The sequence below is a fragment of the Kogia breviceps genome, chromosome 5, assembly GCF_026419965.1.
Source record: "Kogia breviceps isolate mKogBre1 chromosome 5, mKogBre1 haplotype 1, whole genome shotgun sequence".
Lineage (NCBI taxonomy): Eukaryota > Metazoa > Chordata > Mammalia > Artiodactyla > Physeteridae > Kogia > Kogia breviceps.
In genome coordinates, this window is record NC_081314.1 from 71,750,028 (window position 1) to 71,894,206 (window position 144,179).

At 39.6% G+C, this 144,179-nt stretch overlaps 1 protein-coding gene and 1 pseudogene across 1 annotated transcript; one reads left to right on the plus strand and one right to left on the minus strand.

Annotated features, from left to right (window-relative positions):
- The first annotated feature begins 1,956 nt into the window (after positions 1–1,956).
- Positions 1,957–120,892, plus strand: TPRG1 (tumor protein p63 regulated 1). Its single transcript, XM_067033502.1, has 5 exons — positions 1,957–2,097; positions 9,970–10,061; positions 38,791–38,967; positions 107,908–108,061; positions 120,698–120,892. Exons 1-5 carry the CDS (start codon positions 1,957–1,959, stop codon positions 120,890–120,892), a joined length of 759 nt encoding a protein of 252 aa, XP_066889603.1.
- A 15,617-nt stretch (positions 120,893–136,509) lies between these two features.
- Positions 136,510–139,814, minus strand: LOC131756831 (abasic site processing protein HMCES pseudogene; annotated as a pseudogene).
- Positions 139,815–144,179: the final 4,365 nt, after the last annotated feature.

Genomic DNA, 144,179 nt, shown 5'->3' on the forward strand with positions numbered 1-144,179 from the left:
GACCCTTTGTTTCCTTTAGAAATTATACTGCCTTTACTTTCTTGGGCATCACATGCTAAGAAAAATTTACTGGGCAATCTTAGGGAATGATGATCCTTTTCAAATCTAAATGGCTCTAGATGGGTCTGAGGCAAGGCGTAATTTATCCAGGTACAAGCTTTTAGTATTTCAATGTATATAGTCTAGTTAAGCAGAGATAGGAGGATGTGTTTTATTGAACTGGGAATAAACATTGTCTGGGCAGGTGGCGCTGAGGACCGTTGGGGGCTGCTTCGACGCATGGCACTCCTCTCATATCTGGGAAGTTGTTGAAGAAGTTATGTTCATTGTCCTTGCAAAGATGTCCCCATGACTGCAACAGAGGTGGACTCATTCTGCACTGAGGTGGCTGGGCTGTTTTTCTATGCTTCACCACTGTCAGAATTTAACTGGAGCTGAGAGTTTCCTTCTTCCTGGATCTCAAAATCTCAGTCACCAAGTGCTTCACTTCCCTTCTCCAAGTATTTCCAGAGAAGACAGCCTGAGGGAGAGGAAGTGGTGCTAATTAAATCCTCCCTCTGTTTTCCAGGCACTGGAGCCTTTCACAGATGTCTGTTGTTAGGCTCCAGTTCACAGAATTCTGCAAATACAGAAGCAGGCTTTCCTTCCCCAAAGGCACAAACCTTCCTTCACAGGTTACAGGGAACTCTAGAAACACACTTCCTTCCAACAGCTACTGTAATAGAGGCGGCAGACCTGCAAAAATAGAGCATGCAGTTGCCAGGGAGGCCACAGTGCCTCAATGCTCTCTCTCTCTCTCACACAAACACGGTAAATTTCTCCTGCTTTTCCATGTGTGCCCTTGTATTTCTCACAGGCTAATAACTTTAAAAAATTATCTGAAAACTCAGTGAAGCCCTTTCTGTTGTAAGACAGTGTGCATCATGGTGGGCTTGTTGGACTCAAATCGTGGTTGGGAGTCCTGAGTGGGAGGCTGTGTGCTGTCACTACTATCCAAGTATGCCCTGGGTGGGGGGGGGGTGTCCCACCAACTCTGGGATCCCCAGAGAGAAGGAGATAAAACCATTGTTCTAGGGTTGCTGGGAGAATCAGAGGAAATAACCTGTAGTATGATCTACAGAGGGTTTTTCACTTGTGAGTCCCTAACCAGCTGTGTTTTCCCTCCACTGAAGCCCCTCGGGGTGACTGTGTATGTTTACATTTTCCTGAGACAATGCTGGTCTACTCCTATCATCCTGGCTTTTTTTTTTTTCTGCCATGATTTTTAATAACATTTTTTTCATGTTCAAAAGTGTCCAGGGTTAGGCAATAAATTATATGCTCATACTATTTTTATCTCTCTTGAATACTTGAATTATTCCCAGTTTCAGTAATGAAAACTTGCCATGGGTAGGGGCCATTTCTCACTTTCTGGTGTTTCACAAGAACAAAGGAATGGAATTTGTCTGATTAAGAACGCTGAGGCAGGGCTTCCCTGGTGGCGCAGTGGTTGAGAGTCCACCTGCCGATGCAGGGGACGCGGGTTCGTACCCCGGTCCGAGAAGATTCCACATGCCGCGGAGCGGCTGGGCCCGTGAGCCATGGCCGCTGAGCCTGCGCGTCCGGAACCTGTGCTCCGCAACGGGAGACGCCACAACAGTGAGAGGCCCGCGTACCACAAAACAAACAAACAAAAGTGTCATTTTCTTTGATAGTGATGATGAGAGAAGAACAGGATTTGAGGAGAGAAGAACAGTGATGAATGATATAGAATGAGGGCTTTATCATTGGAAGCTGGTTCAATTAAGAGAGCTGCCTGAGATGTCTATGCAAAGCTGTTGTCTTTGCATCTGATGATGCGTCTGAAGTTGCTATAGATCGACCAATTTGGCTGTTGTGAAGTAGGAATAGGAAATAGGGAAAAATCTGAACCTGAATGGACAAACTGGAATTCCTTTTGACCGAGCGGCTTCCACCATGGAAAAATGGAACCTGTGTTTGTCTCCTGCCAAGTTTGAACTTGAAGATGTGAGTCACTTTCAGGAGAAGCCAGTGCTCTTCTCCACTGAGCGAGCTGCACACTTACCCAGTTCAGGGAAGGAGGATCTGAGAGAGGAGGTCTGACTGTAACAAAAGGAGCTGTATGTCCAGGGGCTTCCCCACCCCCTCCCATGCCATCAAGTAAACAGGAGGTTGGCAGCTGTGAACATGAGCCACACTTGGGCTTGACTGTCCTGCCCTGATCTTCAATAAGGCCTTAATCATCACTGATGTTTCACTTCTGCCTTTCAAATCTGACACAAACATCTCTTGTGGCCAACACTAATTTAGAAGCAGACAGGAAAGGAAATTCTGGAAAATGTAGTTCTAGCTTAGCTAAATTGACACAGTCTAAAGCTACAACAGAGCTTTGGTTTATTTATTTATTTACATGATGCTTTTATTTGTGTGGCTCTATGTAGCTTATAAAATACAGTCCCCTGGAGAAGCGCTGTGAGGTACGCAGGAAAGGGCTTATCACTCTTGTTTTAGTGGTAAACGTATTGAAGTTTCAGTGGAGTGAAGTGACCTAAGTCACGTTATATTAGTGTAAGAGCTGTAGCTAGACTCTGTACCTTCTGTCTCTAAGTCCGGTACTCTTTCTACCATAATGTACAATTGAACGTATGGCCCCCTAGTAAAGGTTTTCAGTGATTGACTACGATTCATGTGAAGAACACCTTCTCCAACAGGTGTATAGAAAATAACTTTAAGTTAGAAGAAGGAAAACCTTCTTCTAATCTTATTAGTGAGTCTGAAGTAGGCCTGAGGACTCTTTAGGAGGTATCTGTAAGGGCTACATTCCCAAGCAGTCAGCATTAACTTTCCTTCAGACCAAGAGACAAAATATGAAGAGTATTTTTTCTTTTTTAGCATGTGAATATAATGAACGTGCTTTAATGCATATGAGGATAATGAAAATACAATTGTTGGTTTGACTGAAACAATGATAAATATTATTTTGAATAAATAATGATCCAGTTTTACTACCTTGTAAACCACAAATCTGCTGATGTAGTGGTAGCTGAGGAAATGGAAGGAGAAATATGTATGTATGTATGTATATGTGTGTGTGTGTGTGTGTGTATATATATACATATATAAAATTTTCTTATCTTCAAAGTATGGATAAAATATGTTTTATATGGGAGTTTAAATAAGCCAATTTTTAAAGAGTTCTTAGTATAGTGTAAGACACGTCTATTAACATTTCATAAACAGCATCTCTTGTTATTCTAAATGCTTTCTTTCTCTTTTTTGCTGACTTGACATTCACATTTCTGTTATTGGTAATAGGAATGATATTAAGATGCCCATGACCTCACCATGACCCCTAAGGTGAGATATAAATGTAGATGTATAGGGTCTGTAGCAGGAAAGAGGTTCAAATGAAGGAAGCTAACTGATTTTCTCAAGAGATAATTAAATCAGACCAGGGCTCTGAATGACTCAGATCTATGAAACATACATCATAGTGTTTTGCTTCTTAGAGCTGAAATGAGATCTAAGGATGATATGGTCCAGTGCTTCTCAGTCTTTATCGTGCAAACGGATCACCTGGAGAGCTAGTTAAAATACTGGTCTGGTTGATTGGGTCTGGGATGAGGCCTTAGATTCTGCATTTATATAAACTCTCTGGCAATGCTCATGCTTTCTGTCCACAGACCACACTTTAAACACCAAGTTGCTAGTCAATTCTCTCATTTTTAGAGGCAACTAAGGTCCAGAGAGGGGCAGTGGCTCACTCAAGGTCCTAACAGTTAGTGAGCACTGACTTGCCCAAGAGGTTAGTAAGTAGCAACGCTAGGGTTAGAACAAATGTTCCCCAATTCCCATTCATAGTTCTGTGATCCCACGCAGTGATTTAAAATAAATCAATTTATTACAGTGTAAGAATTTTAAGGATATATCTTGCAAATTCAGAAAAACAGTAAGTGACTGAGTGGAGAAATTCCTTGGCCATGCATTTTATTTTATTACAGGGTTTTAAAATAATTTCACAGGAGGTGGTTTATTGAAAAAAATTGGAAAATGTGGACAAGCAGGATAAAAGTCACCATAATTCCACAGTTCAAAGTTAACCAAAATATATGAATGTGCTTTTATACATTTTGGTGAATAACCTTACTTTTTTCTTACATGTACATTTTATTGTGCAAAAAAAATAGAATTACCTGCCAAATGTTTATTATGTCAATAACTGTAGTTTCATAACATCATTTTTAACACTCTATAATATCCCACTATGGAGATGTAGTACGATCTATTTAAGTTTTGCTGGATATTTAAGTTGGTTCTTGTTCATATCTGTAAAGGAGAGTTATTCCTTGGCTTGCGGAGGAAGGATGGCACTAAGTTACTCAGCTGCCAGGAGTGGACACCCAATGCTATAAGAAGAAGGAGGATCAGTATATGATCAGCCACATGCAAAGATGTGACTGATATGAAAGTATAGATCAGTTTAGGACAAACAAGGCATTTTTAGCATAGTATCGTGCATTAGATCACATCTCTGAATACCTGGTCATAAAACAAGCCAATCTGGTCCCTTAACCCTCTTGTGTTCTTTTATGGGTCACTCTGGGTTGTTGCTTTCTTCCCTCAGGCTTCCAGCCAATTATTTATTTACTGCAAATTTGCCCTTCGGATACAGCTTAGCAACATTCTTTCTCAGAGCCAGGAGGGGCCTCATAAAATATCCAGCCCCACCCCTGAGACACATAAAGAAGATGTGACTTGTCCAAAGGCAACCAGCAACTTAGGGGTCATAGCAGGCCAGGAACCCAAGACTCCTGGAACTTTATACCACCAATGCACTGCCTCTGGCCTTGGACAATGAATGAGGAGTCACAGTAATGAAGGTCTGAACCACTTTCTATCAGTCTGCTTGGATAACCTTTTCCTCATATTTTTGTTCATCTGCTATTATTGCTTAGACATATCTAAAAATGGCCTACTGTCTTCTCTCAACAAAAGTACCCCTCAAGGCTAATAACTTGAGGTATATTATGATAATCACTTTAGTTGTGGAGAGTGATATTCAAAAGCAACTTCTTATGAAAGGAACAATACTTGATCCGCATGGAGAAAGATATATTTAAACTCCCTGTAGGACTCTGTATTTGCAGATACCTTATCAGAAAGTTGAAAACGATTAGAGATGGGGAATTATCTCTAAATTTATACTTGAGAATGTAAATTACATACAAACTAATGGGACTAAAACTCTTTGATTTTTTAATATTTAATTAATTGTTCCCCATGGCCTTTTTATAGCCTGTGTTCTATTGTGAGCAACAAGATTTTAATAAGCAGGTTTGGGACTTCCCATTGTATGGCAAGATGTTGTTACCTTCATGACACTAATTTGACTTTCATACTCTCTCCTTTTCCCTCTTCTCTTACTACACGCTTCTCCATGTCTTGCTCTTGTACTGGGAACAACTAAATATATTAGTTGTATTGTTATTGTCAGTGTGAGCTTCTTTGTGATTTAGAAATTATATATCTCACTGGGCAAAATGTTTCTTGAATCCCCTCCTTACACTGAAATCCTTTGAAGATGGTAATAAAGTTGATGTTTCTATCTGAGGGCAGACACTTAACAATCATGAAATAAGAAGCATTTCCTTCATTTTCAGGGAGAGACAAATTTGCCTGGGCTTTACAAATCACATCCAATTCACGGCTGGTTTTCTTACCTTATGAATATACCACAAAGTAAACTCTCTCTTGGTATGACAACACTCTCAAGGGAGAGCTGATTGTGTCTAAGTCCCTAGGAGCATTCCTTTCTATCTTGTCCCCTCCTTTCACTGTCTAGCTAAGGGGTCCGGTACATGGGAAAATATTAGCAGCAGACATGAATATTGTTTGTGTGACTACTGGCCCTGGGCTATTCTAGCTCGAGGAAACACAAGGAGACAAATACATATGTCTTTGAACTTTCCTCAGTATGTTTGTTCTGATTGAAAATATTTAGTGCTAGACTGTTAGAGAAAATATTGATCATTAAGCTATGTAGTGACTTATAAGTAAGGATCCCCCTAATGATTTTTTCTTAAAATTTAGAATTAGAAATGTATGTGTACTCTCTTGCCAGGCTTTCTCTGGTCAAGTGATGAGTACATATCATTCCATTATACTTTCTTATTAGTCTTAGCCTGCAAGGAGTCTCAGAGCTAATTGTTCCATTGCAGTAACCATTTGATCCCCCAATCCCGGTACAATGATTTCCCTTCTATTTAATGTTAACAAGAAGAAGGATAATAAAGTCTTTTATTCTTCAGTGTTACCAAATGTTTTCACCATTTCCTAACAGCTCTGTTACAGTTAATGATATCTTATCCATCTAACAAACGCTTACACCGATGCACGGAAGGACAAGATGACTTAACATGGGTCTCACAGCCAGCAGAAAGGCTGAGATTTAAAACCTTGTCCTGGACATAAGTCAAAGTGTTCACACACTTTATTTCATTTTTGACACTAAAAGACTGAAGTTAATTTATCATAGTAACCAATAATAACAAATGGAGGAGAGTAAAATACTCTATCAAGATATGATACATAACTGTTCCATAGAGGCATAACTGATATTTCTACTGAAGGTAAGAATTCAGGCAGTGAGGACACGGACAGAACTCCAGAGACTTCCAAACTGTTCTATAAGGAATACACTTTATTTTTAATGTTTAACTTTTGAAAATGTGTATAGCCAAACAACACCCATCCATTGGCTCCATCCACCAAGTTCCTTTCCTACCCTTAGGGAACTGCTGTTAACATTTTCTATGTATACTTCTAGAGTGACTTTAGGCCTGTACAAACACAAATACTTATTCTTACCCATTCTCCTCCTTTTCACACAAAAAGGTGGCATATTTACCCTTTCTTCTGAACATTTTTTTTCCTTTCACTTAATAACGTATTTTGAAATCAAAGATTAGTACATGTTTCTTCATTTTTTACATATTTATCATATTTCATTGCATGGATATGTCCCATAATATATCTAACAAGTCTACTATTGATAGATATTTGCATGGTTTCCAAGTTTTTGCTATCCACAAACTAGGCTGCAAAGGACACTTTATACATATGTCATTTTGTACATATGCAAGAGTATCTATAGTATAACTTCACAGAAATGGAATGTGTGGATCAAAGATTAGATCATTTTGATAGCTTTTGCCAATTGCCTTCCATAGGGAAGACAAGTAAGGTTTTGAAAAATTCTACATTCTTTTATTTATCTTTACATGTTTTTGGCAAAGTGTCTGACATAAAAGCATCCAACAAAATGCTTATTTTGGGATTATTTCATTATTCTCCCATTCCACTTATAATTTTTTTCCTCTGAAAAGTATTAGTTTGGGGCTTCCCTGGTGGCGCAGTGGTTGAGAATCCACCTGCCAATGCAGGGGACATGGGTTCGAGCCCTGGTCTGGGAAAATCCCACATGCCACAGAGCAACTGGGCCTGTGAGCCACAATTACAGAGCCTGCACTTCTGGAGCCTGTGCTCTACAACAAGAGAGGCCGCGATAGTGAGAGGCCTGCGCACAGCGATGAAGAGTGGCCCCTGCTTGCCACAACTAGAGAAAGCCCTCGCACAGAAACGAAGACCGAACACAGCCATAAATAAATAGAATTTATAAAAAACAACTCTCCCAGAGCAACCCTGTATTAAAAAAAAAAAAACTATTAGTTTCACTACCAAGTTATATTAGCTTGAGGCAGAAATCATGTGAATACAGGAAAAGAGACAAGAAAAATAGCCATGATGAGTCATCAAAGAAAGCATCATTTTTTAGAGAACTTTGACCAGTGGGCCTAGTAGAGTCAGGCTGTATCATGGGGAGCCAAGGATGATGGGTGATGGGAGAATTGTCACAGAATCAGGAAATTTCCCTGCAGGGTAGTCCAGTCCTACCAGCTGGATTACTGGAAACCAGTGATGTTGACATAATCTTGTGCGTCAGTGGCAGCTCAAGGCATATTTGACTAGTGTCCCAGAACTTACTGATGCTATGACACACAGGTTTCAGCAAGCACGGGGTACCGTACTAGCTTTCTGACAATCCTTCAACCAGCAGCAGAGGATGACAAAAGAGTTGGAAATCATTCAGTCCCATGGCTGACTGTCCATTCCAACAGGAAACTTGTTAAAATTGAAAATTAGAATCTCTCGGTTTAAAAGGCTATGGTCATATTTTCTTAAAGATTTCCAGGAGGTTTTGATCATCAGCTTGGCTCAGAAAGCTTTGGTTCAGTCTACTCAGTTGTCTTATAGATAAAGAAATGGAAACTAAGGAAAGTTAAATAATTATCTGTAGGTCACAGAATTTATTCATGACATATCTGGAATATGAACACAGGTCACTCAATTCTCTGTAGTTGTCCTATCCATTTCCTGGATGACTTGTGCTGTGTGGAATGAGTGGAAGGGAGGGGGACAGCTAAGTACGTAAAGTTCTGTACCATTTACTACAACTTCATCTGAAGCAGCTCCATTCTTTTCCTGTATTTTACATGTGGACTCATATAAGATTTTTCTTAACTGAAGGACTCTGTGGCCAACGTCTTTCAAAGCCTTTTATCATAGTCTGAGAAAACAAGCAAACCAAAATCCTACAATCACCTCACCTCTGGGAGAAGATATTTGAATGGGTCCTAGCCAGGCTAGTATCCCCATTTCCTTTTGGGAGAGAAAGGTCTCAAGCTAGGAGGATTAGGAATGTTAATGTTTATGGAAGATTAAGTGTCTAGCATAAAGGCCTATGATATAGAGACTATATGAGAACTGCTAACATAGTTGTCCCAGGGTTGGGCATGAGACCAGCACTGTGTTGTAGGCCTGGAAGTGGAATGTCTGGGTTTCCTGTCTTGTCTCTGTCACTTCTTGGCTGAGTGAACTTGACAAGTTATATACTTCCCTACACAGACCCCTGTTTTCACACTTATAAAATGGAATGGCTTATAATAGATAAGCCCTTGGCTGTAGTGGTTCTCAACTTTGGCTATACATTGGAGTTATCTGGGATGCTTTTAAAAATCCTGATGTACTGTTAGGTGAATCCCGTCCACTGAGTATCTGATATAATTGACCTGGTGCACAGCCCTGGCATTAGGATTTTCAAAAGCTCCGCCGGTGATTCTGATGGGTAACCAAGGCTGAGAGTAACTGCCTAGAGAACAATGGTTCTTATAGTAGTCCCACACCAATAGCATCACCCAGGAACTTGTTAGAAATGCAAATTCTCAGGCCCACCCCAGAACTACTGAATCAGAAACTCTGGGGACAGTGCCCAGAAATCTGTTTTAAGACACATTTCAGGTGATTCTGATGGGTGCTGAAGTTTAAGAATCACTGAGCTAGAGGGTCTATGAATTTATTATTACTACAGGGCTAATCCAGTTTTAAGCTGGAGACAGGCTCATAGTAGGAATTCCTTTTTGAATAAAGGTAAAAAAAGAGAGGTAAGGAGACAAAAAATTCATTTCCCAGAGCCAGATAAAATTATAGTCAGAATATTGGAAGTTGCTTTCCTCCTTTGTGTTTTATGTCCACGTACTCTTTGAAGAGAGAAAGGTTAGATTTTTAAAATGTATGTATTGCTAAATGCATTGAACTTCCTGATACATATTTTTTTATTAGAAAAACTCATGCTCTGAAAATGGCTATCTTCATTTCTATGAGAAAATGTGAGTAAGATTATAAAAATCTCACAGGACTTGGATCAATTTTGTCCCACCCAAGGAAAGCAACTTAGTAAATACCAGAGTTTAAGACTAAGTTCTCCAGCAGGCAGTGCCTACAACAAACAGGCAAGTCCAAGAATTATCTTTCCTGGTCAACTTTTTGGAGGAATTGCTGGGATATAGTAATTAATAAGCATGAAGAGGACTCAGTCTTCTCTAAACTAGGTATTCTATTTTTCCTACTCAGCCAGGGGCCATTGAAACTGCCACGGAAGACTTGAAAGGCCACATTGCCAAGACTCCTGGAGAGAAAATTCAAGGCTTCTGGCTCTTGACAGAGTGAGTAGTTATGACTAAGTGAAAGACAGTGGAAATCTAGCCTTTTCCTTGACAACACCATAATAAAATAGGAGATGGCCCAGTGGAAGAATTTCTCCTGGTTACAGTGAGATAATTGATTGACATATCCAGCTGGAGAGTTATGTTTCATGGTGCCCCATGGCTGATGGTATGACCAGGTTTGACTTCTACCACTGTTTTCCAGGCTAGTTGCTTCACTCAACCATCACTGTGACTGCCTTAGGTCAGGCCCTCATCAGGGCTCTCAGGGACCATTGTATTAGCCTCCTAACTGATCTCTCTGGTTCCAATCTCTGTTTCTTGTAAGCGCTGTCCCTCCCACCACATCAGGCTACTAACCATCCCACTCTGGGTACAGTGGAAAGGAAGGTTGGGAAAGAGGATGAATGAGGTCAACATATACAGTGTGAATTTTATCACTAGGTAAATTGGGTACAATAACATGAGCAACAAAACTAGGGAAATCATGCAGGATAAAGACAGGCCACCTTGGAGCGGGGGAGGGATAGATTGGGAGTTTGGGATTGACACGTACACACTGCTATATTTAAAATTGATAACCAACAAGGACCTACTGTATAGCACAGGGAACTCTGCTCAATATTCTGTAATAACCTAAATGGCAAAAGAATTTGAAAAAGAATAGATACATGTACATGTATAACTGAATTCCTTTGCTCTACACCTGAAACTAACACAACATTGTTAATCAACTGTACTCCAATATAAAATAAAAATTTAAAAAAAAACAAAACAAGCAAGTAAAAAGCCCTCAGAAGAAAGGCCACCTGTCCAGAGTTAAGATAAAAACCAAATCTAACACTTAAGTGCTTGTCATTTTAATGGCTGCTCCATTCACCCTCAAGGCTTATCTCAGCTACAGGGGTTTTCATTGCCAAAGACACAATGAAGATGGTTAACTTTCTGTCCTACCCTGAACTCTAGTGTCTGTGTGACCTTTTTTTCACCCACCAGCTGAATATTAGGACTTCCATGGTCCTTATAATAATAAGTAAAATATGCACATAATAAGGGTAAGAGGCATCTCTTTTCTTCTGCAGAATCCATGATATTAAATGGAGAATGCAATTAGATCTCCATTTGAGATACTTAATTGGTTCAGTAAGTTTTCTTGGTAATACAATCACCAAAGGTTCCAGCCGAAAAGCTGTCATTTCTACACCTGAGTGAAGAATCATTTTATCTTTCCCTTCTGGGAGGGACATCTTCTTCGAATAAATTTTAGGAGGACAACACTGGAATGTTTAACCTTCCAGTCGAGCAGAACAAGTCCCTCAATCAAAGGAATGCAGAACCAAATAACCTGTGAATCCATCTTTCTGACCACCATATCATATTTTTGTTTCAAATGGGTTCCAAAAATTGAATTAAAATGAATTTTTGAAAACCAAGCTGACAAGTTCTGAGCATTTGTGTCTTCATCTATGAATTGTAGATAATGATATATACCTGACAAGTTGTTATGAAGACTAAACAAGGTAACATTGTAAAATTCTTAGCAAAGTCCCTAGCACATAGTGGATTTTCAATGGACATCAGTGTCCTTCCTCTGTTCTCAAGTACTAACTATGGGTAAAAGGCAATAGTTTTTGACGTTGTTATTGGTAGCCTCTACCTTTATTTCTATCTTGACCATCTCTATCTCTATCATCTCTGGGTTACCTTTAATGAAAAGTTTTTTAATTTATTCACTTTCACCAACTTACATTTTATTCTCTACTCTCCACCTCCCATCTGTAGAGTAAAATATGATTTGTGCACATGAAAAGGCTGCCTTGATTAAGTGAGATGTCTACATAAATTCTGAAGGTCACATCAGAAGTAAACACTTACCTATTTTGTTTCTACAATGTATCTCACTTTTTTCTACAATATATCTCATTTCATTTCTACAATGTATCTCATTTATAAGAAAGAACGCACAAACTTGGTCTTTCAAATCCAGTGGTGGCTATTTTTGAATTCTCATATAATAGAATCAGTAATTTCTTTAATGGTACATATTTTGTTTGGTTTTATTTGCATAGAAGTTTGACTTGTTTTTTTGTTTGTTTGAATGTTTCTGCTCAGTGATTACCATGGCCTGTAGATATCAATTTTTGAAAGATAAATCTGATTGTGTGATCTGCATTGAGGTTTAGCACTACAATTGTGTGCTTGATTTAACATCAATTAAGATGATTGCTGACACCAGCAGTTTTCAGGTAAATATGAACAGCTTTGCCCCAAAGACACAAGTCTTGTACCTACATCTGAACGTAATAGGAAGCTCAGAAACTTGGTAAGAAGTCTCTGGCAACTAGTTTTCTATTTCTCTTTTGTCTTGTGGTACCCATATATATATATATATATATATTTTTTTTTTTTTTTTTTTTTTTTTTTTTTTTGCGGTATGCGGGCCTCTCACTGTTGTGGCCTCTCCCGTTGCGGAGCACAGGCTCCGGATGCGCAGGCTCAGCGGCCATGGCTCACGGGCCCAGCTGCTCCGCAGCCTGCGGGATCTTCCCGGACTGGGGCACGAACCTGTGTCCCCTGCATCAGCAGGCGGACTCTCAACCACTGCACCGCCAGGGAAGCCCCCCATTTATATTAAAGACAGTAATGAGGCATGTATCCTGTGCATGTAGAATTTCAAGCAATCATATTTGCTTATTTGCTATCAGACTTTTCTTCCTTTGCACATTGGAACCCATTTCTCCTTTTTAAATGGTAGTGATTTTGTGTTCTTTTTTGGTCATTCTTCTCTCTCAAAATTCTTTTACTTTTCCCACAACCCTCCATCAAAATCTACTTTCAAGAAAAGATCTGATTCCAGTCGTTTTTACCAGAGTAAGACATTGCCAGTTTCTTTTCTTTTCCTGTTACTCTTTGTAGCTGGTTCAGACTGCTTTCATGTAATGGAAGGAGGTGCCAGTTGTAAAGAAAATGTTCAGGCATCTGGACTAAATGAATGGGCTCCCATTCACTGTGACTGTTCAAGCAGAAGATAGGAAGCTGTTTGTCAAAGGAGGGGCATGTATAGGTTTTGAATGACCTTTCAGACTTAAGTCCTCTGTTTATTTGTAGTGCAGCAACAGTAAAACCAATCAAACAAAAAACAAAACCTCCAAAATAACAACAGCAAGACTAAACAAAACAAATGTTTTGTTTAGGCCCAGAAAGGTGAGAGCCTGGGCTGCTCTTGTCCCCTTTCCTCCTTTTTCTAATGGAATAAGCCCCATCCATTCCTGAGAGTTACAGGGGCTGTAACATAGACCAATTTCACCAGCCTCACCAACCACACAAGACTCTTTTCAAGCATAACACTTTTTCTGTATGTGACAGAAAAGACTGGGCTTCATGTACATCAACTTTCAGCTCCTTCTGGGGAGATGAGAAATCCCTGGCTACTCATCAGTGGTTTAAAGAATATCTGCTTTCAAACCAGTATTCCAGAATGATGAATAGTAAAAACCCTTTTAATGTAGTATATAGCACATGCAAAAGCATCTTCATGTCCATGAACTTGCTTTACCTTCCCTACATCCTTGTTAGTTGTATGATTCCCATTTTATAGATGAGAGGTGGAGTCTAGGGAAAATGAAGTGGCCAGATGAAGATCCAATAAGTGATAGAGCAAGAAAGATGGACCACCACACCCCTGCATTACTTGGGTTCTGATTCTTTCCCCAAGGATATACGGTGTAGATGTGGGGTGACTAATAAGCCCAGCTCCATCTTTAGTCATGGTTGGTCAGACTCCTAGAAGTAGTTTGATATAGGAGGGCAAGGTGGGAGCTGTTGAGAGGAAACTTGAAAAGGGCTTATGGGCCTTGTGTATCATGTTTAAGAACTTCGATTCTATCCCTGAGGTATTAGGGAGGCTCTGATGGGTGAGGCTCTGTATTTATATTTTATGAAGATCATGAAAGTCCACAATCCCTTATCCAAAACCCTTGAATCAGCTGAGAATTTTTCATATTTTGGAAATGTAAAACAATGCATATGTTGTTTATTTTATGCCCCAAGTGGAGGTCTGGGACAACCCCCCTAATCAAACATATTAATATCTTTGCAGGGAAACATGTGATATTAAAAATAGAATAAATAGTCTTGCTGGTTCAGATCTGGTTTTACCGCAAAGTGAGTTTGCACCACGGCTGGAATTTTCAGAGCTTTGTTGAATTTGAAATTGTGGATCAGGGTTTGTGGCCTGTACATGTTTGAAATGTGGAGGATCAATGAATGGGTGGGAGGCTAGGTGACATATTAGACACTTATGCAATATCCATGAGGGTCTGATCCAGTGGCATGCCGCAGCTGGTTCACACGTGCTCATAAGAGGTGAATGGTAGGATTTCAGGAATTTTGAGAGTCAGTTGTTAATTCTTAAATTTAAATTATATAGTTTTACAAGTTATTATTATATGTAAAATTAAATTAAATTAGTTTCACCACCAAATACATTTTTTATATTTTATTTTATTTATTATTATTATTATTAACATCTTTATTGGAGTATAAGTGCTTTACAATGGTGTGTTAGTTTCTGCTGTATAACAAAGTGAATCAGCTAAATATATACATATATCCCCATATCCCCTCCCTCTTGTGTCTCCCTCCACCCTTCCTATCCCACCCCTCTAGGTGGTCACAAAGCACTGAGCTGATCTCCCTGTACCATACAGCTGCTTCCCACTGGCTATCTATTTTACATTTGTTAGTGTATATATGTCCATGCCACTCTCTCACTTCGTCCCAGCTTACCCTTCCCCCTCCCTGTGTCTTCAAGTCCATTCTCTACATCTGTATCTTTATTCCTGTCCTGCCCCTAGGTTCTTCAGAACCTTTGTTTTTTCTTTTAGATCCCATATATATGTGTTAGCATATGATATATTTTTTTCACTTTATGACTTACTTCACTCTGTATGAAAGACTCTAGGTCCATCCACCTCACTACAAAATAACTCAATTTCATTTCTTTTAATGGCTGAGTAATATTCCATTGTACATATGTGTCACATCTTCTTTATCCATTCATCTGTCGATGGACACTTAGGTTGCTTCCACATCCTGGATATTGTAAATAGAGCTTCAATGAACATTGTGGTACATGACTCTTTTTGAATTATGGTTTTCTCAGGGTATATGCCCAGTAGTGAGATTGCTGGGTCTTATGGTAGTTCTATTTGTAGTTTTTTAAGGAACCTCCATACTGTTCTCCATAGTGGCTGTATCAATTTACATTCACACCAACAGTGCGAGAGGGTACCCTTTTCTCCACACCCTCTCCAGCATTTACTGTTTTAGATTTTTTGATGATGGCCATTCTGACTGGTGTGAGGTGATACCTCAATGTAGTTTTCATTTGCATTTCTCTAATGATTAGTGATGTTGAGCATCCTTTCATGTGTTTGTTGGCAATATGTATATCTTCTTTGAAGAAACATCTCTTTAGGTCTTCTACCCATTTTTGAATTGGGTTTTTTGTGTTTTTGATATTGAGCTGCACGAGCTGTTTGTAAATTTTGGAGATTAATCCTTTGTCAGTGGCTTCATTTGCAAAAATTTTCTCCCATTCTGAGGGCTGTCTTTTTGTCTTGTTTGTGGTTTCCTTTGCTGTGCAAAAGCTTTTAAGTTTCATTAGGCCCCATTTATTTTTGGTTTTACTTCCATTTCTCTAGGAGGTAGGTCAAAAAGGAGCTTGCTGTGATTTATGTCATTGAGCGTTCTGCCTATGTTTTCCTCTAAGAGTTTTATATTGTCTGGCCTTACATTTAGGTCTTTAATCCATTTTGAGTTTATTTTTGTGTATGGTTTTAGGGACTGTTCTAATTTCATTCTTTTACAGGTAGCTGTCCAGTTTTCCCAGCACCACTCATTGAAGAGGCTGTCTTTTCTCCATTGTATAGTCTTGCCTCCTTTATCAAAGATAATATGACCATATGTGTGTGGGTTTATCTTTGGGCTTTCTATCCTGTTCCATGGATCTATATTTCTGTTTTTGTGCTGGTACCATACTGTCTTGATTACTATAGCTTTGTAGTATAGTCTGAAGTCCAGGAGCCTGATTCCTCCAGCTCTGTTTTTCTTCCTCAAGATTGCTTTGGCTATTTGGGGTCTTTTGTGTTTCCATACAAATTGTGAAATGTTTTCTTCTAGTTCTGTGAAAAATGCCATTGGTAGTTTGATAGGGATTGCATTGAATCTGTAGATTGTTTTGGGTAGTACAGTCATTTTCACAATGTTGATTTTTCCAATCCATGAACATGGTATATCTCTCCATCTGTTTGTACCATCTTTAATTTCTTTCATCAGTGTCTTATAGTTTTCTGCATACAGGTCTTTTGTCTCCTTAGGTAAGTTTATTCCTAGGTATTTTATTCTTTTTGTTGCAATGGTAAATGGAAGTGTTTCCTTACTTTCTCTATCAGATTTTTCATCATTACTGTATAGGAATGCAAGAGATTCCTGTGCATTAATTTTGTATCCTTCTACTTTACCTAATTCATTGATCAGCTCTGCTAGTTTTCTAGTAGCAACTTTAGGATTCTTGATGTATAGTATCATGTCATCTGCAAACAGTGACAGTTTTACTTCCTCTTTTCCAGTTTGGATTCCTTTTATTTCTTTTTCTTTCCTGATTGCTGTGGCTAAAACTTCCAAAACTATGTTGAATAATAGTGGTGAGAGTGGGCAAACTTGTCTTGTTCCTGATCTTAGTGGAAATGCTTTCAGTTTTTCACCATTGAGAATGATGTTGGCTGTGGGTTTGTCATAGATAGCCTTTATTATGTTGAGGTAAGTTCCCACTATGCCTACTTTCTGGAGGGTTTTTATTATAAATGGGTGTTGAATTTTGTTGAAAGCTTTTTCTGCATCTATTGAGATGATCATATGGTTTTTCTCCTTCAATTTGTTAATATGGTTTATCACATTGATTGATTTGCGTATATTGAAGAATCCTTGAATTCCTGAGATAAACCCTACTTGATCATGGTGTATGATCCTTTTAATGTACTGTTGGATTCTGTTTGCTAGTATTTTGTTGATGATTTTTGCATCTATGTTAATCAGTGATATTGGCCTGTAGTTTCCTTTTTTGGTGACATCTTTGTCTGGTTTTGGTATCAGGGTGATGGTGGCCTCGTAGAATGAGTTTGAGAGTGTTCCTCCTTCTGCTATCTTTTGGAAGAGTTTGAGAAGGATAGGTGTTAGCTCTTCTCTGAATTTTTTTTTTTTTTTTTTTTTTTTTTGCAGTATGCGGGCCTCTCACTCTTGTGGCCTCTCCCACTGCAGAGCACAAGCTCCAGACGTGGAGGCTCAGTGGTCATGGCTCACGGTCCTAGCTGCTCTGTGGCATGTGGGATCTTCCCGGACAGGGGCATGAACCCGTGTCCCCTGCATCGGCAGGCAGACTCTCAACCAGTGCTCCACCAGGGAAGCCCTCTTCTCTGAATATTTGATAGAATTTGCCTGTGAAGCCATCTGGTCCTTGGCTTTTGTTTCTTGGAAGATTTTTAATCACAGTTTCAATTTCAGTGTTTGTGACTAGTCTGTTTATATTTTCTATTTCGTCCTGGTTCAGTCGCAGAAGGTTGTGCTTTTCTAAGAATTTGTTCATTTCTTCCAGGTTGTCCATTTTATTGGCATATAGTTGCTTGTAGTAATCTCTCATGATACTTTGTGTATCTGCAGTGTCAGTTGTTACTTCTTCTTTGTCATTTCTAATTTTATTGATTTGAGTCTTCTCCCTTTATTTCTTGATGAGTCTGGCTAATGGTTTACAATTTTGTTTATCTTCTCAATGAACTAGCTTTTAGATTTATTGATCTTTGCTATTGTTTCCTTCATTTCTTTTTCATTTATTTCTGATCTTTATGAATTCTTTCCTTCTGGTAACTTTCGGGTATTTTTGTTCTTCCTTCTCTAATCACTTTAGGTGTAAGTTTAGGTTGTTTATTTGAGATTTTTCTTGTTTCTTGGGGTAGGATTGTATTGCTATAAACTTCCCTCTTAGAACTGCCTTTGCTGCATCCCATAGGTTTTGGGTCATCGTGTTTTCATTGTTATTTGTTTCTAGGTATTTTTTGATTTCCTCTTTGATTTCTTCAGTGATCTCTTGGTTATTTAGTAGTGTATTGTTTAGCGTCCATGTGCTTGTATTTTTTACAGATTTTTTCCTGTAATTGATATCTAGTCTCATAGCATTGTGGTTGGAAAAGATACTTGATACAATTTCAATTTTTCTTAAATCTACCAAGGCTTGATGTGTGACCCAAGATATGATCTATCCTGGAGAATGTTCCATGAGCACTTGAGAAGAAAATGTATTCTGTTGTTTTTGGATGGAATGTCCTCTAAATATCAATTAAGTCCATCTTGTTTAATGTGTCATTTAAAGTTTGTATTTCCTTATTTATTTTCATTTTGGATGATCTGTCCATTGGTGAAAGTGGGGTGTTAAAGTCCCCTACTATGATTGTGTTACTGTCGATTCCCCCTTTTATGGCTGTTAGCATTTGCCTTATGTGTTGATGTGCTCCTATGTTGGGTGCATAAATATTTACAATTGTTGTATGTTCTTTTTGGATTGATCCCTAGATCATTATGTATTGTCCTTCTTTGTCTCTTGTAATAGTCTTCATTTTAAAGTCTATTTTGTCTGATATGAGAATTGCTACTCCACCTTTCTTTTGATTTCCATTTATATGGAATATCTTTTTCCATCCCCTCACTTTCAGTCTGTATGTGTCCCTAGGTCTGAAGTGGGTTTCTTGTAGACAGCATATTTACATGTCTTGTTTTTGTATCCATTCAGCCAGTCTATGTCTTCTGGTTGGAGCATTTAATCCATTTTCATTTAAGGTAGTTATCGATATGTATATTCATATTTCCATTTTCTTAATTGTTTTGGGTTTGTTATTATAGGTCTTTTCCTCCTCTTGTGTTTCCTGCTTAGAGAAGTTCCTTTAGCATTTGTTGTAAAGGTGGTTTGGTGGTGATGAATTCTCTTAGCTTTTTCTTGTCTGTAAAGGTTTTAACTTCTCTGTCGAATCTGAATGAGATCCTTGCTGGGTAGAGAAATCTTGGTTGTAGGTTTTTCCCTTTCATCACTTTAAATATGTCCTACCACTCTCTTCTGGCTTGCAGAGTTTCTGCTGACAGATCAGCTCTTAACCTTATGGGGATTCCCTTGTGTGTTATTTGTTGTCTTTCCCTTGCTGCTTTTAATATGTTTTCTTTGTACTTAATTTTTGATAGTTTGATTAATATGTGTCTTGGCATGTTTCTCCTTGGATTTATCCTGGATGGGAGTCTCCGCACTTCCTTGACTTGATTGACTCTTTCCTTTCCCATATTAGGGAAGTTTTCAACTATAATCTCTTCAAATACATTCTCAGTCCCCCCTTTTTTTTCTCTTCTTCTTCTGGGACCCCTATAATTTGAATGTTGGTGCGTTTAATGTTGTCCCAGAGGTCTCTGAGAGTGTCCTCAATTTTTTTCTTTCTTTTTCTTTATTCTGCTCTGCGGTAGTTATTTTCACTATCTTTTCTTCCAGGTCATTTATCCTTTCTTCTGCCTCAGTTATTCTGCTATTGATTCCTTCTAGAGAATTTTAAATTTCATTTATTGTGTTGTTCATCATTGTGTGTTTGCTCTTCATTTCTTCTAGGTCCGTGTTAAATGTTTCTTGAATTTTCTCCATTCTATTTCCAAGATTTTGGATCATTTTTACTATCCTTACTCTGAATTCTTTTTCAGGTAGACTGCCTATTTCCTCTTCATTTGTTTGGTCTGGTGGGTTTTTACCTGTCACCCCAAATAAATTGAAAACAAAGGTAATATACTCAAAATGCCTCATCCTCTGATGATTTTACTTCACTTTGCTGTTGTGTATGCTCTGGGGGTTGTTTTTGCCTATTCTATTTGTGTGGTGGAAATAATATGACAGTGTGTTCCTGCCCATCTCTACCAACTGGATGTTCAGTGATATCAGGTTGGCAGCTTGGAATTGGCCCCAGTGACAGCAATTATCCCATGGAAATAAGCAAACTACAGATCAGAGTTTGATTTATTGTTTTGTTTATTGTCTAAACTTAAGAAAGTAATAGATGATATGTTAGCAATGCAGATTAAGTTTAAAGTGAGACTTGTGTGTGGCTATAATATTGTCATAGCACAAAAAAGTTAAGGAAATATTCTTCCAGAATTCAAAAAATATTATCCAATTCAGCAAAAAGTCACCTTTTTCATTGGTGAATGGATGAAGTCTAGACAGGCGCCTGAGGAAAGATGAATGCCAAGCAGAGGTTGCAAGGTTGCAGAGGGTCTGTGTTCTTGCTGGGCCGGAGGCCATTGGCTGTTCTCACATCAAACTGCTGACTCCCAGCCTAAGCTGGAAATTCCAAAAGACCTCTTCTTCCTCTGTATCCCTCTAGTGCTCTCTACTGCAAAATCATAACATGGGGCACACTTGAAAGCAGAAGTGCTTAAGAGAATCTGATGTTTATCATACAGCATATACTGAAGTGTGCATTAGGAACTAAGAAGCAATAAGCTGATAACTGACATAGCCTGACTTTGTGGGTCTTTGTGTTTAATCATCTAGGAGGAAGGAGTTCTGGGTAATGCTTGGGCTTTGGCCTGGCAAACTGATGATATGTCTGTGCCACAATTCTAAGTTAAAAAGGACATGGTAACTCTACCTTATTGAGAAACCACCATATGCCAAACATAGGAGGAGAAACTGCACACAGTCTCACTTAATCCTCCCAACAATCTTGTCATTCACTTTTTACAGAAGTTGTTGTATAAAGTTGTGGGGGAAAAAATGTGTCTGAGGTGTCCATAGTGCCTCCTCATGGTGGTATTGAATAGATGGTTCTACATATGTGTACAGATGCCATCTCCATGAGTTTTCAAAAGGGACAGTAATCCTGACATATTTATATAGGCCTGCCTTCTATAGGTGCTAAGGGCATGAAATAACATTAAGTCAGTCAAAGCATTTTCCTAGGGATATCACCCAAACTAGTGCAGATTAACTTCTTTGAGATGTTCTAAATTTAGACAGATATATCATTCAGCAGATTAGAAAAATGAGTTTGAAGGCATTTGGGTAGCAAATACAAGGAGGATGGACAGAGAGACCAAAAGGAGAACTAGAGAGATGCTATCAGCTCCAGTGAGATCCCAGTTAGCTGAAACCATTAAGAATACCCTCAGGTGTTCTTAAAGGGTACCATATACCCTAATATGTATAAAATAACTAACTAATAAGAACCTGCTATATAAAAAATAAATAAGTAAAATTAAATTTAAAAATTCAAAAGAAAAAAAAAAAAAGAATACCGTAAGGAGACTTCAAGTGAGACTCAGGCTTCCAGCCCAGCCCATTTAGGAATTTTATAACTTTACAGCTGTAAAGACAAGATGATGTTTATCTCCTCCTTGTACTGTCTTTCTTGGCCCTCTGGGAAAGGACTTTTACATTAAAGAGTGCATATGCTTTTAGAAGTGATCCATTAAGGCAGTACCAAGGAGAACATCTTGACACTCTATGGAGTCTTAGAAAAGTGCGATACGATGGCAATGATATGGCTCTTCAGTCAAATGTACTCAAGATGTCTTTGTCTGTGGTGGTTAAGGAGGCGGGAGGAGATGGGGTCTTCTCTCCACACACATTAGTGTGAAGTGGTGGTGAGGGTTGTTGTTCTCATCCCTCTTATTCCTGAACGAGAGGACTTGCTTCTAGTGCCTGGGATCAAGTAACTCTTGCTCTTCATCTTCATGGCAAATACTTTCAGCATGTTTCATTGCCTACCTCTCCTGATACCCACCTAGGTTTTTATCCTTGGACTTTGGTGAAATCCGACTAATTCTCTTTGTCAGACATAAAGACAGTAGAATGCAAGTGAAGTCAAGGAAGCAGCCTGGTGTCATAGAAAGAGTCCTGAATTTGGAATCAGAAGACTTGGGTTTGATTCCTGGCTCTTCTACTTATTATCAGTGTACCTTAAGTGAACTTGAGTGGGCTTTCCATTTTGTTTTTTTAAATTAGTGAATTTATTTTAATACAGTCTTTAATCCATTAGTCACAGCTACTGTTAATTTTTGGTATATATCGTTCCAGCTTTACTCCATGCAATCTTCGGTCAAAGATTGTTATAATATTAATAGATAACATTTATTGAGTACTTAAACTGTACCTTGCAATAAGTGCTTTCCATGCATTTACCATTATATTTGTATAATTTATATAATTTTGATGATCTCTAAATGGCATTTTTCCTAGGTATTTTTCCTCATATTTTTCTTGGTTATCTTGTAGTTTTTGTAAAGTATTAGACTTTTAAACTGTCAGTGGCTACACAAATGTAAAGGTTTATATTATCCTTTTAAAATTGAAGCACCAAGTAGGGGAGAGTTACCAGTGGGCCAGAGTAACATTCCACAATTGGAAAGAGAAATGAAAATATATAAGGCATTCTCCACTTATTTTTTGATAAAAAATAGTAAGTAATATTCCTATAGCACTTTATAGTTTAAAAATTACTCTTCTTCATTTAATTCAATCTTCATAGCCATTGTCTGAGGCAGGAAACATGAACTCCAATTTGCAGATGAGGAATCAAAGCTCAGAAGAGTAACACATACAAAATAGATAAACAAAAAAGACCTACTGTATAGCACAGGGAACTATACTCAATATCTTGTAATAACCTATAATGGTAGAGAATATAAAAACAGAATATATATGTATATATATATATATATATATATATATATACATATGTATGTATTGTATAACTAAATCACTTTACTGTACACCTGAAATGAACACCTGAAATAAATCAACTATATTTCAATAAAAATTTTTGAAAAAGAAGAGTAACACAGCTCTAAAGTAGCAGACACAGGGCTTCAATGCATTATGCTGCCCTGACTTTTGTTAAAATGGTCTTTTGCTACTGTGCCCAGATTCCATGTGTGCCCCTTATCAGATTGTAACCCAGTGGTTAAACTCAGAATTCTGTTTCTTGGGCTTGGTCGGGTAAGTAGAATTGTTCAGGGCATCTATGCTTAATTTAGAATGATTTCCCAGAAGAAAGAACTATCCTAGATGTTTAAATAAAAGAAAGGCATCCGGGAAGCGAAGCAATGTTGAGGCACAGGAGACCGAAAGATTTCCCAGGCACAGGGTGCCACTGGAGTTCACTGATCCCTAAAGGAATGCCTGTGTTTGCTTTCACACCTGCACTCACATTTGATCCTCAAACAGACCCAGGGAAGAAGGCAAGGAGGAACTATTTGGCTTTATTTTCTGGTTGAAGAAAGCCAGAGATTAAAAGACCTATCTAAGGGCAAACACTTATTAAGGGTCACAGGACGGCTTGGTTTCTCGGGACCTGTATCTCAGCCCAGTTGTCTTCTCGCTGTACTGCTCTTGCTGCCTTTTGTGGTTTTTTTCATCTCCCTACACAGCCATCACCACGGTTTAAATTGGTTAAATGATCTTTGTGCCTGTGTCTGGTTTCTTCATTGATTGTCTATTGTTTTCAGAGAGGAGGACAGTGATTCGTTGGGCAGGTTCAGAGACCTTTTCCTCTTTTCCTCTCCAGATCTTTCTTGCCTTGTGTTGTCCATTAGACTTGATTTAGTCTTTTCCCAGAATCAACTGAAAAGTCAGATACTTGTAGGGAATGGTGGCTGCCGTTGATGGGCTAAGGTCAAGCATACTTTATATTGTCACAACATAATTAGGAATGCTGAACTACTTTTGTAATGAAAAATACTGCTACTAATAATTTAAAAAATAGAGACACACATAAAACAAAAACCCCAAGTAAACTGAGGAATCAGGGATTGCTAAACATTTTAGTCATGAATAATAAATGTAATATGCAAGTTAACAACCTGAAATGTATCTCCTACCCAACCCCACTCATTTTTGCATACTTTCATTTATTCTAGACTTTGCTACTCAAAGTGTAGTCTTGGAATCAGCAGCAGCAGCATCACCTAGGAACTTGTTAGCAATGCTGACCCTCAGGACCCACCCCAGTCATACTAAACCTGAGTCTGCATTTTCATAGGATCTCCACTTGATTCCTATCATTAAAGTTTGAGAAGCACTGGTCTAGATAACTCTCATGCTTATGCTCTGAGGATATCAGTGCATTCTCACTGCCTATATACCCTTCTGTTGCATCTTTAAGACCCTTCATGTCACGGACCGAATTTCCCTTTCCAACCTTATTTACCATTATGTCCTTTAACAAATTCTACCAGTTGAATTGAATTGCCTGCTGTTCCCCAAAAGTTCCTGACACAATACCTTGGCTTCATGATTGTACTCATCCAATTTGCTCTATTTGGTATGTTTCCTCTCCTTCCAGTTCATCCAGACCTTTCCTGTTCTTCAGGGACACTATACCCATAAAGCCTTTGCATATTAATTCAACCAGAATAATCTTCTCTCCCTTCTCTGAGCTCACCTTATACAACAGAATATAGTTCATTGTGCACATTGTGAGGAAAGCATTCCTTAAGTCAGGGCCTGATTCGGAGTCACCTTTGTCCAAGCCCATCTCTGCCCACCTCCCAGTACTTAGTATAGTGTCTGGCATTTGGTAGGGGCTCAGAATTGATCATGGACTTGACTTACATCTAATTCTGAGAGAGCCGTCTATTGCTTGAAGCCCTTCACTGACACTAGCAGGGTGTCACTCCATCGAGTCCTGCCTCTGTTACCCTGGGCCTCTGAGCAGCTCAAAGCCCAACAAGACTTCTTCCATCCTTGGGTGAAAGCATTCAGGCTGAAAATGCCTCAAATCTATCAAGATGTTAATGACCTGTGGCAGGACTCTGGCAGCAACAAAAGCACCTCTGTTGCCAGAATCCATTTATACTGGGTGGGTGTTTTCGACAACCACTTAATTAAACACATTGCTTTTCTCTATAAATTCCTCCATGGCAACAGCCTCATCCAGATAGCTAATGGTCCCTGAGTAACCTGAATTACAGGACAGTGAGGGCATTTAGATACTGCAGTCACAAACATACTTGGAAGTGTTTGTTTTCCCAAGACTGCTATGAGTTAAGAAGGTGTCAGGAAGAGCCAAGAGGTGAAAAAACGTCTGATGAAGCTAAAAGCCCAGCTCCATCATTTATTAGCTATGTGACCTTGGTATGTAAGTCTCTTACACCCTCTGGGCCTCAGTTTTTATCATTTACAAAATGGCTATGTAAAGAGGGGTATTAATTTAAGAATTAAATTATTTAAAATATATACAATTCTTATACCAATTTTTGCCACATGGTGTGTGTCACCTAAGAGTTTGCTTTTATAATGATAATAACTATTATTATTAATAATATTCACCCATTTATACAACCATTTATGTATTTACTGAGCTCCTTACATAAGCCAGACTCTGCCCTAAATGATGAAAATACAGAAACAAGTAAGATAAAATTTCTGTCTTCAAGGAACTCTCAGTCTTGTGGGGAAGGAGGACATGTAAAGGAAGTCACAGTACAGTATGATACTTGCTGATACACAGTCCTAAAAATTATTCTGTGGGAGCTCAGAACTCACTGTGTCTGTATTGTTGACATAGGTCAAGGGAATATCTGGGATTAAGGGAGGAAGAGAAATTTCCAAAAAAGATATGATGGGAAAGAACATCTCAGGAAGAGGGAAGAATCTGTGCAGAGTAACTGAGACAGGCTCAGGGAACCACAGTCAGTTCTCTGTGGCTGGATTAGTGATCAAGAGTCAGAGAACTAGAAAGGAGTTGGAAAGGCAGAAAGGAACCAGAAAGGAAAGAATTGTGAACACCAGGCTAAGGAGCATGGATCAAATTTTTTTCTTGAGTCACAAATTGGAGATCCATAAGCCATTTCCACCCTGCTAAGTATTTTTCAAAATTTGAATTTGAATGTTTTTAGTTAAGGTATGTGCTTCCAGTTTGCCAAAACCTTGTCACTTCCCATTGTCTTACACTGGCACCTCTTCATTCCCTGATGCAGTGGTGTGTGCTCGGCTCTCCCACTCATGACGGCCAGCTGTGTGCATCTCTTCCAACTCCAGGTCCAGTGACCTCACCTTGGGATATTGAAATCAGTCATGGCAGGAGAATTTATACCAAGGAAATAAAATCAGGGCATCATCATTATCATTATTGTTACTTTAGAATGTGTTTACCATTTACAGCACACCACTGCCTTTATGCTTCCTTCATGACCACTATATAGGCATTGTTGTCTTGAGTTAAATAGGGTGTTAACAATATTAGAAAGGTAAAAGATTCTGGAAATAATTGCCCAATAATTTAAACTTAGTCTTGATTATTTAGGGGACTGCCAATGTGTGGTTTATTAAGGAAAATAAATAAGACCTCAACCTTAATATTGAGGCTATCAACACATTTAGGTCACTACAGCTGTTATACAGACAACTATTATAGTCTCTTATGAATAAACATGCTGCCTGATACACAAAGAGGAAATTGTCTCCACTCTATTGGGTCCCTACGTTATCCCAAAATGCCCTGTTGTAGGGAAAGTTGGTTGGATTTAGGAAGAGTAATCAATGTGAAGAGGAAAGAGCCTCTGCTTCCACTAGTATGTTCAATAGAAAGAACTACCAAGTTTAAGAATTGCTGTGTCTTTTGAAACGCTGTGCTATGTGAATTAGTAAAAATGTAATATTCTGAGCAAGGAAAATTACCAGGGAAATTGAGAGGAAATTGTATAATGATGTAAGGGTCAATCCTTTCATCCAAGAAGAGAGAGAAATCTTAAGTGTGTATGCACCAAATAATAGAGCTGCAAAATTTTTGAAATGTAACTGATAGAACTGAAAGGAGAAATAGACAAATCCATGATTACAGTTGGAGACTTCAAGACCATTCTTTCAATAAATGATATTAAAAAATGGGCAAAAATTCAGCAAGGATTTAGAAGAACTTAACAACACTACGACCCAATCATCATTTATAAAACTCTCCACCAAGTAACAGCAGAATACATGTTCTTTTCAAACACCCACAGAGCATATACCAAGATCCACCATATCTTGCACTACAAAGCAAACCTCACCAAATTTAAAAGAATTGAAATCATACAGGGTATGTTCTCTGATTACAGTGGAATCAAACAAGAAATCAATAATAGAAAACAGAAAAATATCTAAATGCTTGGAAACAGAACAACATACTTCTAAATATGGGTAGATAATCCTGAGGTCAAAGAGAGAATTTCCAAGAAATTAAAAAGTTCATTGAATTGAATGAAAATAAAGATAAAACATATCCATAGCTGTGTGGGATACAGCTAAAGCAGTCCCAGGAAAGAAATTTATAGCATTAAAAGAAAAGTGCTGGGCTTCCCTGGTGGCGCAGTGGTTGAGAATCCACCTGCCGATGCAGGGGACACAGGTTCGTGCCCCGGTCTGGGAAGATCCCACATGTGGTGGAGCAGCTGGGCTTGTGAGCCATGGCCGCTGAGCCTGAGCGTCTGGAGCCTGTGCTCCACAACGGGAGAGGCCACAACAGTGAGAGGCCCGCGTACTGGAAAAAAAAAAAAAAAAGAAAAGTGCTCAAATCAGTTGAAGAAACATACTAAGTCAATAGTATAAGCTTCAGCTTCAAGAAATTAGAAAAAGAAGAACAAACCCAAAGCTGAGAAGTAATAAAGATAAAAGTAGAAGTTAATAAAAAACAAAAACAATAGGAAAAAATAAAGAAGCAAAAACCTGGTTCTCTGAAAATTTCAATAAAGTTGACAAACTGCTAGCAAGGATGACCCCCTCAAAAAAGTCATAAATTACGAATATTAGGAATAAAACAGGGGGTATCACACAGACCCAACAAACACCAGAGAGATAATGAGGAATTAGAGCCAACAACTCTACACACATAAATTTGACAACTTAGATGAAACGAACCCTTTCCTCAATACACACACCCAAGATAAAATAGATAATTTAAGTAGCCTTATAACAATTAGGAAATTAAATTTGTAATTAAAACCTTCCCCAAAAGAAATATCTAGGCCTGGATGGTTCCACTGGAGGATTCTATTAAGCATTTAGAGAAGAATGAACACCAATTTACATAATCTTTTCCAGAAAATAGAAGAGAAAGGAATACTTCCCAGCTCATTCTATGAAGCCAGTATTAACTTGATACTAAATCCAGACAAAGACAGTACAAAAATAAAACTACAGACCAATACCCCTCATGAATATAGATTTTAAAATTCTTAACAAAACATTGGCAAATAGAATTCAACCATATAAAAAAATAATTATGTACCATGACCAAGTAGGGTTTATTCCAGGGATGCAAATGCAAGGCTAGTTCAATATTAGAAAATTAACCAATGTAATCCACCATATTAAAAGGCTAAAGAAGAAAAATCATATGATCAGATCAATAGATGCAGAAAAAGCATTTGACAAAATTCAGCATACCCATTCATGACAAAAACCCTCAGAAAATAACAGAGAGGAACCTTTTCAATTTGATAAAGAACATCTACATCAAACCTATAATTAACATCATGCTATTGGGAAAAGACAATGTTTTCCCCCTAAAACTGGGAACAAGGCAGGTGTCCACTCTCACTACCAATATTCAGCATAGTCCTGGAAGTTCTAGCCAGTGTAACAAGGCAAGAAAAGTAAATAAAATGCATACAGGTCAAACAGGAAGGAATAAAACCTGTTCCTAATTGTAGATGGCATGATAGTCTATGTAGAAAATTCCAAGGAATCTACCAAAAAGTTTCCAGAACTATTAGATGAGTTTAGCAAGTTTGCAGGGTACACAATAAACTTACAAAAAATATTTTAGTAATAATTTTTTAAAAAATCAAAAAATCAATTATATTTCTATACACTAGCATTGAGGAGGTAAAAACAAAAATATAATAACATTTATAATCACTCAAAACAAGAAAAATATTTAAGTGTAAATCAACAAAATATGTATAGGACTTACTGAAAGCTACAAACTGCTGATGAAAGAAACAAAGGTTTAAATCCCATGTTCATAGATTGGAAGAATCAATATAGTAAAGATGTCAATTTTCCACAAATCTGACATACAGGTTAAAGATAATTCCTTTCAATCTCAGCAGGATTTTTGTAGGTATGGACAAAGCTATTCTAAAATTTGTTTTTCAGTTTGCCTCTTTTATTTTATTTTAAAAATATTTATTTATTTCTTTATGGTTGCGTTGGGTCTTCGTTGCTGCACGTGGGCTTTCTCTAGTTGCGGTGCACAGGCTACTCATTGCAGTAGCTTCTCTTGTTGTGGATCATGGGCTCTAGGTGCACGGGCTTCAGTAGTTGTGGCACGCAGGCTCAGTAGTTGTGGTTCGTGGGCTCTAGAGTGCAGGCTCGGTAGTTGTGGCACAAGGGCTTAGTTGCTCCATAGCATATGGGATCTTCCTGGACCAGGGCTCAAACCTGTGTCCCCTGCATTGGCAGACAGACTCTTAACCACTGTGCCACCAGGGAAGTCACTATTCTAAAATTTTTATGGAAAGACAAAGGAATTAGAATAGTTAAAACAATTCTAAAAAAGAAGAATAAAGTATTTCTCACTAGCAAATCTTATTTTCTACTATATAACTTCAGCCCCTGGCCAGAGGTGATTGGACAAATGTGGGCTAATCGGTTAGCTGATGTGAGACTCAAAAAGACACCTCAGAGGAATGATTTGGGCTAACAGAATCCCTTATCTTGAGAGTCTGAACTGGGAGATTTAGGACAACAGAGGCCAGTTCGCTATGAGAGCAGATTCTGCAAATTCATGTATAGTCAGGACTAAGGAAACAATAAGGTCATGGGCAAGGTGGAATTAAAGAGGAGCAAACACTGGCAGTAAGCAGAAGGAGGCCATCAGTCATTAGGAAACAGATGAGATGCATAGAGGGACACACAGACATCACGAGAGAGACAGCCCCTAGAGAGTCAATTTCATTCCTGTGACTTTCCGGGTTTCCTAAATCCCAACTGTGCTATGGTTCTTGTTCGTAGATTTCTGTGGGATTCCTCAGAGTATTTTTACAACACGTCTCCTCTTCTTGGACTTGCCTGTTGTGGGCTGTGTCTCCTGTACCCCAGGAGATGTAACTAACACAGTACAGTAAGCAAATATCTCTCCCACTTAGAATAAAACAAGGGAGGTGGCAAGATGTGAGCATTTGTTGTATCCCATCCCTCTGTGTTTCCCTTTCTGTCGCCTCCTCAAAATTGGTCCTTGTTCTCCTGCCGCTTCTTTGGCCTCTGATCAAGTGAATCCCCTAAAGTGAATCTGGGGGAGGCGGGGAGGAGAGAGCCCCTCGGGGGTGGGCCTCTTGTTAGTGCCTGGTGTGCCCAGTAGCTATGCAACAGCTATTTAGTTGTTTTGGGGGAAAGAGAGAAGGATGGGGTGTGCCCAAAGTCTTCTCTTTTGTGTAGCTTTTAAAATATCCTCTTACTGCGGAGCGGCTGGGCCCGTGAGCCGTGGCCGCTGAGCCTGCGCGTCCGGAGCCTGTGCTCCGGAACGGGAGAGGCCGCAACAGTGAGAGGCCCGCGTACCGCAAAAAAAAAAAAAAAAAAAAATCCTCTTACTGATGGTACTGTGGTAGGGAGAGCACAAATGCCTGCTGCACAGGGAAGATAAGTGGGAGAAGCAGCTAGATAGAATGTATATGGCCTGGGCTGGGGGGGTCAGAAGTGCTGGATTCTCACCATGGCTCTGTCATTGGTACTAGATGCATGTTACTTTATTAAGACTTGGTTCCTCCACCTGTGAAGTGGGAATAATAACTACTGAATGTGAAAACATTCTCAAATTGCAAAGAAATTGTGGTTATTTCAGCATGAGATGTGGCTTCTGATTAAATCTTCTTCCACTCTCCTCCTTGTTCCTTTTGCTTTGCTCACGCTGGCTTCCTTGCTGTTTCATAAAACGTGATGGATCCCATGTGGCAGACTTTGTTTTCCAGGGGGAAAATTGACCATTGTTTTTTTCTGCACTCAACTGGAGCAATATGAAATTTCATGGTAGGACTTCTCTTACTCAGGCAAAAAGTAGTTCTGTGGATACAAAAGTGGATGTTTCCAGCTTCATCCTTGTCCATATTTTATGGGGACACTTTGCCCTATAGTGAGTGGTACATGTTAAAGACGTGTTGGAGAAATGAATAAATATTCCTGAGGCCTTTTTAGTGTACCTCCAGAGAATCATCCGTACTTTGCAACTTGTGCTTTTCCAACACTGAGATCTTCACCAAACAGCAGGAAATGAAAAGCTGATAAGAGAGTCTTCTTTAAGGACATCAAATAGATACCTAGGGTTCCTTTTCCTCAGCCCTGTGGGCAATGGGCTGGGAATCCAGACACCTGAGTCTGTGGACTTGTGTTCTCATTATCCAGTCTCATCATATCCATCAACTCTTCCTTAGATGATTTCACCTCACATCTTAGAGAACTGTGTATTCCTTAAGAGTTGAATGCTTCTCTCAGTATTCCCAGTAGCTAAGTACAGGGCCAGGTACATGGCTGGCTGCATGGGGTAGTGGGAAAAAAAATGAACCACAGGAAGTCAAGTCAGGGGACAGGAACAGGGAAGGTTTGTGGACATCGGGTTTTTATTAGAATACTGTGTTTACTTGGAGGGTCCCCTATTTTAAACACATTGGAGAGGCCCAGGGAGAGATTAAACAAATGAAAGAATTGCATGTGGGTTATTTAGCTAAAGGTTTTATAAGACTTCACTTAACTCAGGGGGAGGCAAATTGCTTTGCTTCAATGCCATGCATTTTTCATCTGTTTGTGTTTGAATTGCAAACCCAAACTGGATTCTCTTCAGGGCCTGGAACCCAGTGGGTGCTCAGGGAATATGTGTGGAATGAATGATTCAGTGTTTTCCTCCTGAGTTGCTGATTCCTGGCTAGCCAAGAAGCTGTCTTCCTCTTTCAAGGGCTGGTTATTCTAAGAGGCTAGAGGGGCACAGGAAAGAAGATTGATTTGTAAATCAGGTATAATCACTGTATTCAATATCAGGGATGATGTCTTAGTGGTGTGTGTGTGTGTGTGTGTGTGTGTATGCATGTGCAAGTGCATATGCATGTTTGTACATATTGGGGGAATAATATTAGAAGAAAATATTTGGGGGAGAAAAATCATTTCAAACCATAAACTGATTTGACATGGCCTTAAAAGAGCAACTGAGAGTATTGTTAGGAGTAGGGCTTGGGTGACTGGCAAAGAATCTGGGGTGGTTTGAGTAATGAGGTGGGGGTCCTGGAAACTTGCTCGGATAGGTCCCACCTGTCATTGCTGGTTCGCTGTTGCCCTCTGCTGGCCAAACTGTTGTAGTACCAGGAAACTGCAAATCTTCTGGAGCAACTAGGTTCCCTGTTTCCACCAGGAGGTCTAGGCCCCTTCACTATCAAAGAGGGGAAATGCAGCTAGTGCTGCGGAACAGGAGTGGTAGGAGAATGTAGCAAATTCTTTGCCAGGAGAGACAGGCTCTCATCACTGTGGGGATAAATCTTATGATTCTAATTTTTTATTCCATGCTCTGTTCAGTTACTGAGACCTTGCTCTCTCTTTGGCTCTGTGCTGGGCACAGTGAGGGGACCCAGATAGGGCTCAGTCACTATCTCTACATCATAGGGTCTTCCATCATGTGTGTGGGGAACGGAAGGACAAGTACAGAAAACTGTGACTAAGGCCGCAACTGAAACCTTGATAAAGGCTGTGTGTGTTTAAAGGAAAGAGAGATGGTATCTACTTGGGGACGAGGGAGGTGAGGGGAAGGTACCATTAAACAGATAGCATTTAAGCTGGGAACCTGAAGGATAGGTGATTTTTTTATTTAAAAAGTATCTCTTTTAATATTACTCAGCCATAAAAGAGAATGAATTCACACCATTTGCAGCAACATGGGTGGACCTAGACATTATCATACTAAGCAAGCAAAGACAAATATCATATGATATAACTTATATGTGGAATCTAAAAACAATAAAAGATTCAAATGAACTTATTTACAAAACAGAAATAGACTTGCAGACATAGAAAACAAACTTATGGTTACCAAAGGAGATAGTGGGAAGGGGATGAATTAGGAGCCTGGGGTTAAAATACACACACTGCCATATATAAAATGAATAGCCCACAGGGACCTGCTGTATAGCGCAGGGAACTATACTCAATATCCTGTGGTAACCTATGAAGGAGGAGACTGTAAAAAAAGAATATATATATTTATATATACATGTATGGCTGAATCACTTTGCTGTATACCTGAAACTAGCACAACATTGTAAATCAACTGTATTTCAATAAAAATTTTAAAAGGTATATCTCTTTTATTATAAAAGTAGAAAGTTTATCATAAAAAATTAAACTTTGGCTAATAAATGCATGAGAACAAGTGAAAGTCACTGGAAATCCCACCACTCAGATATAATCAGTGTTAACATTTTGATCTATATATTTTGCTGTTGTTACAAAATTGGAAGTACACTGAAGGTACCATTTTGTATCCTGCTCTTTCTTACTCTTTTGGTATGAACATTTTCCCAATGTTACTTTTTTTTTTTAATGTGCTATTTTATGGGGCAGTATTTCAATGTGTACAACTGTGGATAGGATTCTTCAAGCAGCATGAGGCAAAGCATATAGGTTGCACTGCACAAGAACTGTTAATTCTTCACCAATTCATTTCAGAAATATTTTTTGGACACCTACTACCATGGTGACACAATGCTAAGAACTGACTCTCTCTTTGTGCTGTTTACAGTATAGGAGAGAAGACTGACATGAATTAGGTAATCACAGAAATAGCTATAAAATTGCATCTGGGAGAAGTGTTGTGAAGGAGAGATGTGAAGTTCTATGAAAGTATATATTAGAAAGAAGAGAAGTAGTCATGGAGGTCTGGGAAAGCTTTCCAGAGTAAGGAGTAATTGAGCTCAGTGCTATAGGAATTAATTAAGTAAAGAAGATCAAGAACATGACCGGCGGAGGCAAGAGCACGTGCAAAGTCCCTTCAGCAGGAGTAGGCATTGTGAGTCCAAGAAACTGAAAGAAGATCAAAGAGAAGGGAGTACAGAGGCCTGAAATGTCATTGAAGAAATAGGTAAGGCCTGACCCTACAGAGCCTCTTAGACCAGGTGAAAATTGGCATTTCTTGTAAGAGCTATGGGGAACTGTTGAAGTGTTTGAAGGCAGGGTTGGAAGGTAAAGGACAGACAGATTTGTTTTTATTTATTTATTTATTTACTTTTGGCTGCGTTGGATCTTGGCTGCTGCGCGCCTGCTTTCTCTAGTTGCAGCGAGCGGGGGCTGCCCTTCGTTGCAGTGTGCGGGCTTCTCATTGCGGTGGCTTCTCTTGTTGTGGAGCATGGACTCTAGGTGTGCAGGGACCAGTAGTTGTGGCATGTGGGCTCAGTAGTTGTGGCTTTCGGGCTCTAGAACGCAGGCTCAGTAGTTGTGGTGCATGGGCTTAGTTGCTCTGCGGCATGTGGGATCTTCCTGGACCAGGGCTCAAACCCGTGTCCCTGCATTGGCAGGTGGATTCCTAACCACTGCGCCACCAGGGAAGTCCCAGATTTGTTTTTAAAAAGGTCTACCTCATTGAAGTATGGTATGAGGCTGGGAGGGAACTAAAGTATATGTAGATAAACCAGGTCCAGGTGGCTAGTGGCCCAAGCCCAGTGAGAAGGGGACTGTAAGAGTCCAGGCAGGAGATGTGGGAAGACTGGATTAAAATAGTGAAAGTGGAGTTCGAGAGAAGTGGATGGTTTTGAGAGATATCTGGGGAATAGAATGTTTAGGACTTGGCATGTGAGGTGAAGAAATAAGATGCGTCCCGAAAGACTCCTAAGTCTCTAGCATACATAACCGGATGGAAGAAGGGTTTTCCCCCAAGATAGGAATATTGGAAGAGGTCAAAGTTTGGAGGGGACAGTCATAGATGTTTGCTTTGTTTCCCAGAGTGAACAATTTCAGGAGTAGTATAGATCATTACATCAGCTCCTTCCAGAGATAGCTCTTACCACACTTGCACACCACACTGAAGGGTCCTCTATTTGGGGTTGAGTGGTCCCATGGAGAAAGCCAACAAGCCTGGCTTTGCCTGGATTTGCTGTCTCCATACTTACTTCAGGGCCTTGAACTACTACTTGCTAGCTGTAAAGCATTGGGCAAGTCATTTTAAGGGTCTCTGGACCTTAGTTTCTTATCTTTAAAATGAGGGTAATAGCTTTTAGTCCAAAAGATTGTTGGGAGGATTAAACAAAAGCATTGATATTCAAGAGCTGTGTGAATGTCCGTGGACTGCACAAACACAATATGTTATTGTTATTCCTACTCCTATATTTGTTCTGAATATTACCGCCAAACTTATATTAAGAATATAAAATTCAATGTTTTCTCCAAGAGTTCTCTGGGAAAAAAGGTGTGATTGAAGTCTAAATAAATAAATACACCACCCAGAAGCTAGAGATGGTGGCCCCCAACTATGTATAAGCCTGTGTGTTTACTTGGATTCAGACTTTTCCGACATGTAAATTATGCAGAGTCTGTGTCACAGCAGAGCACTCTGTTCCTAAAAAGAATTCTCTCTTTTTTTTTTTTTTTTTCCTGAATCCATCCTCTACCTTTTAAAATAAATCTCATTATGGAGTGCTGACATTTTCAGTAAAACCATTAAACTAAAATCTGAGGATTTTTTAGACTAAAAACAAGTCTGGTTTATTAGGCAGCAGCTTATAACTTGCGCTAAGTAGATACAATCTATTTAGAGAAATTTATGTAGATATCTGATAAAATATTTCAGAATCCTCGTCTCTTTCTGACTAAGGCGGAGAATGTTAAACAGATTATCAAGAATTCTTTCCTTCTCTTGGTGGAGTAGAAGTTGAGTATTGCAGCATTGTTAGAGTGGATGGAAACCATAGGACCAAGATTTAAACCAGATCTCTTGACCCCACATCACTAACACTACTACCATATTCTAGCTGAGTGGCTTTCAATGTGACTTTCTTCAAAGGGTGGTGGGGAGATGTAGAGCTAATACTTGTACATGCATAATGGCCGACATATAATAAGGCATGATCTCATCTTTCTTTCCTTCCTTCTATTTCTCCCTATTTCTTCCTCCTTCATCTCCCTTTTTCTCTCCTTCACGTCTCCTCCTGTTCCTCTTCCTATTGATTAAACTTTTCATTTTTTTTCTTGCCTGTCTTTAGACTACATTGAGGAATGGCACATATTGGGGTTACCCAAGGTCACTTAGTCACTTAGGCCCCTGACAATGATAACAACAGCTCATTTACAAACCACTGATTGAGAATCATGTCCCTTAATCCTCTCCCCAAACTTAGGAGATGAGTACTGTCTCCATTTCACAGATAAGGAACGTAAGCTACAGACAGGCTCAATAGCCAATCTTACAGAGTTAGTTAGCTGGAAGTTTTCATCCCCATACTCAGCCAACCCAAAGGCCTCCAAAATGATTATGATTGGCATTCCTTTACCACTCAACAGATATTTATTTAGAGCAGGCTATTTGACAGGAACAGAGTAAATAGCCCCGCAGGCACAGTCACAGCCCTCATGGAACACACACACACACACACACACACACACACACACGCGGACACACACACACACAGGAATGATCCTCAGACGACACTCACTGGCATTGCCCTACCCTCTGTACTTTGGTGTCCATTCTGATTTGTCAGTGTTCATGTGGTACCAGTTACTAAACTTTCAACATATCGTTCCTTCTTACAAACTATGAGAGGGCTTCCCTGGTGGCGCAGTGGTTGGGAGTCCGCCTGCTGATGCAGGGGACACGGGTTCGTGCCCCGGTCCAGGAAGGTCCCACATGCCGCGGAGCGGCTGGGCCCGTGAGGCATGGCCGCTGAGCCTGCGCGTCCGGAGCCTGTGCTTTGCAGCGGGAAAGGCCACAACGGTGAGAGGCCCGCGTACCACAAAAAACAAAACAAAAACCAAAAAAAAACAAACTATGAGAAGTGCTGAAAATGGAAAAGGATCAGAAAGCTTTGAGAAAATGTAATAGGGGGACAAGTTTATATAGGAGTTTAAGAAATCTTCTTTGAATGAGGCATTTGAACCATGACTTGAACAATGACTTTTCTCAGCCTGCTATGAGATGGATGGTGCTGGGCAGAGGCCAGACCATACAGGGACCTGTAGTCCATGTTATGTAACTTGGATTTGATTCTGAAATAAAAAAGATATCATTTAATAGAGTGAACAGGGGAGTAACCTCATTCCTTTTGTATTTGAAGAATAGCACTCTGGTTACTGTGTGAGAATGGATGGGAACAGGGTGCCCAGTCCTAATCTTTACATTAGATGGATTCTGTGTAGTGGGGATTCAGATATGAATCAGTCACAAATCATCCTTTTCTGTCTCTTAGGGAAGACAAAACATGTACTGAAACAGTTATCATACAAGTCATGCAGTGCTATATACAAAGGCTGTAGCAGACAGACAGTAAAAGCATTGAGAGTGAGAAGAATTTCAGACCATGTTCACTTTCTTTTAACCAGAAGCCACTGCTTCTTGTTCTCTCTGTTCTCTCTGTTGGAGAGATTCTTAACTCTCAGAATTTTCCATGCATACCCTGAAAGGCTCTCAAATCTGAAGCAAATCAATTCAGTAAACACTTTACCAGTGTCTGCTTTGTCTTTGGCTTGTAAGAATCTCACTTCACTTTTTTCACTGTATTTCTACCATAAGAAAATGATAGAATGAGCTTGAAATAGTGATGGCTTGGGTGGAGGTCACTGGACCTATATTCAAGTCTCCATTTTATCTTCAGTCAGCAATGCGACCTTAGGAGATTAGCATAAACTAATGCCTAGTGAGTCATCCAGATTGAGTTAGAACAAAGATTATTTTTGGTGTGCTTTGAGGAAGATGTGCTCCATGAAGGTTTTCTAGAGAACTGGGAAGACATGGAGGAGCATGAATCAGTTGACTGCCAACGTGATACAACCTTGCTATTCCCCTAATGGATCCTGTCAAGGCTAATCATCTCTGAGCTCTGTGGCTGTAAAACCTCTCCCTGTGGACTTCCCTCGTGGCACAGTGGTTAAGAATCTACCTGCCAATGCAGGGAACACAGGTTCGAGCCCTGGTCCGGGAAGATCCCATATGCTATGGAGCAACTAAGCCCATGCGCCACAACTACTAAGCCTGCGTTCTAGAGCCCGCGAGACACAACTACTGAGCCCATGTGCCGCAACTCCTGAAGCCTGCGTGTCTAGAGCCCGTGCTCTGCAACAAGGGAAGCCACCACAATGAGAAGCCCGCACACCGCAACAAAGAGTAGCCCCGCTCGCCGCAACTAGAGAAAGCCCGTGCACAGCAACTAAGACCAAACACAGCCAAAAAAACCAAAAAACAAAACAAAAAACCCCAAACAAAACAAAATCTTTCCCTGTGATCCTCCACCTCCCTCTTCCCTTAGTCATGGGGCTGGAAGGAGAGAGAGAAGGGATGGCATTCTTCAGCTTCTCTTTCTTCCGAGGTGATCAAACCTCATTATTTTCTGTGTCAGTAGATATGTTTCAGACAATTCCATTATTTTCAACTTGGAAAGATTATGCAAATGACTTTTCTTCTCTGTGGTGTTTTTTTTTTTTTTACAGCATAGACCGCTGGAACAATGAAAAGGAGAGGATTTTGCTGGTCACAGACAGGACTCTCTTGATCGGCAAATATGACTTCATCATGCTCAGCTGTGTGCAGTTGCAATGGATTCCCCTGAGTGCTGTCTATCGCATCTGCCTGGGTAAGTTTTCCTTCCCTACAATGTCACTGGACAAGTGAGTATGATGCCTTAGACTTGGGAAAATGGTGCAGTGGGTGTGGGGCAGGCAGGGGAATCAATCACCAAGTTCAGTTCAGTGCAGTAAGCTGGGAGAATCCAGGGGAGAACGGTGACGCTGTAGCCGAATTCATCAAACAATCCTTGAGTTTCCACTCTACATCAGACACCAGGGATACAATTTTAAGTACGTTTGTACTTTAATATGAGTACCTGACAAGTCAGTGATTGAATGTAAAGAGCTGTGGGGACATGGAGGAAACGGTTTTAACCTAATTCCTGTGGCAGAGATCAGAGAAGCTTTCCTGGAGAAGCATTTGAGCCAATATTTGACATGGGGTAGGAGTCAGCTGAAGAAGAACAAAAACTTAAGAATATTCTAAGCAGAAGGAAGAGAGAGCAGCCAAAGGAATGAAGGTGGGGAAAAGTTCTGTAGAGTAAACACCATATAGTACCACTCCCATCTGTGAGGTAAGCCTGAATACCCCCCTGTCTCCTCAGAGCGCTGTCACCTGCAAAACACCCAGCACTTTTAATTAAGGCAGTCTGGATCTAGACACCTTGGTGCCTTTATTCGTGACATTTTAACCCGTGGCTTCTAGCCCCAAGCAATTGACCATTTCTACCCTTCCTTGCTGTACAATGTTCCTGCAACTTTTTCTACAAAGGTAATGCCTTCCACCCAGGGTCAATCAGGTTGGAAATGTTCCAGTGAGAGGTGCAGCCAAATACACCAGTGTGGCTTTATAACAGCAACCACTGGAGGGCCTTGTTCTTGGGGTCCTTCTGCCATCCTCACCCCCAGCAGCTGTCAATTGCCTTTGGGAATTGAAATTATTCTACAAAGCTTGATGAACAGAACCCAAGATGGCTAATAAGTCTTCTTGAAAGGAGTCTCTTTGGAATCTTTCCTGGAAGCTTAGTGGAGGAGGGGACATCACCTCTTTTGGAGAGGTTGACAGTTACCAAGAGACCTGATGAGGTCTATAGAGGAGGGTTGCTGAACTGAGCAAATTCTTGTTATGGTCTCAGGAGGAACTGACTTTCTTCAACATTTAAAATCTAAGCCGGAGGACAGCTGCCTTCCTCTGAACCTCTGAATGTGAACTCTTCCCGTGGAACTGTGAGCTCTTTGAGGGCAGGTACCTTCTGTGGTTGTCATTCTTTAAGCACCTGGCTGAAAAAATCTTTCTAAAATACTGAAAAAAGTATAGGTCGATCAAGTGATTGGGTTTCCTTACATAAAGCATATCACATCAGAAACCTATTTCTTATTTGATCTTTTCATGGATGCTAGAAATGATTGATTTAGTTCACTGACTTTTTGAACTGGTGGATTCTTCAATAATATAGGCACGTGGTAAACATCTATTTAAACATCACAAAAAATTATTTACTGTCAGGGTATCTCTCCTAACCCAGACTTTCAGTTTTCCAGAATTATTTTCATAGGTGATAGTTAGCCGTTTCATGTGTTTTATTCTTTTTTTTTTGAGAAATAATCTGCAAATATATAAGAATAAAAATGTCTTTGTATGTATATGTGTGGGTTTACACATATTTGTAATATTGATATACACATACATTTATCACAATTTATTTTACCCAGAGGGTACACATACATAAAATGTCCTGCCTCAAGCTATTTTACCCAAAAATATACCTTGGAGACTTCATTCTGTAATCATGGAAAGATTAACTTCAGTCTTTTTAATAGTGCAGAATATTGCATTTCAAGTCTAATCTATTTATGCAGCCCCTCATTCATGGATATTTATTTTTATCTTTTCTACTACAAACAAAGCTGCTATAAATATCCTTGTCTACAAGACTTTGGCATATGTGCAAATGTATCTGTAATGTAAATTTCTGTAAGTGGAATTATTAGGTCAAACGTCATGTGAATTTCAACTGACAGCTACTGCCAAATTGCCGTCTAAACAGGTGATGCCAGTTCATGCTCCCTCAATGTGTGAGTATTCTTTTTCACACACTCTCACCAATATCGTGTATTATGAAACTCTTTTTCTTTGCCAGGGAAATAAAGAAAAATGTTTATTTTTGTTCTAATTTCCATTACTAGAATTTGAAGGAAGTTGAGGGTGTTTTTCTTAGGTTAGAAAGTAATTTTATTTCTTTTTCTGTGAACTGCCTATTTTTGATCATAGCCCATATTTTTTCTATTGAGATATTGATTTTTCTCTTACTGATTTGTAAGAGCTCCTTATATATCAAAGAACTTGGTCCTGTTTCTGTCATATATATTGCAAACATTTTTTTCCCATTTGTCATATCTCTTTTAACTTTATCATGCTATGTTTTTCTGTCTTTGAGTTTTAGGTTGTCAAATGAATCAATCTTTCAAGACTTCTGAGTTTATTTCTTTTTGAAAAAGGTTTTCTCCACACTGAAATTATAAAATATATTTCCACGTTTTCTTCCAAAGTTTTTACAATTTATTTAAAAAAATAGTTAAATTTATGTTTCATCTGGAATTTACCTTAAATAAGAAAAAAGATAAGTAATCAGCTCTATTTTTTTAACAAGATGACAGGCTAGATTTCTCAACATCATTTATTCAATGCTCCCCTTTATCAATATATATTTTACCATGTGTATTTGTGTTTATTTCTGGATTATCCATTCATCTGTTTACTAGAGTACAAAATGGTTTTAATTATTATAACATTTTATTACATTTTAATATCTGGTAGAGTTACTCCCCTCATTAATATTTTAAAAGAATTTATTTATGTATATTTATTTTTCCATCAGCTTGCCTAATTAAAAAAAATCCTATTGTTAATAGGATTTTCAAATGTTAAATCAACCTTTCAGTCTTAAAATAAACACATTTAGACATGGTGTATTATCTTTTCTATACATTGTTGAATTCAGCTTGCTAATGTTTTATTAAAGAGTTTTGTGTCGTTCATGAGGATATTAGTCTATTATTTTCATTCTTTTGTAATGTCTTTGCCAGGTGTTTGTGTTATTCTGGCCTCATAAAACAAGTTGGATAGTGTTCTCTTCTCTTTTATTTTCTAAAAGATTTTGTGTATAACTGGTGTTTTCTCTTCCTTGAATGATAGAACTTACAAAGGAAATTTTCTGGGCCTGAGATTTCTTTGTGGGATAGTTTTAGATAATGAAGTTAATTTGTTTTATAAATATTGAGTTACTCGTATTTTTTTCTTCTGTGTTAATTTTGGTAAATTATATTTTTCAAGGAATTTGTTGTTTAAGTTGTTTTATCTGAAAGCATATAGTTGTTAATATTCCATTATTATCCATTTAATGTCTTCTTTCTTGATTTTCATGATCTGCATTCTCTCTCTTTCTTTATTTTTACTGTTGATGAACCTACTGATTTTTTTTTTTTTTGGTTTTAACAAGAACATGTTTTTCACTTTGCCAATTTTCTCAATTGTCTATCTAGTTGATTTCTACTATTTTCTTTATTTTTTTCTTTCTTCTACTTACTTTTTGGTTTACTTCTCTTTTTCTTTTTTTAACTTCTTAATGTGGAACCCGAGGGCATTGATTTTAGGCCTTTCTTTGTTTCTAACATGACCATTTAAATCTATAAATTTCCTTCTACACACTACTTTCACTACATCTCACAGATTTTGGTATGTTGTGTTTATACTATCATTCAGTTAGAAAGATTTTCTAATTTTCCTTGTGATTTCTTCTTCGACCCATGGATACTTTAGAAAGCGTACTGGAAAATTTCCAAATATTTTGAGTTTTCCTAGGTATTTTAACGTTACTGAGTTTTAACTTAGAGAATATACTGTCTTTGACTTTAATCCTTGTAAATGTATTGAGACTATTTTATTGACTCAACTATATAGTACATCTTTCTGAATGTATCATGTGCATTTGAAAAGAATTTTGTGTTTAGTTTTCTATAGATATCAATTAGTTCATTGAGTTTGATAATGTTGTTTAGATTATTTATGGATTTACTGATTTTTGTCTAGTTTTTTTTTTTTATTGGTTACTGAGAGGAGAATGTTAAAATCTGCTAATATTGTGGGATTTTCTCCTGTCTCTTTAATTTTATTATTTTTTGCTTCATGTATTTTGAGAGTCTATGTTAGAGGCACACACATTCATGATTGGTATGTCGTTTTGATTAATTGAGCCTTTTATCATTATGAAATGTTACTTTTTATCTCTGGCAATACTCTATCTAGAAGTCTGTTTTGTATCTCATATTATTATAGCCACTGTATCATTTTTATACTTATTTTTGCATAGTACATATTTTTTCATCCATTTACTATCTCTCTTTGTATTCAAAGTGCATTTCTTGTAGAGATCACATAATTGGGTCATACTTTTAATCTGTTCTGATCATCTCTGCCTTTTAATTAGAATATTTAGTTCCTTTTGTAATTTAGTAATTTTGATATGATTGAAGTTAAGGATACCTATTACTTGTTTTCTCTTTCCCCCTTCTATTTTTTATTTCTTTGTACTTTTTTAAACCTTCTTTGTAAGTATATAAATATTCTTCATAATTATATATATAATTACATATATATAATTCTTCATAATTATATATTGGGTTGGCCAGAAAGTTCATTCGGGTTTTTCCATAAGATGTTACAGAAAAACCTGAACGAACTTTTTAGCCAACCCAATACAATATACATAAGCATTTTAGCTATAACAGTTTACATAATTTTGTAGTTGCTTTAGGCAGATTTTCTCAACCTCAGCACTATTTACACTTTGATCAGGATCATTCTTTGGCGTGGGAATCTGTTCTGAGCACTGTTGGATGTTTAGCAGCAACACTGGCCTCTACCCACTGGGTGCTAGTAGCACTGCGCCTCTGTGTTATGACAATCAAAAATATCCCCAGACATTGCCAAACGTGCCTGGGAGTAAAATCACTCTGAATTGAGAACCACTGTTCTAGAAATTATAATATAAATACTTTTCACCATGCACTTAGAGTTAATATTATAACACTATACTGAATATTATAACACTACACTTAAAACATAGAAACCTTGTAAATACATTGTTCTAAGAATGTAAATGTTGGAAATGGCATGATAAAGTCAGTGTAGTCACAGGAGGAAACAAGAATGAGGCTTTGAAGGAAGAAGTTTATTATACTCACAAGTCCCAGAAAGGGAGTCACCATATGCCATGTAGGGCCATAAGGGAAGACACAGTGTCCATCAGGAGGCAGAGGGGCAGGAGCTGGGGGACAACTTAGGCCGTGATCTTTATTAGAGTTTCCACAGGAAAGGCAAGGCAGGGCAGGGTAAACAGTTTATGATTGGCCAGTATGAATAATTTTGATAGACTTTAAACTGCAGGTGGTTCCTGGTTACCTGGTACCTGGTCCTTGGCTAGGGCAAAAGAATATTGCCTAATGGGAAGTATGGGTGAGATAGAGGAGGTATGCCTCTGGATTGTTTAATTTGCATATCAAAGTCCATGTGTTGGGACTTTTGCTATCTCTAAGAGTTGGCTACCCCTAAGAGAGACAGTCTCTTCCCTCCCAGAAAGATGTCAGAACATTATAATACACAGAAAATTAAAATATATGTATATAATATACATATAGCTCCATTTACATCCCCTCCTCACTGCCTTTTACATTGCAGTTGTCAGCTCCATTGTGAAACATAAGAAATCTCCATATTCATACAATTCTCACATTCTCTCATCCTTCACCTCCCTTCTTTCATTAGTTTTACCAGACAAATTTCATTTTTTATGGCTTGTTTTATTTGATTTCCCATGAGGCACCCAGTTATTACCATAGAGAGTTGGTGTTATTCTGGGCCTCCTAATTAACTTGTGTGGCTTTATTCAGATTTTCATCCTGGGGTTAGAGTAAGAAAGCCTGTCCCAGCAGCTAGCATGCTGTTAAAAATTAAAATGCGTATTCTGGGCCCCCCGGGTGTAGGAATGTTGTGTGATGAAAGGGTGGTTTTTAAAGTTCTGCTCAGTTTTTTTTAGCAATCCTCCGTAGTAGAGTTCTGGACTGGGGATAGAGTCTTGGATTTCAGTCCTAATTTTACAACTGTTAACTTTGTTTCCTCATCTTTCAAAAGGTCATTCATACTGTCATTCTATTTCATTAATAGTCTTATTGTACAGCTCTAATGAGATAATTTGAAAGCACCTTGTAATATGCCTTATAGATATCAGGTGTTAACAAGTTCTGATTTTTCTCCCAGATGAAAGCTTTTGTTCACATGGAACTAAGTAGATTAATTTGATTTTTATCTTTATTTCCAAGTCAGTTAGCCCTTCTTGGTTGGGCATTAAGTCACCATTATAAGTCAGAACTCAGGCAGCAGCAGGCAGGGAAAGGAGGAAGAGGCAAGGGAAAATCACCTGCTAAATAATCATAAACTGAATCCAGAGGAAAGCCTGAATAAAGTGAGCAAATTTCCTTGTTAAAAGAAAATGCAGTGACTTAACATTAGCACCTGCTGGCTGCAGAAGGTAATGCTGACACTGTTTACCAAGAGCTCTTACCTCCCTCGTGCCATTTGAATTTCAACAGCAGGAATAAATAGTATGGACTGACTACATTTTAGAGATGAGAGAAGTGAGACGGAGAGGGGTCCAGGGATTCATGCACCGTCAGCTATTTAGTATTAGAGTTGGGCTTCAAAATCAATTCTTCTAACCTCCCGTCCAGTGTTTTTATTTTAACAAATAATATTTTATCTCCTTTTCTTCTCCCTCCCCTCCCCTCTCTTCCCCTCCCCTCCTTGTCCCTTCCTTTCCCTTCCCCTCCTTGTCCCTTCCTTTCCCTTCCCTCTCCTCTTTCTCTATGATCTTGCTTCTGTTTTTTTCATCCTCTGTCCTCTCCTTTCCTCCTCTCTGTCCCTCTGGGTGAAGATAACCTCTCCTGTTAATGTACCTTCTGCTTCTCTTAAGAAGCTGTGAAGAGGACTATTGGAATTTAGCAGAACCTGTGCCAGTGTATCCCACATATTGGTACTTACAAAACAGAGTTGTTCTGTTTTATTCACTGTTTTGCCTTTGGCTTAATATGAAGTGAGAGTGTGATGGGAAGAGACAACTATAGGCTATGGATCATTAATCTGTGAGATGAAGGAAGATTCTCTTTGGATTAGAACATTCACCAGACACAAAACCAGGAAATGGTAAAAGGTCTGATTTATCTTACAGAGTAACTAGCTTAACTAGTTGCTAGTACATAGCCTTTGTTATTGTTCCTTATCTGAGATGAGAACCCTATATCTTATTTCTATCATAATTGGATTCATTCCCAGATTTTAATTAAAATTTAATTTTTGTAATCCTGTTGTGTCTATAACCTCCCAGAAAAGTGGAGGAGGGAGAGGAAGACTCCGTTTCTATGAGATTAACCATTAGGTTAAAGCTATGGCCAATTTTAACCACAGCAATTTTCTTACTGCTTGAATTTAGACAATTCATTTTAATTCCTGGGCTCTCAATTTCTGATCTATAAAATGTCAATAATAAAAATCCCTGTCAGGCCTAACTCATGTGTCATTATAGATTTAAATAATGTATATAAAAGTGTTTTGTAAGTTGTTAAAATAATTGTTACTTAAAGAGTTCTAAAAATCCATGTTTACTTGCTAACTCTCCCATTTTTAAAAATATGCCCACAGAGATAATGATGAGGAAACTGAGTGGTCAAGTGACTTGTATGTAGTCGAACAGATACATGATGGTGGGGTCTGGAACATGAGATCCTCTGATTTCAAATCCTCCTTTTGTTATGCACCTAGTTCCTACTGGTCCTCAAATGCATTGTAATTTTTGAGGATAAATGGGCCCCATTTCATGACCTCTGTTCCTATCTGAAGTCTGTAATCAGGAGGTAGAGTATAGATAGTTTAGAGCTTAGAGAGCAGGTTCTGAAGTCAGGCTGCCTGGGAGCCAATCCTAGATCTGTTTCTGGGTGACCTAGAACAAGTTACACAACAATCTGTGCCTCAGTCTCTTCATTTGGAAACTGGAGAGGGTAATAGTATCTATCTCAGTCCATGTTGAGGATTAAATGAGATAATACATATAAAATATTTAGAAAAATATCTGGTATGTAATAAGCACTTGAAGGATCTAAGCTTCTATAATAGGTTTGTGAGAAAGACACTGATTGAAGATTCAGGGATCTGGGTCCTGATCTACTTTCTTAATCAGGAAAGTCTCCTCCCCTGGCTGAATTTCAGTTTCCTCACTTATAAAATCTATGGATTTTTTTAATGAAGTATAATGTCTGGGATGCCCTCCTTTTTCATGCCTTCCTCCTGCTGATACTAAGTCAACAGGGGGCAACTCCTAGCATTTACAATGTTGTGTTAGTTTCAGGTGTATAGCAGAGTGCTTCAGTCATTCATGTATATATATATATATATATATATATATATATATATATATATATATATATACACACACACACACGTACACACACACCTATATATTCTTTTTCAGATTCTTTTCCCTTATAGGTTATTACAAAATACTGAATATAGTTCCCTGTGCTATACAGTAGGTCCTTGTTGCTTACCTATTTATACATAGTAGTGTGTATATGTTAATCCCAAATTCCTAATTTATCCCTAAATCTCTAAAAATTTTTTCCTTTTTTAATTTTTTTTTTTTTTTGGTCTTGAACTCCTATGCTTTTGTGGTACTCTATTTATGTAGCAATTTCCCCAAGTCATTCATCTTAGAGGGCTGAATGATTTTACCTAATCAATTACTCCTGTGAAAAAGGTCTAAGATTTTCTGCTGGAAAATACTGTTGCTGTCACATTGATATGCCAACTAAAGCTGAGTGGGAAGGTCAGGCCTAGAAATGCCTTACTGCAAGAGTAGGCATTACACATTTATCTCTCCATGCCGTTTAAAATTTGCATTCTGCAAAATATAAGGGATAGCAATGCTGCAGGAGGGAGGCTCGTAAATTGCTTGAGGTGGTCACCCCTCATCCTGTCCATAGAGACGCTGGTGAAAGCAGGGGCTAGGAGCTGTCCCTGTTGACTTAGTATCAGCAGGAGGAAGGCATGAGAGAGGAGGGCATCCCAGACATTAACCCATCACCTCAACCTTGCTCCCTGAGATCCAAAGGCCAACGAGCTGCTCCATGTCCCCAGACTTCTAATTTGGCATATGTTTGTCAGATGAGAGCTTCAAAAGGGCTTCTCCTCTGCTCTGGGTGAAACCAGCTTATGGCCCAGGCTGATTCTGCTGGCTTCGCGTCTGTCAGTGCATCCTAATCACTGTTATAAAGCGCGGTTTTGCGGAAAGCCTTGTAAAATATTTTCCTATTGCTCCAGCAACATCTCCTGTCTAGACAATCTAATTATGAGCGTGGAGCAAACAGCTGAAGTGTTTGCCGCCCCCAAGGGTTGCCTAACTCCAGGAGTGGCGGTGGAAGGACAGGGGAGGGGGTGTGGATAGCATTGGTTACTTCTTGTTGACCAGAAAATTGAGTGCCCCAAAGGAATCCAACTATCTTTTAATTAAAAAGAAATGATCTGGTGGAAGCAGGCATTTTGTTGTTTTTCCAAACTCCCTGGAGGATTAAAGGTAGCAATTCATTTACCTCCAATCACATCTTTTTCTTGGCTTCAAAGGTGGTTTGTGGTCTCTTTGCTTAAAAAAAAAAAGTCACTGACTTAGTCATCTGCCCTCCCAGCAGCATTCTGAAAATAAAAAGCGGCTCCCTAAATGTATGTTCTTTCAAAGTAGTAACTCGATTACATTCACTGAGTCCTTCCTGAGCTCTGGCCACAGTGGCAGGCATGATGATGACAAGGTGATGAGACCTGGATTCTGTCCCCAGGATGTTTACGGTCTCATGGGAAGACAGACACATATGAGCTAATGCTTTAACCAGGCTTTGATTACTGCTCCAGTGGAAAGCCAACAGTGCCATGGGCACAGGAGAGGGTGAGAGAATTTCTCCTGGGAGATACGGGACGGTCTTAGAGAGGAGGCAGAATCTGAGCAGGTCTTTATAAGATGAGCAGAATTGGGGCAGAGAGTTAGTGAGGGGTAGTTCAGGCATAAGCAGACAAATGGCCAACTAGTGTGATCATGACATTTCTCCTGTGGGGCTGGGTCTCAGCTGTTGAGAAGGCATGGTAGAAGCTTTTGAATGGTTTTGGATAATTATATGAGGTGCTTATTTTTATTCTTTTAAAATTTTTTTGAGTATAGTTGATTTACAATGTTGTGTTAGTTTCAGGTGTACAGCAAAATGAATCAGTTATACATATACATATATCCACTCTTTCTTTTTTTAGATTCTTTTCCCATATAGGCCATTACAGAGTATTGAGTGGAGTTCCCTCTGCTATACAGCATGTTCTTATTGGTTATCTATTTTATGTATAGTAGTGTGTATATGTCAGTCCCAATCTGCCAATTTATCCCTACCCCCCACCCCCTGGTAACCATAAGTTTGTTTTCTACATCTGTGACTCTACTTCTATTTTGTAAATAAGTTCATTTGTACCTTTTGAGATTCCACATATAAGTGACATCATATATTTGTAATATGAGGTGTTTAGGTTTTAATCATCTTAGGATCTGAGATGTTGAAGCTTTTAGGGGAGGAGCTAAAACAACTGGCATTTTTCTTTGGGAACATAAGGGGGGCAACAATATAAGAGACGGTTTGGAGGAAACAGATATTGGAGAAAGGGGCAGGCTAAGGGAGAGGTTCTCAGATTCTCTGAGGGTAGAGTTGGGAAATTATAATAATCGGAACTGGGTCAGTGGGTGAGAAAAGGAGACCATGGATGTGAGAAGACTTGGCTGCAGTAGAAGCTCTGGCACGTCATGACCGAATCGGGTGTTCTTTGTATGGGAGGGTGAGTGGGGGAAGGAGCTGTGAGCCTACAAGTGGAAGACACTCATCATGCTTATTATTTGGGGGCCTGCTTGGCTAGGGGAAAAGTCGGTGGTTGGAATAAACTATTCACGCCACTGACATTTACCGAGCATTTGCCATTACCGGGTGCTGGGCTGGGCACTGTGATGCCATTGTACTAAAGAGAGAGTTTCTGCCCTCACGGAGTTCACAGTCAAGGGGACAGTCAAATTATCATACCAATAAGTATAAAATTACAACAGGGAAAGTGCTTTGAAGAAGAGCTGTATGTGGTATGTGAATTATAGATTGCTAAGTAACTACTTCAAAACTTGGTAGCACAAAATAAAAATCATTTATTATGTCTCTGTTTCTGGGTCAGGACTGTGGCTGTGTCTTAGCTGAGTCCTGTGGTTCAGGTCACTGGGGCCATGGCATCTCAAGCTCACTCATGTGGTTGTCAGCAGGCTCAAGTCCTTGATGGCCAGAGAGATCGGTTCCTGCCATGTGAGCCTTTCTCTAAGATGACTGACAACATGGCTGCTGGCCTCCCTCACAGGGAACAAGGGAGAAGTGAGAAGAAAAGAGAGAGATTAAGCAAGACAGAAGCCACAGTCTTCAGGTAACTTAATCTTGGAAGGGACAGCTTATCACCTCCGCCATGTTCTATTCACTGGAGGCAAGTCGCTAAATCCAGCTTATGCTCAAGGGGTGGTGCCACACGAGGCCATGCATGTCAGGAGGGAGACACTGGAGGCTGTGGGACAGGTAGCCTACTGCATGAGGGCGATCGAGCATTTATTACAGACCTAAATCGGAGGGTGAAGATGAAGGAAGATTGCTCTGAGGAAGGGCTTCTGGAACTCAGACTGAAAGAATGAGTAGGTGTTGACAAGGTGAAGGAAGTTATGGAGAGTGGTCCAGGGAGAGAGAAGAGTTTGTATAAAGAAGGGAGAGAGCCTGGCACCTCTGAGGAACTAAAAACAGGCCAACATGAGGGCCCAAGGGACACGGATGTGAAGATGAGTTTTATATTTAGATGTTGATGAGCTATGGCTTTTGGAAGAATTAGAGTAATTCAGCTTGTATCTGTCACTTGCATTGGCATTTCCTAGAGGGAAGGGGTTCACAGGTAAAACTAGACTAGTTTGAAAGCCCTTGTTCTAAACTGTAGGACCGTTTCTGGAACTGCTGGAAAATGGGTCTGATTCAGTGTATAAAAATGAATCAAATTGCCCACTTATTGCTTAGGATAATTACTTATTGTGTGATGCAATAATGTTCATAAATCACCCTGGACTTCTTGGGGAAAGGTATATAAACACAAGGCTTTATCAGTGATGATGGAAACAGCTTTGGGGGATTAAAATCAGATGTGCACCTTGATGCTATGGCATTTTACTCCCAACTAAGAGACCTGGGAAGTTCATGTGAGTTCTTGAGGAGGGTTTCACGTAAAGAAATCGAGGTAGCAAGGTGTTGGGAGGTGGATGGAATGGGTATAGGAATGGAGAGTCAGGGTGGGGGCTGGGGAGGTCTCTTTTTAGCTATTCGCTCTGCTATTGAAGGGCACTAGCCTTCGTCAATCTGAGTCAAATGAATGTGACTACTTAGAAATGCACCATGGAGATTCTGCTGGGCTGGGAATAAGAAAATCTGAATTTTTATCCCTATCGTGTCTTCAGTGTTCTGCGTGTCCTTGAAAGAAAGTTGTTTCCCCTCTCAGAGCCTTGCTCTACCCCCATGTACCATGAAAGGGATGAAATTAGACAATCTTTAAGGTCTCTGCCATCTTGTGGACAAATGATTTTATAACCTTCTTTCCACCATTGCTCTTGTGAAATGAGAACAATAAGAATTCCTTGTCAGCAGTCAAGGAATATTGTGACCAATGACAGCTTTTGTTTTGGGAAAGTGTTTAACATTGGTGGCAGAACTTGAACTTTTGTGTATTCATTTTGCAGACCCCAGGGAAAGATGGAACCAGTGGAGAGAATATAGGCCAGAGTTAGTGTTTGATACATTTTTTTTTTTTTTTCCAGCTTCAACTGACACATTCTTCTTTTTTCTCCTCTATTTTACCCCCCTGCTCTTCTCTTAGTCCAGACTCCCTGGACCCAGCCATATAGTTCATATTTTGGGGTTAATAAATATCCACCATATAGAGTTGTGAGGATTAAAGGAGAACACTTGAGAAGTGCCAAGCTGATGACTGTTATAGGTGCTCCAAACATTAGTTTTTTTTTTTTTTGCTTTCCAACATGCTCTGTTTTTTTTTTAAATTAGGAAGGTGGCACTCTACAATTATCCTTTAAAGTATTGCAAAACGCTAACAAAGAGCCACTCGCTGAAAAGTTACTGAGTCACTGATGGGACAAGTTAGGACTACAGGTCTATGCTGTAAGTTTCACAGGAAAGAAACGTTAATTATTCACTCAACTCAAGGCCTGTTACTCTGCAGCAAAATAATGGAGAGCTGGAGCCTGTTTTCTGATGGAAGTAGGAAATTGATGAGTTGGTTTGAGAAAGCCTAAGCCCTGTTAATGGGAGATGGGGTTTATTTCTGGGCGCAGGGAAAGTATGTGTTAAAATGCTCCTAGGAACAAGATGGTAGCCCCCAGTTTAGACCAAGCAGGAGGTGCCGCCAGCCGCGGCGGGTCCTCAAAGTGCAGCAACAATCGACGAGAGGGGGTAGGGAGCAGAAAGCACCAAGGTATAGGATCAGAAGGGCACAGACAACTGATGGTTGCAAGGCAAGTTTAATAACAAAGCATAGCCATATATATACCCCTAAAGCAGGGAATTTGCTTAGTCATGCCTTATCGGCATCATCTGGTTGATTGGCTTCTCGGCTTAGTCACGCCTTATCGGCATCAGCTGGTTGATTGGCTTCTCGGCTTAGTCACGCCTTATCGGCATCAGCTGGTTGATTGGCTTCTCGGCTTCTCCCTCAAAGGCACCAGTTTCCCCTCCAGGGTTGCTTTTCCTAGCTTTAGGGAACAACCAGGGACTCCCAGTAACTGAGCAGGTCCCTGGAGTGATTTGGCCAAAAGGCCATCTCCTTTTTTACGTTCATACCATAAAGTCCAGGATGCATTACCAAGGAGAGTACAATCGGGCCCTGAGGCTTATGAGGGTCTTAATGGCGCCTTCCTCAGAGGGCAATGCTCGCCACATTTCCCCCTCTTTTATTTTTTTAAAGCTTGATAATGCAATTTCAACCCATACACCTCCTGACGAAGAGCAGCGAGACGGCCAGCAACGAAGCGTAATAAACAAGGTAAGGCAATTAACATCAACAATACACATGACCCCACGGTAATCAATCCTGTGAGTCCATTTTGAAACCCATGCATTGGGTTTAACCATTGAAGCTGATCCAAGAGTCCTTGAATTAATTGTTGGGGCCCGTCTTCTTGTAGATGAGCTTCTTGAATTGCTTGTATTTCCGCATTAAGTTTTTGTATGTCCAAACTAATGTGTCCATCAGTCCATACACTTAAAAAGTGCATTTTTACTTTGTTCCAATCCCAGTCAGTTTCGTTATAAGCGTGTTGAGTCACACAAATCCAAGTATATTTAGCATGGCAAATCAAACTCATTTTCAATTTTAAAGCCATAATTTGTTCTCCTAAACCTATGAGAGCATTTTTAAAACTCATCAACCTCAGTTTTTAGTTGAGTATCAATATGACTTTGTAATGCTAATGCAATACTGGTATTTTTAGACAATTAACATAATGTGCTTGTTGTACAGTTTTACTTAATGCTAAACCGGCGGTAGTGGCTGTGGCTGTTAAAGCGGCTAAGGTTAATATGATTCCAATGAATTGTTTAGGTCTTTTTAAAGCTTCAGATAATTTTAGCCAAGCTTGTATGCTAGTACTATGATACCATGGTTCAGAAATATTTACAGGCAGCATTACATAGGAAGGTTGTTTTAACATAACAGAAAAAGTTCCTTTCATAGGCAGAATGCAAGTACTAAAAATACAATTCTGACAAGTTATATTATATCCTGAGGAACCAGAAGTAAACTCAATCTGTAAATCTCCTATTAGCAAGGCATATGAGGGTGTAACACAAGTAATAACCGGTTGATAAGAATAAGACAATGCAAACTTCCCAAAATCCTAATGCTTATAAAAAACCAAACTATTATTAGTAACAGAAACTGAAGAAATTAAAATGGTACCATTATTATAATTTAAGGTGCACCACATTTGAGAATTCAAAATCAGATTGGGGAAAATCAGAAGGAAAAAAGGAGGGAAACTTCAAACTTATAACAGCTTTAACTACCTTTAAACTATGGCCGGCCAGTAAAGTCCCTTGTCCTCCTACATATACTTCAACACAAAAATAGTATCTTTGACTTTGCAGCTTCTATTAGAGCTCCACTTTCAACTTTATGATTAGACCCATCTTTGTTGCTGTAATTACCAGTCTCATTCTTTCCATTTTTGTTATTGTTGCCCTGTGAAATCATTTTTTCTAGAACAGCAAGAAGATGTAAAGCTTTCTCAGCTTGGTAGGTTAATATATACAGGTCTACGAGCAAAAAACACACTGCTTGGGCAAATTTTTCTTCAAAAGGTTCTATGAACTGATAAAGTTTTTCACCAACGGATATGGCTTCTGTATACTGTCGGACATGATACAGGATGACTGCTTGATTGTAATACAACATACTGTTTTCAGTATCATCTAATCCATCCATTTCTTCAACAGCCGAGTGCACCTGATTCTTCAACTGGTTAAGTGTCTGTCTTAAACTATCTGTTGTTGTCTGGTTACTTTTGAAAAACTCAGCTAATGCCGTATTCAAAATTATTTTATAATCGTCTTTGTTTATATCTTGTAGGCAGGCAAGATGTTGCAGACAGACATCATAATTTCTAGCTATGAAAGCCTGGAAAGCACTGGTGGACAACTCCTTCTCTTGATCAGTGACCTCAGGTCGCTTCTTGGATACTTTTTGTCCCATATTTTTTTACTTCTGACTATTGCCCCGAGTTACTATCAACTTTACTATGTGGCCTCACTTTCACTCTTCACTCCGGGGATTCACCTACCGAGATTCAGATGTCCCTCTCGTCAGGTCCCTGTTCGGGTGCCACTTGCCGCCAGCCGCGGCGAGTCCTCAAAGTGTAGCAACAATCGACGAGAGGGGGTAGGGAACTGAACGTACCAAGGTATGGGATCAGAAGGGCACAGACAACTGATGGTTACAAGGCAAGTTTAATAACAAAGCATAGCCATATATATACCCCTAAAGCAGGGAATTTGCTTAGTCATGCCTTATCGGCATCAGCTGGTTGATTGGCTTCTCGGCTTCTCCCTCAAAGGCACCAATTTCCCCTCCAGGGTTGCTTTTCCTAGCTTTAGGGAACAACCAGGGACTCCCAGTAACTGAGCAGGTCCCTGGAGTGATTTGGCCAAAGGCCATCTCCTTTTTTACATTCATACCATAAAGTCCAGGATGCATACCAAGGAGAGTACAATCGGGCCCTGAGGCTTATGAGGGTCTTAATGGTGCCTTCCTCAGAGGGCAATGCTTGCCTCAAGGAGGCATGTATAAGAAGGGACGACTCTATAGGTATGCATGGAGAAGTGGCCTTAAACCCAATACACGGCCAACTGAAACAACTAGAGTTATATTTTTTTATACCATTTGGTGATGTGGCAGCAGGCAGAGGAAGCTGGTTCTAGCATAAAACCTGACTTATAATTAAGAACATTAAGTAATTAATAATCTTTGATTTTTTAGTTCAAAAGTTGTTTCAGCTACTTCATATAGTTACAGTCTTTGTGTGTTGCAGTTGCATTATTTTCTCCTTCACAGTAAATTGGATATTGCTGCATCTAGATTCTGGAAACAAGCTTTAACTGTAATAGTGTTAATGTGATGATTTGACAAATGGAAGACAGTGCCTAGTAGTCTCTGTAGGGAAAGAAAGATGAATTATATATTGGTCTTGCCCTCAAATAGTCTGAGCTGTAACTGGGAAAGGGAGAGTAAATATATAGAAAACTAATTTTCACAGAACAACACATAACATGACAAACCCTAAGTGAAAGACAGAAGCAATGTATTACGGGAATAATGATGAGGCAATTATTTCTTTTTAAGGTTGGGAATTTTTGCTAAAGAGACAGACTGATGAATTTTGGTAGAGAACAGTAAGGTGCCTCATAGACTAGGGGAAGAGTATTATCAAAAGATGTGATGATACAAAAGTATAAAACATTGCTTCAGAAACCATGAATAGCCTCCTGGGTGGCTGGAGTGTAGGGAAAGTGATGGGAGAGAGGAGGGGGAGAGGAAAGCCTGTTCACGGAGCATAGCAAATGGCAGAATAAGGAGGTTGTATATATTTTGATTGGCTAGTGGGAGTCATAAAGGTTTCATTGCAGAGAGGTTTTCTGCCTCTCTTGTGTCCCTATAGCCTATAGTACATTAGTATGTGGCAGGCACATAACTATGTACTCAGTGACTGGTGAGTACCTGACCACACATGATAGTGGTGTGGGGGATGGATTGGAGCACCGAGAAAAATATGAGTGTATCTTTGAGTCAGTCCTGGTGAGAGGTGTTGGATGCTTGACCTAAGTGTGGACAGGAGAAGTCATAAATGAGACTCTGAGTATCATTCTCTTGCAGGCAACACTGATTAATGGCCTCAGGCTCCAATGGAGCAAAGTCATTGAGATTTGCTTGGATGACGATGAAATCTGGAAACAGAATTGCCTTGGGGTTTATGGACCTACCATCTTTAGCAAGTATCAAGTTACATCACATACTGTGATGAACTGGGCAACAGGCAAGGATTTTGTCACACATGCTCTTGACTTTGCCTTTGGAAATCTGTGCCAAGAATGCCCTGGATTTGATCTTGGGTGCGGTGCTGTCCACTCACTCATAATGCCCTGGGAGGCGTGTTGACAAGGATGGGTGGATGGTGGGGTTTTGCTGAGCTATTTCTTGGCAAACCTCTGAGAGGAGGCGTTCCCCAAATGCCACAATACTGTTATTTTTGAGTAATGGACTGAACCCAGGTGCCTGATTGGACAGGGCCATTCTTCTGGATAAATATTTGGTTGCCAGGAGGTTATATTTAAATGAGAAATACCTCCTTAGGAAGTTATTGCCTAGGAATTCCTGCAGAGGGCAGGATTCCACCCCTGCTAGGAAATGTTTGAGAACCACCCTAAAATGTTTTCTGTACTTATTATACACCTAGTGTGAGGGCATCCACTTTGAGATTCTCTGAGCTCTGTTGCTCTGAATTACAAGAAAACCTAGCAGTGTTAGAGACACTACATTTCTCTGGGGGAAATGCTTCTGGACTTCAGTGTCATAACGGCAGGACTCTGAAGAACAAATGGAATCCAAGTTAGGGATTTGGCTTTAAAGAGAGAAATCAGTTATTGAAAAAGAGCCTGGTTCTTTCTGGAATCCAATCACAGAGTCTGGGAAGCTAGGGAATTTGGATCTTTCAGACGTAAAGTCACTCTTGCCTTTGCTCTTTGCTCTTTGTAATCAGTTTGAATGTTGGCTTTTCAGGCCCCACCAATTTAGCTTCTCTGGTCTCTATATGGAGAGAATCCTTTTAGTTTATGTATTTTCTTTCCATTTTCACTGAACGAGACTATTAGGACTCAGCAATTAAATCGTATAACTTTTTTGGGTATCATCTATCCTTAGAAATTCCCCAGTTAACATCCTCATTTTTTTCTTTTAAGAACTCAAAACAAAACACAAATAAAAGCACACAGCAAAAAAACAAGGCATAAACAAAAGCACAAGTAAAAAGATGATCACGCCAATGTTCTGAATCAAAGTTCATCTTTTGGGTCCTCCTATCAAGATCCATCTTAAACACATATTCTCCATGACAACATGTGGCATCAAGGTCACAAGCTATGACTCTCCCCATGATTTTCTGAATAATCACTTAATCACTAGTGATGTATTATTTATTATTTTATTTTAAAAATATATTATTTTTGTTTTTAACACTTTGGATGCCTTTCATTAGGGGATCCACTGACATAGATCATGTCAGAAAGAAGAAACCTTACCCATGTATACCAGCTAAAATACAAGTGAGAAGAAGCTAGTTTAACAGATGGGTCTGAGCCCCTGCGCTATGTAGGGTCTGTTTTGGTGAGAATCCATCTGGAGGAATGACACGGGGACTGGGGGGCACTTGGCAGAGTCAAAGTTCAAGATTTGTTTCTTCTGATTTATTGCAGAAAAAAAACTGCTATTTATGATGTGTTTTAAATTCTTTCAATGTGCTATTATTACAATTCAATAAATGAGAATGAGTGATAAGAAATATAGTTTTTTGGAGTTGGAAAGGAATTTAGAGTATCTTCCTCATTCTATAGATGTAAACTGTGGTCTTAGGGGACTGTGGTCCAGACCCCCAATGGCAAAGCTGAGAGTAGAGCTTAAAGATGGAGAAACAACCAAGGAGGTTGTTCATTGACTTAAGTCTGTAAATTCCAGCATTTTAGGTTTTCTCCTCCTTATGTCATCAGAAAACAGGAAATCTGCTTTTTAGAAACATCTAGAGAATGACGCATTGGCCAGGTAGATAGAAGATGTAAAATAAGAGTTTCGACTTTCCATAAATGAGCTCCCTGACATTACACTTGAATATCTTTCTCTCTTCTCTGGTCTGTTTTTTAAACATCTGTAGAGCAATGAGAGCAGTCTGTGATCTTCCAGGTGTCTTTCAAAACCAAAATTCTATAATATGAAACTGTTATTGCTCTTAAAAATAATAATAAGAGTGATATACTAAGGTAAAAAAAGGTCCAGGTGGTTTTATAGAAATTATACTATATGGAAGTAGTTTAAAATTTGACCTGATCTCAGCGTTTAATCCCTTGTGGCTTTGTCACTTGTCATTGCTGGGAAGAGTCTTTCAAAAAAAGGTTTCCCCTCATTGCTTCTTAGAATTTTCAAATAACCATCTCTTTAAATCCTAACTTTCTTAAAATCTATGCAGTTTCCCTGGGCAGTTGCTGGGTGGCAGCAGAAGTGCTGAAGTGGTGGCCTATGTAGAAAGCAGAATGGCAAAATCATTCCGAGGCTCACTGAGCACCAAGTGTATGCCCTAGTCTGCATAGCAAGTGAGTGATACAGCTGGAAGGGCTAGTAGGGCTGGGATTGGCAGGTAAAGGAAGAAGCTTTCCTTTCCCATTGTTTGTCACTGGTCCTTCGAAAAGGGTGGTAAATAATTATGGTAGCCACCACAATTTACTGAACAGCTGCCATGGACCAGGCACTGCCTTAGGCTCTTTAGATATGTCATTGTGAGTTCATATATCACCATTAGCAAGGTGTTATTATCCCCATTTTACAGATGAGAAAACTGAAGAAAAGAAAAATTATCTGAACCATGCTGAAGGTCACAAAGCCAGCCAATACTTTACCTGGGATGAAACACAGATCCCTATGACACTAAAACCTAGACTTTTCCTACCATGGGAGTGCTGAAAAAATAAAGCCAGCAACAGAAATCTCACCTCTGTTTTTGAGGTGAGTGAATCAATGGGTCAGGTAAAATTTTGGCTAGAGAGAGAATAGTAATGTCTGTTCCCATCCCAGTATGTTAGTGTCCTGGAATCTGCAAGACACCTTGCATACTCATTATTTGATTTGATTCTCCTCTATCTCTCACACACACACATGCATGTGTGATCTCATAATAAATGCAGGAGGGTTGGTTAATTTTGAATTTTATAAGTGAATAAACTGAGACTCACTTGAAGGTGAAGTTATCTTGGCAAAGTCCTCAGTAAATAGTGCAGTGCGGGGGCTTCCCTGGTGGCGCAGTGGTTGAGAATCCGCCTGCCGATGCAGGGGACACGGGTTCGTGCCCTGGTCCGGGAAGATCCCACATGCCGCGGAGCGACTGGGCCCGTGAGCCATGGCCGCTAGGCCTGCGCGTCCGGAGCCTGTGCTCCGCAACGGGAGAGGCCACAGCAGTGAGAGGCCCGCATACCAAAAAAAAAAAAAAAAAAAAAAAAAAAAAAAAAAATAGTGCAGTGCGGGGTCTCCGTATCCCTAGGCTGGGGCTTTTTCACTAAACCACAGTGCCTTGAAGAGATGGGTTATTTTCTCTACACGGGCTGTCCTCTAAGATCAATTGGACCAAAGTTAGAGGGACCGTTCACCTTTGCCTTAATGCATAGAACTGAGATGGTCTCCATCAATTTGGTGGCCCTCATCTTTCAACACAAGCTGACTCCAGCCTGCATTTATGATGATGCCTGTGTAAGCTGCAGCTGGTTGCAGAGCTCTGCACAGAGTATATGTCTCACTTAAGTTTGCCCATCGTGCACATAAAGAAACTGAATATGTTGCTTCTTTACTGAAGGCCCTAAGTTTGTGCCAACATTCAGACAAACTTATCTAAATGAGTCCTAGCAGAAAATAACAAAGAAAGTAATCTAGATATCTTGGCTATTGTGCATGCTTATGTTTTACATTATTTATTTTTGGGTAGAATATATATATAAGGACTTCTTTCAAATCTTGAATATTGGAAGTTGCATCAGGGAACTTCTGGAACTAGAATGGGCCCATTCTAGTCCAAAAGAGGGAAAGTTATTTATTTAAATCAAACTCATTTATAGAGTCATGGGTGACTGGGGTGTCCTGATCCCTTGGGACAGGAGCTTGGGCTTGAGAACCAAATAAATATGGATTTGAATCCTGACTCTCTTATTTACTGGCAGTGTGACAAGAGGTTAAACAGTTGATGTCTCTGAGCCCCAGTCTCATCTTTAAAAATAGAGATAATTCTAACTACGGGTAGTTGGTTAGTCTCAGTAAACTAGTATATTCAAAAGCCTAGTGCTTGTATACTTTGTCTTTTTTATCTAGCCTGATGCCCCAATGTCTCTTATTTGGTTTGGATTCTAATGAGATCATGTGTTTTAGAGTTTACAGCACAGATGGACTACATGATACAGGAGTACAACTCTGTCCTTGATAGGAAAAATACAGTGCAATCAATCCCTTTATAATTTATTTACATCATAGATTAACCATGCTATAGCATGCTTTTCCCATATGTAGTTTTAGCATCTCTTATCACATTGGAATCTGCTTTGACTTGTATTTCTGAACCTGTATAATTAAATGTTATATTATAGTGGGCTTCACAGCATTGGATAATGAAAAGAATTCTGGCCTTGTAGTCAGCGGAATTTTGTGCCAACTCTACCAGGCACTAGCTATGTGATTATAAATGCCTCCTCTTGAGGACTATACATGAGCATTTTAGTTCAGGTGATCTATAAGGTTCTGATAAGTTTTCAGATTTGGTTGGTCTATATTTCTCCTACTGGTATATATTGAGACCCCTGTTTATTATGACTGTATTGTGCTCTAGTGGGATATGAGCAAGTGTCATTCTTCTAACTCAAATCAACCTAATAGTGCAAGTTTTAGCGGCTTCCGAGCCATAGACTTCTCCTGCTAAATTGGGTGGTTTTTTGGTTATTTTTGTTCTTGGTTTTTGTTTTGATATTAACTACAGAGCCTCAATAGTAAATAAGATCAGCAAGTTCACTCACTAGTCAGCTCAGGCAAGGATAGACCTTTACAAAGTTCCCCAGGTTACAGGAAGATGGCACTAGAGACTCTTGTCTCAGAAAAATGAGGAGGCCTAGGATCTAGAATGGAATGGAATCATAGAATCACTAAATCGGAGACCACCCAAAGCAGACATCTTCTCTCCAGTAAACCTGACAGGTGGTTATCCAGCCTCTGTTTTCAGGCTGGTAAAAGAGAATTCACTATTTCTCGCCTTGTCTGTCCCACTCTGGGAGGCTCTGGTTAGAATGGTCTTTCTTCTATTGAGTTGAAATAAGCTCCTCTTGAAGCTGTCACCTGTTGGTCCTAGTATTGTCCTCTGTAGCTATACAGAATCAAATGTCAGTTCATTAACTCAACAACTACTTACTTCCTATTATATGTCAAACACTGTGCTGAGCTCTGGAAAGGCAAAATATGACATCTTTTTTTCAGGGGCTTATTGTGTAGCTGAAGAGCTAGACAACTACAATGTCAATTGCAGTATGATGTAGCAATTGCTGCTTTAAAACATGGAGACACAGAGGAGTGCATCTTACTCAGAGAAGGAGGGCAGGAAAGATACCCCAAAGAGTTTGAAAACCAAACATTTTTATGTCCTCCTTCATCTCTATCCTCTGCAGGTTAACTGTACTTCTAGGATGTGACAAGCAGTGTAATTTTGGAAGTTACAGAAAGACTCAGGAGACTTAAGTTCTAATCCCAGTTTTGCTACCATTGTCCCTGTGAGACATGGAACACATCAGCCCATGTCCTGTAGTAGAGGACGCAGATAGCACCATTTCATGTTACTAGTCCTGGACGTTTTCAAATAAACAGTCGATGCACTCATCTGATGAATCTCCCAGTATTTCCCTCCTCTTTATTTCTGCTCCTCACTGGTCAGCCTAGAGTATAAAATTAGCACTTAATTCTCCCTGTATCTGAGCCTTATCAAGTCTCACTGAGCCCCCCTCTTCCATACTATGTACCTGCATGGAGGTGACCCTTAGCTTGTGCCTGAACTGTTCTCAGCATTAAATTAAAAAGCATTAAATTTAAAAGCACACTTAGAGAAACCCACAGAAATTTTAAACATGTCCAGGCAAATTGGAAGTTGCCCCTGGGATCTTCCCCTTGACCAGCACAAAAAAGATGACTAAGGTAATGTCTGCCCACTCCTTTGTGGAAATAATGTTGCATTTGTCTGAAGGACAATGAAAACATGTATGTTGGAGATGGCCTGATGACAAGTTATTTTGTACCCCAAATGCCTTGATATCTCAAATCCTTTATTTTTAAAATTCTTTCATTCCAATTTTTTTCACTGATCCTTGGAGGGATTTTCAGAGAAAGAGCTAGTGGACCAGACTCAGGGGTGTGAGAAATCTTTTAGAGCTGAGATAGGCATTACTCCCACATGCTTCAGCCAAGCTCTGATAAGCTCTTGGAACTAAAATAAAATGAAAGTATTGGGTGAATGGAACATCTCACAATCACTGGAGGGAAATCTCTTAATGATGGGATATGGAATCCAGTCTCCAAGTCCCATTACATAAAATATTATTTTCCTTGGAATAGGAAAAAATATAATTGCTGTTTTTTTGACTGGTCTGGGTAAATTTCAAGGTCAATGCCAATCTTTCTTGGGAGTTGAGTTTTTTTTAATATTATGCAGGACTTAAATTAGAACATGGACTCAAAGAGACAGTGGAGTCACTGAATTTTGGATTTTGAATGACTCTCACATGTGTGATAGGGAGAGTAGTAATTAAGGCATGGGACTTAGGTAGTAGCACTGAGAATTCTCTAAGACCATGTTGTCAGGGTATAGATTTTCTAATGAAATTTCAGTAAACTTCCACCACTGATTCAAATTTTTGCAAAAGAATCCCCAGGATTTTCTACCTCCTCTTTTTGGATTATTTTTCTAAAGGAAATAAGGCTTGTCCCTCAACTTGGCAATAGGTATTTCTCATTGATTTAAAAACATTTGGAGAGAGTTGACTAATTTTGATCATATTTGAGAACATATGAGTACCTATCAATTCCTACCTTACATTTAATTTTCATCTATGCTTCTTCTAAAACAAATACAAGACACTAAGTCTTCCCAAGAGCATATCTTGGGAATTTAGTGAATTTTGATATATGTATAAAAGTGAAGTTTATTATTTACTGTAATAATTGTAAGCCACAAAACCATTCATTTATCAAAAATTTACTAAGGTTAAGGCACTGCACATATTTATGCATTTTGATTGCTCTAGGAAGAAGAGAATGGAAAATGCATCACCTATAGGGAGGCCTGAGGCCTTTTCCTTTTTGACTGATCTCCCCCAGATCAAGCTTCTACTCGATAACTTGGCTCAGACACCAAGTAGCATGTGTAAAAGTAATATTTCAAGCCAGATTCAAACAATCTGTTCAACTAGAATAAGCATGCATTGGGTATGAATATGTGCATATCACTATATCAGGTGTTGTAGTGATATAGAGCTAAGTAACATAGTCTCTGCTATGAAGGATGCATTTTGCAATAGCTAATTTGAGTATATGGACAGCTATGCTTTAATGTGCAGTAAGCTTTGCCACTGGAATGAAGTTGGCACCAAAGAGAATTCATACAGCTGAGGCTGTATCTGGGGAACAAAAAGAAATACTTTATGACATGGCTTGGAAGGAGGGAGCTCGAATATTGGTGGTGAGCTGGGATGTAAAGGAGGGTTAGGGGAAGAGGGTGGTTCAGGTGGAAGGTACAGCAAGAATAAAGCCATATGGTCAGGAAAGAGCAGGGAAATTCAGAGAAGAGTGAGTGGATGCAGGTTTGCTGGAGTATAATGAAGGCATAGAGAATGATGAGCCTAGAGATGGGGCCAGATAAAGGAGGGAGGATTTGAATGCCAGTGTAAAGTGTTTGTTCTTTCTTGGTGGAAATGGAGCTACTACTGAATTTTAAATGAGGAAGTGCGTCCACTTAACAAAAATTTTTTGAAGTGCCCTGTATAGGTCAGGCAGTATGTAAACTATTGACAATTCAAAGAAAGAAAATAGACAATCTCAATCTCAAACCTCAAAGTCTGCAGGGAGGAGAGGCAAATACAATTATTTTAATACAGGTATGAGTACCAAGAGGGATATCTTGTTCACATAACTAGGGGATTATGGGAAGTTTCTTAAAGGCAATAAACCTTAAGGATTGGATGGGAGTCATCTAGGTGGAGAAAATGAGAAATTCTGCTCCAATAAGACCCTGGGAACAATTTATACGATTGTTAACACAAGGAACACCAGGAAGAGAGATTTGAGTGGGAGGGATGGGGAAAGAAGGATGGGGGAGAGAGGGAGGCCAGTTAGGAGGCTGCTGCAACAGAATAGGTAAGAGAGGATGAGTCTGGACCATTGAGATGGCGGTGAGGATGAGGAGATGGTGACTCCTATGAAAGAAGCAGCAGCAGTAGATCATGATTTGATGCTGGAAGTGGGTATGGGGGTAGGAATGGCAGAAGTAGAAGAAAATGAGAAAAGGAGTTAAAAACAATGATTGGCAGTCTGAGAGGTGAGGAAGATGATGCTATTATTGTTAGGGAAAGTAGCAGTCATGAGAAGCTTGTTTCAGGGGAAATATGTGGAATTCAGTGTTGAGTGACTACTGAAAAGAAGAAAAAGCAAATTCCGTAAAACTGGGCCATGAGCAAAATTCTTGGTTTATGATATCATAGTTTCTCTTTCTTCCTTCCTGGAAAATTTCAGGACATAGCATAAGCGGCCAAATATTGCCTCAAGTACATTTTAAAATGCTGTTGTCTAGGGCAAAAAGATTGTGTGTATTAACTGTAAAGTGTAAAAACCAGATATTATTAACATTTCCTTGGCTTGGCTTATGGATGTTCTAAATAATACCTTGGGATTATTTATCATGACAGGTTTGGTGTTCTTCTTGGAACATATACCTGCCCCCTTAAGCAAACTGCTTCCTGGGGAAGAAACCAACAGAGGCAGGGTTTTCTCCAAAAACCTAATTTTCATTTCTTTCTCCCCTTTTCTTTTAACGTAGTGGGGAAAATTAGTGATTACTGGGCCGCATATATATATTTAATGACCCTTCATGCTTTAGGGGTGAATCATGGTGGCCTCCTCTCCTTGCCTCCTTATTACTTCGTTTGCAACTCCATCTCTGTCTCCACTGTAATTACAGGGCTGGGGGAGATGCTGCTGGAGGAGGAATTAGCTACACTGTGGTGGTTTGGCAACAGAAAGGTAGAGAGGAAATAACATGGGACAGGAGGTCTGTGTGAAACATGTAGCCTTGTGGCTTTCTGCCCACAAGGCAGCTTCCCCTACAGTTCCCAGCCCTCCAAGGGCTTTCAAGACATTGAGTGTAAGGTGGGAGTGTAAGATGCTGCTTTTGTCCCCAGTATCGTTATCTTGCTCTGAAGGGGCAGCTTAAACACAGATATATGCAAACACAACACCTCCTACTCTTCAATCTTAGGGGAATTTCAAAATCCCTATACATGTTGCAGAAAAAGAGTTAATTCAAAGTAAGGAGAGGAATTGATTTGGGTTGTCTGACAGTCTGGTGGAAGAAGGAATGCAGATAGTAGGATGAAGTTAAGAATAGGAATGCAACACAGTTCTATTCTATTAGAAACAAGCTTTTTAAAATTTTATATTGGAGTATAGCCGATTAACAATGTTGTGATAGTTTCAGGTACACAGCAACGGGACTCAGCCATATATTACATGTATCCATTCTCCCCCGGTCTCCCCTCCCATCCAGGCTGCCATGTAACATTGAACAGAGTTTCCTGTGCTATACGGTAGGTCCTCATTGGTTATGCATTTTAAATATCGCAGTGTGTACATGTTGATCCCAAACTCCCTAACTATCCCTTCCGCCCCTGTTAACCATAAGTTCATTCTCTAAGTCTGTGAGTCTGTTTCTGTTTTGTAAATAAGTTAATTTGGGTCATTTCTTTTTAGATTCTGCATATAAGGGATATCATATGATATTTCTCTTTCTTTGTCTGACTTACTTCACTCAGTATGACAATCTCTAGGTCCATCCATGTTGCTGCAAATGGCATTATTTCATTCTTTTGTTTCTTTTCTTTTCTTTTTTTTTTTTTTTTGTGGTACGCGAGCCTCTCACCGTTGTGGCCTCTCCCGTTGCGGAGCACAGGCTCCGGACGCGCAAGCTCAGCGGCCATGGCTCACGGGTCCAGCCGCTCCACGGCATGTGGGATCTTCCCGAACCGGGGCACAAACCCGTGTCCCCTGCATCAGCAGGCGGACTCTCAACCACTGCGCCACCAGGGAAGCCCTATTTCATTCTTATTAGTGGCTGAGTAATATTCCATTGTATATATGTACCACATCGTTTTTTAACTTGTAACTCAAGCCTCCCCAAATCAAAATGTGCCACTTACTAGGGCTCTGCACATGTCTGTGCTCTGCACTTGGCACATGTTTGCCCAGTGAGCAGAATATAGAAGACTACGTGAAAGTTCATGGATTGAAGTGCTGAAAGCCAGTGAATCATTCAGGGAGACCAACTGTTGGAAAACTATGTATAGGCAACCTCAAAACAAATACACTGAGGAGCGTGGGTAGCATCAATCCATGAATTAGAGTGTAGTTTCCAGCTTTCCTAGTCCAATTTCACAGTCTATGTGGGGATCGCCATTGGCTGGCAAAGGGAAACAGATGTCTGCTCTGACATGCTCAGAAATTGGGAACTCACAACCTCTTCAGGCAGCATGTTCCAGTTTTTAATGAGCTATAATTTGGAGAAACTTCTCGTATTTTGCCAAATCTGCCCCGTCAGTGCTTCTTTTGCCTCTGTAGCCAAATGGAAGCCTAGTTCTTCATATCCATAAACATGTTTCTGATTTGAGAACATGTGATATCTCAGGCTTTGTGTCTCCAGGCTGATTTACCCTCTTCACAGAGGACATTCCCTTCTGTCAAAGTCCTCCATGATTATGCCCTTCCTCTCACCCCTGCTTGCTGATTTAGGCTTGGTGCCTTTTCTTTGCATGATGTTCTGTCTTTGTGGAGTTAAAATGGTGCTGTGACACGAAGGCTCAGGAGCTGCGAAGGTCATGGGAAATCTATTGTCTGGATCATCAGAACGAGTGTTCTCAAGGCAAGCGTTTGGGTAGTGGTCACCATTCCCCTGAGTGGGGAGAGCAGCAGGGGTCCAGAGGCCAGGAGGAGTCTTGGGTCTTCTAGCCCAGCATGGGGTGTCAGAAGCTGATGCTGGGAAGTGGATTGATTTACAGACTGAGCAAATAGTTCATCCCGATCCATAATGTCCCATCTCAGTAACGTGGTAAATGATGCTGTGAGGAATGCCTGTTTCCCTCTATCTCAATTATAGTTCATGTGCTTATTCCATCAAGTTGGATACGGCATCATGGAAGGAGAAAAGTGCCAAGCACTGCTCAGTGTTCTTAGGAAGTGTGTACATATCATAAAATAATAGAATTCCACAGGTCAAACCTTTCAGGATATATCTGAGGTCAGGTATGTTCTAGGCTGGAAGTCAGCAAACTTTCTCTTACTAAAGGAATAGATAGCAAATATATAAGACTTTATGGACCATACAGTGTCTATCACACTACTCAGCTTTGCTGTTACAGAACAAAAGCAACCGTAGACAATATATAAATGAATGGATGTGGCCGTGTTCCAATAAAGCTTTTAAAAGTAATTACAGGCAGTGGGTCAGATTTAGCCGCAGGCCCTAGTTTGTCAATCCCTACCCCAGAGGGTGGACAGTTAGTGTTGTGGAGGATAGGATAGGATAGTCCCTGGCGGCTTATAGCAAGGCCTTGTTCTGTCCTGTTCAACATTCCTGTGCGTGATTCAGTTGAAGGCAGAGGGCACACCTGGTAAATCTGCCGATTTCAGGAAATCGAGAATGTTCTCTAATATATTATGCAACATGATTAGGGTGTAGAAAGAGGAAGGTATAGTCTAGTGGCTAAGAGCACTGCCTTTGGAGTTAGGTGGACCAACATTTAAATCGTAGCTTTGCCACTTTCTATTTGGAAGAATTCTTACTAACTTGTGTAAGTTATTCAACCTCTCTGAGTTTTATTTTCCTCATCTGTGAAGTAGCCATATTTTTACCTGTCTAAAGGGCTGTTGTAAGGATTAAATTAGATGATGTATATAAAGTATTTAATGTGGTATCTGGCACACAGTAAGTCCTCAATGAAAGGTAGCATGAGTATCCTCACTGAATCAATTACAAGAACAAAAGAAGCTCTCCAGTCTGGAGGAGAAATGATTTAAGCTGATTCATCACACTGAAGCAGAATCCCCCAATTGCTACTTCACACTGTGTCTAGAGACATTATCAACCTGTGTATCGTGACTTTGAATGGAACAGTACAGAAAGGTGATTCCCTCTTTAGTGAAGTGTTTACGGAAAGTTACAGAGGAGGAACTTATGAATAAAAGGGTAAACTGGGTCCAGTCCTTCAAATAGGCAGAGCAATTAGAAGAGGTCTCTAAACAAGGAGTTAGAATATTCTGAATGTTCTATTAAACCACAGGTTTTTATCTGGAAAATCTCTGAACTGGATCTGCAGCCACTTCCTGTGATCTCTGTGGCTGGATGGGATTCCTATTGCAGAGGACGAAGGGAGTAGTGATATATCTGAGATATATCACTTCTCTTTTGCTATTTAGGGATTTTGCTGTTAATATAAATCCTATATCAGCAGCATCAGCTGTTTACAGGACTATCACCATGGTAGACTTGAAGATATTTCAGGTGGTGAACTGGGTTCTACTTAGCTTTGGGTCCCTCTAGCCTAGCAGAGTATAGGAGAAAATGTTTTGTTTTTGTTTTTTTTTATAAGTATGAGAATCATACTTGAAATGATAAATTGGTTAGGAAAAAATATATCATAGCCTATGAGATATAGTAAATTCTAAAAGGAAACATGGTCTAGTCAGCAAAGTTTTTCATATGTTCATTACAGAAGAGAAACTATCTAAAAATTACTTAGTTCTCATATTTATAAAACAGAGAAAGAACATTAAAGTAAAATGAAAAGAAATGAGAAAATAGAAATTAAAAAAGTAACAGTAGAAGTTAGCACAATAAATATACAGATCATCTAAAACCTGATTCATTTTAAGGCAAAACAAGGAAGATAAAGCTGTTGCTAATATGAAAACAGAGAATTAGGTACTAAAATCACTAATTTTAGACAGAAATAGATAAAATTAGGAAAGAGAAAAGAGTATAACCACTTCTGGAGAAAAGGTTAAAATAATCATAAGAGAATACTACAAACAATTCCATGGGAAAAGAATTTGACATCTAAAAGGAAACAGATGGTTTCTTGGTAAAATGTAAAATACAAAAACTAATTCATGAAGAAGAAAACTCCATAAAACCTATTTTCATGGAAAATATTAGAAAAATGAGTCAAGGTCTATCAAAAGTACATCAGAATTCATATCATTTCTTTCTTATTTGTAAGCACTTAAGATACTTCTAATGTCTTTCAAACTTTTAGAAAAAAAAAGAGTATGAGTGTCTTGAGTGAGCTGAGACTCAAACACAGTTCATTTAATAGATATATTAATAATAAGAACTGAAGAACTTGTGGCTCCTTTTTATGTCCTCCTTACCCACTTCCTCCATTTCTCCACTCTCCTCAGTTGTAGAATAGAAACAAGGGCATAAATCCTTTCCACATGCAGCTCCTTAGGGCTAAGGGGAAGTTATACAAATGGAGACTTGGAGAAGCCTTGGATATTCCATTAAAGTGGATCTGATGATCATGATGGAGAGAACACAGGACTTGCAAACAGCCTGGTTTAAAGTACCAAGTCTATCATTGCTAGTTCCATTACCTTAGACCAGTTAACCCCTCTGAGTCTTAGCTTCTCTGTAATATGGGGATGATGCAATTGCATTATAGGGTTGTAATAAGGATGAATGGATACAACACATGTAGCAGCCACTGTTGATTGCCTACCCAGCAATCACTTACCCCCTTCTTCCATTCTAGCCAGAACTAGTTTTATTTGTGTATTGATTTTCTTCTGAAAAGTATGTGATTCAGAGAAGGGGCTCTCCAGGACTTGAGATGAATGATTGGTGAGCTCCTTCTCTTGTCAGTGAAGGCTTTAGGGATAAGTGTATGACCCAATTCAGACACAACAGCTAACATGTAATAGGACTTTCTATGAACCAGATGATATTATAAGGTCTTTACATACATTTACATATATCCTATGAGGTAAATACTGTTAATTAACCTCATTTTACGAATAAGGAAACTAATGAACAGAGAGGTTAAGTAACGGGTCCAATGACACACAGTTAATAAGTGGTAGATCTGGGTTCAAACCTAGGAGTCTGGCCCCAAATTCTCTACTCCTAAACACTAAACAATACTGCTTCTTATGTAAGTAAAAGTCTGGGAGGACCATATATAACTTTATAAAGTCAAAATGTATAATAATTGGTATTTTTCATCATCCTTAATTTCTAAATACAGACAATGTTCATTGTAAGCCTGGGTTTCTCAAGGATTGAGCGCTAGTTGAGCAGGCTAATTTTTGTCCTCCATGACTTTAGCTTTCTGGTTTGACTCTTTTTCCTGCTCAGGTATCTACTAGTGTCATATATTTTCTTCTTACCCGCCGGGTCCAAACCAGCACCCAGGAAAGATTTTGAAAGTCACCTACAAGAAAATTAGAAATGGTTGCAAGCAGGCTGAAAGAGTTCCCTAACCCAGGGCAATGTCAGTAGGCATCATAGAGCTTTCCAAAATAAATGAAGCATGAGCAGTGGAATTTTAGGCATCAGCCAGTGGATGAATGGTGTATTTTGGGCAGTGGGTCATCTAGGCGCTCCTGAAATTATATCTTGTAGATGTTTGTGTATTCTTTCAGGATGCCAGGCCAATTCTGTATGCTGCTTCTGCACACCTTTATCTGCCTCGACATGCAGTTCAAAAGTCAGAGAGAATCGGGGAGAGGGCATTAAACACGTGGTTTCGAGCCTCATTTTGTTTTTGCCTCTTTTCTCCTTTGATTTCTTTCCTCTCTCTTATTCTTTCTCTTTATTTCTCTCTTGTCAGTTCACTCTCCCCATCTAACTCTCAGTCATCTCCTCCCTCCCTCCCTCTCCCTCCCTCCCTCCCTCTCTCTGTCTCTCTCTGTTTCAGTCTCTGTCTTCCTCTCTCCCTTTCCCCTCTTCTTCTCTGCCTTTCTTTTGTAGCTGTTCTAAAGAAATCATATTTTCTGAATTTTCTACAAAATTGCCTTGAGGCACTTCAAGGAATATCTTTCCCATCTCCTTGTTTTGATTACTTCGAATAGATATACACAGCTGGCCCCTTTTATTTTTGAGTGAAACCACAATTCACTCAGCAAATCACTGCTTTTCATTTTGCTGGCTGGAGGGAAAAAGGATCAGATAGGTGAGATGAGGATGTGGAGGGGGGAATGGGAAGATAATGACAGATTTGATGATAATTAATATTTTCTGTGTCTAAATAGTGAAAGTCTCGTCCAAGTCCTCCAGCTAAGCTCAAGTTAAACTCTTGGTGTGTGGGTTTAAGAGCTCTGCAACCTGGCATGCTGGGGCTGGTTCAGAGGGAGTGATGCTGTATATGTGGAATTTTGTGGTTGTCTTTCATTATTATTACTGAGTAAACCATGCATATCTAAAAAGGAAACTTTAAGTCGACCACTCTCAAGGTGAATTAGTATATTGGGTCTGAGTTACCTTGCCCATGATTTAAATTACCAGAGGTTTATGTATTAATTATTAAAGACTTTGGCGTTCCTCAACCATTCATTTTCATTTTTATATCAAACCTCAGTTATTTGTGCCTCATGTTTGTGCCTATTTTTTAAAGTAATGGGACATCTTAGATCTTATGGACTGCTAATCATTTTCAGATCCATTAAATAGGTATTCGGCTTCCTTCAGAATTTAAGACTGGGAATGTCTCGTATGTGACTCTTAGCTTTTATTCTGGGTATTCTTTCAAAAAGACAATGAATCATTTATTTTATATCAATAATGAAAATTAATAAACAAAATATGATTTTCTTATAATATGACTTGGCAATTTTAATGCTATGAAATTAGAGTGCTTTATTTTTTAAAAATATATTTTACTAGAGAGTAGCTGGATACAGTTACAGTTTACTGACTATGAAATTGATGTTTTCAACAATATCCTTAAAAATAATATTCGATGGAGTCAGGAAAGCCAAGAGGGAATGTATTTTCATGATGGAGAATGGTTAGCAGTGACCAGTCAGTCACTGCTTCCATAAACACCTGTTAAAATTGAGCATGGCAAGGAATTGTCACTGCCTCCAGCCCAAATGTTTCATTTAAAAACAGGGAAAGTAAGGCATGGGGAGATTAAGTGACTTGTCTAGATTACAGAGCTAGAAACTAGCAGACCCAGGATCTAAACCTGACTTTTGTGTTAAATAAATCAAACATCTGGATAGAGGGATTGACACTTTAAACTTTGCCATTTTTATGTTTTGCAATAGACAAGACGACTGGAGACTTTCTCCCTTCTCCTATGACCAGAATTGTATTAAAAGCAGGGCAGAGCAAGGACATTTAACAGAAAAAGGATACACAGATATTATTAATACAACAGCAGGTATTCAACGTGGTCCCACTCATGTTGCCAAGCTCTGGATCAATGTTGTCCCCTTAACTTCAGGAAGAAAATGTTCTCCCTGTCCTTTGTCCTCATTTTTTTCTTTCCCTTTCAAATTCCCCACTTTTCCTTAAGAATGGACTTTATCGTTCTTCTGTAATACCGGTTGTCACGTTGTTGGGAGAAGGGTGTGTTACAAGTAGTTTGGAAAATGTTGGTGGACTTTGGTTTGTGAATCTTTCTCTCCAATACCTGCCAGGAGACCTGTGGAAGGTGGGTCTGTGGTGCTGCAGGTCTCCGCTTAGTGAGACACTGCAGCTTTTCTCTGTCAGAGAGGGAAGTGTCCTTCCAGGACATCAGGCCTGATGTGTTCCATGGAATCACACACGTAAGAGAGGTGTTCAGTGCTCCAAGTAAATGAAGACATATCAGCCTGCATAAAGTCAAGGATTTCTTCCTGATGCACGTAGAGAATGTTATTACACTGACGTTCATTGAGAATGTCTAGAAGAGAGAAGTGTTTCCCAAAGTTCTTTTTTTTTTTTTTAACATCTTTATTTGAGTATAACTATTTTACAATAGTGTGTTAGTTTCTCCTTTACAACAAAGTGAATCAGTTATACATATATATATGTTCCCATATCTCTTCCCTCTTGCATCACCCTCCCTCCCACCCCTCTAGGTGGTCACAAAGCACAGAGGTGAACTCCCTGTGCTATGCGGTAGCTTCCCACCAGCTATCTAACTTACACTTGGTAGTGTATATATGTCCCTGCCACTCTCTCACTTCGTCACATCTTACCCTTCCCCCTCCCCATATACTCAAGTCCATGCTCTAGTAGGTCTGTGCTTTATTCCCGTCCTATCACTAATCTCTTCATGACATTTTTTTTCTTAGATTCCATATATATGTGTTAGCATACGGTATTTGTTTTTCTCCTTCTGACTTACTTCACTCTGTATGACAGACTCCAGGTCTATCCACCTCATTACAAATAACTCAGTTTCATTTCTTTTTATGGCTGAGTAATATTCCATTGTATATATGTGCCACATCTTCTTTATCCATTCATCTGTCGATGGACACTTAGGTTGCTTCCATGTCCTGGCTATCGTAAATAGAGCTGCAATAAACATTTTGGTACATGACTCTTATTGAATTATGGTTTTCTCAGGGTATATGCCCAGTAGTGGGATTGCGGGATCATATGGTACTTCTATTTGTAGTTTTTTAAGGAACCTCCATACTGTTCTCCATAGTGGCTGTATCAATTTACATTCCCACCAGCAGTGCAGGAGTGTTCCCTTTTCTCCACACCCTCTCCAGCATTTACTGTTTCTAGAGTTTTTCATGATGGCCAATCTGACTGGTGTGAGATGATATCTCATTGTAGTTTTGATTTGCATTTCTCTAATGATTAATGATGTTGAGCATTCTTTCATGCGTTTGTTGGCAATCTGTATATCTTCTTTGGAGAAATGTCTGTTTAGTTCTGCCCATTTTTGGATTGGGTTGTTTGTTTTTTGTTATTGAGCTGCCTGAGTTGCTTATAAATTTTGGATATTAATCCTTTGTCAGTTGCTTCGTTTGCAAATATTTTCTCCCATTCTGAGGGTTGTCTTTTGGTCTTGTTTATGGTATCCTTTGCTGTGCAAAAGCTTTTAAGTTTCATGAGATCCCATTTGTTTATTTTTGTTTTTGTTTCCATTTCTCTAAGAGATGGGTCAAGAAGGATCTTGCTGTGATGTATGTCATAGAGTGTTCTGCCTATGTTTTCCTCTAAGAGTTTGATAGTGTCTGGCCTTACATTTAGGTCTTTAACCCATTTTGAGTTTATTTTTGTGTGTGGTGTTAGGGAGTGTTCTAATTTCATACTTTTACAGGTAGCTGTCCAGTTTTCCCAGCACCACTTATTGAAGAGGCTGTCTTTTCTCCACTGTATATCCTTCCCTCCTTTATCAAAGATAAGGTGACCATATGTGTGTGGGTTTATCTCTGGGCTTTCTATCCTGTTCCATTGATCTATATTTCTGTTTTTGTACCAGTACCATACTGTCTTGATTACTGTGGCCTTGTAGTAGAGTCTGAAGTCAGGAAGCCTGATTCCTCCAGCTCCATTTTTCGTTCTCAAGAGTGCTTTGGCTATTCGGGGTCTTTTGTGTTCCCTTACAAATTGTGAAACTTTTTGTTCTAGTTCTGTAAAAAATGCCAGTGGTAATTTGATAGGGATTGCATTGAATCTGTAGATTGCTTTGGGTAGTAGAGTCATTTTCACAATGTTGATTCTTCCAATCCAAGAACATGGTATATTTCTCCACCTATTTGTATCATCTTTAATTTCTTTCATCAGTGTCTTATAGTTTTCTGCATACAAGTCTTTTGTCTCCTTAGGTAGGTTTATTCCTAGATATTTTATGCTTTTTGTTGCAATGGTAAATGGCAGTGTTTTCTTAATTTCACTCTCAGATTTTTCATCATTAGTGTATAAGAATGCCAGAGATTTCTGTGCATTAATTTTGTATCCTGCTACTTAACCAAATTCATTGATTAGTTCTAGTAGTTTTCTGGTAGCATCCTTAGTATTCTCTATGTAAAGTATCATGTCATCTGCAAACAGTGACACCTTTACTTCTTCTTTTCCTATTTGGATTCCTTTTATTTCCTTTTTTTCTCTGATTGCTGTGGCTAGAACTTCCAAAACTAGGTTGAATAAGAGTGGTGAGAGTGGGCAACCTTGTCTTGTTCCTGATCTTAGTGGAAATGGTTTCAGTTTTTCACCATTGAGAACAATGCTGGCTGTGGGTTTGTCATATATGGCCTTTATTATGTTGAGGAAAGTTCCCTCTATGCCTACTTTCTGCAAGGTTTTTATCATAAATGGGTGTTGAATTTTGTCAAAAGCTTTCTCTGCCTCTATTGAGATGATCATATGGTTTTTCTCCTTCAGTTTGTTGATAGGGTGTATCACGTTGATTGATTTGCGTATATTGAAGAATCCTTGCATTCCTGGAATAAACCCCACTTGATCATGGTGTATGATCCTTTTAATGTGCTGTTGGATTCTGTTTGCTAGTATTTTGTTGAGGATTTTTCCATCTGTGTTCATCAGTGATAGATATTGGCCTGTAGTTTTCTTTCTTTGTGACGTCTTTGTCTGGTTTTGGTATCAGGGTGATGGTGGCCTCATAGAATGAGTTTGGGAGTGTTCCTCCCTCTGCTATCTTTTGGAAGAGTTTGAGAAGGATAGGTGTTAGCTCTTCTCTAAATGTTTGATAGAATTCGCCTGTGAAGCCATCTGGTCCTGGGCTTTTGTTTGTTGGAAGATTTTTAATCACAGTTTCAATTTCAGTGCTTGTGATTGGTCTGTTCATATTTTCTATTTCTTCCTGGTTCAGTATCGGCAGCTTGTACATTTCTAAGAATTTGTCCATTTCTTCCAGGTTGTCCATTTTATTGGCATACAGTTGCTTGTAGTAATTGCTAATAATCTTTTGTATTTCTGCAGTGTCAGTTGTTACTTCTTCTTTTTCATTTCTAATTCTATTGATTTGAGTCTTCTCCCTTTTTTCTTGATGAGTCTGGCTAATGGTTTATCAATTTTATTTATCTTCTCAGAGAACCAGCTTTTACTTTTATTGATCTTTGCTATTGTTTCCTTCATTTCTTTTTCATTTATTTCTGATCTGATCGTTATGATTTCTTTCCTTCTGCTAAATTTGGGGGATTTTTTGTTCTTCCTTCTCTAATGGCTTTAGGTGCAAAGTTAGGTTGTTTATTCGAGATGTTTCCTGTTTCTTAAGGTATGATTGTATTGCTATAAACTTCCCTCTTAGAACTGCTTTTGCTGTATCCCATAGGTTTTGGGTCGTCTTGTCTCCTTTGTCATTTGTTTCTAAGTACTTTTTGATTTCCTCTTTGATTTCTTCAGTGTTCATTTCGTTATTAAGTAGTGTATTGTTTAGCCTCCATGTGTTTGTATTTTTTACAGATCTTTTCCTGTAATTGATATGTAGTCTCATAGCGTTGTGGTCAGAAAAGATACTTGATACTATTTCAATTTTCTTAAATTTGCCAAGGCTAGATTTGTGACCCAAGATATGATCTATCCTGGAGAATGTTCCATGAGCACTTGAGAAAAATGTGTATTCTGTTGTTTTTGGATGGAATGTCCTATAAATATCAATTAAATCCATCTTGTGTAATATATCATTTAAAGCTTGTGTTTCCTTATTTATTTTCATTTTGGATGATCTGTCCATTGATGAAAGTGGGGTGTTAAAGTCCCCTACTATGATTGTGTTACTGTTGATTTCCCCTTTTATGGCTGTTAGTATTTGCCTTATGTATTGATGTTCTCCTATGTTGGGTGCATAAATATTTATAATTGTTATATCTTCTTCATGGATAGATCCCATGATCATTATGTAGTGTCCTTCTTTGTCTCTTGTAATAGTTTTTATTTTAAAGTCTATTTTGTCTGATATGAGAATTGCTACTCCAGCTTTCTTCTGATTTCTATTTGCGTGGAATATCTTTTTCCATCCCCTCACTTTCAGTCTGTAAGTGTCCCTAGGTCTGAAGTGGGTCTCTTGTAGACAGCATATATATGGGTCCTGTTTTTGTATCCATTCAGCCAGTCTGTGTCTTTTGGTGGGAGCATTTACATTTAAGGTAATTATCGATATGTGTGTTCCTATTACCATTTACTTAATTGTTTCAGGTTGTTCGTGTAGGTCTTTTCCTTCTCTTGTGTTTCTTGCTAGAGAAGTTCCTTTAGCATTTGTTGTAAAGCTGGTTTGGTGCTGCTGAACTCTCTCAGCTTTTGCTTGTCTGTAAAGGGTTTAATTTCTCCATCAAATCTGAATGAGATCCTTGCTGGGTAGAGTAATCTTGGTTGTAGGTTTTTTTTCCTTCATCACTTTAAATATGTCCTGCCACTCCCTTCTGGCTTGTAGAGTTTCTGCTGAAAGATCAGACGTTAACCTTATGGGGATTCCCTTGTGTGTTATTTTTTGTTTTTCCCTTGCTGCTTTTAATATGTTTTCTTTGTATTTAATTTTTGACAGTTTGATTATTATGTGTCTTGGCGTGTTTATCCTTGGGTTTATCCTGTATGGGACTCTCTGTGCTTCCTGGACTTGATGGACTATTTCCTTTCCTATATTAGGGAAGTTTTCAACTATAATCTCTTCAAATATTTTCTCAGTCCCTTTCTTTTTCTTTTCTTCTTCTGGGACCCCTATAATTTGAATGTTGGTGTGTTTAATGTTGTCCCAGAGGTCTCTGAGAGTGTCCTCAGTTCTTTTCATTCTTTTTTCTTTCTTCTGCTCTGCAGTAGTTATTTCCACTATTTTATCTTCCAGGTCACTTATCCGTCCTTCTGCCTCAGTTATTCTGCTATTGATCCCATCTAGAGTATTTTTCATTTCATTTATTGTGTTGCTCATTGTTACTTGCTTCCTCTTTATTTCTTCTAGGTCCTTGTTAACAGTTTCTTGCAATTTGTCTATTCTATTTCCAAGATTTTGGATCATCTTTACTATCATTATTCTGAATTCTTTTTCAGGTAGACTGCCTATTACCTTTTCATTTGTCAGGTCTGGTGTGTTTTTATCTTGCTCCTTCATCTGCTTTGTGTTTTTCTGTCTTCTCATTTTGCTTATCTTACTGTGTTTGGGGTCTCCTTTTTGCAGGCTGCAGGTTCGTAGTTCCCTCTGTTTTTGGTGGCTGTCCCCAGTGGCTGAGGTTGGTTCAGTGGGTTGAGCAGGTTTCCTGGTTGGGGGGACTAGTGCCTCTGTTCTGGTGGATAAGGCTGGATCTTGTCTTTCTGGTGGGCAGGTCCACGTCTGGTGGTGTGTATGGCGATGTTGGTAGCCTTATTATGATTTTAGGCAGCCTCTCTGCTAATGGATGGGGCTGTAGACCTGTCTTGCTCTTTGTTGGGGATAGGGTGTCCAGCACTGTTCGTTGCTGGTCCTTGAGTGAAGCAGGGTCTTGGTGTTGAGATGGAGATCTCTGGGAGATTTTTGCCATTTGATATTACGTGGAGCTGGGAGGTCTCTTGTGGACCAGTGTCCTGAGGTTGGTTCTCCTACCTCAGAGACACAGCCTTGACATCGGGCTGGAGTGCCAAGAGTCTTTAATCCACATGGCTCAAAATACAAGGGATAAAAAAATAGAAAGGAAAGAAAGGAAGGAAGGAAGGAGGAAGGGAGGGAAGGAAGGAAGGCAGAAAGGAAGGAAGGGAGGAAGAAAGGAAGGGATGGAGGAAAAAAGGAAGGGAGGAAGGAAGGAAGGAGGAAAGGAAGGAAGGAAGGAAGGAGGGAAGTAGGAAAGAAAGGAGGGAAGAAAGGAAGAAATGGAGAAGAGAAAATAAAGTGGGATAAAATAGTTATTAAAATAATAAATAATTATTAAGAAGAAAAATTTCTATTAAAGAAAAAGAAACCAAAAAAAAAAAAAAAAAGGGTCAGTCTAACCCATGGACAAATGGTGAAAACAAAGCTATACAGACAAAATCTCACACAGCAGCACACACATACACACTCACAAAAAGAAAAAAGGGGAAAATAATAGTATATCTTGCTCCCAAAGTCCACCTCCTCAACTTGGGATGATTCGTTGTTTATTCAGGTTTTCCACAGATGCAGGGCACTTCAAGTTGACTGTGGAGCTTTAATCCACTGCTTTTGAGTCTGCTGGGAGAGACCTCCCCCTCTCTTTGTTCGCACAGCTCCTGGCGTTCAGCTTTGGACTTGGCCCCGCCTCTGCGTGTAGGTTGTCCGAGGGCGTCTGCCCTTCGCTCAGACAGGGCGGGGTTAAAGGAGCAGCTGATTCGTGGTCTCTGGCTCAGTCAGGTGGGGGAGGGAGGGGCACGGATGTGGGGCGAGCCTGCGATGTCAGAGGCCAGCGTGACGCTGCACCGGCCCGAGGCACACCGTGCGTTTTCCCGGGGAAGCTGTTCCTGGATCCCGGGACCCCGGCAGTGACGGGCTGCACAGGCTCCCGGGAGGGGCAATGTGGAGAGTTACCTGTGCTCGCACACGGGCGTCTTGGTGGTGGCAGTAGCAACCCTAGCGTCCCACACCCGTCTCTGTTGTCCGTGCCGACAGCCGTGGTTTCTGGAGCTCCTTTAAGTGGCGCACTTAAACACCTCTCCTCACGCACCAGGAGGCAAAGAGGGAAGAAAAGGTCTCTTGCCTCTTCGGCAGCTCCAGACTTCAACGGGACTCCCTCCCGGCCAGCCGTGGTGCACTAACCCCTTCAGGCTGTTTTCACTCTGCCAACTCCAGACCTTTCCCTGGGATCCGACTGAAGCCCGGAGCCTCAGTTCCCAGCCCCACCCACCCCGGCGGGTGAGCAGACAAGCTTCTCGGGCTGGTGAGTGCTGGTGGGCACCGATCCTCTGCGGGAATCTCTCCGCTTTGCCTTCCGAACCCCTGTTACTGCGCTCTCATCCGCGGCCCCGGAGCTTCCCCCTCTGCCACCCGTAGTCTCCGCCCGCGAAGGGGCTTCTAGTGTGTGGGAACCTTTCCTCCTTCACAGCTCCCTCCCACTGGTGCAGGTCCCGTCCCTATTCTTTGTCTCTGTTTATTCGTTTTTCTTTTGCCCTACCCAGGTATGTGGGGAGTTTCTTGCCTTTTGGGAAGTCTGAGGTCTTCTGCCAGTGTTCGGTGGGTGTTCTATAGGAGCAGTTCCACGTGTAGATGTATTTCTGATGTATCTGTGAGGAGGAAGGTGATCCCCGCGTCTTACTCTTCCACCATCTTCTCCCGTATTCTCCCAAAGTTCTTTGATCATAGAACTCTTTCTTCATAGACTTTCTGCATGTAAATATCAGAGGCACTGTGCATAATTTAACTTATTTCATTCTCACAACAATCCTTTAAGGTGGGTATTAACTCTGTTTTACCTGAGAGTCAAAGAGGGTAATTCACTTGTCCAAGGTCCTGCAGTTCTAGTGGTCCAGGTAGGATTTGAACTCAGGTCTTTCTGATTCTACAGCCCATGATCTACCCTTTATTCAATTCTGCCTGTACTTTCTCCATAGAGACTTCTCTGACTTTCCACACATGATGATTTATCTTTTCTAAGTACTCTAGTCCATTTATACCAGTTTGTATTAGATATTTTGAGCGCTGTTGTCCAGTCCATATCAGTCTGCTTTGCATGGGGGCCCTGCTCTCAAAGGTAAGATTCCAAAAGTCATGGTCTGATCCCTCACTTGACTTATTGCTACAACTTGCACCCTACCTTCTTCTGCTGGAAATATGCTGGCTTCCTTTGTGTTTCTTAAAAAATGCCAAGCAAATGCTCTGATTTCAGGGTCTTTGCATTTGTTGTTCTCTGCCGAGAACATCACTCCCCAGATATCACATGGATCAACCCTTATTTTCTTCAGATCTATGTTTAAATGTCACCTTTCCAGAACCCAGATCACCCTATAGAAAAAAATAATTTTCCCTGTTGTATTGATCTTTTGGTTTATGCTGCTTTATTTTTCTTTATACCACATATTTCCACAACATATTATATATTTGTTTGTTTCTTGCCTGTCTTCATGAGCCAGAAGGTGAGCTCCACAAGAGCTAAGACTTGTTTTTGTTCACTGCTGTATCCCCAGTGTCTAAAACAGCTCCAGACTAGAGTAGGAGCTCAATAGATAATAGCTGACTGCAACTAAGTGAATAAATGTTTATTCTGTGCTACCCTACAACCAGGCCATGGGAGCAGATACCTCTTCTCCCAAGCAGGAGCAATCATATTCTCCCACCCAGGTATTTGGAGTTGGGTCTGAGAGACACTAGGTGGGGATTAGGAATTGGGGTTGTGAGTAGGATGAGAAAATACATGTAACCTTAGATTTGAAGGCCAACCATGTGCATGGAGGCAGAGGAAACATCTGGTCTTTTTCCAAAGAGAGAATAATGATGAGGCTGCACAGAGAAGTCTAGGCATAACAGATTATGTGGCCTGGGATAGAGGGAGATGGAATAGCTGTCTGGGTTCCTGGGCAGCTTTCCACTTTCTGTTCTCTACTTCTTAGGAAGCCAGGCTGCATTTCTCTACCAGGTTTGGGGAGAGATCTCTGTATCCTTATAATAAATTCTTTATTTTCACTCAGGTGAGCTTGAGTGGTTTCGTTGTAGGGATTGTTTTGTTGCTATTAAGACTAACAGTGTCTTAAACACTTAAAAGTTCAGGGCTGGCATCCATGATGGCTTACTGAGGCCATCAAGAATTCAGCCTCCTTTCATCTTCCTATTCTGTTGTCCTTCACCTGAAGACCATGGTGTTCATGCTTGTCACCTCACGGGCAAGATGGCACTGCACCTCCTGGCCTCACTTCTGCACGTCAGACAAGAGAAAAGGGGAAGGAGGAAGAGGCAAAGAATGTTCTCCTGGTGAGGCTTTGCCTTTTCATTTTGGACAGAAAGTCTTCCTTGGGGAATTCTACCTGTATCTCATTGTCCAGAAGAGTATCCCATTCCTAAGCAGAGAAATCAAGTATTTTAGCTTTTAGATTTTTTAGATACAGATGGCAAAGGAAAAGGACGTTGTAAATGACTTTTGGTTAGCTGGTCAACAGAATTTGATGCAAATAGAGGCCCAAAGAACCTGCTATGTATCACAGAGTTGAGCCTTAATTGCTCTCAATTGTTTTCTCTATCCAATTTGAAAGCAAGATATGGGGAGAAGGAACACATCTAATGCTTGTTCTGTGACCTTCAGAGCACGCAGTATAGTGCTTGGACATATAACATGTATCCATATGAAACGTGATCATGGATTTTAATTTGTCTGAGAATCTTATTTTCCATGAGGGAAGGCTCAGCTCCAGCCATATTAATCGCCATCTTCTCTGACTCCAACAGCGTTCCTTGTGTAACTTCATGTCTTAACTCTTCTATAGCTCCACTGTAAGCAGTTGCTGGTTAAGCTGGGCCATAACTTTCTTTTATACACTTCTAACAAGGCTATCCTCATGGTCAGTGCTCAATGAATTTGTAAAAAGTGAATATACATGTCATTGAGCACCAGATCTTAGAACTCTCTGTGCCAGAGGGTGAATTATTTACTCATTTAAAAAATTTTTTGGTACTGTTTACTTTTTTGTATATTTTTCTAGAATTCAAATAAAAGTAATGTTCTATTTGATTTTAGTAATAAATAAATAAATAATTTTCCTATAGATACCATCAAATGCTTAAGATTCTCTAAAAAGAACATGACGATAAACTTTGCTGAAAGTGATTAAAATGCTTGTTTTAAGTGGTCATCTGCTAGTACTGTGATGATAGACTTCGGCTATGAGCACCAGTGAGAGGGAAAGTGGAAGCCAACAGATAAGATGAGAAAAGAAATTAGAAATACTTTAGATCCCCCGCACTCCAGGCAGCTCAAAGGGCATTGTGATTGTGATTTTTCCAGGAAAGCGGTTCTAATATCTGAGCAATTTGCTCTGGGTACTGATGATTTCAGAGGGGAAGTGTTCAGAGCTTCTGGTGTTGCTTTGCTGTTCTAAGTGCTATGGGCATCACAATATCTGTCAGTACCAATGTCAGTCTGGTTGAAGATGCTGAGTTAATGTCGCCCAGAAAAATCACCAGGGTTTTGTAATGAGTGTTTAATATATCAGCATTTTCAATGCAAAGTCAAATCTTGAAAGCATAACTCAAACGTGTTCATCTTTGTAAAGTGTTCCCCAACTTAAGGTCTGATTTTTAAAGAAAAAAATTAGGTGGGAGTATGGGGAAAGATTTAGAGAACTGAGTTCACAATGATGAAATAGGGCTATATCACCTAACTCTATACTCATGGAAATTAGCATTTTGATTTTTAACAAACAGTTTATATTAAAAACAGTGACAGAGGAGAGAGAGAGAAAAAGAGAGAATGATGTGCAAAATGTGTGTGTGTACATGTCCAAAGTTCAGCTGAATGATAAAACTAGTTTCAAATTTTTTGGCTTTGGACAAATCATGTTGCTACTACACTTTTATCTTAAAAAGTGCGTAATATATTGTGTGGAACAAGCAGATGCTGCTATCTGTGAAAAACTGAGATAGCAAAGTTTATATACTCTGTTTAATTCTTTCTGGAATCTGTAATGAGATGGCAGTGAAAAGTAAGAACATAATTCCAAAGGTCAACATACATTGTAGGAGGAAAGGAAAGATAAGTATAGTATAAAAAACTACCAAGAAAAGTTACATACTATTTACCATATAATTTGGGGTTTATGCTTATTTTTAGGAAGGGCAAACCCAGTCTACCCCATAACCATAAATCCCTAGTAATTGACATCCAGAGCCAGCTGTGTAAAGGACCCTGGGGGTTCTGTATTTCATCTCCTCTTTTTTCTGCCAACCTTGGACTCTTCTCTATTGTCCCCTTTTACCTTTCTTTTCTCTTTCCACCTCAGTCGGGCCAGGGGCCCTTTTAGGCCCAACCCTGAGCAGTGGAAATCATTTTGAGCCAACCTGCACTTTCAAACTTCCTAAATAGAGTCCATTATCATGCAGGAGCAAATTCACCTTTACAAGGGCAGCTTGCTGCAGGGAAGGAAGGAAGTACTCAGATGTCACTGCATCTATCCTCAAGCCACTGATTCGTGTGCCTAATATTTTGAGTTTGGAAAATAAGCAGCTTAAGATGGTTTTGGAAAAGACTCCAGCTTATTATGAGGTGGTCACGTTTCTGGGTGCCTGTGTCTGTGAGTGAGGCTTTTTTCTGGTTTTCAATTCCGAGCATTTATGGCAAATTTTGTCCTGTGTCTCTCACCAAGGTGCAGGGTAAGCCTAAGACTGAAAATCTAGGCTGACAATAGCTGCTTGGACCTTCAGCAAATGTGGAGGCCCAGTGATGGGAGGCACTCCACACCTGCATTTCTTCCCGTTGGCTGTCTCCAGCTGTGTGCCTCACAGGCATCTCAAGCTCATCACATCACCTCCGCATCCCCCCCCCCGCCGCCCCCCATCTCATGCTCCCCCAACAAACCTGTTTCTCTTCTGCAGGCCTTTATTTATGAGGATGGCCTCATTATTTTCCCAATTATCCAGCCTTGAAAAATCACTCATCTTTGACTTTTTCTTCTTATTTCCGCCAATCTAATCAGGTTGTTACATACTGTCAAGTTTATCTTTCCATTTCCAGTGTCGGGTCCTCTTTTGAGTCTTTATCTTTCATTTTCATTTTAATGATTATGGCTGTTTCCTGACTGTGCTTCAATGCGGTGGTTAAGAGTCTGGACTCTCCTGACTTTCTGTGCTGGCTTAAGTTCATGCTCAGCCACTTACCTACTATAGACTCTTCAGAATATCTTTTATATTCTCTTTCTTTTGGTTTCTTCATCCATAAAATGGAGATGATGCTATTTTGTATTTCATAGGATTGTGAGCATTAATTGAGACTATTTAAATGTCTAAGACAGCACTGAATACATATTAAGTACTGTAAGATGATTAGATTTTCCTGCCTCCACTGTCCACTAGTCCTTAAATTCATGCAATTTAGTGCTACCAGATTATCTTCTTCAAATATCACTCTGATCAATTTATATCTCTGCTCAAAATTCCACCAGTGTTGCTCCATTTTCTCCTTATGCTTCATAAACTGGATTACAGAAAATCTCAGATAACAGAGAGATGTGTTAGGGGTTATGAGAAGCCACAGGATAAACATGCCTTATCCTCCTGAAGTCTAAATTTTGATCAATGTTAAATGGTTTAAATTTTAGAATATTAATTCTTGTTACAATCAATCCATGCAAATTAAATGCAGTAGGAAACACAATTACATGATTTTAATGACAAAACAAAGCAAGAGATTGCAGATAAATTTTGTGTTTGTAGTGAGTGGCTTTGACCCTACAGCACTGATGATATTCTGCTGCAAAGTGTGAGAAGTAGTAATATACAACTTCACAGCTTGACTCAAAAGATCTTTGTAATATGGTCCCAACCTACTTTTCTAGTCTGTCCATTCCTAAATTCCCTCTATATAATTCAAAACTTCATCGAATCAGACATATCAATGTTTCCCATACATGTCCCATCTTTCCTCTGCCAATAAATGGACTCACCTGGTTCCTTCCTCTTGAACTGTTCTAAACCACTCGACCACAGCCACCAACACTCACACACATTGCATGTACTTTCCTTTGGTCTAAATTCATCCATGTCTTACAGCTAGACTCTTGATGATGAATTGATAAAGAGAGGTATGAAAGGTGACTTGAAAGTTTTTTTCATTGAGCAACCTAATGTAGAAAGCTATGTCTTAAGCCATGTTAGAGATAAATAAACAAATAGATATATTATTTGTCATCAGTGGAATCAGCAGTTCAGGGGGGAGCATTGATTAAAGAGAGGTTGGATCTCTTTGGAAAGAATAAGGTTTTGTGAAGAAAAGCTCTCTGAATGATTCCAGGGCAGAGAGGAATGGCTATGTTTGACTGCAGACTGCTTTAGGTAGAGAAGAAGTTGGGGAAGTGGTCACTTTGGAAAACCTTTGGAGTTATATGGGCTGGAACTAAGTCAGGTAAACCCCCTCTTAAAATAGTGGGTGCAGGTGCCGACCTTGGGGTATTTGGGGAGTTAACTGGATGAGGAAGTTTTTGATGATTGTGTGACTGAACACTGAGGCAGTCACAATTTAGTTGGAAAAACCCTAGATAGACCCAGTTATAGACCAAGATCTGACTTCTACAAATTTTGTGACTTTAGGTAAATTGAGTTTCTGAGTCATAGTTTCATCATCCAAAAACTAGAAATAATAGTAGGGATATAAGAGTCAAATTAGGTGATCTGTTTATATATAAAAACACTTTGTAAATTTTAGTGGAGTTTCCCTATCTGTGAAATGGAGATACTAATATATCTCCACAAAGGTTATTCTGAGGATTAAATGAGAAAGCCATGCAAATCATTTACAAAGTGTTTGAAAAGATGATGCCAAGGGGAATAGGTATTAGTCATCATTATCATGATCATTATTATTACTACTTATATTCTACACCTATGAAAAGGTATGATTTTATTATGGTAGCATTTTTTTTTTTTGCGGTACGCCGGCCTCTCACCGTTGTGGCCTCTCCCATTGCGGAGCGCAGGCTCCGGACGCGCAGGCTCAGCAGCTATGAGTCACGGGCCCAGCCGCTCCGCGGCATGTGGGATCTTCCTGGACCGGGGCACGAACCCGTGTCCCCTGCATCGGCAGGTGGACTCTCAACCACTGCGCCACCAGGGAAGCCCTGGTAGCATTTTGATTATGGTTTTGCCACTAATTTATTGTTTAGGATTTTAAAAGAGTAGTATCACGACTCCCTTAACCCCTTGGCAAAATCTTCATCTCAGAAGTCAAGTCCTTAATTGTTAGAGATTTTGACAGTTATCTTTCATTTGCATAGTGCTTTGTTTATTTCAAAGGGCTTTCATGAATATTTATCTCATTAACTCCTGAAAACAATCCTGATCATTAAGCAGGGTGAGAGTGACAAACGACAAATTGTAGCTGGGAGCACTGTTTTATGGCCATGGTCACAAAACAAGCTTATGGAGGATACAGTGGATCCATCTACCACTGTTGCAGACACTTCGCAGAGTTCCGGTTTATGCCTCACTCATCCATGGCTGCCCTTTGGGGGAGCTTCTAGAAGACAGGTACTGAAAGAACACCGATGCCTTTTAATTTTCCGCATACAAAGTGGTTGTTCAAGGACATCGAAGGCCTTGTTGACTACTTCTCAAATTCACTTCTTAAAAACTCTAGGGCTTCCCTGGTGGTGCGGTGGTTGAGAGTCTGCCTGCCAATGCAGGGGACACGGGTTCATGCCCCGGTCCGGGAAGATCCCACATGCCGCGGAGCGGCTGGGCCCGTGAGCCATGGCCGCTGAGCCTGCGGGTCCGGAAGCTGTGCTCCGCAATGGGAGAGGCCACAACATTCAGAGGCCCGCGTACTGCAAAAACAAAAACTCTAAAGGCATCTTTTTTGCTTTTGCTTGATGATTCTGAATATAGCAAAAAGACATCATTTGTTTGAAAGCTTTCTGCAGCATCAGTGTAGGAGCTCCAAAAAGCGAGTTAAAACGTTTGCAATTGCACGATTTACAACAGAACATTAAGAGGGATTATCTCCGGGTGGGTGATAGGATTAGATGTAATTTTCCTTATTTTTTGCTTTTTTGCTTCTCTGTACTTGCTACTTGCTTTTTACTCCTCATTAAATTTTATGTAAAAATAGCAATTATATTAGGTTGGCAACACTACCACGCTTTGGAGCTGGTGTACGTCTCCTCTACTTGTTACCTGGGTGACTTTGAAAAACTTTCTTCACCTCTCTGAATCTCAATTTCCTTATCTATGAAATATGATAATAATAACACACAGCTCACAGAGTTGTGAGGGATTAAAAGAAATAACATAAAGATCATGGCATATGACAGGTGATCAGTTAATATATATCTACCACCACCCTAACCTCTTCTTTCCTACTCTTCAACCTTATAGTAGTTTTAGGCTGGAAAATAATTCTATGTGGAATAAAATATACACATTTGCAAAACTAAGTGAATGTTTTAAGATTACCCAAATCTCAGTTCTTTCCCACATGTCCTTTGGTGACAGGCTCTTACAAGATAGTCTAATTAAATGCTACGGGGCAATGAGCAGAGAAGCCTGCCAGGTTATCATAGACGGGAGGCTGTGAAGCACTGTTTGCAAAGACATCCTTAGCTGTGAGGAGACGGATGGCAGTAGCCTTTGCATTGTGGAGTGTCTGGCTGTCTCCTGGGACAAGCCAGAATTCAGGCATCCCGGGATCCCGCGTCTGCTTGTTTTGGCCCTTGTTCAGATCACTCCGCCTAATAGGAACCTGCGGCCTCGGTTTCAGAGCTTGGGCTCAGTGTAGGCAGCTCTCTAATTGGTTTATGTCATTCTTTAGGAATTTCTTTTCTTTAATGTTGGCGACTCGAAGCCAGACTGTGAGAAGAGATTCCGTGCCACCCGCGTCTGTTTTGCTTTTCCCCAGGTTATAAATGAGGTGTTGTGGCAGCTCCTCTCGCAGTGTCCCTAGATTGGCTCCCAATTTCCACAGAGTTGGAGGCCTGGGCTGTGTGGATGGGAGGCCCCCATCTTCTATCCTCACCTTCGCAGACGGGGAAGAGCCCTGGTGACAAAGTGCCTGCAGGATCCAGCCACTTTCCTTTTTCCCTCTGCATGTAAAAACGAGGGCCTCCAGATCTGGGGCCTGGATAATTGAAGAGCTCTTTCATTCCTGGTGAGGGTTTGGCTGAGGGAAGGTGGGGAAAGATGTGGCAGGAAAGGGAGCAAAGAAATGTCAAGGGTGGCTTTGCTACAACACAGACTCTTCAAACTCAGCAGGACGGGGAATAAACCCATATTCTTCCCAGACCTGCACTGACTCTTGTGGTTAAGGGCACAACTGTCTTCTGACTCACTGAGAATGAAAACCTCAGGGCCATCAAAAAGCTGAGAGAAGGGTGCACTAAACAATTTTTCAAGGATATTTCCAATTTGAGGTCAAGAACCTATCACCTTTGACTCTGAAGTCTACCTCTTTCTTTTGTGTGTGTGTGTGATGATTGTTCTTTATTAATATTTAAAAATTTTTATTTCTCTTAATGTTCTTTTATTCAAATTCTATTTGACTAATATTAATATTGCTAAAATACTTTGTGTAATAATTTGCAAGGCATATCTTTTTTTATCACTTTATACTCAGTCTTTATGTGTGGTTTTGTTTTAGGAGTATTTTTTATAAGCAGAACATAGTGGATTTTACTTTCTTTCATTTTTTTTAAAAAAATGATAATCTCCATAATAGAACAGTTTTACCTATTTAACTTTTTTTTAAAACATCTTTATTGGAGTATAATTGCTTTACAATGGTATGTTAGTTTCTTCTTTATAACAAAGTGAATCAGCTATACATATACATATATCCCCATATCTTCTCCCTCTCGGGTCTCCCTCCCACCCTCTCTATCCCACTTCTCTAGGTGATCACAGAGCACCAAACTGATCTCCTTGTGCTATGTGGCTGCTTCCCACTAGCTATCTATTTTACATTTGGTAGTATATATTAGTCCATGCCACTCTCTCACTTCACCCCAGATTATCCTTCCCCCTCCACATGTCCTCAAGTCTATTCTCTAGTAGGTCTGCATCTTTATTTCTGTCTTGCCCCTATACCTTTTTTTTTTTTTTTTAGATTCCATATATATGTGTTAGCATATGGTATTTGTTTTTCTCTTTCTGACTTACTTCACTCTGTATGACAGGCTCTAGGTCCATCCACCTCACTACAGATAACTAAATTTCATTTCTTTTTATGGCTGAGTAATATTCCATTCTATATATGTGCCACATCTTCTTTATCCATTCATCTGTTGATGGACACTTAGGTTGCTTCCACGTCCTGGCTATTGTAAATAGAGCTTCAATGAATATTGTGGTACATGACTCATTTTGAATTATGGTTTTCTTAGGGTATATGCCCAGTAGTAGGATTGCTGGGTTGTATGTAGTTCTATTTTTAGTGTTTTAAGGAACCTGCATACTGTTCTCCATAGTGGCTGTATCAATTTACATTCTCACCAACAGTACAAGAGTGTTCCCTTTTCTTCACACCCTCTCCAGCATTTGTTGTTTGTAGATTTTTTGATGATGGCCATTCTGACTAGTATGAGATGAAATCTCATTGTGGTTTTGATCTGCATTTCTCTAATGACAAATGATGTTGAGCGTTGGTTGGCAACCTGTATATGTTCTTTGGAGAAATATCTATTTAGTTCTTCTGCCCATTTTTGTATTGGTTTGTTTGTTTTTTTGATATTGAGCTGCATGAGCTGCCTGTAAATTATGGATATTAATCCTTTGTCAGTTGCTTCATTTGCAAATATTTTCTCCCATTCTGAGGGTTGTCTTTTCATCTTGTTTGTGGTTTCCTTTGCTGTGCAAAAGCTTTTAAGTTTCATTAGGTCCCATTTGTTTATTTTTGTTTTTATTTCCATTTCTTTAGGAGGTGGGTCAAAAAGCATCTTGCTGTGATTTATGTCATGGAGTGTTCTGCCTATGTTTTCCTCTAAGAGTTTGATAGTGTCTAGCCTTACATTTAGGTCTTTAATCCATTTTGAGTTTATTTTTGTGTATGGTGTTAGGGAGTGTTCTAATTTCATTCTTTTACATGTACCTGTCCAGTTTTCCCAGCACCATTTATTGAAGAGGCTGTCTTTTCTCCATTGTAGATTCTTACCTCCTTTATCAAAGGTAAGGTGACCATATGTGTGTGGGTTTATCTCTGGGCTTTCTATCTTGTTCCGTTGATCTATATTTCTGTTTTTGTGCCAGTACCACACTGTCTTGATTACTGTAGCTTTGTAGTTCTTTTTTTGTTAATTTTAATATTTTTGTTACTGCCTTGATCCAGGTCTTGCAATTCCTTCACGTGGAGGCTCCTAAATGATCTCATTTACTTTTTACTCTCCCAAATCTAACCTGCCTCTTAAGTTTTGACCACCTAATCTTCTTTAAATCAAAGCTGTGGTCAAGTTCATATTTCTACTCTTGTGAAAAGCTTTCCTCGGCGCCCAGTTGTTTATAGGATCATATCTTACAGGATAGGGATAAACTCATTAGCCTAGCTTTCAAAATGTTTTATTACCTGACTCCAGTCTATTTGTCCAACCTCTGGGTTGACTTCTTCTCCCATGTATACTAGGCTTAAGTCACACTGGAACACTCAACATTTTCTGTGCAATGTTGGACAATTTCTTCTGGGAATATCATGCAATATTCTAAGTACAAGAGGTAGCTGTATATATGAAATATGTAAATATCTCCCTGTCAGTTTAACCTTCCCACCAGCTGGTTCTGCCCATGGCGGACTGACTGGTGATTTTAACTGAAGTTTAAGTTTGTAGAGAAGGATTAGTGTGAAGAAGAGTTGGGATCCAGTATTCAGACTATGTTGCTTCTGCAACAGTGATATTTAAGATCCTACAGATGGGAAAAACAAAACAAACAAACAAACAAAAAAGAAAAAGAAAAAAGCAAGCTTTTCTTGGAACTAATTCTAAATAATGTAATCAGATTGATGGCATAATATCACCATATTAGACAGTAAAATTTGTGCTTGGGACCCATTTTACTTCTTGAGTGGGAGAGACTGAACTAGAATGATAAACTAACATTACTGAAAGACTCTGCATCTTACACGATTTTTGCAGGGAGTTTGGCTGGGTAAAACCTACTGCCAGCCTGCCTCTACCCCATTTGGAGAGATGAAGAGTAGGCTGTGTATCTTAGGGGGAAATACATAGGCCTTAAGGTCAAATAGACCAAAGACAGTAATTCACTACTTTCAACTAGGCTTTTTGAATAGTTTGCATTTCAATTTCCTCATAAATCTCGAAAATGGTATCTGCTTTGAAAGATTGTTGTAAGGTGTACAGGCAATGAATGTAAACTGTCTGATTAATAAATAGCAGCCATGTTTCTTATCATACCAGGCCATGACTTACCAGAGAGAGCTCACTATGTACACACTACATGCTTCCATGCAGAACATGAATGCTCCCCTTTTCTGTGTCATCCCCAATCACTCACCACACACACACACACACACACAGTGGGGGCAGTGGAGAGGGAGAATTTCTCCCTTATTTTAGAGCAGGGAGCAACTGGTTCATGACTTAAGTACAATATTAATATTGACAGTTCTCAATATTCATCTTGCCTAGGGTGAGAAGTAGAAAAACTCCAACACTATCCCAACATTCATGCCTTCAAATCATGTCTTTCTATTTGGAATAACCTTTCTCATCTATGGGTATCCACTTCTTCTTATACCTTCATGTTCCAATTGCTACTTCTTTCAGTAGTATTCACTGATCGTTAAGTCAGTGGTGAAATTTCCCTTTTTGCCTTTCTTTTCATGGTTTTCTTTTCCTTTCTTTCTTAGACCATGTATGTCTTTTCCAGTAGACTGTGAACAACCTAATGCAGAGGACTTCCCTGGCTTATGTGCAGTGAATACTGTTGGGGCAGTGTTTGGATAAGTGAATGCTGCTAGGGCAGTATTTGGTCCCACTGAGCTCACATTTGCTGAATGAATATTATTGTTGCTAAGACAGAGTTCAATCCTTTACATCTTTAAAACTCCATCGTCTCTATGGCTTTAAACGGAAATTCATCTTTGTTTAGTATTCAATACTTAGTTAACATAAACTCTATTGAGCATCACTCTGATTACAAAAAGGGCCTTGGTCTCTTTGTCCTTTAAATTATTATGAAGAAGCTACTTTGATATTCTGAGACTCATTTCTTCTCTGCTGTCTGTAGAAATATGTGGGGATATGGTAGAAGAAGGCTCTACTTGGACTGGAAGCATCTTTAGGGGATTCATGTATGTGCAGATTTTAATTTCAATGATTAGAAGTTCCTAAGGGTGCATGCTACTGTATTAGGCATGATGCAGGATTAATTAAAGACAATGCTCAAACTGTCTTTGTGGCTCTTACAGCATTTTGGATAATGCTCATAATACAAATGGAATTAATTTTGCCAGACACTGAAATGTTTTGCCATTTCCTGATTATGTTGTGGGAAGATGATTTATTTGGTTTCATTTTTAAACTATCTCTTTTGTTTTTAACACTTAAGCCACTTCTTAACCTTTGGCCAGGTTAGGAGATAGGAGACCTATCTATCAATCTATCTATCTATTAATGTCACCTGTTTGGGGTTTTATCTCCCCTAATTCAAGAATTAGCTCTAAAATGGAGGTACATTGTATGATAAGGTGGTAATTCAATGCCTGTCTTACCATGATATAGCACGTTGAATTCCTTTTGCTTTTGCCTTGAGCTTTTAGCCTACATAAGTCATCAGAAGGGCTTGTTTGTTCTGCCGTATAGTTTCTGATCAAAAACTTCTTTATGAAAGATCAGGTGCCAAAGGTGGAATTTAACTATGAGTAATATTTTCCATGTCGAATTTCTCCAAAAGTCAATTGGAAAAATCAACTTTTCACAAGATATTTTAGCAGCAGCAGGTGTGAAAAAGACTCAGGAATTAGAAACTGTACTTGATGGTAAACTCCAGGTAAGTCAGCTGTGTGGTAAGTTACCAGCACAGCTCATGTTGTTGTTGGCTAAATTAGCAGAGATATACAGCCTCTAGAAAAAAGGAGCAGGCTGTCATAGTGTATTCCACAATGCCTGAATCACTGTTGGAGTATTGTTTTCCTTTCTTGGCCACATACTTTAACAAGGGCATTGAGAAACTGGAATATATTCAGAAGAGGGTAACTTGGCTGATAGGGATTTTTGACCTTGTCAAGTGAGGAATAGTTGAAGGAACTAGGTGTTTGTTGTCATTGTTGTTGCTTTAGAACACACACACACACAGACGGAGATTCTATGATAGAAAATTGTATCACTGTCAACATTTGAATAATCTTCAAGCAAACCTAATACAAGTCAATTTTCTTGATGAAAAATGAATTTTCTTGAGGGTTTCTGTTTGATAATCCCATTAGATGGTAGGAAAACTGTCTCAATTTTAGCATTTGGATTTTGCCTTGAACTATAATAGATTACCAACAGAACCCTCTTCTCTTACATACCTGCCTTGCAATTATGTACAAACCACTGTGCCTTCCACCAGCCAACCAAAACTCCTGCCCTAGGTCCTCACTGTAGATAGCCTTCCTTTGATCCTTATCTAGCTGTGCCCATCCCTACAGGGTGAGGAGCATTTAGGGCCAAAGGGCTATGCCCACCCATAGCCCATGTCCCTCCCTCCCAGCTACTTGTTACTAGGACCAGTGGTATTAGGATAACCTGGGAGCTTATTAGAAGTATAGTCCAGAACCTTGGGATCCACTCCAACAACTGAATCAGAATCTGTTTTAATGAGGTCCCCAAGTGATTCAAATATGTATTAAAGTTTGTCAAGCATTGTTTTAGACCATGCTTTGGGTACCTGAGATGCTAGAATTCTTGGCCCAAGTGGCCTCACACCTGCTTTCAGGGCTCTTCAATGGGTTTGTCCTCCCAAGAGCATACCATGCTGCCAATGGACATGTACTTAGGCCTGAGTGGTAACCAAGAGATGACCATTTGGGAAGCACACCTATGGATGGAAGTTGGAGAGATGGGCTGATTGTTCTCACTCATGTATGCAAAGCTGCCACACTGACGGAGAGAACACAAGGATTGAAATAAGAAGGAGGATCTCAGTTCTCTATCTGTATTGTTGCTCTGGGCCTGGGTGGAAATAAAAAGCTCTGTGGTAGAGGTAAATCTTAAGTAAAAACAAAATCATAAAACCCCAAGCTCATATGTATGCAAAACAATACTATTTCAACATGAAGATAAATCAAAAACCCCAAGTAAACCCTACCTCACTTACCTCAAAGCAAATATACACTGTGGAATGTAGGTAAATCAGTTCTCTTTCAGGAAATGTCTAGAATTTCTTAACTTTGTACATAGCTTAGTATTTTACACCATGTTCCTTCTTTGTCACACACCCTCCCCCATCAAATTATGACTTGGCAAATTTTGCAAAAAGAAACTAGCAGGAGGGCAAGAGAATTCAGAATCTTCTTTTGATTTAATTCACAGAGCTCTGCTAAGGGAGTGCTTCAAACCTGTTTTGAGAAGTACCAGGCACTCTACATATAACCCTACAATAGTTCTGCAAGGTAGGCATTCTTATCTTCATTTTGCAAACCAGGTAACAGACTATGAGGATTAAAGTGACTTCCCCAGACCATGTAGTAAATGAAGACACTGAAATTTGAACCCAGGTCTGTATCCTCTAAACTTCATGACTTCTTTTATTACATCAAAGTACCTCATAAAATACCATGGGTTTTTTCTGTTGTCTGAGTTTCACTTGTGATAGGCAGAGTATATTCCTTTTAGGCAGGGATGGAAGGAGCCACTGAACACCCAATTCTTGCTGAACAGTTTAAACGGCTCACGTTGACCGTGACCAAGAGGGAACGTGATGTTCATGGTGACTACATTTTTGTGTGGAAGTTAGAGATGGACATTTTTGCTTTGTCCACAAAATGTACTGTGTTAAATACCATAAATAAACTTCCCCAAGAAGTGTTTTCATAAACTTAAAGGGAAAAATAAATAAGTATATGACATTCAGTCTCTTAAAATTTATTCTGTTTCAGTTCCCCCAAAGTGGAAAAAGCAAAACGTTTGCAGACATCGGAGCATGATCCAAGGGGAAGTGTTAGGAGAGGATCTGGGTTTCTGCTCTGTCAGTCAGAATCTTCTGTGCCCATTGCCTTTCTGGGCAGCCCCGGTTGTTTCCCAAAGGGCTGTGGAGAGGTGGGCCAGGAGTTTGCAATAACTGGTCTCTCTAATTGCCCTTCTATGTATTCCAGACAATCTACTCTCAAGCTCTCTTGAGAGGAAATGAAACAGATAAGATTCAAAAAATGTTTTTCTCAGAAGAAGCTGTTTTTTGTTTTTTTTTCTAACTTAGCTACTCTGTGCTTGTTGAAACTTGGTTATATGGGGGTGCTCAAAAGTAACTTCCTTTTAAGAAAGGAACAAAAACTTACACAAACCTGAAGACAATGCAGTTTGCCAGATATCCCAATTGATAATAGAGGGAGTTGCCTCAAAATTGTTTCCTTTATTGTGTGACATTTTTTCCTGGTAGCTCTGCAAGAGTTAACCTCTCCTCTGTATACATGGCAGCCTCTTGGCACGAAGGATCCCAATATGGAACTGGCATGCCAGCCTCAGCAGCACAGTGCTTTCAGAGCAGGATCACAGATAGACTACCTGCATACAAAATTACAACCCCTTCTGTCCTGGGCATTTCTCTAAAAATCTCATTTTATGTATACTTCAGAATGGATGGATTCCCCAATCTCCCGCAAACAAACAGAAAACAATGCAAGAGCTCACTTTTAAAACTATGAAATTCAGATATGTAGACTAATGAAAGGAAAAAGCAGCAGCCAGATCAATCTGGTCTGAGGGATGAATATTTCTGTTGTGTTGTGATTTGTATTTTTAACAATAAAGACCATGGGTCTATTCATTTCAAAACTGGTTGGCCATGAATTACAAGGTGGATATTATGAAGGCAATGGCCATGGTTTGGACATAGACTCTACTCTTGAACAGTTCCAGTTCATCTGATGATATAAGACAAATATTCAGAATACTTTCATGTTGGTGAAATTACCACACATGCTGTAAGATAGGCTCAGCAAGTTGAATTGTTTGGTTGGAGGCTTGAGGAGTTCTGGCTTTGAATATTGGAAATGAATGCTAGGACTCTACTGTTTGAGGGCTTGAATGTCAGGCTGGGAAAGTGTTTCAAATTTAATACGCATCTGGAAGTGCCTTTAAGTTTCTGAGCTGGTTGGATCAGCACTGTGGAGAAAAGCAGAGGGTGGGTTAATTTAGATGAAGAGAGAGTACAAATGAAAATGTGAGCTCCAAAATGACTGTCTTTCTCACTTTGTCCATTTTACCCTTCCCCCTCCCTGTGTCCACCTAGAGGGGTGGGATAGGGAGGGTGGGAGGGAGATGCAAGAGGGAGGAGATATGGGGGGGGAATATATGTATATGTATAGCTGATTCACTTTGTTATACAGCAGAAACTAACCCACCATTGTAAAGCAATTATACTCCAATAGAGATGTTAAAACAATCAAACAAACAAAATAACTGTCTTTACATTGGCTCACTGGGGAAATGAACGACTGGTTGGGATAAATGTCTTTTTTTAAATTGACTGATTGATTGAAATATCGTTGTTATATATAGTAGAACATTTTTATATTGTAAAAATGTTGTGCTACTTTCTGCTGTACAGCAAAGTGATTCAGTTGTACCTATATTTACAAATCTATTCTTTTTCAAATTCTTTTCCATTATAGGTTATTACAAGATATTGAGTATAGTTTCCTATGCTATACAGTAGGTACTTATTGTTTATCGATTTTGTATATAGTAGTGTGTATCTGTTAATCCTAAACTCCTAGTTTATCCCCCACCTTTCTCCTTTGGTAACCATAAGATTGTTTTCTATGTCTGTGAGTCTATTTCTGTTTTGTAAATGAGTTCGTTTGTATCATTTTTTTTTAGATTCCACATATAAGTGATATCAGATGATATTTGTCTTTGTCTGACTTACTTCCCTGAGTATGATAATCTCTAGGTCCATCCGTATTGCTGCAAATGGCATTATTTCGTTCTTTTTCATGGCCTAATAATATTCCAGTGTGTGTGTGTGTATCTCACATCTTCTTTATCCATTCATCTGTTGATGGACACTTAGGCTGCTTCCATGTCTTGGCTGTCATAAATAGTGCTGCTAGGAACATTGGGGTGCGTGTATCTTTTTGAATTATAATTTTCTCCAGATATATACCAGGAGTGGGATTGCTGGATCACATGGTAACTCTATTTTTAGTTTTTTAAGTACCTCCCTACTGTTCTCCATAGTGGCTGTACCAATCTACGTTCCCAACAAAAGTGTAGGAGGGTTCCTTTTTCTCCACACCCTCTCCATCATGTATTATTTGCAGATTTTTTGATGATGGCCATTCTGACTGGTGTGAGGTGATATCTCATGGTAGTTTTGATTCGCATTTCTCTAATAATTAGTGATGTTGAACATCTTTTCACATGCCTGTTGGCCATCTGTATGTCTTTTTTGGAGAAATGTCTATTTAGGTCTTCTGCCCATTTTTGTTTGGGTTGTTATTGTTTTTGATATTTTTTGTAGTTTTGAGTGTGGCTGTCAGGGACATATTTTCTCATTGAATTGAAACACTCCCCACTGATTCTCCAGTGGCTTCTCATTAGCTTTTTCTTCTTCTTTTTAAAAAATATTTATTTATTTATTTATTTGGCTGCTCTGGGTCTTTAGTTGCGGCACGCGGTATCTTCGTTGTGGCATGTGGGATCTAGTTCCCTAACCAGGGATCGAACCAGGGCCCCCTGCATTGCGAGCATGGAGTCTTAACCGCTGGACCACCAGGGAAGTCCCATCTTAGCTTCTGTGTTAGGATTAGGCTGCTCCAGACCTTTCACAGTCCTGATCAACCACCTAACCTCAACCTTACCAGTTATGTAGCCTTCTTCTGACCTATCTCCCACTACCCTGCTGACTCGTATGTAGTCAAACTGGAAATAGGTAAGAGCAACATAAAAATACACATCATGACACATACACTGAATTTCTCTGTTACTCTCCCCAACCCCAACCCAAATGAGTCTTTGCTCTCATGATTTCCTCTGTCTTCAGTGCACTTAGTGCTATTCTTTTTCAATCACCTTCTTGACTTATCAAAGTCCTCATATCCATCAAACCCCAGCTAAAAGACCATCTACTTTACAAAAACATTAGACTGCTCTGAGTTTCTTGAAGACTTGTTATATGTTCTTCAAGCTCTTTGTATGGTACTTGGTATAGGGTTGAAGATCATTAAACATGTGTTAAATAAATGAAACCTTCTTTGATTCAACTCCAAGGGATTGTTCCAACCTCTAAGTCTTATTTACAGTTTTATCCAGAGCAGTTTCTCTGGGCTTTATAGAGGAATGTTAATGGGGATTTGCTGATAATGTTGACACTCAAAGCAATTGTTAAATATTGTGGGAGTTACACTCTAAAAGGCTTGAAGGAAGGATCAGAATATGAGGCTCCTTGTACAGAATATCGTAATGCCAATCTACCAGAGTATGTCTCCAAGGATGACAAAATTTCATGTCATCTTCATCAGTGGCAAGCAGGTTATCATTTTTAATCCTGGGATCACAATTTGTTTCATTCTGACAAGCATGGAGCTCCAAATGACCTTCTAAAACATGAGAATTTAGGTGCTCAAGACTAAAAGAACCATACAGTTTCTTCTCCTTTATCTAAAAGTTATTTACCCTCAACCTTATGGGATTAGCTTTCCATTTAAGTGGCATCTGTGAAACCAAAGCTTTTGCTATAAAATGGACACATTTCCCGTTAGGAAAGGGCCTGAGAAGGAGGTTTTTTTGTTTGTTTGTTTGTTTAATTATTTGTCCATGACTCCAATAGTAACTCATTCCTAGTTAACCTGTCAGTAGGAGTATAGAAATAGCAAATTAGAAAGAAGAACTCTGGAGTCAGGAGTGTTGATAGCAGCAGGAAATGACAGCCTGATGGTGAGAGAAGAGAGAGCTGATATAAGAACTGATAAAGTTAGCAGTCAAGAATGTTTTAGAACTTGAGTAATAGCCTTACTCTTCATATACAACTGTTGGCTTTCTTAAAGGAAAACCTGAGAGGATAGGAAAGAAGTATGAAGGTTTAAGTATTAATCTAGGTACTCTTCTAACTTTCTGTCTCTGTTTTGGCAAAGTTAACAGGTGAAAAACATAGGACATACATGAATAATAAATCCCTTCCATGTCTTAAAGTCTGGGGTTCGTGATGATTTTTATTAAGCCATAAAAGAATTAGTTATTTTTAATATAAACAGTTTAAGAAAGTAAGAATGTAAGTTTTAAAATGATATCCATCCAAATAATCCATTCGTACAACTTCTGGAGAGTAAAAAATTGCTGTATGTCATTTAAATGAAAGCCCAAAATAGATAATCCTTGGCTCTTTCTGGTCAGAAATGCTAGATATATGCATAGTTGAGTGTCTTCTAGAGGGTAACTAATCTAGAGCCTTTAGTATTTTATAAGAAGGGTGTCTTAGTCATTTGGGGCTGCTGTAAGAAAACATCAAAGACTGAGTAGCTTATAAACAACCAAAATTTCTCTCTCACAATTCTGGAATCTGGGAAGTCCAAGATCAAGGTGCCAGCATATTCAGCGTCTAGTGAAGAAGGCCTGCTTTCTGCTTCAAGTATGGTGCCTTCTCTCTGTGTCCTCAAATAGCGGAAAGGGTGAGGGACCTCTCTGGGATCTCTTTTATAAGGGCACTAATCTTATTCATGAGAACTCTGCCCTCATGACCTAATCACCTCCCAAAGGCTTCACTCCCTAATTCCATCATCTTGGGCATTAGGATTTCAACATATAAGGTTTGGGAGGACACAAACACTGTGAAAACATAGCAAAGGGAAATGAAGATCCAGAGATAGTGTGCCCAGCTCTAAGCCACACAGAAAGTTAGCATTGGTGCTAGGATTAGACCCAGGTTTTAGTGACTGCCAGTTCAGGAAACATATTGCCATAACATGTAACATTCTAAGAATGGACTCATATGGCATTCAAACTCGTAGGCATCCTAACTTGGTCTGTGAATTTATTTATTCATCCATCATCATTAAAGGACTTATTAAGTGATTACTATGTACCTGGCACTATAAGTGTCCATGTTTGCTTTATTCTAAGTATTTGCTGTGAGCATACACACACACACACACACACACACACACAACAACAACAACAACAGCACTGTGAGCCATGAAATCTTAGCTCATCAAAGGTCATACCTTTGGTTTGGACCTCAGTCTTCTTCACCTCAACCCTGAATGTGACCACTTCAAGGACAAGCACATCTAAAGTTTCCCAAGCAGATCAACTTCTCCTTTAAGGACTTTCAGCCCTGGAGCTTCCATACATTATTTTCTGTTACCCTTTTTGTAATTATTCACCCTCACTTTCTCTGAGTTCTGCTTTTGTTTTCACCCTAGGTCTTTTATTCTGCTGTTTAAGATGATTTCTTCTTCTAGGAGGAGAAAGGTCAGGTCTCAGCAGCCGTCTGAGAATTTCTCTTAGCCATTAAGTTATCCTTTGGTTTTTTGTCTAATAATATACATTATTCATACACATTGTTTGGTCTTTCTGCACAGATATTAATTTATTGGGACAGAAAAGGATCTTAGAGATGATCTAGTTCAACTACCTGGTTTCACAGAGGACCTTTGGAGCCCAGAGAGAAGAAAATGGTTCAAGTAACTCAGCAAATTGGTGGCAGATCAATCCGTTGAATGCAGGCTTCCTAAATGTCACACAAAGTTCCACCTCTGGCACCACACTGACCCTGAATTCTCTCTTTATAGACACTGCTGATCTGTTTTTAACTTTATCACTCAACTCTTCCTCAAGGAATATAACTCACAGAGTTTCTTGGTTACCCATGCCAGTAAATGGTTAATCTCACTGAGTCCAAGGCCCTGGAAACTTCTGGGAGGGAGCCAGGTGAGCAAAGAGAGCAGATAAAGGCAGCACCTGCCTTGGGTTTGGAACAGCCTGGGGACAAGGAGAGAATGTAAACACATTCTGCAAATCTTATTGTCTGACTCTGTGCCAGCGTCTTTTGGGTTCTTGTCATGGAAAATGTTTCCTCTGAGGTCATTCATTGAACAGAGGAGCACTGAATACCCTCCAGGGTGCCAACCCAGTCCCCCCTTTTGTCCAGGTTAAATAAGCAAGGGACTAACGTTTCATGGGCCTAGAAGGCCCACCTTTCAACAATATAGGCTGGGAGGTAGGAAATACACTGTGCTGTTCTGAACTGCTCTCTCCCCCTGGCTGCCCGCCCTCCTCCTTCCTCCAGTGCGGCCTCCCTCTGTTTGCTCACCCATACTTACAAGCACACGCCCTGCGTTTAGAGCAAGCGTTAATGTCTGTGCTTCCTCATAAATCTCGGTTTGCTGCCTGGAGCTATGTTTTAAATTCTGTGGTGGAGCTTTGAGAGTCGAGAATGAGTAGAAAGGAGGGGCCGCGGATGGATGTAGTAATGGAAGCTGCCCTTGCCCCTTCCGGGGAGCTAGACTCCTCATTTGCTTCTTTGAACAGGTAGTTTATACCTCAGCACAGCATCTGTGAAGGCCATGATGGAAGGAGAGGGGGGCGTCGTGGGAAAAGATGTTGGCTATCTCACACTGTGCAATAGGATGCATGGCTTCTCTCCGAAGAAAGAAAAATGTGTGGAATGAGCAAATGAATCCAGACTGGTGACCGGCTGGCATATTTTTCTACTTCAGCTAAAAATGACTTCAAGGAGAGGAGTCTGACAAAAATAAGTTTTGTCTCACAAAGCTTGTAATTGAAGAAAATTTTCCCTCCATTGAACTTGAGCTCCTCTTTGTGTTGTTAAACCATATTTATTTTCCATGATTGGTCCTTCGGCACTTGTTTGATAGCTTCTTCTGTATAAGCCTCATCGCTTCAACATGGCTTTGCTTTTCTGGTGTAGGAAGTAAAGCTTCTACTGGGCTGCTGTGATGGTTTAAAGTAGTAATTGCTTGGGCCTTCCACCCTGCCAACAACTGTATTTGAGTAGAATTTTGCATCTGAGTCACTGAGTAAAACGTGTGATTAACATGACTAGGAAGAACTAGAGCAAAGGAAGAACTCTGGTCTTGGAAAATTCTGGTCCTCAGTTTATATATCTATAAAATGAAAGAATTAGAAACACACCTGTAAGGGACCTTCCAACTCAGACAGTCTAGGATCCTAAACATCTCCAGCTATTATTATAAACCCTCTTTCTCTACCAAGTTTTATGAGTCCTAATGGGTCCTTTCTTTTACTTCTATACCTTTCTGTGAGGTTTTGAAATTTATCAGAAGTGAAGGGTACATTAACCTTCTTGCTTCCACTACTGTGGGAATGGAGGCCAGATCCAGTTGGTGTCTTTGAGGATAGAAAGTGCGAACAAAATAAGTTGCAATAGGTGAACTCCTCTACTTCCATAATGGGACTGTCAGGTTTCTATATGTACCTGTTTAGACCTGGGATGCAGATAATAGTAAAATAGGCCCAGAGATCATTAGAGCTTGGACATCTGGAGTTCAGGGATTGGGCCTTATCCATTTCTCTACTCGAGAGATAACACACTGCACAGAGACTGTGCTAATTAAATGGTGGAATTGAAGATAGACAATTTAGGAATGTTCAGAGAACCAGCTCTAAGGTGATTTAAAAGATCATTTTTAACCTATTATAAAAGTTTTACAGAACTAGGCTTATTCAGTCTGGAGAACAGAGAATTGAAAGGGTGTTTTAAGGTGAATGAGAGTCTCTCTGATGGATTTAAGTTTAAGTAGGAAATTATATACATTAATACATTGATGGGAAACAGAAGCTGAACGCATAAGAAATACCCTGGGACTCAGAATCAGATGAAAGAAGAGGGATTAATAGGTGAAGCAGAACATAGAAGATTCCAGCACCTCCTCTGTGCTAAAGATTTGCTCCTCTGGTTTTGTCTATGTCCAGAGATCATGGTGTTTATCCTCCCTCTTTTTATTCTCTTCCACTAGTGGCTCTTGACTTGATGATCCGATTAAAACTGGTCATACTTTTTATCTTATGTCCTGTTAACTTCATCTATTTCTATCAAAAACATTTAAAAATTGCTTATAAGTGTTGAATAAAATGAAAAAAAAATATAAAGGCTCTAAGAGTTACCCAGTAAGCATTATGGTACATAATAGGGACTTAATATTTGCTTAGTCGGATAGAGCCTTCCAGCATACAAAACATTTTTTCATTCATTATCCTCTTGTCCCTCATGAAATTGTTGTTACCTGAAGATGAGAAAAGTGGTATGAAATGCCCAAAGACACAGAGCTAGTGAAAGCCAGGGTTTACACTCAGAGTATGATATTGGGAAGAGAGCTACCAAGTCTTTCTTTGCTAAATAATTTGATTTTGGCATTCTATACCTGGGACTATACTCCCATATTGATTAATTTGACCAAAGCAGCTCAGCGAGAAAGACCCAATCTTCTCACCCTGACAACATTACATTTTTGTAATTTCCCCCTACCCTTTTAGTGCTAACTTATTTTCCTATGATCTCATAATTGCTATTATTGAGAGTATATAAAAATTTACAGTTCCTTTTGAGACAGAGATTTTCTTTCTGACCTTTAGCTAGGATCCCTGGGCAGGTTTTTTGCCCACAGATTATGGCAGGCTCCTTAGGGCAATTCTTTTAACTCTGTGTCTGTTGGAAATAAAGCCGGCTACGTTGTGTAATGGCAGGAGCTTAACTTTGAATGTATTTTGTGACTATAGCCCAGGATGGGGAAAAGACCCCTAACTGAAGTCTTGAGAGACCAGGGCTCTCACCAGCTCAGCTCTGTCTGCAGTGATGCTTTGGGAAAGTTTTAGTCCTTCCTGAGTCTCAATTTTCTCATCTCCAGAAAGAAGGCACTGGGATATAGCTTCCAAAAGCCCTTGTAGCTCTGACACTCTACAGTTTATGAAACTTAAACTACTCTTCCACCACATGGTGGCTGATTTGTGCTTTTCCATGTTTGTAAAATAGAGTGGTAGGTGCTAAAGTTTCCGAGGAGTGATGGGATAATACTGGGTGTAGGCTTTGCAGCGGAAGGTCAGTTCTACTTAAGGAGGCTATTTTGATACCCTTAAATTACAGAAGCCATAATCCAGAGGGTTCTTATGGATCCTGTATGTCCTTGACAGGGTGAATGCTAGTAGCATCATGACCATAGCTGTCTACACCATTTACACAGTTACCGAGGTCATAGAATATCACCACATCGAGACACCCTAAAGGACATATGGGGAAACTGAGATTCAGAAAGAGAAATGAGCTTGCCTATAGTCGCATAGTCATACAGCATTAAGTGTCAAAACCAGGACTAACACAGCACTCCCTGGCCTCCTGTTCACTGCATTTTTTACTCTACTCTTGTCACCTCGGATGACCACTCTCATGGTAGGCACGAGTAACTGTTTAATAAAGCATTCCCAGTCATAAAGGCAATATATTCTCTGCAGTTGCCCTAAGGAGACATTTAACAGAATATGATAGATTTTTATAGCACTCTAGTACTAAAAGTTTTGCTGAGAAATACCACCTTAGTTTTACCTTTGGAGAGACTGCGTGGTTGTAGATTTCTCTTCCCAGCTATCACTTTTGGAGTTCAGGAGAGAAGCTTGGCTGAGCTTGTATGTCTAGACGTATACTACATCTCTGAGAAAGGGCATTGCCACACTCAAATTGATTGATTATTTAGAAATAGGGTCCCTCTTGAATGTCATGCTTAAACTTCATTTGGGGTTTCCCTAAAGTGAAAGATATAAACTGTATTTACTAGGAAAGCTATCTTGGAAGATTTTCATTGCCTTTGAATAAAAGCAAAATTGCACCCAGCACATAAATTGACATATGAAGCATAAATAATTGTATCGTGCAAGTTCTTTTAAGGGACTCAAGCCAGAATGCTCCATTAACTAGCATGCATAGAATATTCATTGAGCTTAGGGCTTCTTACCAGGCCAGTGGGGGGGGGGGGATGAAGGAAAGTAAGGGGTGGAAGGGGGAAGATAAATGTCAGTATAGCAGCTGAGAAAATGAAAGGGTTAGAAAGGGAACTTTAGAGGTATTTATGATGTTTTTATTTTCCTCTCTCTCCTTTTTCTTTCTTCTTTTCCCCTTCCTTGGCAAAGGATTAAGTCCAAAAAAGGTGGGTATCAGCCTTCAAATATAATTGTCAGGAATCTGAGAACTGAGCAACAGAATGAGAAAGGCTCTTTTCTTACTTCCCTTTTGAAACAAGAAGCTGAGGGATCAGCCCGCTGGGGTGTTATATGCATACGTGTGAGATTGCGTTTATAGACATTTCTACACGGATAAACATTCAGAAACCACAATGACATTCCCAGAGGAATCCTGTCCTTAATACAGGAAGTGACAGCTTTGTGAAGGCATCACAATTGAGCTCTGGCTGTCCCTTGAGGTCTGGTTTTTCCTTCTAGATCCCAGGATTTAATTTCTAGAAGAAACGAGAGCTCTGTGATGTTCCACGGGACTGCTTAGAATTACAGGCAACTTAGTTTGAAAGCATGTCGAACGTAAAGCACCTGAGCTAGGCTTAATCTCCAGGGACCTCTTTTGCATTCAGAGATGTCTAAAACCATAAACCATAAATTCTGATGGGTACATGCAAAAGCAGAGGCCACAGAAATTACAGATTTGTTATCCAATGTGGCCACATTCCCCTGCCACAACTTTCCTCCCATCAGCACTCCCAAGCTGACTTTCTCTTGCTCTGTACTTGGGTTTACCAGATGACCAGGCTTGCGCTATAACAGATGGTTACTGCCTCCTACAAAATGTGGGTCAGGACTGTGACCAGGCATAGTCTTCCTATGGGCTCTGACGTGTTTGTTGCTGCAATTTTGGTAGTTGGAATGTGTGCAGAGAATAGAGAACCATGAGACATAGAAGCTGAGGTCACAGGGCATTTTGAATTGGTCATCAACCCTCTTAAAGATCAGGCATACCCTCTTGGGAAGGTCCCATTTCTTCCCAGTTCTTGGGAAGTCCAAGTTCTTTTCTCAGTCATTTCTTGCTTGGGTTTACTGCTTAGTGGATACTGTAGTTGTAGTCATCTTCCTTCTCCTCGAAACTGTCATCCACGTTGATGAAGTCTTCCATGTTTCAGTTCTTGTCCCACCACCTTGACTCTTCCTTCTTCCTTTCTCTTTTAACTTTGACCATCAGAATATTGGCATGAGTTCAGTATCTTTATTTCCAGCCATGGCCTCTGTCCAGAACACCAGAGTCACATTTCCAACCAGGCATTTACCCACAGAATTCTCAACAACATCTTGAACTCATCATGTTTGAAAGCAAATCCACTCTTTTCTTCTCACCTCCTAAATTCCCTGGAGCAATTTAACTAGTTGGTCAGCCAATTATCTCAGCATCAATACAAAGGCTGACTGGGGCATTACATTCTGTTCTCACACTTTTCTGTTTGTTTTAATCTAATGAAAATGGCTAATCTAAAGAAAAACTCCTTTCTTGCAGGAGACAAGGAGAAGGCCTTAGGATCTACTGGGGAAGTCCAGAGCAGCAGTCACTATTATCCTGTTGGAACCCGTGGTCCACTGAGGCGCCTTATGCTATCTTCACTGAGCACCCTATGAAGCACACCAGTGAGAAGTTTCTCGAAATCTGCAAGGTAGGAGACATCTTGGGCATCACTCTCCAATTAGCTTTGTTGGTGAAGCTATGTGCTTTTAAAACATGTACTGTTAAAAAAAAAAATAAGATACAATCTGGGGTTTATATAGATAAAAACTATAATAGGTTTATAGGACTTTTTCAGTAAACAGTAGAGCTGTTTTATATTTGAAAAAATATATATATCAATATTTATAGTAACCATACCACTGCTGTTTCCTCTTTGCTAATCTCTGAGCAAAAATTGTAGTGTAATATTGTTTTAAAATTGCAGTAGTGTTGTTTGTCTGTGTTTATTGCTTATAAGGTACATAAAATTTTCTGTCTATAATTAAATTCAAATTATTTTATTCAGAGAAGGAACATGGAATAGTGTGAAATATGAAGTCAGATACGGCTCGGTGGTCACGTTTAAGTCACTTTTTTTCTCTGGGCCTTGGTAGTCTCATCTCTAAAATGGACACAATGAACAACTGCCCTTCCTCTCAACCTTACTGGGCCATTGTAAGGTTAAATGGATAAAGCATATAGAAATGTTCCGTAAATCGTAAAGCAGTTAAGAGTTATTTTTAATGCCTTTATATTTCATCTCCCCGAGTAAATTTAAAATTCATCAGTGGCAGGGAGGTCCCCTTCTACTATTGTTTCATCTTCCTTAGGGAGACTTAAGCAGTCCTTGGACACTCTGAGTAGTCAGGAAGTAAAACAGCTGGAGCTGTAAATGCAGTGAAATAGCAACCTGCATACTTTTGACAAAACCAGATGTACACATGGGAGTGTGCTTACGGCCTAGAAATTCTTGCCTTCTCTGTTCTCTTTAAGTTTATCTTTATATGCTGTCATTCACTTCAGAATAGCATAACTTTATTTGCTATAAATTCAAAACATGACAATCTACATCTAAAGTCCTTCTGTGGTTGGATGACATACATTACATTTCTTGCCTTATTTTAAACACATTTATTCATACAAGTGAATATGTATATGTATAGACAAATATTTTTAATTGGTAAGTTCCTTACTTTATAAAAGGATCTGAGGCAAAATGTATGTGGTTAGAGGCTAGACGGTGCCTCCATTCCCCCTAACATGTAGGTGAAGTTGGCTTGAATTCCATTCTGCTCTCAGTAAAGCTCAATTGTCCGCTCAAGATTTATGCAGATGTCTTCAGGGGCTTCTGGTCTCCAGGTCTGCCTCTGACACCAAGCTCTTGCAGGCACTAAATTAGTTCTTTGTATGGATCGTTTTGCTAGTCTCCCTGTTATACTCCTATTTCACAATACCTCAACCCATGCATCAACATCAGCCCCTAGCCTGACTCTTAACCACCCAAAATCAACAATAACAAAAAACCAAAATGAAAACCAGAAAGAACAACATAACACTGACACAAAGGCATTTATGTGAGAGTAGACTCACTGAGGGCTTCTGGGAGATAGAGTGGGAGTTTACATCACAATAATGCCCCAACATTCAAATGCATTATCTGTTCTCCTTATTTTTAAAAGACCTTATTAATAATAATGCTCAGATGCATCGCTTCATAATCTCCTCTCCTTTCCTCTCTATCCTGCTCTTGTTCTTCCCCAAACTCCTGTTCTTTTTCTCTTTCTTATTAAAAGTACAGTCATTTATCTGTTTCTTTATTTTAACACTTGTTAATCCAATTGAAAGAACTTAATAATGTATGTTTCCAAAGCCATTTCCTGCCTTTAAAGGTAAACTGGTTCTAATAATTAATTTAATATATATTTTGAAGTAGTAGTAATTCTTTTTTATTTTAAGTCAAAAATAAATAACAACTGCCTGGGTTATTATGTCCATCACTTCCTGGGCAAAGTCTTCTCTTATTTCTCATATCTGGTGTGTTTAAGCACTTATTCTCTCAGTGTCCTTTGCTGGAAGAAATTCAGGGTAAAGGATTTGAAAAGAAATTGTATGAACTACAGAGAAATGCCACTGCATTACTCTAATACTTGATAGTGCTTTATTGTTTTTCTGCCATAGAGAAATAAAATTAAATAATTTAAAAGGAAGCTAAACAATAAAATATCAAAAGGGAAATGGAAAAAAAGGGGGAATGGAATAACTGTTCCCAAAATGCCCATGAACACAATTAGCAGACTGGAGCATAAAGTTTTGCCCAAGACTTCCTATCAGCCAAGGCTAAAGGGGAAATTTGATGTTCATATAGCTCTCCTTGGATGGAAGAAAGAACAACACGTGTGTGTGTGTGTGTGTGTGTACGTGCACATGCATGCATGGGTATGAATGAGCATCATGAGTGGTTGGTTAGTTAGTTGGTTGGTTTCCAGTCAATCAAACTACTTTTTGAATCTGTTAAGTGTATTTTCTTTAAGGCTTTTCTCATTAAATTATTCTTCTAAAGTCTTTATTTCGTTCCTGAAAACAGTCTGGAACTTTCATTTGCCAAGCCACTTCTCAGTTAAAGGCCACCGCGAGTCCCAGCTCCCTAAGAAAACAAGTGATCTCAGTCTGGGATATGAGCTGATGACTACTCTGATCCAGTTCTTTGTTTCTTGGTTTCTCTTTTGTTGTTGGTTTTTATGTCACAAAGTTATTTGTGTTTAGGACATTTTCCAAAATTGGCTTTGATTAATATTCAGTTTTATTAATGTAAAAGTATAAATAAGAAGAACAGTAATTCTGGGGATATAGAATCCCTTTTGTATGACTATTTTGACATAATACGATTTTAAAAGGGTGATATAAACTAGTTTTTTCATTTCCCCTATGAATAAAATAGGAAAAAATAGAAGAACATGGGGGAAATGCATAACTAAATAGAATACTTGAAGCAATTTAATTCAATTTAGCAAACCTATTATGGCAGAGGAGAGGGAATCATGTACAGCTGAGATATCCACAGTCAAAAATTTCAAATTATTTACAATCTAACTGAATAATTTAAAAGTACTTTTATAAAATTCATTTTTTTGTTTTTATTCAGAGTCTTTTCTTCTACAGAAACTGGACTCTCTCTATTTAACAAATGTTTTCTGGTACCTAAAATGTACAGCTATTCTGATTGTTGTTAAGAATACAAACGTAAATGAGACAAGATTCTTGCCTTTGTGGAAGGCATTGCTTAATAGAGGAGGCAGATAAAAATGCAAAGATTTAAAAATAAGTGCTAAAGAACTGAAACAGAGTTTGGATCAGATGAAGAGAATTGGAGATAGTTGAAGGTACATGGAGTATCTTAGACACAGACAGTTTAGCTGGAGTTTAATCTTGTATATTTCCCACCATAATTGTACTGGCTCAGAGGATGGGTATAAGGACCTAAACTAAGTTAGGAGTGCTAGGAATGGAGAGAAGATGAAGAGATTTTGAGATATTAAGGGTATCAATGGAAGATGGTAACTGGCATGATATGGTAGGTGAAGGAGAGGAAGAAATCAAAGATGGCATGGTCTGGTTTGGGTAAGTGATGAGTCCATTAATTTGAATGGGGAAAACTGAAAAAAGAGTAGGTTTAAAGGTTCAGTTGAAGACATACTGAGTTTGAAAGGTCCATGGAATGTGGGGTTGAGTTGGTTGCCAGGCAGTTAGAAATTTAGGTCTGTCTGAAGCTCAGTAGAGAAAGTTGAGCTGTTTATATAGGTTTCAGACCACACAACACTGGGTCGAAGCTGAGTGTTGGGATTGATTGGTCAGAAAAGTACCCGAGGAAGAGGAATTAATGGAAAAAATTGCATTCAAATTCAAATTTATACTATCTCTAAGTCCTTCAGCACTGATATAAAAAAATCACCATCAAATTTATGAAATACTAGGTCAAAATACATTACTTCTTTTACCCATCTCACTAACTCTATATCACTTCTACTTCCGGTAAGTGTGATGGTCAAATGGCTTCTTTCCAGACATTCTTGCTTATCTCCAAGCCTTACCAAATTTTTTCAACTTGTGCATGCACATATTTTGCATTAGTCATATAAAACAGTTGTGAAAATAGGAAATAATATTTTTGGTATTGATTTTATATTACAAGACATAAAAATGATCTCATCAGTTATATAATTACACTTTATATTTATTGATTATAATTTGCATGTGTTCATGTAATTCAAGTAACAAAAACCCTTTGAGGGCAGGATGCTATCTCCACTTTAAAAGTGAAGGTACTGAGGGCTTCCCTGGTGGCGCAGTGGTTGAGAATCCGCCTGCCAATGCAGGGGACACGGGTTCGTGCCCCGGTCCGGGAAGATCCCACATGCCGCGGAGCGGCTGGGCCCGTGAGCCATGGCCGCTGAGCCGGTGCGTCCAGAGCCTGTGCTCCGCAACGGGAGAGGCCACAACAGTGAGAGGTCCGCATACCACAAAAAAAAAAAAAAAAAAAGTGAAGGTACTTAGAGTGACTAAGTGAATTGACTGAGATATTATAATAATAACTGTATTTCCACACCCAAACAATTTGCAAATGCTCAGGGAAATAGTTAAAAACGAGAAAGAACTCTGTGTGTGTGTGTGTGTGTTCATAGTCATTACTATGATATAATATGATATGATACTTTACAACCAAGGTTAATTATTCTCAATTGTTTCATCCACTTTATATTTGCAACTTTTAGCATTATCTTTCCTCTTTTAACCATTTGTAACAGAATCAGTTTTGCTTGCCCAATGGGCAGCAAGCCAAAGGCTTAGATGCTGAGGTTTTCAGCAGAGAAAGGGTTTATTCACGAGGCAGCCAAGCAAGGAGGTGGATGAACAGATCTCAAGTCAGCCTCCCCCAAAACAAGAAGCTTGGGATATTTATGGGATAAAGAAACAGGGTGGTCTGAGGCATGGGGAAAGGTGATTGGAGGCAAGAAAACACTGAGGTAATCTGTGTTCTGTGCAGGCGTATCGGAGTTACATTCTTCTTCTTAGGGTGCTTATTCAGAAAATGATGGTGTTGGTGTAATCTGAGGGTGGAGTTTTTGGGCTTCTGACATCAAAAGGTCATCCTCTGGACACTTACACAGTGGAACGGTCGGTGGTCTTGACCAATTTGAACTGGACAAGACTAGCTCCATGTTCCTGAAAAACAACTTAAGCCACCATTTCTATGGCCAGCCATAAGTTAGAGGCGTTATCTATAGGGGGCAGTTAGAGGAATCTTGTGACATATTCTCTAACCTACATGAAGCTTGGAGGGCATGCGATTTGCAGGAACAATTAAAGAGAGCTTAATCAATGAAGGCAGGTTACAGAATAGTATTTACTAAGCAAGTTTAGTTCAAGGGATCTAATTGATGACTGCCCTTGGTTTCACGTTGTCTTGCTGGATTCTTAAGAGTGTGTGGAGTCTTGTTGAGAGGAACTAGTGATTGAGCCCAGAGCTGTAGAATAATAGTGAATGGATCATGGATGCTCTACAGCTTAATCAAAGTGATTTACAGACCAACCCTTTTTACTTTTGTCTGGCATCTTTCTCCTTATTTTCAAGGAAATTATGAAAGTGAACAAATGTTTTAGCAATCAAATGTAACTTTATATTCTTAATCGCTTGGTTTTCTGCCACATTAATTCAACAAATATTTATTTAATTATTTATATATTTTTTATTTTAATTTTTTTTGGCCACGCGGCTTTTGGGATCTTAGTTCCCTGACCAGGGTCTGAACCGGTGCCCTGGCAGTGAAAGCGCTGAGTCCTAACCATGGGGCTGCCAGGGAATTCCCTAACAAATATTTACTGAATACCTCCCTGGCATTGAATACTACATGCTGAGCAATGCTGTAGATAATTGTTGGGATAGCAAGAAGAATAAAACAGATTTTGCCCCCAGACATTTATAGTGTAGAGGAAGAAGGCAAAAAAGGTAATTAATAAATTATAATTTAATGTGCAAATACTGTTGATAGAGAGATTCCAAGTTTTTATCAGAGCCCAGCAGAGAGAACAGTTAAGTCCAAAAGTTAACAAATGTGATAACATTTGATGTGAAATTCAAGGTAAGAGTAATTTAGGCATCAAAGCAGGTGGGGAAAGACATTTCAAATAACAGAAACATGATTAGAAGCTGCAAATTACAGAGGTGTATAAAATGTTCTTGGACAAAGAGTCGTTCACTTAAGCTAGAGTTTAAAGTGTGTGTGTGTATGTGCGTGCACGTGTGCACGGGGAGGGTTGGGAAAATGGAATAGGATGAGGATGGAAATTAGGATTTGTAGAAACAACCCTTTTGTAGGAAAAAAAGCTTTTGCTGCATCTTCCTTTTTCCGTCTCTATGCCTGAACATACCCACAATCATGGTGTCTCTATAAAGATAATTCCAAGTAATATGTGCAAGGATGATATAAACATCTGTTTATCTTCTGTTCAGCTGCGTGGCTTCCCAAGGGGTTTCCATTGCTGGGTATTGGATGGACTTTTTACTCCAACATGCTTCACTTGCTGCATGAGGTGGCTGAAACCTGTAGCCTGAAGGCTTGGAAAACCTGCTCAGCTAAAGAATGTGGACCTGCAGGCATGAAACCTGGTCCTTTTACCCAGTGTAAACAGGAAGCAAGTGATGGTTGTAATAAGGAAAACTGAGACTCTGGGCAGTGAACTGCTGGCAGACAGCATGTGAAGCAAACCAGGGGCCCAGTCACTCAGCTGATAAATAATCGCTGTAAAGTCAAGAACATTACACACTCACACACACACACACACACACACACACACACACACACATGCACACACACACAGAGTTACACTTTACCTTAACCAGCACACAGACCCTATGTAACTGGAGTTGTTAAAACTTGACCCTCTGTTTTTGAGGCTGGAATAAAAGAGAGAGCCAGGGGTGAGTGTATAAAAGCTTTTAGAGAAAAGTATGTGGTTGGTGGCATTCATATCAAATGACACCGCGTTCCTGTCACACAGATTGAGTTCAGGTGCTTGAAATGCTCAAGAGCCAGCTTGGGGACTTGGCCTTTTGTCTGCCTCCTTCAATGCACAGCTTGTCCCTCTGTCTTCACAGCCTCTCCTCTTTTTAAAGGGCTCACAGAAATTACTAGAAATGAAGTACATCTGACTCGAATGAAATGCCAAGTTCACTGAGTATGAAATAGTGTCAACTTTTTCTTTCCAGCACTTTGATTCTGAGGCCACAGAGAATTCTCATGAAATAAAGCTTATGATGAAGACTGGGGAGGCATCCAGTAACCCAAACTGATATATATTGGTCTGTGAAAAAGCATCCTGACAATCCAGAGAGTGTTGACCATGGAAATGTTGAAGTGAATTGATGAATTGCACTTTGGACTTTAGGAAATCATAGTTTAGTGATGACAGTGATGATGTAGTTAATGATTTATTGACAATATTCATTATTGGCAATAGGCTTCCTTCAGTGCTTTTGCAATATGACTCCAAATTCCAGCCTCATCTTATTCACCTTCCCCAACCCTTCCTGAAAGACATTAGCATGTGGGCACACACACATAGAGCTTATTACAAACCCTTTGTTTATTAAAGTTAGTTTAATCTATGTAACCAACCTATGAGTTTGATGGTATTAATAGCCTTATCTTATAGAAAGGAAACTATAAAATTCAGAGAGGTTAGATAACTTGCCCAAGATCACACAGCTAGTGAGGGCCATATTTGCAATGTAAGAGCAGATCTGTTTTATCTTAATACTCATGTTACATCATGCTATATACTTCCTTTAGTTCAGTGGTTCTCAGCAGGAGACGATTTTACCCCTGGGGCACATTGGCAATATCTGGGCAACACTATTAGTTGCCATACCCGGGGTTGTGGTGCCACTGGTATCTGGTGGGTAAAGCTAGGGATGCTGCTTAACTTCCTAAAATACAGAGGACATAGTCCCCTGCAGCAAAGAATTATTTGGTCCCAAACAGCAATAGTTCCAAGGTAGGGAAATCTTAGGTTAGTTGTATAGATGGACAGCCATACTTCTGACTTTAATTCTTAGAAAACTGGATGAAATATTTGAGATGCATACATGAAATGCAACAGAATAAAAAATATTTTTTGCCTTGAGTATTTGGCGGGGCTTGTGGAAGAGAGAGGATCTGAGCTTGGTTTTGAAAGATGAGTTAAAAGCATGAGCACTATAGATCTTTGTGGATTGAACAGACTGTCAGAGCCAGAGGTTCTTAGGCAAGCTTAATACAGTGAGTTTTTAAAAAAAATTGTTTTAAAGGAAAAGACTTTTAAAAATAAGATCTGGTCTTCCCTGGTGGCGCAGTGGTTGAGAGTCCAACTGCCGATGCAGTGGACACGGGTTCGTGCCCCGGGCCGGGAGGATCCCACATTCCGCGGAGCGGCTGGGCCCGTGAGCCATGGCCGCTGAGCCTGCGTGTCCGGAGCCTGTGCTCCGCAACGGGAGAGGCCACAACAGTGAGAGGCCCGCCTACCGAAAAAAAATAAAAAAAATAAGATCTTACTCAGAAACCAAATACATAAAACCTATAAAAATAGAGCAGCTCAGATTGATGTGATTATAGGGACTGAAGCTTACCTTTTACCTTTTCTTCCATATCTTCTCCCCAGATCCTCAGGTATCTGTTGTTTTAACACTATTAATAATAGCACTTTCTTTCTTTTCAAAAGAATCGTGGTTTGGATGATAAATTATATGGTCACCCAACCTCTGAAGAAATCTAGTGTTCTAAGGAACAAGTTATGAAAATTATTGAGTCTGATTTTTTTCTCTATCCCTTTTGAAAATGAGGAACATAAATTCTTTCCTAAATATTAGGATTTCATTCAAATGCTTCTAGCAACTTACATAACTGTAATATAGATATCAAAACCTGGAAATTAAACATTGGGACAATACTATTAACTAAACTGCAGACCTTATTTAAATTTCATCAGTTTTTTGTTTTGTTTTTCCTAATGTGCTCTGTTTGCTCCAGGATCCAATCCAGGATCCCATATTGCATTTAATTATTCTGTCTCTTTATTCTGTTTCACAGTATTTCTTTTATTTTCATGACCTTGGTGCTTTTGAGGAATACTGGTTGGTTATTTTGTAGAATGTTCTCACTGTGGGTTTGCCTGATGCTTTCTCATGATTAGATTAAATTGAATTAGATTTCTGGGGGGGCACAGATACTGCAGAAATGATGTTGTGTCCTTTCACTACCTCATATTGCAGGCTCATGATGCCTGTATGTCTTACTACCAGTGATGTTAACCTTGATCACTTGTCTAAGATGGGGTATGCTGTATTGCTCCTTTGTAAAGTTAGTATTTTTCCCTTTATAATTGATAAATATCTTGGAAGAGGTACTTTGATGCTCAACCCATGTTTTTTGAATTCATGGTTTCTGAGTAGAATTTAAGATAGCCTTTGGCATCTAGGGAACTTTTATTATTTTAAAATAGTTCATATCACAGGTTTTTACAAAATTGCTTTCTGGAGTCTATCATGCGTATCAAAGAAATGGCATTCAAAGTCTGAAACTGAACGGAATAGGACTAAGGAAGCTAAAATCATTCTTGCTTGTAAGTGATAATATTTATATCTATAAATAGTACGCTTTAAAAATATTTTTGAGCAATGCACTTGGATCTAATGAGTTTGGTATTTACCATCATTATCATTATTATTATTTTCCCATTTTCAGATGTGTAAACTAAGACTCAGGGAGATTAAATGATTTTTCTAAAGTCTAATCATCAGTAGCAGATAGGGCAAGGGAACATACTTTTTTCCGACTATATGCAGTGATGGAATGGACATGGTTGGATTGCAGTGAGTTCCATATCATTGGATATGTCCATGTAGAAGGGTATGGTTTATTGGAGAGGATGAGTCTAGGCAAATTAAACAATAGATGAGTGGCTGGAATCTATAAACCTAAGATCACTTCTGACCTTGATTATTCCATGTTATTAATTTATTCTTCCGATTTTGCTTTTCTCTCTTGGAAACTTAAGAAAGAACACTTCTTTCTGACTTTTTTTTAAAGATACTGATGATGTATTTTCTTTTCTTGTTTTTTATAAATTTTATTTATTTATGTATTTATTTTTGGCTGCATTGGGTCTTTTATTGCTGCATGTGGGCTTTCTCTAGTTGCAGCGAGCAGGGGCCACCCTACATTGCGGTGCACAGGCTTCTCATTGTGGTGGCTTATCTTGCTGTGGAACACAGGCTTTAGGCATGCAGGCTTCAGTAGTTGTGGCATGCAGGCTCAGTAGTTGTGGCTCGCAGGCTCTAGAGTGCAGGCTCAGTAGTTGTGGCTCGCAGGCTCTAGAGTGCAGGCTCAGTAGTTGTGGCACACAGGCTTAGTTGTTCCGTGGCATTGTGGGATCTTCCCGGACCAAGGCTCGAACCCGTGTCCCCTGAATTGGCAGGTGAATTCTTAACCACTGAACCACTAGGGAAGTCCCCTTTCTGTCTTTCTTATCCAATCAACTAAAGAACTGGTGGAATTTGCTGTAAGGGATGATGTCTTCCCTTCCAGAATCCCCAGGCTACATGACTATAGCTTGTTTCATTCAATGATACTAATATTTAGATCCATTCTAAGGTCTTAAAGGGGATGCTAGGACTGGGAACTAGTAATAAGAGGTAACTTCTGTCTCTCTTTGTCACTATAGGATCATGGAAAACAAGCAAAATCCTACCTGTCTGTTCAATTCTTTAGTCAGTGATCTTTAGAAGTGAGTCTGTTTTTTAAATTAAGGTTTGACATTATCTAATTCAGTAAACATTACTTGAACTAAAAAAGAGGGACAAGTACCTTAGTTTATTTTGAAAACCCTCAGATATTGAGGCACTCTAACAAACTCTATGTTGTTTATCATAAAGTCACTATTTTTTTTAACTTCTGATATTATCCCAAAACCATAGATTTAAATGCATCTTTTCAAAAGAGCAAACTGAGGCTCGAAAAGCGGAAGAGAATTTACAATGTCACAGAGCAAGTAAATCAGCAGTTTTATTTGCATGGTTTTTCTTTCTTTCTTTTTTTCTTCTTATAGGTTAGGTCAAATAGTAGTAATGGACATATTCTAAATTTTAGATTCTTTTTCTTACCAACAGGAAAACTAAACCTACAATTGAGAAGTGGTTGCCCAAGGACAATTTGGTATAAAATTAAGAATCCAGGATAAAACCTATATTGAAAATGGGATTATGGAGAAAGACTACAGGCTTCTCTTTCTTCATTGAATCGTCATTCTGTATTAGTCCCTCAAAGCCAAGATTGGCCTCCTCATGGAGAAAAGGAAAAACAATGGTGTCTTTAGTGAACATGCTTAATAATTTAGATTGATATTGGAATATACTCTAAAAGTTTTAATTTAGACTTGTAAGACAGTTGCCTAGGAAACATATTTGGATCTCACTGTGAGTAGGCCCTTATTCCTAATGTTCCATTTTACCATGTGCAGAAAGTGGAGTGATTCTGGACAAATCATTTACCTTCTATTAGTCTTGATTTCCAACATGGGAATGATGATACCTTCTTTTACTTACCTGATAGGCTTATACTAGAATGAGATAATGGATATAAAAGAGCTTATTGGAAATACAAATATATGAGCTTTCCTAATTCATTTCCTTCTTTATATCTCCATTTGCAATGCTCCCTGAATTACCCTCCTCTTAACCCAATTCAACTTGATTTGACCGAAAGAAGGAATTTTTTTTCACTCATTAAACTTAAAGTTCAGGATAGGTTGATCCAGTAACTCAAATGGCTTTGTGAAGAATTACTCTCTCTCCATGTCTTAGTTCTTTCACTTTTGTTGGTTTCAGTCTCAGTCAGGTTCTCACTGTGTGGCCAAAATGACCATGAATACCTCCGGGCTTGGATGCGATCAGTTTCACAACCACATTGGTCATGTGCCCATACCTGAATCAATCTCTTCGATCAGAGGAATGGATTCCTGTGATTGGTTAGGACTGAGTCATGTGCTAAAGTCAGCTCCACTTAAGCTATTTGGACTAAATGGAAGAATGTGGTTCTCCAAAGGAAAATCGAGGTACTCTTATTGGAAGAAGAGCCTCAAATGGAGGAAAGGATGCTGGCTTGGAAAGAACAACCGCTGTCAGATAGGCCCCCTCTAACCTCATTTCACCCATTGAAACCCTATTAACCCTCAAAGGATTGTCTCAAGAGTTTCCTTTTGAAGTCATTCCTAATCCTCTAACCACGTATGATTTCTCCCTCTTTTGTGTTTCTTTAGCATCACGTGCCTCTTTTTGCTGTTTATTTTCATGGACTTGGTACAATCATCACAAGTTCATTTTTTATGTTATAGTGTCACTTCTGTGAGGTCAGAGACTATATCTCCCTTGTCTTTGAATCTTCAGCTGTACCCGACTGGTGTCTGATCCATAATAGACTATCAGCAAATATTTATTAAACTTACTTCTTAATGTTGTACAAGTTATGAATAATGAAAAATAAACAAGATGTGGCAGCTAATTTTATTATGTACATAATTTATTAACTGATTAATTTATTAAAAGACTAACAGAAGCAATGTTAACAATTCTGAGATACGATTTCTGTTTAAGAAGTAAGAATAACTGAAGCTCCAGGAGAGTGGTCAACTTTTGTGAGCACTGGCTGGGGGGGGGGGGTGGCGTCTCTGGACCTACTCTGCATTCACTAACTCTGTGCCTTCTTTTCCTCTTCAGTCGTCTGGGTTCATGTCTAAGCTTGTTCCAGCTATCCAGAATGCCCACAGGAATTCCACTGGATCTGGAAGAGGAAAGGGACTGATGGTGTTAACTGAACCCGTTTTGATTGAGACCTACACAGGTCTGATGTCATTCATTGGAAACTGCAACAAACTTGGCTATTCCCTTGCCCAGGGGAGTGTTGGTTTTTGACACTCTTTTTGGGGGATAAATACATCATCCATAGCTACATCATTACTGAAGATTCTGTTTCAGCCCACCATATTTTTGGACTGAAACAATTAGTTATTGTTAAATAGTATAACATGATTTTGAAGATTCAGTATCTTAGGGGACCTAAAAGCTTGATTAGACTGACAAATGCACACTTCAGACCTTATATAAGGATAATCAAATTTCTTAAAACCAGAAAATAAATTTTCCTGAACCCATCAAATAATGTTGGAAAAAAAAAAAATAATAATGTTGGAAAATGAATGACAAATGAACACCTGATCGTAAACTTGGGGAGGACCCTCTGGGTTCTTGTTTCTCTGTCCTCTAAATGTAGGCATGTTCTGGGTCTTTATTTTCAGCTCTCTGATCCTGATCTTCTCTCTTACTGGGGTCTCAATCTATATTATTTTAGCCACCTTTTTTTATGAGGATGACTTCCAAATCCATATTCTAATCCCTGGTGTTTAAGACTCAGTTTTGCATTTCTGTCTGCTGATCATCTCTGTCAGCGTTCCAATGGCCACTTATACTGAGCATCTTCAAAATCTTGGATTTCTGTATGGGATTTTAATGGTCCCAGTCATCATCCCTGAAATCCATCAGTTTTGATGTCTTTAAACTTCTTGCCAGATACATTCCATATAGTATCTGTCTTTGTCTGGGCTGCTATAACAAAAATACTATATACTGGGTGGCTTATAAACAACATAAATTTATTTCTTACAGTTCTGGAGGCTGCAATTCTGAGATTAGGGTGCCAGCCTGGTCAGGTGAGGGCCCTCTTCTGGGGCTCAGATTTCTTGTTATATCCTTACAGGTAAAGGGGCGAGAGTGTTCTCTTATGCTTCTTTTATAAGGGCATTAATCTCATTCATGAGGGCTCTGCCCTCATAAGCTAAGGCCCCCTGTTTAGTACCATCACAATGGGCTTTAGGATTTAAACATATAAATTTGGGGGGGACATAATCGTTCAGACCATAGAAGTACCACATCTGTATATGACTTAGATTGTGCCCAATGCCCAGATGTCAAACTTAAAGTTCATTCTTCTTTCAAAACTGTTCATATACTCCTTCTTCTTTCCATTCTCACAGATATGTTATTAGATCATGTTTTAAATTCTGTTTACCTGGATATTTGTTATAGACTTTTAATTGGTATCCCTGCTCCAACGCTGACCCTCTTCTAATCCATTTTATACTTGGTTGTCAGACACCTAAAGCACAATTTGATCATATTCCCTGTTCAAGAACTTTCAATGGCTCATTTCCTTTTGCAGGATTTTTGTTTGCTCATATGTTTTGTTTTTTTTTAACAGCAGACCTTCCCTTCTAATGAAATCTGTTTCAGTTGCCCAATATGTAAAACTGATAGAAGTAGGACCACTATGATTGAAATAGAGATGGGAATGCCACTGATCTCTTTTTTGGGTCTCAGAAGTGCCCTCTGTGGAATGTCTATGGATCCCACAGGAGTTTAAGAAGAATGTTTCCAAAAATACTGTTCTAGCTCATTCTGTTTCTATTTTCTTTTCTCTCATATTTCCTCTTTGTCTCTCCTTGACTTAGGTCTAATTGTGAACAACTCAGGAGGTCATCTCATCTGTTTTCATCTCTAAAATTTTTTTTTTTCAATTTTATTGTATTTTTAATTTATTTTGAAAAGAAACTTTTAATGTTGAGCACTATAAATATTATTATAATCAGCTCTTTGCCTGTCTAAAGAACCAAAGTTGAGACACCTTGGCTGGTATTCAAGTTAAAAATTCCAGCTGTTTTTTGGGGGGTGGGAAGGGGAACGGGGGTGTTTATGTGAGGTCTAAAGTCTTCTCTTCAAAATGCTCACTTCCTCAATTTCAAAGATTTCCTCTGATATTTCACAAACATCAATTTGATGGAGGCATTCAAAATCCAAACTTTGAATAACTCTCATTTTATTTTGTCTTTATCTTTGTTTACTTTCATTAGTATTTCTCTCCCTCTCTTTCCACTTCCCAGCACCCACTTTTTTTTTTTCCCTCATGATGGCAAATATTGGTATAGTCCCCAAGGCGGGGAACTTCTCTTCAGACTGTAAAAGGAAATGTTGAAATCCTTAGCTGTCCTGACAACAGTAGTGGAATGAAAAGTCGTTGGATTGTTTTGGCAGTGGTTCTGAAGCAGGCACAATTGGCAAATTATTATAACACCACTGCCCGAAAATCCCCATTTGCCTCAAGATAGTGGCATTTGTTGACAGAAGCCTCTGAAATGTCCAGCACATTCTCTTGAGTTACCATTTAAGGATCAGTCTGACAAGTGACTTCTTTCTGCATATTTAATCCCCTTGTAACCTAGGCTGGACTGTTCCCAAATGACCTTCAAAAGGACACAATGCAGCATCATCAATGGAGCAAATCAGAAAAGATGAGAGGAGGAAAATATCTCTTAGCCCTGAGGTCAGTCTGTACCAATAGGTTACCAAGGCTGTTTAGTGTGGAGAAGAATGATCTCAGAGATGACATGAGAATTGTCTTCACATTTCACACAGATTGTCCTGTGGGATATTCCAGAAACTGATCAGTGGGATCTAGAAATCAGGATTATGACCAGAGGATGAGAGGATTCAGGGATTTGGATGGCAGTTTAAGACAAGAAAGAACTTCTTATAGGTAAAAATGTCCAAAGACGGGAAGCTTTCCTCCTTGAAAGAGTCTCCCATCACTTGATGTGAACTAGTAGGGACTAGATAAAGTGGATATTGTGAAAGGGATTGTTAAAGGGACGCTTGATAAAATCATTTAAAACCAGAGACCTTATGATTCTCCAAATAATTGTTGTCAATGATTAGGTAATACATCTTTTTTTTTTTTTTTTGGAAAGAGTTGAATCAATCATGTGAGACCTTGGAAAATTACCTGAACTTTCCTAAGGTTTAATTTCCTCATCTGTAAAATGGAGACGATGCTATCTCTTTTGTCTACTTCATAAAGACCTTGTGAGGATTCAATGAAATGAGGTTAAATTATTTTATTAAATAAAAGTCACTTAGTATCTGCCTGTAGTGCAATGTCACTTTGGCAGCAGAAACTGGGACACCAGCCAAGGGAACTAAATTTATTTCTTCTGGGAATTGTTTTTTGGTCACCATGGACCTGCTGACCATCTCTTTCCCATTTGACACATGGTATTCTCACGAGGTTTCCTTGTCCATAAGCTTGACAAGTAACCACAACCCACAAACCAGGAGACCTATATGTATACCTGGGCTTTTCCTTCAGGCTACCATCTGAACTATACCAATAACATTTCTCAAAGGGCCATCCTAGGTCTGATTGGGAATAAGATTTGATACAAGAGGCATTAAGTACAAAGCATATCATCATAAAAATGTCATGGTTGGCCATTTTCACTATCTGGTCTTTGTCCATTCAAGAAATCCCACTAGAAAATCTCCAATAAATCTCTGTTCAGAAACTATTTGAACAATTCTATTGAGAGATTGCTCATAATCTTCTGACACATCTTGGGCACATCTGATGGTTAGAAAGTTCTCCTGTTGATTTAGATTCTGGAAAATCCATCTGCCATCTCTTTGATTTAAAAATAAGATTCCCATGCTGGAGTAGGTTCAGCTTGTGTTTCAGTACCTGGATGTGGGTCATTGGGGTTACAGAACCAAGGCTGATGGATTCTCTAACACTTAACAAGAAGGGGGGCTGCGATGAATCACCACGCCTGGCCTCCCAGTGGGCAGTCGGGTCTTCTTGGAGGCTGACATTTGGCCAGCCTCTAAGGCAGAAAAGATAAGCCAATTTATGAGGATCTTTTGCCTTGGGTCCCCTTTTCATTGTCCCATTGCTGAAACATTACTAAGGAAGCCAATTCATAGAGCCCTGGGGCTAAGGAAGCAATGAACCCATCTAATCTAATGCTTTCATTTCACAGAACACAGAGCAAAGGCCTAGAGACTGGAAAGAAGTCGCTCAAAAAGCAGATGGCGAATTTTTGGCAATATGGGGATTAAACTCTAAAGCTTCCAACCTCCAACTCCCTCTCCACTGCTCTTTCCATATACCCCCATTCCCAGGAAAAGACACATTATCTAAATCATCGCATCAGAGTTTCTGTGTTCATTCTGACGTGAGAAAACAATAGGTCACCGTTGTTTAGGGGGAATTTCCAGAAATTACCTGTATTTTCTTAAAGGCTAAGGTCACTCATGGAGCTCTCTGATATCCTGATTTAAAAGCCCAAACAAAGCTGCGGAAGCCAGCAGATATTTTGTAAGGCAGCTTTACCTCTGCCTGGCATTTTGTGGGGCAAAAGAGGGGAGGGCAGAAGTATTAAATTCAAGCTTAAAAGCTCCTCAGAAATTCTTTACACACAGGAGACCAAGTTGGAGAAAAGAAGATGACTTCTGCCAAGGGGAAGAAAGAGAGAGATGAATGCCTGTGGTTTTCAAAGGTTAACAACAGCAACAAAGCCCAAGTATTTGCACAGGGATGAATGTTCATTGGCTTTTGGCCAACAACTGTATGAGGGCTTGTGCCCACATCCTGTAGCTGTGGTTTAGGGACGCTGCTCATGAGTGACTTCTTATGCTTAGTGGCAGGAAACTTTAGTCACTGATGTGTAAACTCACCTTTGGTCTGCACCTCCCACAATGTGCTCTGAAGGCAGTTCAGGGACCAGGCCTCCTGATTTTCTTACAGATACCAGTTCCTCAGGAACTAAGGAAGAACCCATTTTAAGGCCTTGGGAGGGACTGAGACTTGATCAGTACTTACCTTACTCCACTCAGTTGTAGCAACCCCTTAGGATAATTCTATAGCCACAGGGAGGAATTATGATATCCTCTGCGAAATCCTCTCTTTAACCTCAAAACCCAAGACAAAAAATGTGAGCTGTTTCATTTCAGGGCTGCAATATGAAATATGAGAGGCAAAGTCAGGAGGTTGCTTCTGAGCCTAGATCTTGTATCTGATGAGCTATTTTACACTCAATTTTTAAAAGTTCGTAGTGAACTCAAAGTCTCCTTTTCAGTGAAGCTAAATGGGATTTGCAAGAAATTGCGCAAAAAGCAGATGGTGAGTTTTGGGCAAAACTGGGATGAAACGCTAAAGCTTCCATTTTCCTACTCCTAGCCACTGCTCTTTCCATATATCCCCATTCTCAGGGAAAGGCATATCCTCTCAATCAGTGTTTCACACTTGTCATCTAAATCAGTGTATCATAAGTTACTTTGACGTGAGAAAACAACAGGTCCAGTTTAATTAACTCTCATGTTTTTAGGTAGGTATGAGAGACTGTGATGTTACATTATGGGTAGAGAGTACGTTGAGATCAATTTCTCTGAATTACCACCTCGTCTCTCACATCCTGTCCCCTATGCCTACCTCATGCACCTCAGGAACTACTTTTCCTTCCTTTTATATTCCCTGCTCACTCTTTATGGAATTATTGAAACAGATTGGAAGGGACCCTAAAGGTCATCTAGTTTAACCTCCTACCTATTGCAGGAATGCCCTCAACCAAAACACACAGCAGATTCAGGCTCAGCTTCTGCAAAAACAGTGCCAGGGCAGAGAATCCCTTGCTTTCTACAGCAGCTAATTCTACTGCCAAGCAACTGAAGTGAGTTAAAGGTTTTTCTAAATATTACATCCAAACCTTCCTCCCTGGAAATTTACCTATTTGGTCCTTGATCTTCCTTTGAAGTTACCCCAGGTAAATCAATTTCCTATTTCATATGGCCACACTTCAAATAAAGGAAGCTAACTGGAGCTCTCCCAACAAAGTAGTTTTATTTTTGTTTTTTGACACAACCCCCCAGTTACCACAACCGTTCTTCATGTGCTGGATTATCCATAGCCCCTGTTGAACTCCTCCTTATTCGTGGTCTATTCTGTTTGGTTAACATTTCTTTTAAAATATTGTATTCAACACTGGCATGGCAATTCAAATATAGGCTGACCAGTGCAGGTTAGAATGTAGTTGTTCTTCACTTGCCAATGTACTGTTATTAATGAAATCCAGGTTTTCTTTATTATACTATTTGTTCACATGAAGCTTATGGTCAACTTCATACTATATATAATACATAACATTATTTTTCTGATTTAATACTCTCATTTAAGGAACCAATGAGGCCACTTTAGTATGGATTAATTGTAATGAACCTGGATTAGCTCCTAGTAATCACTGCTTTTCTCTTTTGACTTTTAAATTTATTTGTTAAATTTTTTCTGAAGTATGTATTTAATATTTTATCCTGAGTCAGTGTCAGACTTATTTTTCTATAGTATCTGGCAACCCAACATTATTTTTAAGTGGGATTTTTTTCTGTCTTCAGAAAAAAATTTTTCTGTCTTCTGTCTTCAGTCTAGAGGACAAAGTGGGAATTGTTACCATGATGGGCAGCTGAGCCAAAGAAGTACAGTAATCAGAATGGTTTACTCCATAGAGATCTTTGGTATTGGTTAGCTGATCATTTTGACCTCAGAGCAAAAATAGATGGGCAGTCCACTCAAGTTTTATTTGGTCTGTGTAAGCAAGAGTAAACAGAAGGCTGACTTGAATCAGCATCTACCACCCCACTGTTACTGAAAGTGGGGTCCAGCTGTTTGCCACTCTAAAGCCAATAAAAAGACAAGGTTGGTGGAAAGGAAATTTGCTTTATTTCAGGGGCTAGCAATGGGGTTGGAGGGGAGTGTGAACTCATGTCTAAAGGCCAACTCCCCCCATGCTGACAACCAGTGGGCAAGACCCTTAAAGGGGAGATCCATGGGTGTATAGGCAGAGGGAAAGGGGCTACATGCAGCAACAGCACAGCTAGCTCTGACAGTCATCTTGGAATTGATCATGTGGTGGTCTGATCAGCATCATCTTGATTGTTCAAAGTAGTTAGTCTTCAGTTCCAGAGTCAGTTTGTTCCCATTTCCTTGAGGCCAATTCTTGGAACTGTGGCAGCTTATGTCATGACTACGGTCTGGTCATTATGTAGTTAACTTCTTCCAGCTGGTAGGGGTTTCAGAATCTACAAAACAGCTCAAAGGATATGGCTCAGAGTATTATCTATAGCCCTTGAGGAGGAACTAAAGGTCCTTGACTTAGCTTAATGACTAAACTATTATTATCTTGTCCTGTTTGACTGTTTTCCTTTGCTTCTGCATTTTCTCACTTCTCTGATTAAAGTTATTCTTTGGCTAAAGTTTTTCTACAGACAAAAGGCAGGCTAAGGACATGGGGGAGAAGGCCATAGGATCCTGCTCCGTTTCACCACAATACTATTATCTTCATTGAACGCAGATTGCCCAATTCAATGGCAATAATTCCCACTGTCATCTTTGGCCTATGGGGACTAGCCACAATGAAGCTGTTTAAGAACCTTTGGTTTTTGCCTCATGAATGTATTTCTCTTGGCCTTGGTGAAGGAAGTGTTTCTGAATCTTCTGAGGGGATATAGTTAAGAGTGAAACTGAGATCTTAAATAATAAATATACTAGAGCATCACAATCTCCCTAAGCCTTTGGATACCGTCTTCTAGCTTTTCAACTTCATTCAGTATACACTTCCTCTGGGTCCATCGTTCAGTCAATTAACGAAGCAAATTATTGGAGGCATTTTTCTCCCACCAAGCCTTTTTATTGTTTCCAAAAAAGCAATTTTGTCCAAAGAAAATCCTAGTGCCCCACATTTGTTACAAAATCATTCCCTAGGTCTGATGCCAGGAGAAAACAGTGAGATCTGGAATTCCTCCCACCAGCAGCATTTTCTGAAATGTAGACAGTTTATCAAATATAATTTATTTAGAAAAACTAAAGTGTTTTAAGAACTTAATTCCAAAAGAAGACTGAAAAAGCCCAAAAGCTGAGCAGAAGACATCCTCTGCAACAGCAACGGGTCAGGTCAGGCTGAGAAGAGCCAGCAGGGTCAAGCTCTGAGGGAAAGCCCACCGGTCCTACCAGGAGACTGCGGTAGGCACAAGAGCCCCTCCCCTCCCACCAGGAATTGATGGCGGTGGCCATTCTTCTTCCCAGGCTGCCCACCCACCCCACTGGGTGGTTCCTGGTCTCAACCAGGACAGCCACTCCCCCAAGAAGCCACAACTCTTTTTGATTTATTTTTATTTGTTTATTTTTTTAAATATCTTTATTTGAGTATAACTGTTTTACAATAGTGTGTTAGTTTCTCCTTTAAAACAAAGTGAATCAGTTATACATATACAAATGTTCCCATATCTCTTCCGTCTTGTGTCACCCTCCCTCCCACCCTCCCTATCCCACCCCTCTAGGTGGTCACAAAGCACAGAGGGGAACTCCCTGTGCTATGCAGCAGCTTCCCACTAGCTATCTAATTTACATTTGGTAGTGTGTATATGTTCCTGCCACTCTCTCAAATCGTCAAAGCTTACCCTTCGCCCTGCCCATATCCTCAAGTCCATGCTCTAGTAGGTCTGTGTTTTATTCCCGTCCTACCACTAATCTCTTCATGACATTTTTTTTTCTTAGATTCCACATATATGTGTTAGCATACAGTATTTGTTTTTCTCCTTCTGACTTACTTCACTCTGTATGACAGACTCCAGGTCTATCCACCTCATTACAAATAACTCAGTTTCATTTCTTTTTATGGCTGAGTAATATTCCATTGTATATATGTGCCACATCTTCTTTATCCATTCATCTGTTGATGGACATTTAGGTTGCTTCCATGTCCTGGCTATTGTAAATAGAGCTGCAATAAACATTTTGGTACATGACTCTTTTTGAATTATGTTTTTCTCAGGGTATATGCCTAGAAGTGGGATTGCAGGGTCATATGGTAGTTCTATTTGTAGTTTTTTAAGGAACCTCCATACTGTTCTCCATAGTGGCTGTATCAATTTACATTCCCACCAGCAGTGCAAGAGGGTTCCCTTTTCTCCACACCCTCTCCAGCATTTATAGTTTCTAGAGTTTTTGTTGATGGTCAATCTGACTGGTGTGAGATGATATCTCATTGTAGTTTTGATTTGCATTTCTCTAATGATTAATGATGTTGAGCATTCATTCTTTCATGCGTTTGTTGGCAATCTGTATATATTCTTTGGAGAAATGTCTATTTAGTTCTTCTGCCCATTTTTGGATTGGGTTGTTTGTTTTTTTGTTATTGAGCTGCCTGAGTTGCTTATAAATTTTGGATATTAATCCTTTGTCAGTTGCTTCATTTGCAAATATTTTCTCCCATTCTGAGGGTTGTCTTTTGGTCTTGTTTATGGTATCCTTTGCTGTGCAAAAGCTTTTAAGTTTCATGAGATCCCATTTGTTTATTTTTGTTTTCATTTCCATTTCTCTAGGAGATGGGTCAAAAAGGATCTTGCTGTGATTTATGTCATAGAGTGTTCTGCCTATGTTTTCCTCTAAGAGTTTGATAGTGACTGGCCTTACATTTAGGTCTTTAACCCATTTTGAGTTTATTTTTCTGTGTGGTGTTAGGGAATGTTCTAATTTCATACTTTTACAGATAGCTGTCCAGTTTTCCCAGCACCACTTATTGAAGAGGCTGTCTTTTCTCCACTGTATATCCTTCCCTCCTTTATCAAAGATAAGGTGACCATATGTGTGTGGGTTTATCTCTGGGCTTTCTATCCTGTTCCATTGATCTATATTTCTGTTTTTGTGCCAGTACCATACTGTCTTGATTACTGTGGCCTTGTAGTAGAGTCTGAAGTCAGGAAGCCTGATTCCTCCAGCTCCACTTTTCGTTCTCAAGAGTGCTTTGGCTAGTCGGGGTCTTTTGTGTTCCCATACAAATTGTGAAACTTTTTGTTCTAGTTCTGTAAAAAATGCCAGTGGTAATTTGATAGGGATTGCATTGAATCTGTAGATTGCTTTGGGTAGTAGAGTCATTTTCACAATGTTGATTCTTCCAATCCAAGAACATGGTATATTTCTCCACCTATTTGTATCATCTTTAATTTCTTTCATCAGTGTCTTATAGTTTTCTGCATACAAGTCTTTTGTCACCTTAGGTAGGTTTATTCCTAGATATTTTATGCTTTTTGTTGCAAAGGTAAATGGGAGTGTTTTCTTAATTTCACTCTCAAATTTTTCATCATTAGTGTATAAGAATGCCAGAGATTTCTGTGCATTAATTTTGTATCCTGCTACTTAACCAAATTCATTGATTAGTTTTAGTAGTTTTCTGGTAGCATCCTTAGTATTCTCTATGTAAAGTATCATGTCATCTGCAAACAGTGACACCTTTACTTCTTCTTTTCCTATTTGGATTCCTTTTATTTCTTTTTTTTTCTCTGATTGCTGTGGCTAGAACTTCCAAAACTAGGTTGAATAAGAGTGGTGAGAGTGGGCAACCTTGTCTTGTTCCTGATCTTAGTGGAAATGGTTTCAGTTTTTCACCATTGAGAACAATGCTGGCTGTGGGTTTGTCATATATGGCCTTTATTATGTTGAGGAAAGTTCCCTCTATGCCTACTTTCTGCAGGGTTTTTTTCATAAATGGGTGTTGAATTTTGTCAAAAGCTTTCTCTGCTTCTATTGAGATGATGATATGGTTTTTCTCCTTCAGTTTGTTGATATGGTGTATCACGTTGATTGATTTGCGTATATTGAAGAATCCTTGCATTCCTGGAATAAACCCCACTTGATCATGGTGTATGATCCTTTTAATGTGCTGTTGGATTCTGTTTGCTAGTATTTTGTTGAGGATTTTTGCATCTATGTTCATCAGTGATATTGGCCTGTAGTTTTCTTTCTTTGTGACGTCTTTGTCTGCTTTTGGTATCAGGGTGATGGTGGCCTCATAGAATGAGTTTGGGAATGTTCCTCCCTCTGCTATCTTTTGGAAGAGTTTGAGAAGGATAGGTGTTAGTTCTTCTCTAAATGTTTGATAGAATTCGCCTGTGAAGCCATCTGGTCCTGGGCTTTTGTTTGCTGGAAGATTTTTAATCACAGTTTCAATTTCAGTGCTTGTGATTGGTCTGTTCATATTTTCTATTTCTTCCTGGTTCAGTCTCAGCAGCTTGTGCATTTCTAAGAATTTGTCCATTTCTTCCAGGTTGTCCATTTTATTGGCATACAGTTGCTTGTAGTAATCTCTAATAATCTTTTGTATTTCTGCAGTGTCAGTTGTTACTTCTTCTTTTTCATTTCTAATTCTATTGATTTGAGTCTTCTCCCTTTTATTCTTGATGAGTCTGGCTAATGGTTTATCAATTTTATTTATCTTCTCAGAGAACCATCTTTTACTTTTATTGATCTTTGCTATTGTTTCTTTCATTTCTTTTTCATTTATTTCTGATCTGATCTTTATGATTTCTTTCCTTCTGCTAAATTTGGTTTTTTTTTTTTTTTTGTTCTTCCTTCTCTAATTGCTTTAGGTGCAAAGTTAGGTTGTTTATTCGAGATGTTTCCTGTTTCTTAAGGTATGATTGTATTGCTATAAATTTCCCTCTTAGAACTGCTTTTGCTATATCCCATAGGTTTTGGGTCGTCGTGTCTCCATTGTCATTTGTTTCTAAGTACTTTTTGATTTCCTCTTTGATTTCTTCAGTTATCACTTCGTTATTAAGTAGTGTATTGTTTAGCCTCCATGTGTTTGCATTTTTTACAGATCTTTTCCTGTAATTGATATGTAGTCTCATAGCGTTGTGGTCAGAAAAGATACTTGATACTATTTCAATTTTCTTAAATTTGCCAAGGCTAGATTTGTGACCCACGATATGATCTATCCTAGAGAATGTTCCATGAGCAGTTGAGAAAAATGTGTATTCTGCTGTTTTTGGATGGAATGTCCTATAAATATCAATTAAATCCATCTTGTGTAATATATCATTTAAAGCTTGTGTTTCCTTATTTATTTTTATTTTGGATGATCTGTCCATTGGTGACAGTGGGGTGTTAAAGTCCCCTACTATGTTTGTGTTACTGTCGATTTCCCCTTTTATGGCTGTTAGTATTTGCCTTATGTATTGAGGGGCTCCTATGTTGGGTGCATAAATATTTACAATTGTTAAATCTTCTTCATGGATCAATCCCTTGATCATTATGTAGTGTCCTTCTTTGTCTCTTGTAATAGTTTCTATTTTAAAGTCTATTTTGTCTGATATGAGAATTGCTACTCCAGCTTTCTTCTGATTTCCCTTTGCATGGAATATCTTTCTCCATCCCCTCACTTTCAGTCTGTAAGTGTCCCTAGGTCTGAAGTGGGTCTCTTGTAGACAGCATATATATGGGTCCTGTTTTTGTATCCATTCAGCCAGTCTGTGTCTTTTGGTGGGAGTATTTAATCCATTTACATTTAAGGTAATTATCGATATGTGTGTTCCTATTACCTTTTACTTAATTGTTTCGGGTTGTTCGTGTAGGTCTTTTCCTTCTCTTGTGTTTCTTGCTTAGAGAAGTTCCTTTAGCATTTGTTGTAAAGCTGGTTTGGTGGTGCTGAACTCTCTCAGCTTTTGCTTGTCTGTAAAGGGTTTAATTTCTCCATCAAATCTGAATGAGATTCTTGCTGGGTAATCTCGGTTGTAGGTTTTTTTCCTTCATCACTTTAAATATGTCCTGCCACTCCCTTCTGGCTTGTAGAGTTTCTGCTGAAACATCAGACGTTAACCTTATGGGGATTCCCTTGTGTGTTATTTGTTGTTTTTCCCTTGCTGCTTTTAATATGTTTTCTTTGTATTTAATTTTTGACAGTTTGATTATTATGTGTCTTGGTGTATTTTTACTTGGGTTTATCCTGTATGGGACTCTCTGTGCTTCCTGGACTTGATGGACTATTTCCTTTCTTATATTAGGGAAGTTTTCAATTATAATCCCTTCAAATATTTTCTCAGTCCCTTTCTTTTTCTCTTCTTCTTCTGGGACCCCTATAATTCGAATGTTGGTGCCCTTAATGTTGTCCCAGAGGTCTTTGAGAGTGTCCTCAGTTCTTTTCATTCTTTCTTCTGCTCTGCAGTAGTTATTTCCACTATTTTATCTTCCAGGTCAGTTATCCGTCCTTCTGCCTCAGTTATTCTGCTATTGATCCCATCTAGAGTATTTTTCATTTCATTTATTGTGTTGCTCATCATTACTTGCTTCCTCTTTATTTCTTCTAGGTCCTTGTTAACTGTTTCTTGCAATTTTTCTATTCTATTTCCAAGATTTTGAATCATCTTTACTATCATTATTCTGAATTCTTTTTCAGGTAGACTGGCTATTACCTTTTCATTTGTATGGTCTGGTGTGTTTTTATCTTGCTCCTTCATCTGCTGTGTGTTTTTCTGTCTTCTCATTTTGCTTATCTTACTGTGTTTGGGGTCTCCTTTTTGCAGGCTGCAGGTTCGTAGTTCCCTCTGTTTTTGGTGGCTGTCCCCAGTGGCTGAGGTTGGTTCAGTGGGTTGAGCAGGTTTCCTGGTTGGGGGGACTAGTGCCTCTGTTCTGGTGGATAAGGCTGGATCTTGTCTTTCTGTTGGGCAGGTCCACGTCTGGTGGTGTGTATGGCGATGTTGGTAGCCTTATTATGATTTTAGGCAGCCTCTCTGCTAATGGATGGGACTGTAGACCTGTCTTGCTCTTTGTTGGGGAGAGGGTGTCCAGCACTGTTCATTGCTGGTCCTTGAGTGAAGTTGGGTCTTGGTGTTGAGATGGAGATCTCTGGGACATTTTCACCATTTGATATTATGTGGAGCTGGGAAGTCTCTTGTTGACCAGTGTCCTGAGTTTGGTTCTCCCACCTCAGAGATACAGCCTTGACACTGGGCTGGAGTGCCAAGAGCCTTTAATCCACATGGCTCCAAATAAAAGGGAGAAAAAAATAGAAAGGAAAGAAAGGAAGGAATTAAGGAAGAAGGAAGGGAGGGAAGGAAGGAAGGAAGGGTGGGAGGAAGAAAGGAAGGGAGGGAGGAAGAAAGGAAGGGAGGAAGGAAGAAAGGAAGGGAGGAAGGAAGAAAGAAAGGAAGGAAGAAAGGAAGGAAGGGAGGAAGGAAGGAAGGAGGGAAGTAGGAAGGAAAGGAGGGAAGAAAGGAAGAAAGAAAGGGAGAAAGCAAAATAAAATAGGGTAAATATAGTTATTCAAATAAAAAATAATTATTAAGAAGAAAAATTTCTATTAAAGAAAAAAAAACCAAAAACGGTTCGGTCTAACCCTAGGACAAATGGTGAAAACAAAGCTATACAGACAAAATCTCACACAGCAGCACACACATACACACTCACAACAAGAAAAAAAGGGGAAAATAATAGTATATCTTGCTCCCAAAGTCCACCTCCTCAACTTGGGATGATTCGTTATCTATTCAGGTTTTCCACAGATGCAGGGCACTTCGAGTTGATTGTGGAGCTTTAATCCGCCGCTTCTGAGGCTGCTGGGAGAAACCTCCCCCTCTCCTCTTTGTTCGCACAGCTCCTGGGGTTCAGCTTTGGACTTGGCCCCGCCTCTGCACATAGGTCGTCCGAGGGCGTCTGTCCTTCGCTCAGACAGGATGAGGTTAAAGGAGCAGCTGATTCAGGGGCTCTGGCACAGGCTGGGGGAGAGGGAGGGGCACGGATGCGGGGCGAGCCTGCGACGTCAGAGGCCGGCGTGACGCTGCACCGGCCTGAGGCGCACCGCGCATTTTCCCGGGGAAGCTGTCCCTGGATCCCGGGACCCCGGCAGTGGCGGGCTGCACAGGCTCCCGGGAGGGGCGGTGTGGAGAGGTACCTGTGCTCGCACACGGGCCTCTTGGTGGTGGTAGTAGCAACCCTAGCGTCCCACACCCGTCTCTGTTGTCCGTGCCGACAGCCGCGGCTCACGCCCGTTTCTGGAGCTCCTTTACGCGGTGCCCTTAATCCCCTCTCCTTGCGCCCCAGGAAGCGAAGAGGCAAGAAAAAGTCTCTTGTCTCTTCGGTAGCTCCGCGCCCGTTTCTGGAGCTGCTTTAAGCGGCGCGCTTAAACCCCTCTCCTCGCGCACCAGGAGGCAAAGAGGGAAGAAAAGGTCTCTTGCCTCTTCGGCAGCTCCAGACTTCAACCGGACTCCCTCCCGGCTAGCCGGCTAGCCGTGATGCACTAACCCCTTCAGGCTGTTTTCTCTCTGCCAACTCCAGACCTTTCCCTGGGATCCGACTGAAGCCCGAGCCTAAGCTCCCAGCCCCCACCCGTCCCGGCGGGCGAACAGACAAGCCTCTTGGGCTGGTGAGTGCTGGTCGGCACAGATCCTGTGCGGAATCTCTCCGCTTTGCCCTCCGCACCCTGTTGCTGCTCTCTCTCCCGCAGCTCCGAAGCTTCCCCCTCCGCCACCCGCAGTCTCCGCCCGCGAAGGGGCTTCTGGTGCGTGGGAACCTTTCCTCCTTCACAGCTCCCTCCCACAGGTGCAGGTCCGGTCCCTATTCTTTTGTCTGTTTATTCTTTTTTCTTTTGCCCTACCCAGGTTCGTGGGGAGTTTCTTTCCTTTTGGGAGGTCTGAGGTCTTCTGCCAGCGTTCGGTGGGTGTTCTATAGGAGAAGTTCCACGTGTAGATGTATTTCTGATGTCTCTGTGAGGAGGAAGGTGATCCCCGTGTCTTACTCTTCCGCCATCTTCTCGCTCTCCCCCACAACTCTTTTAACACTGTGCTACCGCCTCCCAAGCAACCCCGCCTCTCCTTCTTCGGCTTCAGCCTTCACTCCAGGAGTCCTGCCCCACCTCTCGGGGAGGGGGTGGGGGGGTGGGGGAGGCTCTTCCACAGGAGCCAGCTGGACCACTGGGGCACATCTGATTCTACCTTTTGGAGTGTTTTGGGATCTCCCTTTTTGGGTGACTTTGTGGCCAGCCATTGCCGTATCTTCTAGCTGCTGCTCCTTTTTGCCAGTAAGTCGACAGGAAGCAGACACTCAGGAGTGCTGTTTCGGGAGTCGTTCACCAAGGGAGAGACTGGATGGAAGGTGGTGTTCTCTGTGGGGTGGCTAAACTTCAGAGCTTCTTGAGCTAAGACCTCACCAGAGTCCAGCCACTTAGAGACTGCCTCCTCTCCATCTAATATGGCAGGCCTCCTGGGGTGGATGGCGTTCAAGCCTTTGCAGGAATCCACTGTGATGATGGTGTAAAAATACAAGAACCCCCTCCAACCCCCGCCCCCGTGGCAGTCAAAAATCCCGGCCATTGTCAGCAGCCTCCAGCTGTCCCAGACTTTTTCCCAGTCCTCAGGTCCCTATGCGGCACTCACGCTCTCTGACCTTTGTTTTCATTTGAGGGAAGTAGATGAAGTAGGGTTGCCTCTGGCTTCTTGCCTGCCATGGCTGCCACTCACAGAGTCCATCTGCTAAAACAACACAGCATCTTCCTTTTCCCAGAGGCACCTTGAAGGACCGTTTCTCCATTATGGTGTCACTACAACAGCTGGGAGTGTTGAACTGCAGCTTGGAAGGATTAGCTCCTTTGAACCAAGACGGGACCAAGCCCCATCACATGGCAGCAATGATACGCTCAGATGAGTCTGTGCCCTTCTCCAAGTGCACCTGGGACAGGAGCACTGGGCTGCTGGACTGCGGGCTCTTGTACGAAGGGCAGTACCGGTCCGGGTCCCTGGTGGTCCCTGTAGGTGCAGGCCCTGGCGAGGGCCTCCCTGGGCAGGTGGCAGTACATCCGCCTGCACACCTTCCGTGCCGCCTTCACACTGCGGGTCCCTCCACATCAGGCCCCGTGCTAGCGTGGCTCTCTGTGCACCCCGCGCCAGGCCCCCCTACTGGAGCCCTTTTTAGTGACTCAAGCACATTGAATTCAGAATCTTATCCTGGTGCCCTCTAATCAATAACATTTTGTTTGTCCCAACATTATATTGCTGCCACTTAGATCTAATACGCTTCGAATCAGTTCCCATACATGTTTTCTGTTAGTATGAATTGGCAAAACCTCAAAATTATTTAGGAGCACGTTGCATCTTTTCATGAATAGTATTTCTTTAACTTATTTGTTAGAAGCTGAATTTGGTTATAAGTCTAGAAACAATGCAGAATGAGAATAGATTATTGTACATTTAATCACGTGCTGACTGACTACAATTGTTGATCCAGATGTGGGTTTTTTTTTTTTTGCTTGAGTGAAACAATAAATTCCCTGGCACATGGTATTGCCAGTTATTGATCTGGCAAGTTTTTTTTTTTTTTAACTTGATATTAAAAATCATCAGTGGCAGTTTACTGCCAGGTGTTAGGACCAGCAATGTGCATCAACCTTCTAAACCTATGTCATATTCTAGTCAATAGGAAACTTGATCACCTCTCTGTTCTGTAAGATATGACATTGGTCTGTTTTCCTGATGCTATCATGTAATGACCTAACCAGGTGAACAGGAAGTAGAAAGTATTCCAAAACTTGTGTGACGCAAATATCTCCAAATTCTGAAGCTTATATCACCGAAAGTCACATTGGTGATTTTTCCAAGGTGTCAGTGGTCTGGGACATGTTAAGATACGCCTTCTAAGGGAAATGGCAAATTTCTGCCTTCTTATCACTGAGAAAAAGCCACCATGCTTAATTGGGTTCCTCAGATTATAGAGGCAACAGTTATCTCCTTCAGATCTGCTATTTGAACCTATTGATCAACTAATCCCAAAGGCTGCTAGTTTTGAGTAGGGGACAGAAAAGGAAAAGGCTCTGCAACTGGTCCAGTCTTCTGTGAAAGCTACTTTGTCACTTGGGCTATATCCCCAGTAGATCCAATGGTGTTTAAAATCTCTGTGGCAGATAGAAATACTGCAGGGAACCTTTGGCCAGCCCCTCCAGATGAATCACTGGATAGACCTTAGGATATTAAGCAAAGATACCCCATTTTTTAGATAACAGTTTTCCTTTTGGATTGCTACTGAGTCCTGGTAGAGACTGAACACTTGACCACACACCATCATCAAGTTGCAGTGCAGCCTAAGCTGCCCATAATGAACTGGATGTAGTCTGACCCACCAAGTCTTAAGTTTAGGCATGCACAGTAGCACTCTCTTATCAGTTGAAGGTGACATATACCTGATAAGGCTCAAGTAGGTTCAGAGGGCCAAGCAAGCTGCATGATTAAGTGAACAATGGTACCTATTCCTACTACATTTTCTTCTCTCTCAACCTACACCTATGGCTTCATGGAGAGTTCCTTACAATCAATAGACTGAGGCAAGAAAAATGAACCTGATTCATAGATGGCTCTGCATGATTTGCTGCATCACCTGGAAGTGGACAGCTGTGACATCTTCTCCATGGTGGTCCTGAAAGACAATGCTGAAGAAAATGCCTCCTAGTGGGCAAAGTAAATGGAATTCCATTTCCATGTTCTGCTTCAAGACTACTTTCTAGTTTATAACTGAGGAAACATATCTGGAGTAGGGGTGTGATCCAGTTACTCTCACACATTTTCTCACAGAGCCACCACTGCTTCTTAGTGGTAGAGACATGATGCTGTCTTCCATTTTGCCTATGTCAGGTTGGGTACATTTCCACGTAATAGAAACCATTTCGCAATTTTATTTTATTTTATTTTATTTTATTTTGCTTTTATTTATTTATTTTTAAAATAAATTTATATATTTATTTATTTTGGCTGCATTGGGTCTTCATTGCTGCACGTGGGCTTTCTCTAGTCGCAGAGAGTGGGAGCTACTCTTCGTTGCAGTGTGCAGGCTTCTCACTGCAGTGGCTTCTCTTGTTGTGGAGCACAGGCTCTAGGTGTGCGGGCTTCAGTAGTTGTGGCACGTGGGTTCAGTAGTTGTGGCAAGCGGGCTCAGTAGTTATGGCACACGGGCTTAGTTGCTCCGCAGCATGTGGGATCTTCCTGGACCAGGGTTCGAACCCTTGCCCCCTGCATTGGCAGGCGGATTCTTAACCACTGCACCACCAAGGAAGTCCCCATAACTGCTTTTAAATTTTCTCGCAGCGCGAAGCCGGCTTTGTGCTTCCCTCCCTCCTTCTCCGCGGCCGCCGGGGCTGCAGCCCATTTCGCAATTTTAAACACAAAGTATTTTAATTTATGGAATTTAGTATTTATAACATTATTACAAAGGCTGGAGGCACAGGCTGGGACTCTGGAAGTGATTCCCAGAACAACACTGCAAAATTGGCGCACCCAAGGATTAGTTATCTCTACCATACACAAGAAGCTAGGTAATCAGGAGGCTGCTATCACAATAGCAGGTACCAGGAACACAACCCCTTAGCTATAATTCAATAACCAGGAGTTTTTTCCTGGAACTGTTGGCTTCAGAGCCTGTTTACATCTGCTAGATCTGTACCAGCAAAATGAATACGACAACTTCTGCACCCTTCCTCCTTACTTACTCTGAAGTAGGATGTGGGAAGAGCATTCTGTTTATTCCTCTTAATAGTGATTGCAAGAATGTATTGAGTATCTATAGGTACCAAGCAGGGTGCTAATGTCTTTGCATTCATTACATCAATGAATCCTCGAATAAATCTCTCAATATAATATTAATGTCAAACCTCCATCTTGAAATGAGGAAAGTAAAAGTACAGAGAGGCTAAGAAACATGGCCAAGATTCTGTACTCATTGGTAGAAGACCTGGATTAACCTAGAACTTAATCATATCCAGAATCTAGCTACAAAGGAATCTGAGAGTTGTAATGTTTAGCTTTCTAACTTCTGCAGTTAAAAAAAAAAAAAAAAAAAAAAAGCCTGCCTACTGAAACAAGGTTGGAAGAGATGTTGAGCTGGCCATTTTACTGAATCCTCAACCTGACATATTTAAGATAACTGTTGAACTATTTTTCAGCCTGATTATAAACTCCTTGAAGTTATCCACATTTCTCCTCCACCACACACATTTACCTAGGTAATTGGTAAATGTGTTTTATGATGCTGATCTCATAGGCATTTGGGTTTCAATCCATGTCAGTAGCATTTGTTTACGTTTCCAGGAAACTACTGCCTTTTTGTAGTCTGGTTTTATAGAGCAGCAGACCCACTTAGGCCTTCTCCCTGACTTTAAAAAGAAATAGTATTTTGATTTTACCAAAAGTCTTTTTATTCCCAGACTTTGTTGTGGTTAAATCAAAAACACATAGCAACACTCAGACTGTGTCATCATTACAGAAAGTAAGGAATGGCATTTTCCTGGGGTAAAAAAAAAAATCATAAAGAAGACTAGCTGAGTGATGCCTAGAGCACCAGCCAGGAGCTTGACAGCTTTAGAATGGAGCTAGTTTACCAGAAGTGTAGGCCACACCTAGAATAAGCAGAACATGTTGACCTGGTAGGTATTCTGGCCAGAAGGAGTGTGTCAGGAAGAAGAGATGAGCGGAGGCTCTCCCAGGCTGCCATCAGCTTCAGGGAAAGTGAGCTGCAAGCAGTAGACAGCAGCCAACTGATTCTAGAGACTTTTCAGATGATGATTCCAACAGGAGAGGTGGAGAATGTAGGAAGTAAAAATGACTTCCACAGGAAATACAACGTGTTCAGATTTGGATAAGTTTAGTATGAAGGGCTGTGGGACATAAGTGAAAATATTCCTGTCTCATCAACAGGTACATGTGAGGGTATGTTGCTCAGGAGACAAGATCTTTGGCTTGAGATAAAGGCCAGGGAGTCATCCAAGAATGAGTGGTAGCTGAAACCTTTAGTGTGGATGAAATTGCTTAGAGTGAGGATATAGAACTTTCTGCAATAATGGAAAATTCCAGAATTCTATGCTGTCCAACACAGTAGCCATTTGTTGTGAAATATGGCAGATGAAACTTAGGAACTGAAATTCTATTTTATTTTAACGAATTTAACTTCATGTGGCCACAAGTGTCTAGTGGCTATTCTATTGAATAGCACAGGCATAGGAATAAAGAAAAAGATGCTGAAAATGAAATACTTAATAATAGCAATATTGAATATCTGAGCTTATCTTGATGGCACCAAAGATAAAAAAGAACACATGCCTTTTTGAGTTTTTTTTTCCCCTCTCATATTTTATCAAATGGTAAAGAAAATCCAATGATACCAAAGAGTTGTGTTGGAAACCAACAGCTTCCCAACTCACCTCTTCCCACTTCCAGCTTAGTGGTAACTTATCTTAACAGCCTTTCTTTCTGGTTCTGCTGGTAGTGACCTTCATAACTTTGAAAAATATGTTTCTATTTCTCTACATTGATTCATCAATATCAGATATTATCTGTTGACTGCCTTCTATGAAAGGACCAGACTTAGTTCACATACACTATCCTTCACACTCCTCTTTCCTCTCTACCTGTTTATTTTCACTTTTCTATTGATAAAAATTGTTACTTAAATAATACATTTTAACTTCTATTTCTCTATCAATTTTAGTTTCTATTTCATCTCCCCTCTGTGAAAATAAAGATGTTGAAAGAGATAACTCTAGATTTCTCCAGCAACTCTTATTTTTTGCCTTTTGTCAAATATGCATTTACTTCTACCTTATCCAGGTTATAAACATTTACATTCTGTTCTGGAATCATATGAAGTGTGTCACATTTGTCTGCACTTGGTAATTCTGAAAAAAGAAGTGATGAGGCTTGTGGAAGGAAGAACATGAGACAAATTATCTGTACTTTGCTTTAGTTCTCCATTTTACTTTGCTGGTGCAAAAATAATAACTCATTGTCTATATGTCTCCAAATTTACCATATAGTATCTTATGATTTTCTTACAGGCTTATAAGTTATTAATATCCTTGTTTTGCAGATAAAGAAATTGCAGTAGAAATAAATAGAATGACTTGACCAAGGTCATGCAACTAGGAAGTAGGGAAGTTGAGAGTCAAATTAGGTTTTCTGATGACATATCATCTCAGTAAAGTTCCCTGACCACTCAAGTTTGCCAAAAAGTAATGGGTTGGTTTCTTGCTTTAGGTTTAAAATCCATGGTTCATTTTTGAGCAGAGAAATTTGAAGCTTGTATACTGTGGCCACATTTTCTTTCAAGGAACTGTAGAAATACCTCCAGGCATCTGGGTACATCATGAACCCAAGTTGGCAAATGCTTACCTATCGGTAAATAATTATCCAACATTAAACTAACATTTCCTGAGCACTCATGTGCTAGTGTCTGGGTTAGGATATTTCATACTCATTATTTTATTTGCCCCTCACAGCAACTCTTTAAGTAGAGAACATATCAGAGATGGAATTGAGTAATTTGAATGTCAATAACTCACCCTTATCATTGAGTCTTCTCCTTCTTTAAAATGAGGTAGAATAACCTGTCCCCCAGACATATTTTGCAAGTGTGCATATTTGGAAGATGAATTGAATGTGGTAAAAGGAAATGAGATTAAGTGGTTTGGTTACTTGGGAGATAGGTGTAGACAAACATAACACTGATGAGTAATAGTGAAGTCTTATGAGGCTTTACTTCCGTTACCGGCAGTGAAACTGACCCCAATGAATTGGCATTGGGAACTGCTCTTGTGCACAACACAAATGACTCTGAACACTCTTCTAAATTGCTAAATTCCAATGAGGATCATGCTAGCACGATTGATTGTGCAGTAGTAATGCGTTCCTGATCCACAAAACCCACCAAGGATATTTACTATCATTTTCAGTAATACTGTGATTAATGGAAACTCATTAAAGAGGTATCTCAGGCAAGAGAGAGATCCAGATTTTATGCAGCTTATATGACAAGGGGGCTCTCTTTGAGAAAAAACGACTGTAATACTATAAATACAAAATTAGGCACAAAAATGAATGTTTTTAAATGGCAAAATACATCCCAATCAATATTAAAAATATAGATATTACAAACCTGAAATTTACTACAAAATTAAAAATTCAGAAAATAACATAATACCTTTGTTAATTAGCACACTTATATAATACTTCGTTCATACTCATTGTGACTGCATATTATTTGACTACCTCTTCCTACGACAAGGGGAGCAGGTGGCCTTGGGTCCTAAGCCAGAAGTCAACAGTGTGGGCTGCAACAGCAGAGTAAAATGATAATGCCGAGATTTTGGTACCCATTTCACTTATACAGATTGTTTTTTAAGAAAGTTAAAAAAAAAAAAAAAAGAAAAAAGGGAATTCCCTTGTGGTCTAGTGTTTAGGACTCCGTGCTTCCACTGTGGGCAGCTAAGATCCTGAATGCCAAGCCACCCAGCCAAAAAAAAAAAAAAAAAAAAAAAGTAAAAGAAAAGATCTGTGTCTCCTTCTGCATTTGGTCCTCAAAGGCTGTTCCACCTGAGGGAGTCTGGGGTCCAGGTGTGAGGTTCCCTCAGACCATCCACCTTGGTCTCTCCAAGGATAACCAAGGAAGACGGTCTTGAATAATCCACACCGTGGAGTATTATTTAGCCAAAAAACGGAATGAAACACTGATGCAAATTACACC

Excerpts from the sequence above, each read along its gene's own strand:
- TPRG1 (XM_067033502.1), top strand. The coding sequence starts at position 1,957 with ATGGAAAAATGGAACCTGTGTTTGTCTCCTGCCAAGTTTGAACTTGAA. Across the intron at positions 10,062-38,790 it reads GGCTTCTGGCTCTTGACAGA|CATAGACCGCTGGAACAATG; the intron begins GTGAGTAGTTAT and ends TTTTTTTTACAG. Across the intron at positions 108,062-120,697 it reads AGTTTCTCGAAATCTGCAAG|TCGTCTGGGTTCATGTCTAA; the intron begins GTAGGAGACATC and ends TTTCCTCTTCAG.